This window comes from Hyperoodon ampullatus (genome assembly GCF_949752795.1).
Source record: "Hyperoodon ampullatus genome assembly, chromosome: 18".
NCBI lineage: Eukaryota > Metazoa > Chordata > Mammalia > Artiodactyla > Ziphiidae > Hyperoodon > Hyperoodon ampullatus.
In genome coordinates, this window is record NC_136931.1 from 46,191,795 (window position 1) to 46,334,092 (window position 142,298).

A 142,298-nucleotide genomic window follows, 5' to 3' on the forward strand; every position below is an offset into this window, starting at 1 on the left:
TGGAAAACTCTATAGTTTTTAAAAATTTTTATTTATTTACTTATTTATTTTTGGCTGCATTGGATCTTCGTTGCTGCAGGCGGGCCTTCTCTAGTTGTGGTGAGCGGGGGCTACTCTTTGTTGCAGTGCACGGGCTTCTCATTGCAGTGGCTTCTTTTGTTGCGGAGCACAGGCTCTAGGCGTGCGAGCTTCAGTAGTTGTGGCACGTGGGCTCAGTAGTTGTGGCTTGCGGGCTCTAGAGTGCAGGCTCAGTAGAGTGCAGGCTCAGTAGTTGTGGTGCACGGGTTTAGTTGCTCCGTGGCATGTGGGATCTTCCCGGACCAGGGATCGAACCTGTGTCCCCTGCATTGGCAGGCAGATTCTTAACCACTGCACCACCAGGGAAGCCCAAGTCCCTGGAATTTCAAAGTATAATGTTAAACTTAAAATATTATGGGGAAATCTGAGAATATCTGGGAAATCTGGAATAGTTGAAGCTACTGGGAATCAGAGAGGCCAAACTGCTGGAGGTGTACATTACAGAATGTTAAAAAGAAGATGAAACCTTCAAAAAGGTAATCATCGGAGGCCTCGCCTCCTGCCTGTTCAGTACCCAAGCTGCTCCTATGGGTTTTGGGTGGATGAGAGAGGACATTGGGGAGGACAGTGTGGCAGTGGGCAGGTGAACACCCATAACATTTTTGGAAACACTTGGAGTTGTAAATGACAGCTCAGCTCAGAACAACATCAACACTAAGGGAAATAACTGATTCGATTTGTGTTCCAGCTGCAGACAGAGGTGACCTGGCCCCAGGAACTTGGGCCCTATGAGGTTCACCCTGACATCTCTCTGGAGGGCACACTCTCCATTGTTTTCCTTGAGACCAGGGACTGAACCTCGGGTCTGTCCTTTCTGAAAGGCAGCTTAACACTACAGAAAACTGAGTCTCTCCTGCTGGCTTTGGGTCCCAGGAAAGAACCCTGTTTGGCGGGCTTAGGTCATGTGTTCATCTCTGATGCAATCGGAGGCAGAGGAAGAAACCTAAGGGTGAGAGGTAGTGGTTTCAGACAAAGACAACAGATGAACAGATGTCTACTGTGATCACCAAAAAAAGCCTACTAGAAAAAGGGAGTCAGTGGCTACTGCTGGGCTAGAGTCATCTGAGGAATCACAGGGCAAGTGGATGATGGGGTAATGGCTACTGAGACTGGCCTTCCTATTGGATGAAGTTCTGTTCTGAAACACAGGATCGAGGGGTGGGAGTGCTGTTCTGTGCAGGCAGCTGCTTGGGTGGGAAACTCTGGAGTGTTTCTCAGAAACTCTAGTAGACCAGATGCTGTTCAGCAACTGTCAGGGTTGTGCTGGGTACGGGAAACCGAGTTAAATCTCAGAGTTGACAGTTGACCCAAAACTCTGGCTAAATAAGGGCCTTGTGGACAGGGCTGTTCCCTGCAAAGTCCTGTGACCATTCATTTCTTCAGTCTTTGGCCGCTCTCTTTTTTCCTTCTTTATCTCAAATAATTCTGGGCTGAGAGAGAAAAGCCATTTGCAGAGGCCAGAGGTGGCAGCGACTGCATGGAACTGGGAGGTGGGCCAGAGGAAGACCTAGGCCTGGGTCTGCAGCAGGACAGGGCACACTCCTAGATGGATGGCACTTCTGGGGGAGCTGGGCGATGGAGAAGCTCAATTTGAGTGCCCAGTTCTTGGACTTCTCTCTGACTATATTTACTCCGTCTCACCCAAACTCTCATCTATGCTCATGACTTCAAGTGCCACCTATTCACTCATGACTCCCAAGTTTTTCCTCTTGCTTGAACTGTCTCTCTTCATACTCCAGACGTGAACACCGAACTTAACACTTCCACTTAGATGTCTAATAGGTTTGGAAAACTTAACATGTCAAAAAACAAGATCACGATCTTCCCCCTAAAACTTGTATTTCTCCAAGATGCAATGGCAATTCCATTTTTCCAGGAACTCGGGTAAAAAACTGGATGTCATCATTGACTGTTATTTTTTTTTCCGGTACGCGGGCCTCTCACTGTTGTGGCCTCTCCCGTTGCGGAGCACAGGCTCAGATGCGCAGGCTCAGCGGCTATGGCTCACGGGCCTAGCCGCTCCGCGGCATGTGGGATCTTCCCGGACCGAGGCACGAACCCGTGTCCCCTGCATCGGCAGGCGGACTCTCAACCACTGCGCCACCAGGGAAGCCCTGACTGTTATTTTTCTTTCTCTTAATTCTTCACTCAATATATCTAGATCACCACAGCCAACTCCTCCTACCTTGACACCTCCATTCCTGGCCTGCATTATTGCTGTAGCGTCCTGTCTGTTGTCCTTACTTTCATGCCTACTGAACTGTTGGTCTGATCCTTTGTAAAACACGTCCGATGATGTCCCTCCTTTGCTTAAACCTTTCAATGGCTTCCCATCTCTCTCGGAATAAAACCCAAAGTCCTCACGATGACTTACTGCCTTCCTTCCCTCTGTGACCTCATCTTCTATCACTCTCCTCTCATTCACTCCCCTCCGGCCACACTTGCCTCTTGCTGTTGCTGAAACATCTAAGCATGCTGTCCTCGGGAATTTTGCAGTTGCTCTTCCCTTTGCCTGAACACTTCTCCCCCAGATAGTCAACTGGCTTGCTTCCTCACCTTCTTCAGGCTTTTGCTCAAATGTCACCTCATGAGTGAGTGCCTTGACCATTCTATTCAGAATTGCAACCCCTATTCCCAGCACCCTTTCTAGCTTTCCTTATCTCACTAGCACTTACCAGCATCTGATATGCTATATATTTTACTTGTCACCTACATAGCCGCAGCACCTGTAACACTGAAGTGTTGGAAGGAGTTGGGTTAAGTGGGTGAATGAACGAACTAATGAAGCAGGCCGGGGCTCCGCCTCTGTTCCTCAGTCACTTCCAGGCAGAGGTCGGCAGAGCAGCAGCCCAAGAGGCCGCCGGTGGCAAGGTGAGACGAGCTGAGGCTGCGCACCAGGTTGCCCCTCGGGCGCGGACCGCAGAGAGGAGGGCGGGGGCGGGGACGGGGCGGAGCGGAGCCAGGGGCCTGCGCCATAAAGCTCGCTGCGCTCGCCTCTCCTCCGCCTGCCGCGCGCCACCCGCCCAGCTTTCTTCCTCCGTGCTTGTCCCAGTCCGTGTTCTCTGCTGCTCTCGCCATGGCCGCGCTCACCCAGAACCCGCAGTTCAAGAAGCTGCAGGCATGGTACCACGAGCACGGCTCTGACCTCAACTTGCGCCGCCTTTTCGAAGGAGACAAGGACCGCTTTAACCACTTCAGGTGCACGCGCGGGGCCAGGGGCGGGGCGCGGACGTGCCGGACCCGGGTGAGGCGCGCGGGGTCCGGCAGTGCAGGGCCTGGGCCGGGAGGGCTGGGCGGCGGTCTCCGGGGGCCCCCGGCTACGGATCTGGGCGCAGGCCCAGGCCGCGCTTCGTCCTTGACGCCTCCTTGAAGCAGGTTTCCGGGTGCTCGCCGGAGGTCTCGGGGCCCCAGCAGCTTAGTCATGAGGATTGGGCCTCTCTGCCGCTTCCCCTCCACGGGGACATTTCTCTCCCCTCCCCCTCCACCGGTCCCTGCCATTTGAAGCAGGCCATCCCCCCGCGGTTGTGAGCAAGGGCCCTCGCCGACGCAGCAGGCTCAGAAGGGCTGCCCCCTTCCACTCGGTCCTGGCCGAGAGTGTGCTCGGGACCTTCTGCAGGGTGCGGTCAGGGTGGGACCGGCCCGGGGGATTTGCGGGGCGCCGCGATGGAAGGGGGGAGAGGTGGGGCCGTGATTCCTGCCCAGGAGGCTAGGCCCGGAGACCCGTGAACGACCAAGAAAGGAGAAAATCTTGGGGGTCGGGAATGGTCACTGGCGCAGGGTTTCGGGAGGGGAGGTCTGTGGCTCCAGACTGGAAGCCCCTGATGGCCAGCCCTGTCATCTGGGTCCTTCCCTGAGTAAGTTGAGTCGCAGAGTGGAAGCTCTGGGAGGGAATTGTCACTCCCTGGCCTAGGCAGGGGCAGCGCACCCAGCTCTGTCTTCCCATCCCCCAGCTCAGTTTTAGCAGAGGAAAGCCTCCTCACCAGGGGTCTGCATCTTGCCCTGTGCTGCTGCTGCAGGTCAGCTTGGGGGGCGGACAGGTGACAGACGACACCACTGTGCTGGCCAGCTGAGGCTTGTTTGGATTTGGCACAGGGAGGGGTTTTTTTTGGAAGCATCTCTGGTCAGGGATCAGGCTGGGGTGTGGTCAGCCGCTTCTGCCATCTTTCTGCAGCTTGAACCTCAACACCAACCATGGGCATATTCTGTTGGATTACTCCAAGAACCTTGTGACGGAGGCTGTGATGCAGATGCTGGTGGACCTGGTAACGTTCTGCTTGGGGAGGCTTGACCTGTGACCCATGGTGTTGTGGACGAGCTGGGCTGCTGGCGTCCTCAGGTCCTTGAGCATCTTTACTTCTCCCTCTTAGTGGATCTCAGTAGTTGCCCCTGTGCCCCTGCCCCTGGCTCAGGTTCTGACCGGCCTCCCAGGGGACTCAGTGCCTGATGTCTGAGCAGACCCTTCCCAGGCAGTGGGGGAGGGCACGAGTCTGCAGCCATTTGTCAACCCCACCGGGTGCTGCACCAAGCCTTGTGCTTGGGGCCTTGGACTCCTGGTCGCCAGTGTGGGTGGGACCAGGCCTCAGTGTATTCTCTTCTCAGGCCAAGTCCAGGGGTGTGGAGGCTGCCCGGGAACGCATGTTCAATGGTGAGAAGATCAACTTCACCGAGGTGAGCAGGAAGTCTCCATATACCCTCCACAGCCTCTTCCTTCCCTTTGGGGTTCGTCTGACTGTTAGCAGCATCACCCTGTGTCTGTACCCCTCCTCTTAGGCAATGCTTTTGCTTAACCAGGGGCCTGAAGGCCTATTTCCTCAAGCAAGTTGCACAGCCTTGGGGTGTGTCGTCCCCAAGACTGCAGTCTAGGTCTGGTGAGCGTGGAATGGCTCCCGGTGTCTGCCTGGGGACAGCACCTCTCAAGGCTGCAGGGAGAGGGCTTCTCAAGGCGTGCTCAGAGAAGTTAACTCTGATCCTTGCTACAAGTTGTGTTAGTGGAAAGAAGACTCATGTCAAAATCAACCTCCTCAGTGGGAGGAGTCAACAGGAAGCTGCGGCAAGGCCAGGCCGTGGCCACCCTGTGCCTGAATCTCTGTGGAACCCTGTAGGCATAAGAGTCACTGAGCACTCAGGGTGTCATCCTCATGATGTTATTATCCTCGTTTTACACACGAGGAACCTGTAACTCAGAGGTCAAGTCACTTATCCAGTGTCATTCTGTAAGTGGCAGAGCCACTATTCAAACACCCCTGTCTTTCACTGCTGGACTAGGCTGAGAGACTGCAATCAAGGAGGGCTTCCTGGAGTGGTGCATTTGTCTACAGAATGTGGCACAGGAGTGAGGTTGGGCGGGGTGAAGGCAGTGTGGCATGAAGCCCTCCACCTTAGCCTCACCCTGCGTTGGAGTCCTGAGATATCCCTTCCTGTCCCCCTGGAGTCTCAGACCTGTTTCTTTCAAGGACTCCTCTGCTGCCTCCAGCTTGATGGGACTGTTGCTCTCTCTTGATAAGGCTAGCTGCCTGGAGCTTGTCACAGACTTAGGGTCTGGTTTGGTTTCCTGTAGTGGGTGTGATGGGATGCTTGGTGAGGGAAGCTTGAGTTGCCTGTTTTGCTCCACTTCCAAAGGGCCAGGGACACTTTTCAAAAGGTGCCAACAAACACCGTGTACTTTCACCAGAAAGATGAGACTGGGCTTCATGAGCCTTGGCCCTCTGTAGCCATTCATTGCTTGTCTCTGACCTGTATTTTCACCAGTCTGCCTTTGCTCACTCTGTTCAGCTTTCTTTGACTTTTCACGCCCTGAACATCTGTGGGTCGTTGGGGCCTGTTGCAGGCCTGTTCCGGTCTCCCTCCCCTTGGGCTGTCTGCAGCACGTAAGGGAGCGACACACACCTTGCCTTCCCTCTACGACCCGGAGTGGCCCCTATTCGCATGAGCACACAGTGGGTTTTGAGAATGAGGCCATGGTACTAGCAGACCTTAGGGCCTGCGTGTCCAGTGGATAAAGGGCTGAGCTGACTCTTGGGGTCACACTGCATCATGCCCAGCTGGGAGCGTGGCTGCCCTGGGGTGGAGGCCTTCACGCGCTGACTCTCGCCCCCAGGATCGGGCAGTGCTGCATGTGGCCCTTCGGAACCGGTCCAACACACCCATCTTGGTGGATGGCAAGGATGTGATGCCAGAGGTCAACAGGGTCCTGGAGAAGATAAAGTCTTTCTGCCAGGTATGCAGCTGCTGGGCTGGACTTCCCCCTGGCCGTGTGTGTGCTTGTATTTGAGAATCGTGATCCTGATGGGCCGCCCCTCCACACTCCTTGGAGAGGACCCCAGCCCTCAATGCAGCCTGAGGTGGTGGTGGTCTCTGTGACAGCGAGCCGTGGAGGCTCTGCTAAGGCAGGAGTTTCCCTGACCCTGTTCTCAGGGAACCCACCACTGGCAGCAGTAGAGCAGCCTCCTTCCTGAGCTCTGACACCTGTGGGCTCACCGTGACAATCTGGCCAGGACAGAGTTCTGAAAAGAAAAGTGAGGCCCCTGAGAGATGGGTTAGTCGGGGAGAGACTTGCTTTTTCTAACCTCTTTAGTCATGTGCCCTTATTGCCTAGTCTAGAGCTAGATGAGATTTAAAACGGAAAATTTTCTTGACGACACCCCAGCCAACTCTCCAGAGGCAGCTTTTATAATGTTTACTGTTAAATCTTCCAAAAGTTTCCTGTGCATGTACTAGCATGTCTGTCGTCTCTTCTTTGAAACACATACAGGCACACCTGTACACACACATGCAGCTGGTCCCTGTGTCAGCGTTAATGCACACAACTGTGCTTCCTTTTCCTGTGTGGGGGTGTAGGGGTTGCCTCAGAGACCAGCTAGAGATTTCCCCACATCACCTGCCATTGCCTCAGTGTCTACCCCACGGTGATTCTGCAAGAGGTGGTGGATGTCCTCAAGCCTGGGGTACAAGGATGATGTCTGTGGGCTGGACGGTTTGTGTGGGCGTGTGCATGTCTGTATGTGTGGGTTACGCATGTCTGTACGCGTGCTCTGGGAGTGATAATCTAGGCTCTAGTCAGCTGGTCCCTGAGAGCAGTGTCCCCCACGTGTGGCTGGTCATCTTCAGACCTGAAATGGCAGGAGGTGATCTGGGCATCCATCCTAGAGGCTAGGCAGGCAAGTGAGTGGGACTTTGCAGGGTAAGGAAGGCTTGGGATCCTGATGAGAATCTGGATTCCAGAATGTCCCTTAAGAGTGGTTGGTGTTTGTGATGGGCTTTGGATGGGATGTAGGGTTGGGCATTTCCAGACATCTGCTGTGAGTGGCAGAACTGATGTGTCTCGGAAGCATGGTGCTCTGTTTGGTCAGCCCTTGTGTGCTCGGGCATGCCACGTGGAGAGTGTGTGGCACTGGTCGTCTGGGAAGCTGTTTCCAGGAAAGCCCTCCCTTAGAGCTGGCTGCTGGATACCTGACTCAGACTGATGGGCTATTTATAGTTCAAAACAGCTGCTGAATAGCAGCAATTCCATGGTAAGGAACACTCCCCATGGCTGTGCTCTCAGAAGTTCACCAAGATTGGGTGAGGATGTTCACCATGACCTTGACTGTCATGGCAAAAACCGAAAACAGCCTGACCTCATCTATCAGAGGACTGACCAGTAAAGTCAGTGTATGTTCATAAACCGTAGTCCTGGGCGCCATTAGGAATTAGGGAGCTGCAGTTGCATTGACCTGCTATGCTGTTCAGGATATACTGTGAAGTTGAAAAAGGAAGTTGCAGAACTGGTGTGTTTTTGTAAGACCCCCTATCTGATTAAATAAAGGGTATATGTAGTAATAGTAAAGATACACAAAGTTTCCCCTCTAGGATGCTTTATTATAACAAAACTCATGGTGAGATTGATTGTTGAAAAGCTGAGCAACTTATTTTCTTTCTGTATTGATGGAAAATTGCTCATGGCAGGTGATTACCTTATTATCTAAAAGAAATAAAGTTACTGGGTCTTACTGGTTTTGGGAAAGCCATGTATACAAGTTTCCTATCGGTGTGTAACAAATAACTCCAGAATTGAGCAGCTGAAAACAGCAGTCAGCATTTCTGTTGACTGGTTCTGGCTCAGGTCTCATAAGGTTGGAGTCAAGATGTTGGCCCAGGGTTACATTCATCTGAAGGCTTGATGGGGGATGGAGGATCTGCACTCAAGATGGCTCACTAGCAATTAGTACTGACATTTGGGAGGCTTTAGTTCCTTACCTTGTGGACATTTCTACAGGTTGAATGTCCTCATGACAAGGTAGCTGATTTTTCCCAGAGTGACTGATCCAAGAGAGAGCAAGGCAGAGTGCCTCAACGTCTTTTTTTTTTTTTTGCGGTACGCGGGCCTCTCACTGTTGTGGCCTCTCCCGTCGCGGAACACAGGCTCCGGACGCACAGGCTCAGCAGCCATGGCTCATGGGCCCAGCTGCTCTGCGTCATGTGGGATCTTCCTGGACCGGGGCACGAACCCGTGTCCCCTGCATCGGCAGGCGGACTCTCAACCACTGCGCCACCAGGGAAGCCCAACATCTTTTAATACCTTGAGGTAGCATCAGAAGTTACTCTTTCATTTCTGTAATACCCTGTTGGTTGTACAGGTCAACTCTGATCAAGGTGGGAAGGGACTACACAAGGACATGAATGCAGTGCCAGGAGGTGAGGATAGCTGGGAACCATCTTAGAATTTGGTTATCATAGTCTGCCTTCTGGCTCCCAGTGATTCATCATGTTCCTTCCACATGCAAAATACCCTGTTCTCTTCCTCTTAAGGCCATATGCCTTTACCATATCAGCTAGAAGTGAAGAACCTCATAATCTAAATTAGGTACAGATATATCTGTATTTTCTTTAATACAACTTAAATACAGTTCCTTTTGATCTGAAGATAAGTGAATTAAGTAGAAAAGTTATTTATCCCCTACACACCCAACATACAATGGTGAGATAGGCATAGGATAACTGTTATAGGATAATTCCTTTTCAAAAAGGAAGGAAAGGGCTTCCCTGGTGGCGCAGTGGTTGGGAGTCCGCCTGCCGATGCAGGGGACACGGGTTCGTGCCCCGGTCTGGGAGGGTCCCACATGCCGCGGAGCGGCTGGGCCCATGAGCCATGGCCGTTGGGCCTGCGCATCCGGAGCCTGTGCTCCGCAACGGGAGAGGCCACAGCAGTGAGAGGCCCACATAACGCAAAAAAAAAAAAAAAAAAAAAAAAAGGAAGGAAAGTGGAAGGCACACAGGAAACATTGGTCCAAAGCAGTTCTGAAATTGAGCAGGACTCGTGTTGGCAATTGCTTGGTTAGGACTCAAGGCCTAGGAATTTTTCCTCAAGGCTTTTGGCTTTGCCCTTAGTCATCCTTTTTACATGAAAGGTAGTCTGTGTTTGTAATTGCCTAATTTTGTCAGCTTGCTTACTGCCTATAGAAATGTAGGTTTTTAAAGATCTCTTTTCTGGGACTTCCCTGGTGGTTCAGTGGTTAAGACTCTGCACTTCCAATGCAGGAGCTCACAGGTTCGATCACTGGTTGGGGAACTAAGATCACACATATACATGCCACGGCCTAAAACATAAAAATTATTAAAGATCTCTTTTCCTTTTTTATTTTTATTATTATTATTTTTTGGCCATGCTGCGTGGCATGTGGGATCTTAGTTCCCAGACCAGGGATCAAACCTGTGCCCTCCTGCGTTGGAAGTGTGAGTCTTAACCACTGGACCACCAGGGAAGTCCCAAAGATCTCTTTTCCTTTTGTAAAATCTCTGTCACTTTCAGTCCAAGCTGGTAGTGTTCTGACAATTCAGTTATCTTAAAAACTTTGTGGGTCTCCTGTGAAGCTTACTGGGGGTGGGGGGGTTCACTCCATTAAACGAAAGCTATACCCACAAATTTTTTCAAGATAAGTCCTTTCCTACAATTGCTTCTAAGACCACAGAGACAGTACTTCTAAGCTTTTTGGAAGCCTTACCTTCAGCCAAAATGTTCTCTGTGTTACCACCTTAGTTCTTTCTGAGGTCTTAACAAAGGATTTTACAGCTACATTCTCTGCTTTACCTTTTTTTTTGTTTTTTTGTTTCGTTTCATTTTGCGGTACGCGGGCCTCTCACTGTTGTTGTGGCCTCTCCTGTTGCAGAGCACAGGCTCTGGACTCGCAGGCTCAGCGACCATGGCTCATGGGCCCAGCCACTCCGCAGCATGTGGGATCTTCCCGGACCGGGGCATGAACCTGTGTCCCCTGCACCGGCAGGCGGACTCTCAACCACTGCGCCACCAGGGAAACCCTCCTGCTTTACCTTTTGAAGCTTTTCTTACAGTGCCCTGGATTTGAACTTTGCCCAAGATCCATCTCCTAATTTTAGCATCAGTTATTTTCTGGAGAGGCTGGGAATTTTCAAATCCAATGATTCCTGGCTTCTTTTTGTTTAAAAATTCTTCATTAAGCTTATTTCTCTCCTCTTGTATTTTATTGTAAGCAGTAAGAAGCCAGGTAGTTCCTATAACACAGCCTGAAAATCTCTGTAGCTAGATCATCCAGATCATAATAGATACATATTTTACTTTCCCCATTAATGCAGGCAACAGAGTTATTAAATTTTCTTTCACTACATAACAAGGATTCTTTTTCCTACAATTTTCAATAGTGTTTTCTTCCCATTTCTTTAAATCTATACCAGCAGCCCCCTTGAGGACTATTAAACCTCTGCTAACAGTCTCTTCCAATGTTTTTTAGGCTTTCACTAACTCTCCTCAAGGTTCTTTTAGCTTTTACCCATATTTTTATTTTTTTATTTTTTAAAAATATTTATTTATTTATTTTGGCTCTGCCAGATCTTAGTTGCGGCACGTGGGATCTTTTTAGTTGCAGCATGCAGGATCTTAGTTGTGGCATGTGGACTTCTTAGTTGTGGCGTGCAGACTCTTAGTTGCAGCATGCATGTGGGATCTAGTTCACCAACCAGGGATTGAACCCGGGCCCCCTGCATTGGGAACACGGAGTCTTACCCATTGGACCAGGGAAGTCCCTACCCATATTTTTAGATTTTTGTTATGGTAATACTCTACTTGTGGTACCAAAGTCTGCATTAGTTATTTATCATTATATAACAAATTCCACCAAAACTTGGCTTAAAATAGCAGTAAACATTTACTATCTCACACAGTTTCTATGGATCAGAAATTCAGGCTTAACTGGTTGGTCTTGGTTTGGGGGTCTCTCTTGAGGTTGTACTCAAGGTGTCGGCCAGGGCTGTAGTTATCTGAAGGTTTGCTGGGTTCTTGAGGATTCTCTTCCAAGGCAGTTCCTACTCATGGATGGTGAGTTGGCATTGGCTGTTGGACGAAGGCCTCTGTTCCTCACCACACTGGCTTCTTCATACAACTGAGTCTTCTCATAACATAGTAGATGGCTTCCCCAAGCGTGAGGTATCCAAGAGAGCAAGGCAGAAGCTGCATGGTCTTTCACAACCCAGCTTCTGAAGTCACACTCCATCATTTTTGCAGTACCCTAATGGGTGCATAGTGAGACCTGTACAGCATGGGGGACCCTATAGGGATGTGAATACTGGGAGGCAAGAATCCCTGGGGTCCATGTGGAGCTTGGCTGCATGTCTGTCATTTCTGTCCCTGGCACAGACCAGTCACAGTAGTTGACATTTCACATCTCTTGGCCTCTGTCATGTTAGGTTCTGCCGAAAGTTCACTCTTGTTTTGCAGATTCTGACAATGTTGCTGTGAGGTGGGGATGTCACCCCGCTTACTAATGATGAGAAAAAGGGTCTGGTTGGGGCTGAGTGTGGCAAGGATGTGACACTGTGTCTCAGTATGCCTCTGATAGGGCCTGGAAGTTGGGACTGAGGTGTAAGGAGACAGAAGTACTGATGCATTTGAGTAGCAGTTTATACTCAGGGGTCTGGGCTGATTACATCTCCCCGCTCTGTGCCAGCGTGTCCGGAGTGGTGAATGGAAGGGGTACTCAGGCAAGTCCATCACGGATGTCATCAACATCGGCATCGGCGGCTCTGACCTGGTAAGGAGGGGGCTGCCTTGGGATGGGGGAGGAGGGGTCCCATCCAGGGCCTTGGTTTCTCCAGAGATGGCACCTGGCTGTTCTCACCTCTCGTGGGCCCTGGAATCTTGTTTTCTGATGCTGCGTCTCCCCACAGGGACCCCTCATGGTGACTGAAGCCCTCAAGCCATACTCTTCAGAAGGTCCCCGGGTCTGGTTTGTCTCCAACATCGATGGGACGCACATTGCCAAAACACTGGCCGCCCTGAACCCTGAGTCCTCCCTGTTCATCATCGCCTCCAAGGTACGGCCCTCAGACCCGGCCTGACTCCCAGCCCTGTGTGTGTTCGGGTGCAGGGCGGTAGATGCTTTGCCACTGCCCTGGACGCTGGACCCTCCCACCTACTCTGAATGAGCCATGCTTTGTGGATCGGGTGGGCACAGCTGCCCTCAGACTTCCTTATCTGGTGGCAAAAACAGTTTACCTGATGAAAGCCTGAACTGGTCCGTATGAGCCTTCATCTTAGGCCCACCCACACACTTCACTGAATGTGCGCTCAGCCTGGGACTGTTCCCATCTTTCCCAGAGATCTGTCTCTAATGCCTGCTCCTTTCTGATCCCAGAGCCATGCCCAGATAATGTAAGTGTTTTGTTTTTTGTCATCTATGCCCTGTTTACTCGTATCCATGCACATTAAATATTAAGAATTCCATCTGAGTTCTGAGATACAGCCTAGTCTGGGCTGAAGGGAGCCCCAGGTGTGTCCACAGCTGCTCTCCTGGAGGATGCTCTGGCCTTTGACCTGTGGTGGGGTGGCGGGGGTGGAGGGTGGGCTCTGGGCAAGTGGAGGTGTAGCTCTTACTAGCGTTTCCCCTTTCTCTGTCTGTGAAGTCCTGGAATCACAGGATGACGTTGCTACTTCCAGGCCCCTGCCCCAGACACAGCCACTGATTGTGGCTTTGTGGACACGTGGGTGGAGGTGATGGGGAGTAACTCACACCTGCATGCACTGCTCCGTGTGGTAACTGGGCACCCACATGGCCTCCGCTGCTGAGCTCTGGCTCTGGGCCGTACTGACCTTGGCTGGGGACCAACTCCTGTACTCTCTGCATGCAGACCTTCACCACCCAGGAGACCATCACCAACGCAGAGACAGCAAAGGAGTGGTTTCTCATGTCGGCCAAGGATGTGAGTACTGGGTGGGCAGTGGGCAGTGTGCGGGCTGGGTAGGACAGGGTGGGCCTGCCCGTCAGCCTGTGTGGCCACTCTTAGCCCTGTAGCCCTATTTCCCCTGAAGTTGGCAGCAGGAGGCAGCCTTTCTGGTTAAGATATTTGGCTTTGGGACTTCCCTGATGGTCCAGTGGGTAAGGCTCCGTGCTCCCAATGCGTGGGGCCCAGGTTCGATCCCTGGTCAGGGAACTAGATCCCGCTTGCATGCTGCAACGAAGATCCTGCGTGTTGCAACTAAGACCCCGTGCAGCCAAAATAAATAAATATTAAAAAAAAAAAAAAAGATACTTGGCTTTGCCAGCCCAGACAAGCCAAATGTGGCAGACCCTGCCCTAACTGCCGAGGGCCCTTTCCTTAAGGCCACTGGCCCTATGGAATCCTCTCTGCCCCTGGCCCCTCCAGCTTTACAGGGGAGACACCCTGGGCCTTGTGTGCCTGTGAGGTAGGCTGAGCTGCCTGGCCTCTGACCCCTCTGTCCTCTCCATCTTGACGTGGGGCTCCTCCGACAGCCTCAGAACCGAGGACTGGGAGCAGTGGGTCCCCCCCCCGGGGCCTTGGTTTCTCCAGAGACGGGAGGGTCACCGCCCCTGGGGGGCCCCCTGGGTGGGTGTGGTGTAACTTGGCTCATCTCTTGCAGCCTTCCACAGTCTCGAAGCACTTTGTTGCCCTGTCTACCAACACTGTAAGTGCCCATGAGGGTTCCCATACTACCTCCCTGGGAGGGCCCAGGCCAGGTCAGGGTCATGGCCTTTCCGAACACATCAGCTGAGGTGTGTTTCACAGGTTCAGGGATCTTGGCTCAGCTGGTGGGGTAATAGGGTTGGTTGCCTATGAGGGATGTGAGTTGCAAACCATCCTTACCTTTTCTGCAAGGCAGACAAACCTCTGTTGCTCCAGCAAGGGGCTTGCAGTCAGTGCGATCACATTAATCCCACCCATCTCCCGGGCCTGGCTGATGCCCACCACATTCCACACATGTGACCTCCCCTGGCCTCTGCCACTGGCCTCTCCCCAGATGAGATATGCTGGGTACGGGTGGGGGAAGCATCCCATTTCTCACATAAGGACGTTAACTCCCAATGAAGGGATGTGACTTGTCACCCAGTGATTGCATGAGTCAGTGATGCCGGGATTAGAACACGGGACTAGAACATGGTTACCCACCTGCCAGTTCCTCCTGGGCCCGGGTTGTGCAAGGTAGGGTCGGGGGCGTGTCAGCGGGCAGGGCGGGGCTGTGCTGCAGGCGTCTCGAGGAAAGCACACCTGGCTGAGCACTTGCTGTGTGGTGGGCTTTGTGCTGGGCAGTCTGAGCCGGAACCACACCCGCGTCCTCCTGACTCCACTCCTTCCGTGTCACCCCCACCCCCACCCATGCCTGCAGTGCTGACTTGCCTGTGGGGGGAGACAGGAGGACATCTTAAGGCTGGCCAACCACAGTACCACTGTCCACCTCCTGCGGGTAGAGCTCAGACTGGTCAGTGGGGCATCTCCTGTGGGGTCTAGGCATGGGTTGCTGACCCTGTCTGCCCAGGGGATAGAATAGGATCGCTCATTCCCTGCAGGCTTCCTGGGGTGCGGTCACCATCCCAGTATTGGAAGGGCTGGGCAGGTGTCCGGGCTGCCTGGGAGGTTGCCCCTGCCCGTGCTCAGTTGTTTCCCAGAGGTCCCAGGGGGTCTGGTCCAGGAGGTGGTCTTGCAGAACAGCGTGTGGGCCAGGTCCTCAGGGTGGGTGTGCAGCCCCTCTCAGCAGGAGGGCTTTGTTAAGCACTGGGCCACTGGTGTGCTGGACGTGAGCTGGCCTGGCATCTGGCTCTGGGGGTGGGTGGCTCCTGGTCCCGCCTGGACTCGCAGGTGGCTCCAGCGCAGCGCCAGTGGTGGCAAGACTCTTCATGCCCTGGAGCTCCTATTCCTGCGCCGCTAACCCAGGCTTCCTCCCTTCTCTTTCCCTTTGCTCTTTTTAGGCCAAAGTGAAGGAGTTTGGAATTGACCCTCAAAACATGTTCGAGTTCTGGGATGTAAGTAAAGGCACTTCCCCGTGGTGGGTGAATCATGTGTCCTTTGCCAAGTCAAGCCACAGATGAGGGGCCCATAAGGTCAGGTCAATATTTATTGAGCACCTGCTGCATGCCTGCAGAAGGCAGGAGGCCCTCAGAGAGGCTTGTGGGGCAGGAGCAGCTTTGCTCAGTCAGGATGAGGACTCCACTCCCACCAAGGGCGGGCTTGCAAGGCTAGGGTACCATTCCCCTGGGTGCCTGCCGGCAGCACCCACTGTGGGGTAACCGGAGCCACCCCTGTCCCCCTCGCTAAGCTGAGGTTGTGAGTTATTCTCAGTGGTGACCTTTCTCTGAACTACAGCTGCAATCTGTAAAGGCCAAAGGGCAGGGTGAGGCAGGAGGTGTGACTGGGCAGGCCTGGAAAGGAGCTACAGGGGCAGCTGGAGGGTGGCAGAGAGGAGGTGCCAGGCTGGGGCCTGGGTGGGGCCCTGCTGAGCAGCTCGCAAAGCCAACGTTGCTGAGTGGCAGAGCTGCGGGCCACTCTAGTGACAGGCGGTCACACAGACTCATCTCTGCTAGAGCCACAGCTTGTGTCAAGCAGGGAGCAGGAGCTTTCCTTGCAGCTTGCTTGAGTGCAGCCGTGGTGTGAGAAGGGCTCGGGTCGCAGAAGGCAGGGAAGGCTTGGGGGGCAGAGATGCGGTGCAGGGTGTGGCGTGGGTGCCTTGAATGCAGTGGGTGTGGCTCTAACACGTGACTTCGGCAGGTGCACCTAGGAGGGCATCGTCCAGTTGGGGATTTTCCCAGTGGGGCTGTTTCCAGGCCGTTATACTGGAAGCTCTCTGTTTGGTGGCAGCATCTGAAGATGTAACTTCCTTTGAAAGCTCTAAAGGCCTAGAGTCTGGGAGAGAATTACGCCCTCACGCCCTAAGGCATCTTTTGTGTGTAATGAGTTAACTTCTTTCTAGAATGGGACTAGTTACGTACCATCCTTGGAAGAATTGAGGAGAGTCACTCAGATGCTCTTCTGCGTCCTGTGGCTCAGATGAGGAACCCCGGTCGAGCGGGACTGTGCAGCTTCTAACAAATGTTGCATGCCTGATAAACGAGGGGAAGAGACTGTGCAGCTTCTAACAAATGTTGCATGCCTGATAAACAAGGGGAAGAGACTGTGCAGCTTCTAACAAATGTTGCATGCCTGATAAACGAGGGGAGGCACCATCCTCCTCCTCCCCGGGATCTGGAGCCTGAGCAGGTGGTGGTCAGGGACACGTGGGGGCTCCTGCTAGCCAAGGAGCCCAGCGCAGCGGGGCTGTGTCGCAGCCTGGCTCGTCATTGCCTGTAACCACCCAGCCTGCAGAGATGAGTTGGGGTGTGGCTTAGAGACAGACCTGGCTCTCCCAGGTAAGGCCTAGGCACAAGAACATGGGGCTGGGGCTGGCTAGTGAGGCCCAAGTGGCCAGGTGGGCACAGTGGAGGCCTCTGCGGCCAGTCCAGACATACCTGGAAGGACCTGCCTGGGTCGCCAAGGATGTTTATTGGTGAATTGAGAAGGTGACATCTGAGGAGCCAGGGACAGGAACAGGTGAAATTTCTGGAGCCAGGGTCTCTCAGGTAAGAGAGAGGAGTCACAGTAGATACAGGGATGTTGCTCAGGCTCTGAGGTAAGATCTGAAGAGTCCAATCTGGCGTCGGTATGTGTAAGCGGTGAGACCTGATCACCTGTGGCCAGCCATGGGGCAGCCTTGTGTGTCAGGTTCAGGCAGTCAGCACGCATTACTGGAGAGCTAATTATGGCCGGTGATGTCTGAAGAGGAGCCAGGACAGGTACAGGTGGTATCTGAAGAGGAGGCACCAGGACAGGTAAAGGTACAGGTGAGGTCTGTGAATTCTGGAAGAATTCAGATATTTATTCAATCAAGTGGAGTCTGAGGAGCCAAAATTAGGTACATGTTCTTTTTTGTTTGTTTGTTTATTTTTGGCTGAGTTGGGTCTTCGGTGCTGCACACGGGCTTTCTCTAGTTGTGGCGAGCAGGGGCTACTCTTTGTTGCGGTGCACGGGCTTCTCATTGTGGTGGCTTCTCTTGTTGCAGAGCACGGGCTCTAGGCGCGTGGGCTCAGTAGTTGTGTCTCGCGGGCTTTAGAGCGCAGGCTCAGTAGTTGTGGCGCACGGGCTTAGTTGCTGTGCAGCATGTGGAATCTTCCCGGACCAGGGCTCGAACCCGTGTCCCCTGCATTGGTAGGCAGATTCTTAACCACTGCGCCACCAGGGAAGCCCAGGTACATGTTCTTAAACCTGGATCTGTGAGTTCAGGATAGGTGTATACATTGGGATCTCTGACTGGCTCTGAATAGTGAGCATCAGGTAGTGGGTGGCTGATCACTCAAGTGAGGCGTTTAGAACTCAGGATTAGGCAAACATAGGTAAGTCCCCTATGTAGGTCTCAGCATCCTGACCAGGTGTGACGGCCAGAGCTCAAGGTGTTGTCGAGGCCCCTGAGGTTCCATAACCAGCCCAAGACGTGGTCAGTGGCATTGGGGTCTGGCTGGGTTGGGGTATGAGGTGCCCAGATGAGGAAGAGTTAGGAATGTACCTGGTTATAAAAGGTAAGGACTGGGGAGTTGGGACAGGTGAAGAACAGACAGGTGAACCAACCTAGGAGCCACGTCGCTAAGGTGCCTTGTGAGAGGCTTATGGTAGACAAAGGTCTCTAGAAGTGTCAGAGGCCCAAGTCACTCAGACACTGTTTGGCACCAGTGGGCTCTCGCCAGGCTTCCCTCTGGCTGAGATGAGCAGCCAGGGATCTGTCAGGTCTCTGGGAAGAGTCTGTTCAGGTTAGGTTTGTACAGTGGGGTCTGCCGGCATGGTCTGTAAAGCCACGTCTGCTTGAGGTCTCAGAAGCTGGAATCAGACAAGGTGTGTATAACTAGGTGTCTTAGGGGAGGCCTGAGGAGCCAAGATCAGGCACATCTGGACAGAAGTGTGTTGGTCAGGTAAGGACACTAAAACCAAAGGTAGGCAGAGACAGAGCTGAGTCTGACAGGTGGGACTAGAAATCCACGATCGGGTCCAGGTCAGAACTGTGTCCTCAGGTGTTGTCCATGTAGTTCTGGTGATGCTCAGGGCGATGGTCCTGAAGATGGTCCTGGGTCCCCTGGGAAAGGACTGAAAAGCTGGAGTTGGGCAAAGAGATGGAGCGCTGCATCCATCCATCTGGAAGGTTCATGAATTCTGGGTCTGTCTCAGGTACACAGAGCAGGTTTGTCAGGTAAGGTTTGAGGAGTTGAGGTGAGATACAGGTTTGTACTTTTGGTTCTTGAACAGGTAAGGTCTGAGCTGCTGAGGTCAGTCCCTGGTTTGTATTCCAGATTTGAGGAGCTGAGGTTCAGCACTGGGAGATAGGACTGAGTTTTTCAGGTAAAATCGGTAAAGCCAAAGGTAAGCTGGAAGTAGGTTGAACAGCCATGTTTAGGTTCATTAAACTCCGTCCCACAGTTGAGGTCAGGCACAGGTAGGTAGAACAGATCTGTCAGGTGAGACCTGAGGCGCCAGGGTTGGGTTCATCTAGAAAGACCTGGATCTCTTAGATGATCTCTGAGAATATGAAGTGAAGACAGGTGGATAGAGGTAGGTGTCTCAGGTGAGATCTTGGGAGCTGGGACTGGGCACAGGTGAGTAGATCTGCATCTCCCAGGTAAGGTCAGGATAGGTAGGTAGAACTGCATCCCTGCCTGTCTTGTAGAGATGTCTTACGAAGTTGAAGAGTTGTGGCCAGGCACAGGTATGTGGAATTGAGTTTCTCAGGTAAGGTCTGTGGAGTCTGCATCTGGTACAGGTTTTATCCTTGGGTCTGTCAGGGTGAGTTAAGCACAGGTGGGTAGAGCAGGGTCTGTCAGATAAAGTCTGTGGAGCAAGTTCAGGAAACTGGGTCTGTCCAGTGAAATCTCAAAAGTCACAGCCAAGTCCAGGTAAGAAGAACCAAATGTCTTAGATGAGGTTTGACAAGCTGAGATGAGGTACATGTAAGCAGAGCTAGCCCGCCGGGGCAGTCTCAGGAGCCAGGAACAAGCATAGGTAGGCAGAGGTGGCTCACCATGTGCAGTTTGAGGACCCAAGGTCATGCACAGGTAGGCAGAGCTTGCCGCCCAGCTGCAATCTCAGAAGCCAGGCTCAGTCACAAGTAGGTAGAACTGACTTGCCACATGTGGTCTTAGGTAAGCAGAGCTGGTCCACTAGGTACAGTGTAAGGTGCCAGGTTGGTAGAATTGGTCTTCTGGGTATCATCTGAGGAGCCAGGGTCAAGCACAGGTAAGCAGAGCTGGTCTGCTAGATATGGTCTGAGGAGCCAGGGTCATGTACAGGTAGGCAGAATTGGTCCGTTGGGAATGGTCTGAAGATCCAGAGTCAAACACAGGTGGGCAGAGCTCGTCCGCTAGGTATGGTCTGAGGACCCAGGGTCAAGTACAGGTAGGTAGAGCTGGCCCACTAGGTGCAGTCTCAGGACCCAGGGTCATGTACAGGTAGGCAGAGCTGGTCTGCTAGGTGTGGTCTGAGGAGCCAGGGTCATGTACAGGTGGGTAGAGCTGGTCCGCTAGGTATGGTCTGAGGATCCAGTGTCAAGCACAGGTAGGCAGAGCTGGTCTGTCAGGTATGGTCTGAGGGTCCAGAGTTGTGTACAGGTAGGCAGAGCTGTCTGGTTAGGTATGGTCCGAGGATCCAGGGGCAAGCACAGGTAGGTAGAGTTGGTCCACTAGGTATAATCCGAGGATCCAGGGTCAAGCACAGGTAGGCAGAGCTGGTCTGTTAGGTACAGCATAAGAAGCCAGGGTCATGTACAGCTAGGCAGAACTGTTCTGTTGGGTATGGTCTGAGGACCCAGAGTCAAGCACAGGGAGGCAGAGCTCATCCACTAGTTATGGTCAGAGGAGACAGAGTCACGCGCAGTTAAGCAGATCTGGTCCACTAGGCACAGTCTAAGGACCCAGGGTCATGCCAGGTGGGCAGAGCTGGTCCACCAGGTGCAATCTCAGGATCCAGGGTCAAGTACAGGTAGGCTGAACTGGTCAGCTAGGTACAGCATAAGAAGCAGGGTCATGTACGTGTATAGAGAGCTGGTTCACTAGCTATGGTCTGAGGATCCAAGGTCAAGCACAGGTAGGCAGAGCTAGTCTGCCAGGTATGGACCAAGGGTCCAGGGTCATGTACAGGTAGGCAGAACTGTTCCTTTGGGTGTGGTCTGAGGATCCAGGTTCAAGCACAGGTAGGCAGAGCTGGTCCACTAGGTACAGCACAAGGAGCCAGGTCATGTACAGGTACAGTGCAGTCTAAGGACCCAAGGTCAAGTACAGGTGGGCAGAACTGGTTTGTTAGGTATGGTCTCAAGACCCAGGGTCAAGTACAGGTAGGCAGAGCCGGTCCACTAGGTATGGTCTGAGGATCCAGGGTTAAGCACAGGTAGGCAGAGCTGGTCCACTAGGTATAGTCCGAGGATCCAGAGTCATGTACAGGTAGGCAGAACTGGTCTTTCAGGTATGGTCTGAGGGTCCAGAGTTGTGTACGGGTAGGAAGAGCTGGTCCACTAGCTATGGTCCGAGGATCCAGGGTCAAGCACAGGTAGGCAGAGTGGTTCCACTAAGTATGTTTTAAGGATCCAGGGTCACGTACAGGTAGGCAGAGCTGTTTGGCTGGGTATGGTCCGAGGATCCAGGGTCAAGCACAGGTAGGCAGAGCTGGTCCACTAGGTATGATCCGAGGATCCAGGGTCATGTACAGGTAGGCAGAGCTGGTCCACTGGGTATGGACTGAGGACCCAGGGTCAAGCACAGGTAGGCAGAGCTATTCTGCTAGTTAGGTTCTAAGGATCCAGGGTCATGTACAGGTAAGCAGAGCTGGCTGGGTAGGTATGGTCTGAGGACACAGGGTCGCATACGGGTAGATAGAGCTGGTCTGTTAGGTACAGCATAAGAAGCCAGGGTCATGTACAGGTAGGCAGAGCTGGTCCGCTAGGTATGGTCTGAGGAGCCAGGATCATGTACAGGTAGGCAGAGCTGGTCTTCTAGGTATGGTCTGAGGACCCAGGGTCATGTACAGCTAGGCAGAACTGTTCCATTGGATATGGTCTGAGGACCCAGAGCCAAGCACAGGGAGGCAGAGCTCGTCCACTAGTTACGGTCAGAGGACACAGAGTCACGCACAGGTAAGCAGAGCTGGTCCACCAGGTACAGTCTCAGGACCCAGGGTCAAGTACAGGTAGGCAGAGCTGGTCCATAAGGTATGGTCTGGGATCTAGAGTCAAATACAGGTAGGCAGAGCTGTCTGACTAGGTGTGGTCCAAGGATCCAGGTTCAAGCACAGGTAGGCAGAGCTGGTCCACCAGGTATGGTCTGAGGATCCAAGGTCAAGCACAGCTAGGCAGAGCTGGTCTGCTAGGTATGGTCTGAGGATCCAGGGTCAAGTACAGGTAGGCAGAGCTGTTTGGCTAGGTATAGTCCAAGGAGCCAGGCTGAAGCACTGGTAGGCAGAGTTGGTCCACTAGGTATGGTCCGAGGATCCAGAGTCATGTACAGGTAGGCAGAGTGGGTCCACTAAGAATGGTCTGAGGATCCAGGGTCATGTACAGGTAGGCAGAGCTAGTCTTCCAGGTATGGACTGAGGGCCCAGGGTCATGTACAGGTAGGCAGAGCTGGTCCACTAAGTATGGTCTGAGGATCCAGGGTCATGTACAGGTAGGCAGAGCTGGTCTGCCAGGTATGGACTGAGGGCCCTGGGTCATGTACGGGTAGGCAGAGCTGTCCACTAGGTATGGTCGGAGGAACCAGGGTCATGTACAAGTAGGCAGAGCTGGCTCAGCAAATGTGGTCTGAGCAGCCTGGGTCAGAGGCAGGTGGGCAAAGCCTGTCTGCCAAGTATAGTCTTGAGGAGACGTAAGGAGTTACGGTTGAACACAGGTAGGTAGGCTTAGCTCTTTCAGGTGTTGGATTCAGGCAAAGGTATGTACCCTTGGTCTTTTGGTGATGCCTGAAAGACCAGGGTTAAGCCTGGATTGGTAGAGCGGCCTCAATTCAGGCCCACGGCACTGGGGTCTTCTGCAGGTAGGCGGGACTCTGTGGGGCTCATAGCAGATATGCAGCCTCTAAGTTAGACGTGAGTAGGTGGATGTGGCTCCTCTCAAGCAAGGACTTTGGGGCCAGCTGTATGTATGCTTGGGTCTTGCAGGTGAAATCCTTGGAGCATGATTCTGGCTCGGGTACACTGACCCAGGTCCTAGAAGTTAGGCCTGGGGCTAATCACAAGTAGGTAGAACCACATCTCTTGGTGGGGCCTGCTGAGCACAGATACGCAGAGATGTTTGCATGTGATGAGGTCTGAGGCTCCTCACTGAGGGGCTGGTGCCCAGGCTAAGCAGGGGTTGCTAGTGTTGGATCTGTCTGTGAGATGAGAAAAGCCGAGTCAGACACAGACGGTGGACCTGGCTCTCTCATGTTAGGCCTGGGAGCCGAGATCAGGCCCGTGGAGAGAGAGCTGGATCCCTTGGGAAGGTGTAAGGAGTCTGAGTGTTGGGCTCAGGGAGGTGGGCCTGGGTCTGTCAGTTGAGATGTGAGGGGTCAAGGTTAGGCACAGACAGGTATGTGAAGCCCGGGTCATTAGCTGAGCTGTCTGGAGCCTGCTTCTGACAGGTGTATAACCCTGTGGTCTGAGGTACTGGAGTTGAACACAAGTAGGTAGAGTTAACCTCCCAGGTGAAGCCATTGCATCCATACCCAGGGCTGCTATGTGGACCTGGCTTTGTCAGTGAGTCCGTGGATCAGGGTCACAGGGGCAGAGGTATAAACACGATCTTAGGTGGGTTTTTGTCCCCCGGTTCAGGTACAAATTGGCATCCCCGGGCTTGTTAGATGATATGAATGGGGCAGGATCTAGCCTAGAAATACGTAATTGGTATGATTGGTAAGGCCTGAGAAGGTGGGTCAGACACAGGTGGGACCCTCACCTGTGGGGGGGACCCCTCCCCCACAGGTAGGATCAGGCACGGTCAGGTGGGTAGAGTGGACTCTCATCGAGGGAAAGGCAGTCATCATAGGTATGTGTACCTGGGTCTACCTGGGGAGGTGTGCGGAGCCCTTGGGTTCAGGTAGGAGAGGTAGAATGAGCTGAGCCATGTCAGCCACCTGTTCTTAGCACCCTGGTCAGGTGTGATGGGCAGAGCTCAGGGTGTTGCAGAGGCTTGAGGATCTGTAACCAGTCCATGGTGTGGTCTGTCACATTGGGATCTGGCTGGCAGGGTCTGAATTAATCAAGTGGGGAAAGAGCTTGGATTATACCTGGTTGGAGAAGGTGAGGTCTGAGGCTCTGGGGCAGGTGAGGCACAGAACGTGGAACTGGCTGCAGAGCTACACCTCTGAGGTGTGGTGTGAGAGACCCACTGCAGGTGAAGGTGAGGTCTAAGGACCTGTGTCCGCAGCTTGAGGTCTCAGAGGCTCAAATCAGACACTAGCTTTGCTGGGCTCTCCCAAAACAAAAGTGAAGTCTGAGAACCTGACCTCAGTCAAGGTCAGCAGGCTGGAACCTGTTGGTCTGAATGCTGGCTGTCTGCTCAGGCCAGTTTCTGGATTTGAGCCTATTGGGTGAGATCTGAGAGCCAGTGTCAGGCATGGTGTGGTCTGTGGGACTGTGACAGTCAGGTAAGGTTCCCCCAAACCCAGACCCTTTCTAGGTAAAGATCCCCATCATTCATCTTATTATCCAAGCCAGAAACATCTGGGCCACATTTGATTCTGTCATTCTTCCAATTCATCCTTTTTAATTGAACCTCCTGAATCAGTGGTCTGCATCCCTGCCGCCCCCATTCAGGGTAGCATCATTCTTTGGATGACCACTGGGGCTCCTAGGTGGTCTCCTGCTTCCATTCACTCCTCACCCACAGACTTCTTGGTTCTCCAGCCTTGCCTCTCAGCTTCTACCCTCCAGTTCTCACTCCTTCCTTCATCTTCTAGATTGTGCTACACTTCTTCCTGCCCAGCCTGTCTCGTCAGGCTTTCAGGATAGAATTAAGCCTTAATGCCCCAAGGCATCCATTGGATGTAATGAATTAGCATCTCTCTTTTGCCTCTAGAAGGGTGCTAGCCTTGGACCAACCTTGGTAGTACTGAGAAATTGAGTCACTCAAAGCATTTTCTGTGGGGCTTAATTCTCTCACTGTTGAGAAAGGCTGCTCTTGCTGCAGGACCTTTGCATATGCTGTTCTGGCTGCTGGAATCCTTCTCCTCCCTCTGTGCTTCCCTGGGTAACACTTACTCATCCTTCACATCCAGGCTCAAGCACCCTCAGAGTCCTTTTATTCTTGGTTTCCTTTCTCCCAAACACTTTATCTCATTTTCACATTTATTGGCATGATTGTTTCATTTATATCTTTCTCCCCCATGGATTGTTTGTATTGCCTATGCTAGGAACATGGTAGGTGTTCCATAAATAGTTGTTAGGAAGACGTGACTGGAGATCTGAGGATTCTGAAGGTAAAGTGGAGTCTGCAGTGTGGCATGAGAAGGCACAGTGTGAATGGTAGACCTCAGTGTGTCTTGGGCTGAGGCTGAAGATCAGTCAAGCCTAGGTATGAGCCACTGGGCCTGTCAGTGTCCCAGGAGGCAGGGCTAGGCACAGATAGGAGGTGCTGGGTCTGTCAGTACAGCCTGAGGAGTCGGGAGTGGGCACAGGTATGAGGCACTGGATCTCTCATTGTCAGAAGTGGCAAGGCCAGGCCCAGGTATGAGACATTGGGTTTATCAGTATCTGAGGAGCAGGGGCCAAGGCCAGGTAGGAGGTGCTGGGTCTTTCATTGTTCAAGGAAGTATGCATGGGCACAGGTATGAGGCGCTGGGTCTCTTAGTGTTTAAAGAGGCTGGACACAGGTACGAGTCATTGGGTCTGTCAGTGTCCTTGGAGGTACAATCAGACACAGGTATGGGATTCTGACTTGTCAGTGTCCAAGGAGGTGGGCTGGGTGCTGGGTCTGTTGGTGCCTCGGGAGGCCGGACCTGGCACAGGTATGAGGCGCCGGGTCTGTCGGTGTCTCAGGAGGTGGGGTCAGCCACGGTAAGGTCTCTGGTTGAGTCTCGTGGCTCTGGTCAGTCCCTCGTATAGTCCCTGCCCTGTTGGTCGGCCCAGTAGTTGCCGGCGCCTGGCCTGCTGTCTTGCTTCCCAGAGGTGGGTTGGCCCCAGGGCCGCGGAGCTTCACCTGTAGCAGAGCATGGTTCTCAGGGGGCAAGTTCTGTGGCAGGAGGGAGGGGGGTGGGGTGTGCCAGCCCTTCCTCAGCGCCTTTTCCTGTCTCTCCTAGTGGGTGGGAGGCCGCTACTCGCTGTGGTCAGCCATCGGACTCTCCATTGCCCTGCACGTGGGTGAGTGTGCGTGTTTGTGTTTCTGTCTCGGGAGACCGTGTTGCAGTCTGAAGTCGGGCTGGGGACTCGTGTCCCTGAATACCTTCCCGTTCCCACAGGCCGCTGGCCTCTCTGCCCTTGGCTGGAACATTTCTTTCAGGTCAGGTGGCAAGGGCCGAGTTTCCTTGCGGGTTTGCAGGTTGGCCTTTCTCCCCGCCCCTCACAACTGCGGTCCTGCTCGCTCCTCCACGCCAGGTGGCCTTCGAGCTGCCTCTGTGCTCAGGGCTGACTCTGATTAGAGGGGCTTTCTACAGGCCCAAGTCCTCCCAGATCCTGTTTCTTCTGGCTCCCCCTCCAGCCTTTCCCCGGTTCCAGAAGAAGGTCTGCCCACGTCCAGGAGGCGTAGGGCATGACCATTTCTGTTGATGCTGCTTTTGTGTCGCAGGATTTGACAACTTCGAGCAGCTGCTCTCAGGGGCTCACTGGATGGTAAGTGCTGAGGCTTGTGTTCTCTGCCAGGCGCTGGCCGTAAGCTTGTGGTTGGTCCAGCTCCCGCCCCCTCGCCCTCACTCCTTCCCTCCTGGGAAGCTGCTCAGCCCCCACCTGCCGTGTTCTCATTTCAGGACCAGCACTTCCGCACGACGCCCCTGGAGAAGAATGCCCCCGTCTTGCTGGCTCTGCTGGGCGTCTGGTACATCAACTGCTTTGGGTGTGAGACGCATGCCATGCTGCCCTATGACCAGTACCTGCACCGCTTTGCTGCCTACTTCCAGCAGGTACCAGCTGCCAGGCCAGGCCTTGGGTTGGGGAGCCCATGAGCCTGGGTGCCCAGGTTCCTGCTCCTCCAGGGGCCTTTTCCTCCATTACCCGTGGGCATGTCCAAGGCCCACCTGTGCTCCCCATCTCATGGAGAATCTTTGTAACCAGGATCTGTGTCAGTTGAGTTTGGCTACCGTGGAGGGGGGCATGACTGGCTATCATGGTGCCCTGGCCAGTCAGGCTCTGGCTTGGCTCAGGGCATGTGCCTCAGCCAGGTCACTTCTTTCTTGGACATCGCCCGACAGGGTGGGCTACAGCCTGGGACCCCCACGGTTTGCACTGCCTTTATCCCTCTGGAAAAGCAAGTTTACACACAGTCTGTGGTGCCTCTTTGGGCTACTCACAGCCCTCTGCCCCTGGAATCTCCACAGCCCCCCTAGAGCAGCCCCTCTCCCAGTGGATCCTGTGACTGGAGGAGGGGCTGAGGCTCCCCAACACCCAGAGTCTAGTTGGGGTGACGGCCCTCAAAGGCTATACAGTCTGGATTCCAGCCTGCCTCTCCATTAAGAAATCAGTTGAAGATTTTGTGACCCGTTTCTGCTCTTAGGGAGGTCCTCCCTGGACCTCCGTGTACAGCTTCTGCTGGTCATGAGTCCTTCAGAGCGGTCGAAGCCAAAAAGCTTGTGAGCTGTGCCCTCCCAGGTGAGGGGACATAAAAGAATCATGCCTGCCCATATCTCCCAGGGCCAGGGCAGGGCAGGCGTGCCTGGTGCAGCCCAGGCTGGTTTTGGGCATGTGCATGAAGGAGCAAGACTTGCAGATCGATGACTGGGTTTCTGGCCCCATTCCAGGGTGACATGGAGTCCAATGGGAAGTACATCACCAAGTCTGGCACCCGTGTGGACCACCAGACGGGCCCCATTGTGTGGGGGGAGCCAGGGACCAATGGCCAGCATGCCTTCTACCAGCTCATCCACCAAGGTAGGCCCCACCTGGCCTGGGCAGGAGTGCTGCTGGGGACGGGGAGGGCACGCCAGCAAAGACTCCTCCGTGAGGTCAGCGTTCTCCTGTAGGCCACATGGGTGGTTCCCATGGGTGGGGCTAGGCGCCTGGGTGACCACAGTGCCCTTCGCAGGTACCAAGATGATACCCTGTGACTTCCTCATCCCTGTTCAGACGCAGCACCCAATAAGGAAGGGTTTGCATCACAAGGTAAAAGCCCTCATCCCGACCCTCTTCATGCTGTCTTAGGCTCACATTACACCCAGACCTCTTAAGACTGATGCATTAGTCAGCAGTACTAGTTTTCTGTTCCTGCCACCACAAACTTAGTGGCTTAAAGACAACACCCATTTATTATCGTGGTTTCTGTGGGTCCCAAGCCCATCACGCCCTCCTGGGTCTCTGCTCAGGTTCTCACAGGCTGAAGTCAAGGTGTCGGCAGGACCGTGTTCCCTTCTGGAGACTCTGGGGGGAAATCCTCTTCCTCATTCATTCAGATTGTTGGCAGAATCCATTTCTATATGGTTGTAGGACCAAGACCTGGTTTCTTTGCTGGCAGCTGGGGGTCGTTCTCAGCTTCTAGAAACCCCCTTGACTTGGTCTCAGAACCAGCAAGGCTGGGTTGAGTCCATCTGAAGCTTCGATTCTCTCCTGTATCTTCTTCTGTGGCTGACTCACTTGCCGTCCTCTTCTGTTATTTTTAAGGGCTATGTGATTACATTGGGCCCACCTGGATAATCTCCCTGTCTTAAGGTCTGTAACCTTAGCTCTGTCTGCAAAATCCCTTTTTGCCATGCGATATAATATACACAGGCGTTAACAGCAGGGGGCAAAGGTCAGGGAGCCAAGATCTTGCCTACTACGGCACCAAAGGGGAAAACCACCCAACTCCTGACCTGACAAAGTCCTTGAAGAGGACCGATCCTGCCTTATCTTGGCTGTGCAGAGTAGCCTGGGTTACTGTGGGCACAAGCTTTGGACTCAGGAGTCCTGGGTTTGAATTCTAATTCTTCTCCTCTGTCCTTCTGGGATTCAGTGCTGTTGACTTGAGGAAACTGAGGCTCAACTAGAAAAGAGATGATGCCTCTCCCCCCTCAGGATCTTAAAAAATAGATGTTGGTAAAGTTCTTAACAGGGCCCTCGGCAAGTAGTACATAGTCCTTGAAGGGTAGTTATCATCGTTACCTACTTTCCGGTGTCAGCAGATGTGCTCTGTTGTCCCCCCTTGCTCCAAATAAGCTCCAGAGTTGGGGCAAGCAGCCTGACCCCGACTGCTGAGACTAACCCTGACTGGGCAGTGCCAGCCAGTCTTGTCCATCTGCCTGAAGCTCAGACAGTGCTTCAAAATGGTACTCGATGTCTCTCTCATCAGATCCTCCTGGCCAACTTCTTGGCCCAGACTGAGGCCCTGATGCGGGGTAAGTCGACAGAGGAGGCCCAGAAGGAGCTACAGGCTGCAGGGAAGAGTCCAAAGGACTTGGAGAAGCTGTTGCCCCACAAGGTCAGCACTTCTCCTGAAGTGGGCTTTGGGTGGCATCCTGGAATTGGAAGGATAAAGTTGTGTGGCCAGGGCAGGGGCTCGTGGAGTGCCTTGCCTGTCTTGCACAGTAGGAGGGGCTGTCCTCACAGAGCTGCCCATCCCAGCCTCTGGGGCAGCATGTGCTTCCCTTATGAGGAGTTAGGAATCACGACTAACTGGGGGACATTTTTCTGGGTGTTTTCTGAAGGTCTTTGAAGGAAATCGCCCAACCAACTCTATTGTGTTCACTAAACTCACGCCATTCATTCTTGGAGCCTTGACTGGTAAGTGAGTGGGGAAGTCCCGGCTTCAGGTAGGTCGGACTGGGCTGGTAGAGCCCTAACGTGCTCCCTCCACAGCCATGTACGAGCACAAGATCTTCGTTCAGGGCATCATCTGGGACATCAACAGCTTTGACCAGTGGGGGTGAGTTGCTGGCCAAAGGGGAGGGTGGGGAATGCCTGTGAGTTGGCTGGTGGATTTCACTAGCAATGTCGGAAGCTTCCTCATACCATTCTGTCTCCTTGCCCTGGCAGAGTGGAGCTGGGAAAGCAGCTGGCTAAGAAAATTGAACCTGAGCTTGATGGCAGCAGCCCAGTGACTTCTCACGATTCTTCCACCAATGGGCTGATCAACTTCATCAAGCAGGAGCGTGAGGCCAAGAGCCAATAAACTCGTGCCCGGCAGCAGTCCCTGTTGTGACTGGTCCTTCTTGTCCCTCCTGCCCAGAGTCTGCACTGCATGGTCCTGCCCAGAGCACCCTCTGGTTTCGGGCTTGGAGCACAAGCCCTTTGGGGGAAGCTGGTCTGGAACTGCCAGCCTCACCCTCTCCATGTCCAGGCCCCCTCTGTCTTACAGTTGGCTGAAGTGTTTCAGTGCAGCTCATTTTTCTGACCTATGTTCATTGTTCATATACCAGGTAGAAAATAAAGATGCCACAAAGGAGATTGTAGGCTTAGCCTCTTCTTTGTCCTGAGATGGGGCTCTCTGCAGGAGTTAGGGTACCCAGTAGGAGGAGTATTTGCCTTGACTGAGGCTTTGCTGTAATTGGTGAGCAGATTCAGAATGGAGGATGGTCCCTTGAGAAGAGAGTAGGTGGAGTGGGGCATAATCCAAGTCACGAGGGCAACTTGGCCTCTGTAATCGAATCTTTTCTACATCTTCTTACACTCCTCACCCCTGTGGCTTTGGAGGGATTGTATACTTCGGTTCACTGGATAGTTTTTAAAACCACATTGAGATTTTGTCTGTTTTGGGTGAATTCCTGGCTCAGATCAAGGGTGACCACTAACTCCTGGCCAGATGCTCGGGTAATTCTTTGCCTTTATAAGATAGACAGTTGAAAAAAAGGATTTTTGAAGAAACTATCTTTTTATGTTCTATTTAAGGTACTTCTATTCAAGATACTAAATAATATTTCTGGCCAATTTAGCAGAAAAGGAATTTTATTTAAAGAGTTGATAGGCAGAGTTGATGGGCAGAATTGATGGGCAGACTAGAGGCTGAGCTTTCCAGACCTGCACCCTAGACCATGACACAGAATGATCTGGACTGGGAAACTGCTGCCCCTTTCACAAAGCCCTGCTGCCCTCAACCCTGTCATCAGGCAGCCTTCACCCCATCTTCTCCTGGGCTGCCTGCATTTGAGTTGTCCTCTAGCTTGGTCACATGCCTTCCTCAAAATAGGGAAAAGTCAGGACTTGTATTTTTTATTCCTATAAAGAGAAGACAAACCACCCATGAATGCTCAAAGAAAGGAATACTCTGATGGTAGAAAGTGACCATACAGGTGCAAATGTCCACTTAAAATAAATAACAGAAATTGTCAGCACTCCTCATCTTCCTGTTGGTGAAGTGGAAATTGTTTTTTTTTAATTCCAAAAGTGAATGCCCACTTCTCTCCCACTTTTGCAGAGGTGATAGAAAGATGCTCTTCAACAGTCAAGCTCTGTTGAAGCCCCTGCTGACCCACCTCCTTTCTTATTTTTTTTTTGGGGGGGGCGCCTCACGACATGTGGGATCTCAGTTCCCCAACCAGGAATCAAACCTGTGCCCACTGTAGTGGAAGCGTGGAGTCCTAACCACTGAACTGTCAGGGAATTCCCCCACCTCCTTTCTTTTTTTTTTTTTTTTTTGCAGTACGCGGGCCTCTCACTGTTGTGGCCACTCCCGCTGCAGAGCACAGGCTCCGGACGCGCAGGCCCAGCGGCCATGGCTCACGGGCCCAGCCGCTCCGCGGCATGTGGGATCTTCCCAGACCGGGGCACGAACCCGTATCCCCTGCATCGGCAGGCGGACTCTCAACCACTGCGCCACCAGGGAAGCCCGTCCCACCTCCTTTCTTAATATAGCTGATGAAAAGTGAGCTATATTCCCATCAGAGGCACTGCCTCTATTACAAAAGAGCAAGCACACAAGTCTGTAGAGAGGAAAATTCTAGGTGGCAGACCCTCTTAGGCTAGCTTGTCTTCACATGAATGATCTTTTAGCAGTGGGCCCACTGAGTTCCTCTTGGCCAGCTGCCAAGTCTCATGTCTTCCCTTAGGTGGGAGCACCTGGCATATGTCAGTTGGCCATGTGTCCCTTGGCCCTGCCTTGTTCTGCTCATCACTGCCACTGTCATCACTTACAGCTTCCACTTATCCTGTGGCTGCCAGTTGTTGCAAGTCTTGAGCAGTATATTAGAGTTCTGCAGAGGAACCAATAGGATATGTCTGTGTATCTCTATACAGATATTCGAGGAGATTTATTATGGGAGCTGGCACACATCATTATGGAGGCTGAGAAATCCCACGATATGCTGTCTGCAAGCTGGAGACTCAGGAAAGCCAGGGCTATAACTCAGTTTGAGTCTGAAGGCCTGAAAACTAAGAGGCCACTGGTGGGAGGCCCAGAGTCTAAACACTTGAGAGCCAGGAGCTCTGATGTCCAAGGGCAGGAGAAGATGGATGTCCCAGCTCAAGAAGAGAGAGAATTCACCCTTTCTCCACCTTTTTGTTCTCTTCAAGCTCTCATCAGATTGGATGATGCCCACCCACATTGTTGAGGGCAGATCTTTACTCAGTTTACTGATTCAAATGCTATTCTCTTCTGAAGCACCCTCACAGATAATCCTAGAAAAAATGTTTTACCAGCTATCTGGGCATCCCTTAGCCCGGTTAAGTTGACACGTAAAATTAACCATCACAAGCAGCCCTTCAGGTGAGACTGAAGCAGCTTTCAACATCTTCATTCTGTACTTCCTCAAATACAAACTGTATCACAATTTGATGATTTGTGTGAGTTTGTCAGGAGGTCCAAACCCTACAAAACCATGAATTAAGTCAGACACTTCAAGTCTCACACATGCAAGCACTCCTTACGTTGTTCCAAGGACTCCACAATAATGTCAGTGTCAAATTTGTTGTTAAATTGCTTCTGAAATTCCAGAATGGGGCAGCAGTTAACATCTTGACCATTCCTCTTAAGTAATAAGGCTTCATGCTGCAATCACACTTTGATCAAGAGGCTGTAATAGGTTATATTAGGATGTAAACAGATGACACGTTGGAGAGAGCTCAGTAACTGTTGGAGGAAATCTTGCTGTGTTAGCAAGAATAAGATTGGTTTTTTTTAATTTTTGGCTGCACCACGGGGCATACGGGATTTTATTAGTTCCCTAACAAGGGATCACACCGGTGCCCCCTACAGTGGAAACGTGGCATCTTAACCACTGTACTGCCAGGGAAGTCCCCAAGAAGAATTTTGAAGTTTGTTTCTTCTTGCAAGGATTTAGAAATGTATCCTGGGAAACATTAGCTAAAATAACAAGTATCTACCAAGTCATCCAGCCTCTTTGGCTAGACCTGAAGTGAACAGCAAGATTGGACTTCACAGCACCTTTAAAGCCATCAGATTGGCAGTGATAAACCAGAAGTAAACTGGTTTCACCTCCAGGTCCTCGCTGGGGCTGGAGCCAAACATCAGGAGGCACCTGTGTCCTATTTTTTTTTTTAACGAATTTATTTATTTTGGCTGTGCCAGGTCTTAGTTGCTGCCTGTGGGATCTTCGTTGTGGCATGTGGGCTTCTTAGTTGTGGCATGTGAACTCTTTAGTTGCAGCATGCATGTGGGATCTAGTTCCCCCACCAGGGATTGAACCCGGGCCTCCTGCACTGGAAGCACAGAGTCTTACCCACTGAACCACAGGGGAAGTCACTTTCTTTTTCTTTTTTTTCCTTTTTTTACACACCATGGTATGAAGCCTGAAACAGTGCTTCTGCAACATGCTTTTTTAAGTCCGGTTTATTGAGGTATAATTTACATATAGTAAAATTCATCTTCCTTTGGTGTACAGTTCTGAGTTTTGACAAATGTATACAGTCATGTAACAAGCACAAGTGAGATATACAGCATTTTCATCACCCCAACAAGTTCCTGGCACCTTTTGTGGTCAGCCTCTGCCCCCTAAACCCCTAAACCCAAACCCTGGCAACCATCCATTTGATTACAAAAAGTTCACCTTTTCCAGAATGTGGCCTTTTGTGTCTGGCTTCTTTCACTTAGCACGATGTTTTTGACATTCACCTATGTGTGCCACAGGCATTTAAAAAACACTATTACCGAAAATTTCGAACATATAAAAGTCAAATAGCATAAGAGACCACCCTGTGCCTGACACCAAATTTGAACAATTATCAACCCAGGGCCCATTTTATTTCATCTACAGTCCCGCCCCTCATGTAGCAAATCCCAGATATATCATTTCATCTATAGGCATTTCGATGTGTCTTCTCTAAAAATTTAGGGCTTTCTTGGGGGGGGGGGTGAAGGGATAAATTGGGAGACTGGGATTGACATATACACACTGCTATATATAAAATAGATAACTAATAAGAACCTACTGTACAGCACAGGGAACTCTACTCAATAATGGCCTATATGGGAAAAGCATCTTAAAAAAAAAAGAGTGGATCTATGTATAACTGACTCACTTTGCTGTACACCTGAAACTAACAACATTGTAAGTCAACGATACTCCAATAAAAATTTTAAAAATAATTTTTAAAAAATAAATAAAAATTTAGGACTTTGTTTTTTTCTTTTTGGGGGGAGGGGCTTGTTAACGACAGTGCTATTATCCAACTTATTTTATTTTATTTATTTATTTTTCACGCACCGAATGGCATGCGGGAGCTTAGTTCCCTCATCCGGGATCCAATCCGCGCCCCCTGCAGTGGACGCGCGTAGCCCTAACCGTTGGACCGCCAGAGAAGTCCCATATCCCACTTATTTTAGATAAAACGTTTTGGCAAGACTAGTTCACAGTATAGGGTGCCAACTTCCTTTAGCAGCGCGCACTACGAGCCAAAAAGCCTTGCCGCTCCGCGATTTTCACCTCAGGGCTCCAAACTGTAACCCCGGAAGCGGTCTGAAGGGGGCGAGGCCGTCTCTCAGGCGTAGGCGGTGCGCGTGCACAGAGAGGCGCACCTTCTCGGCTGCCGTAGTTCGCTTCTTCAGGTGGGCGTCTCGTCGTTATGGCGGCCCTTCGGAAGCCGGTGCTGCTCGGGCTTCGAGATACTGCAGTGCACGGCTGCCCCAGGGGGCTGGGCGCCTGGACCGCGAGCAAGCTGGGCGGCGTTCCGGTGAGGTGGGGCGCCGGAGCCGGGGTCGGCGGGTGCTGGTGAGGGCTACGGGGTGAGGGAGTGGGCGAGGTCTCGGTAAGAGTCAGGGTCTGAGTGCCTCCCTTGCCCTCAGGACGCCCTGCCCGCCGTGGCAGCGCCGAGGCCAGTGTGTGAACTTTGCAGGCAGCCGCTTGCCCTGGTCGTGCAGGTGTACTGCCCGCTGGAAGGCTCCCCGTTTCATCGGCTCCTGCACGTGTTCGCTTGCCCCCGCCCGGGGTGCGCTAGCGGCAGGGCGCGCAGGTAGGCGGGCAAGTCCGGGATGTGCCCACTGGACTTTATACCGAGTGGGCGGGAGCGGGGGTGGGGGGCCAGCACCCGGCGCACCCGGAGGGGACTGGTCAGTCGGCTGGTAGTCGGCGATGGACCCTTCACCGCAGTTTTTCTTTTCTATGAAGTTGGAAGGTGTTCCGCTCCCAGTGCCTGCAAATGCGAGAGAAAGAGACGCAGGACGCTCAGGTAAAGCGCTTGTGACTATCATATGATCTGCTGTAATTTGAGGGTATTTCGTTTAAGACAAACTTTAAGCCATGTTCTTTGAAGTACTTTGGAATGGTTTTTGCTTTTTTATGTTTATTTTTTATTACTTTTTCTTATTAGTCATCCATTTTATACACATCAGTGTATACATGTCAATCCCCATCTCCCAATTCATCACACCACAATTTGCTTTTTTTTTTGAACCATAAAATGGTACTTCCTTAACGTCTTGTTAGTTGTTTTAATTATGCACTGAAGGCATGGAAGCACATAGCTTACTGATTTTTCTGTTTGGGAAAAAGTATGGGTGTGTATATACACATCATTATATATGTGTGTGTTTACAGTAAGTATACTTACTGTGATAAGTATATGTGTATATAACAAACATATTTAATACGACAAAACTCGAATTTATTAAATTAAAAAAATCAGGCAAGTTGGTAGCTGCAGAACAAAATTCAGCTTCCCTTTGCCTGTGAATGCTGCTTTATATATACACTGAATTCTTAATGTGTGCCAAGCGCAGTACTAGCAATACTGGGAATAAAAAGGTGGTGTCTGCCTATATTTGTCAGGGTTCAATTGCAGATAATAGAAAAGCACTTTGACTTTTTAAAGCTGAGACAGACTTAAAATTAGGTTTTTACTAACTTATTTGGATAGCCTGGAGGAGATGACTCCAGGAGTGACCTCCAGAACCACACCTCAGAACTGGCCTGTCGAGGAGCTGCTAACCTCTCTTGCAGTCAGGAAACTGAGATGCGTTCCGGTGAATGGAAGCTGCCCTGGTCAGAACTGTTGACTCCAGAGCCTTGCTGTCTCCATCTACAGATCAGCTACCTTTTGCTTCATGGCCCCTTCTTCCACTTCACTTTGTCTCAAGTTTGTGTCTCTCTCTAGACACAGACAGACCCCCTGATCACACCTAGGACCCCAGGTGCTTAGGAGTCTGGGAAATGTAGTTCTTTCTTACCATGTGCAATACATGAAGCACAACTGAAAGAGATGTTGAAGAAACCACCGTACTGCATTTGCCATGGTGCCCCTGAAAAGGAAACACAATATTTGTCACCTCCAACATGCTTTTGAGTAAACGGGGTCCAGGAAGTTGAATCAGAGTGTGCCAGAGTGGAGGGCGGGGGGTGCTGGTGTTAAGGTTCCCTCAGGAAGGTGAAGGGATGGGTGGCTCAGGAAGCCAAGGGAGTAGGTGACATCACCCAAGTGTGCTTGAACCATATTCACTGGATATTTTTCCAGAAACAGGAAGATGGCCTCACAGCTGAGGATTGGTGTGAAGGTGCAGATGACTGGGGAAGCGACAGGGAGGAGGCGCCTCCACCACAGGTTATCTCAGATTTTGGAAATGATTCCAGCCGTGCCAAAGACAGAGACTGGACTGCCCAGCTCCAAGACCTCCGCCTGCAGGATACTGTCCCGGGTGCTGCTCCTCCTGTGCCTCCTGGGGAAGGGATGGCCTTGCCTTCCGTGCTGCCGCAGTTCCTGCCCTACTACATCTGTGTTGTTGATGAAGATGACTACAGGGACTTTGTCAGTCTAGATCATGCTCAGAGCCTTCTGAGGGAGTATCAACAGAGAGAGGGAATTGATATGGAGCAGTTGCTTTCCCAAAGGTGAGAGTGTGTACTGCTGAGCGTGAGAGGTGATTTGATCAGGAAGCTTTCACAGTAGGTACCCTTTGGTTTTACCCTCGTATCTGGGGAAACTTTTTCAGCCAGCACTTGTGTGTGTAGGACCTTTCTGCTTCACGCCTCTCAGATGAGAAAGGGAGACAGACAAGGGGATCTTACCAGCCACACTGGAGTTAGCTTGAAAACACTTTGTTCTGTTTATAGGGACCCTCAGGAAAGTGAACAAACAGAAGTTAGGAATACCAAGTATTTACACAAGATGTGTTTACTGTCTCTTTAACTTTTCTGTTTTTAAATGTATAACAGAGACAGGTAAGTTAGAAAAATGCCATTTGTTTATTGACTCTTGGCTGTGGCTCAAGAACTGGCCTAGGACCTCAGAGACCCTCCCAGAGCCTCAATTCTCCCCTGTAAAATGGGAGTGATACTGATATCTGGGTGGTGTATCTCTTCACATGGTTTTTGGAGTTAAGTGAGAGAATAGGTCTTGAAAGGCTTTATAAACCAAAACCCTCTAAAGAAGTAAGAATAATCACTTTGCTATTATAATAGAATTACAATAGGATATTTGGAGAGTTGATCTGGTTCTTTACCAGAGCTGTATCATTTGTAAGCTTTTTCAGAATACTGTTGGAGTGTGTGAAGAAGTGTTGGTGTTTGAAAATAATCCATAATGGAGAAAGAAATGGAGAGAGTCAGTGGACATAATGACTTTTTAAATTGCAAATAATTATCCAGAGTTGAAAATGGCTGGGAAGCAGGGCTTGAGAGAAGGGTGGCGGGGGGTTAGTGATATTCGTTATAAAGTAGTAAATATATGATATTTACATTATGTGCATATATTACTTTGGTAAAGTTTTTAAAAATTGTGTACTTTTCTAAATACTGTAATTCTCTGGATATATACAGGCAAAAGTGTTTTTTGCTTCTCTTTTTAGTCTTTCTAGTGATGGTGATGAAAAATATGAGAAGACCATAATTAAAAGTGGAGATAAGATGTTTTACAAATTCATGAAGAGAATTGCTGCTTGTCAGGAGCAGATTTTGAGGTAAAGGCACTTTTTTTTTTTTTTTTTTTTTTTTTTGCGGTACGCGGGCCTCTCACTGTTGTGGCCTCTCCCGTTGCGGAGCACAGGCTCCGGACGCGCAGGCTCAGCGGCCATGGCTCACGGGCCCAGCCGCTCCGCAGCATGTGGGATCTTCCCGGACCGGGGCACGAACTCGCGTTCCCTGCATCGGCAGGCGGACTCTCAACCACTGCGCCACCAGGGAGGCCCAAGGCACATTTTTTAAAATTGTTTTTCTTGATTGTAAAAGCAATGTGTATTAGTTTGGGAAACACAGGAAGGTATAACAAGAAAACCAAAACCTACAGTATTCCTCAAACCATGAAGCTAAGATTTTAGTTTATTAAGTTCACTTATTTTTTATGCATTTGGATGCACACATGTAAGTAGGTTTTGTGTATTTTTTAAAAAAAATAATTGGGGTCATAGAATATTTATAATTTTTCTCTTTTCTTTCTTTAAAAAATATTTATTTATTTATTTATTTAGGCTGTGCTGGGTCTTAGTTGCGGCCCGCGGGATCTTTGTTGCAGCATGTTAAGTTGCAGCATGTGGGCTCTTAGATGCAGCATGCGGGCTTCTTAGTTGCAGCATGTGGACTCTTAGTTGCAGCTTGCAGGCTTCTTAGTTGTGGCATGCAGACCCTTAGTTGTAGCATGCATGTGGGATCTTAGTTCCCTGACTAGGGGTGGAACCTGGGCCCCCTGCATTGGGAGTGCAGAGTCTTACCCAGTGGACCACCAGGGAAGTTCCTGTGGGATATTTTTATAATGGCAGTTCTTGGTGACCCTTGGATATGAGAGTAAAAGAAGGCAACAGAAGTGGTTTTGAGCTTCTGGCTTGTGAAATTGGGTGAGTGTTGATGCTATTCTTGAGATGGGGGTTTAGGAGGCTGTTATCTGGGGTGTGGGGTCTTGATTTTTCTTGAACTACAGATTATGTCCTTATCAGTTTGACTTCCATCTTTGTAACTAAATCTTTGTTAGTTATAATAGTTTTGATTTTATTTCCCCTGTGCATTCTACTTTATCAGTTTCATATATTGAAGACATAATACTTTGTAGTAAGTAACAAGTGCTCATAGGATATTGAATCATAGGTCTTGGAAGTTCATTTCCCAGGTCTTCCATTTCTACCTGTGGGTCCGTGGGCAAGTCACTTAGCCTTTCTTATCCTCAGTGTCTCTAATGTGAGGATGATGATGCAACTACCTATTTCGTAGGATTCCTATGAGAATTAAATGAGGTGTTGAGGCAAATACTCTGTAAAATATACATAAATACTGGCTGTTGTTTGAAATCCACTATGCTATGTTTTGGGGAAGCAGAGATCTGTTAGGATCTTTTTTTTTTTTTTTTTTTAATTGGCCGTGCTGTGTGGCTTGTGGGATCTTAATTCCCCAACCAGGGATTGAACCCGGGCCCTCGGCAGTGAAAGTGCAGAGTCCTAACCACTGGACTGCCAGGGAATTCCCTAGGATCTCTTAATAGCACTGGCATATTTATGAATTCTTCATCATCTTAGGACAAGGGTCTACTGAATCACCTAATTTCTGTAAATTCTTTGGCGGTAAGGAGAGTATATAACTCTCATGCAAAACATAGTGCCCATGTATAGTAGGTATTTGGTGGAGCCAGCACCTTTTCAGATGTCGTACGGTTGGAAAGAACCTTGGTTTAGGTCTTAGAAGACTTGGCCTTGGGCAGATGACTTTACCTTTATTTTCTCTTCTGTAAAATGGGCCTAATACCTACTTTACAGCATGTTTGGAAGGATTCAGTGAACATATTCATTCATCCAGCAAATATTTATTGAGTCTATTTTAGATGCTGCAGGTACAGCAGGAAATGACACAGAGTCCGTGTTTTTATAGCTTTAGCTTTCTAGTGAGGGAGGTTAAAAATAAATAGACGTGTTGTATGATTTCCACAAGTGATAAATGAGGAAAATAAAACATAGCTATTATAAGTAGAATGTCAGAGAGGCCTCAGAGGAAATGACATACCCAGCAGGTTATAGTATATAAAAATAATGACATAGGGAAAACTTTGAAAAATGGTTCCAGTTAAAGTGGACAGAGTAAAATCAAATGGTCTTTCTCCCCTAATGCCTGATACGATGAATATAAAAGGTAAAAGTCAGCCCAAAATAAAATAGAAAAAAAACAAGTATTAAAAAGAAAATTCCTTTCATCAGCATTGAAATAAGGAAAGGAATTTAATACCATAAAATTCAGAGTGGCAGCTCAGGATATAATATCACTAAATGTCTAATACAGTTCTGGGTACCTCACATGCATTTAAATATTTATTTTTGTAATTAATTTACTTTTCACAGAGGAAGGTAGAGAAATTTCTGGAATGGTTTAGTGTGAGTTCTAACCATGCAACCTTCTTCTTTCACCTCTTCAAAATACCCTGATTAGCCCAAAATCCTGAGAATTGCAGTAATAATCTTGAATCTGGAAAGAAGCAAATAGGAAAAGAATCTGTATCTTCTGCTGTAGCGCTGTTGGCCAGAGAACTAGGTGTGGTAGGGTGATGATGCAGGGAATTAGGAATTGCCTCTCAGAAGCAAAAGTTGTTGACTAGTTACAGTAATGATAAAGAGGTCAAGGACAATTTCTTCCCCATTAAAATGGGATCTCCCAACATGTAAGACATTTTACACTATCTGAGAAGTAAAAGTGAAACCCAGGTGTTCTAGTAGATTGCATCTAGTCTTACAGAACCATATCCCCACCCCACTTCACCTACAGAAAAGTAGAAGAAATGAAAAATATGCTTGGAGAAGGGGAAAGGAGCAGACCTCTGATATGAGATAGACAGAAAATCAGTAAGAAAGCCCACACACCGTTTTGGAGAAAACAGGTGGTCTAAACAGAGTTGCCCCCTTCAGGCATGAGCTAGATGAAAAGTGGCATGCTGCTCCTGTAATCATATTATCGACAGTAAAATTAAAGAAATGAATAGTACAAACAAAAATGAGCCAAGAACCATATCTGGAAGAAAACATGATCTGAGAACACATAATTCCCAGCAGAGTTTTCAAGATATAGAAGAACTTTGTAAGAAAATACATTCAGTAAAACCCAAGAGCTCAAAATTGAGAAAATGAAGTAACTATGAGATGCCAAGGGAAATTGAGTTGCTAAAGAAACCAAGCCACACATTACATATTGAATAAATTTAGAAATAATAGACTTGGCTGAAAATCAAAGTATTGACGTGGTGAAAAGAGTTGTGAAAATCTAGTGAATGCAGAAGAAAAATACAAAGCAATTAGAGAGAAGGTGATATCTATGGAAGGTTGATAAATATAACTACTATAAGGATAATTGGTGTCCAAAATAGAGAACTCAACAAATGGATGAAAAACAATACTCAAAGATGAAATAGGAAATTTTCCCCAAAATGAAATAAGAACTGAATCTGCAAATATTAAAGTACAAGAGTGATTGAAGTGAGAGACCTAACCTGGTGGTGGTTTTAAAAGTATTTTCGATTAAGGTCTTACCGTATAGCACAGGGAACTATATTCCGTATCCTGTGATAAACCGTAATGGAAAAGAATATGAAAAAGAATATATATATATATATATATATATATATATATATATATATATATATGTATAACTGTGTCACTATGCTGTACAGCAGCAGTTAAACACAACTTTGTAAATCAACTATACTTCAATAAAAAAAATAAAGCCTGTCTGATAATTCCATCATTTTGGCTGTTGATCTCCTGGTATTCACTTTCTTTATGGGTCAATTTTTTCTGCTTCTTTGAATATCTAGTAACTTAAAAAAATTGTTTACTGGAAATTGTGTGTTAAAGAACAGTAGATACTGAAGTTAATATTTATTCCTTAGGGGTATATGTCCCTTCTTCTGTAAGGCCACTACTGTGGGGGACTGAGTCTTCTTAATCTGCAGTTGAGCTGAGTCTGGGCTTTGTTGCAGTTTTAGTTAGATTCAGTTCAACATTAGCTTTAGTGCCTTCATCTAGACTTGGTAACCATTGATAAGAATTCAGATATCTTGCTATGATATACAACCTTGCAGCTAGTTTTCTGGGCCTTTGGATTTTCTTTGCTCTCTGGTTTTGCTCCGGATACTCTCCAAGAAAGAAACAAAATTTGCAAAGCGTGGTCTTAGATGTTGGAATGTGACTTGTACGTGGCTCTGATTCACGGTTCTTTATTTCCTTGCTCTAGGTATTCCTGGAGTGGAGAACCACTTTTCTTGACCTGTCCTACATCAGAAGTCACTGAGCTCCCAGCCTGCAGTCACTGTGGAATCCGAAGGATATTTGAGTTTCAGCTTATGCCAGCGCTGGTCAGCATGCTCAGAAGTGCTAATTTAGGTAATAAGCCGTTTATTTATTTGAGTTTGTGGGTTTCTAGCACTAATTTGGAATTATTTTTAAAATGAAAGACTATTGTTTCATTTTTGTTTCCTTATAAAATGTAAGCATATTACAAAAAATTTGGGAAATTAGAATTATTATTATTTTTTAAATATTTATCTTATTTTTAAATTTTCTTTATTTTTTTTTTGGCTGCATCGGGTCTTAGTTGCGGCACGTGGGATCTTCGTTGAGGCGTGTGGGCTTCTCTCTAGTTTGGCATGCGGGTTTTCTCTCTCTAGTTGTGGAACGCGGGGTCCAGAGCATGTGGGCTCTGTAGTTTGTGGCATGTGGGGTCTCTTGTTGAGCTGCGCGAGCTCAGTAGTTGTGGCGTGCGGGCTTAGTTGCCCCACAGCTAAATTAGAATTATTTTAAGGAAACGTGTTGCTTCCACTTGGGGCTATTATAAATAAAGTTACTATCAACATTTGTGTACAAGTCTTTATATGGACAGGCTTTTCGGTAAGTATCTAGGAGAAAAATGGTTGAATTATATGGTAGGTGTGTGTTTAACTTTTTAAGACATTGCCAAACTGTTTTCCAAAGAGGTTGTGCCACTTATATCCCAACCAGCAATACATGAGAGTTGCACATCCTTGGCAACACTTGATATGGTCTGTCTTTTTCATTTTAGCCAGTCTCACAGGTGTGTAGTGATGTCACATCGTTTTAATTTGCATTTCTCTAACAACTAATGATTTTGAGCATCTTTTCATGTGTTTATTTACCACTATATGTTTTCTTTGGTGAAATATCTGTTCTAATCATTTTCTCTTTTTAAAAATTGGATAGTTTGTCTTCTTATTATTGAATTTTGAGAGTTTTGTATCTATTCTGGATACAAGTCCTTTAGTATATAATTTATAAATATTTTCTCCAAGTCTGTGGCTTGCCTTTTTTTATTTCTGTTTCTTTTGGTATGGACTTTATTCTATAGAAGCTTTCAATTTACAGAAAAATTAAGAAATAGTACATAGAGTTCCCATATTCCTCACACCCAATTTCTCCTTTATTAACATTTTACATTAATATGGTACTTTTGTTACAATTAATGAAGCAGTATTAATACATTATTAACTAAAATCCGTAGTTTATTTAGATTTCCTTAATTTTTACCTGATATCCAAGAGCCTGTCCTGGATACCACAGTGCATTTAGTTGTTGTGTCTCTTGCCTGTGATGGATTTTTAGACTTCCTCATTTTTGAAGACCTTGACAATTTTGGGGAGTACTGGTCACTTACTTTGTAAGATGCCCCTATATTGGAATTTGTCTGATTTTTTTTCTTATAATCAGAATGAGATTATGGGTTATTGAGAGGAAAATCACAGGGGTAAAGTGCCATTTTCTTCATGTCACACATGATATCAAGGGTGCATCTTTTTACATTGACTGTTGATGTTAGCCTTGATCGCCTGGTGTTTCAGGTTTCTCCACTTGAAAACAATTCCTTTTTCTCCCCCCAGTCAGAATAAAATGACTTGTCTTTTTATTCTCTAAACAGTGTCCTTTCAAAAAACAGTTTTTAATTTTGAAGGACAGTTGATTAATTTTTTCTTGTATGGATCATGTTTTTAATGTCTTGTCTAAGAAATAATTGCCTAGCCCAAGGACACTAGTTTTTTCCTAGTTTTATGTTTTACATTTAGATTTATGTCCATTTTGAGTTAACTTTTACATATGGTGTGAGGTATGGATCAACTTCATTCTTTTCCATGTGAATATCCAGTTGTTTCAGCACCGTTTATTGATAAGGACATTCTTTCTCTGCTGAGTTATCTTTTACCTTTGTTGAAGATTGGTTGTCCATATATGTGTTAATTTATTTGTGTACTCTCTATTCTGCATTCTGTTCCATTAATCTGTTTTTCTGTTTTGACACTGCTGCCACACTGTCTTGGCTACTGTAGCTTTGTAGGATTTGTAATCTGGTAGTGTCAATCTTGCAGCTTTATTCTTCCTTTTCAAGGATATTTTGACTCTTCCAAGTCCTTTGCATTTCTGTGTTTTTAAGAATCAGCTTGTCAATTTCTTTAAAAAGTAAAAGGCATTCTGGGGTTTTGATTGGGATTGCATTGATTCTCTGGATCATTGTGGGGAGAATTGATATCTTAATGTTGAGTCTTCCAACTCACGTACATAGTATGTCTTTCCATTTATTTAGGTTCTCTTTAATTTCTTGCAGCAGGGTCTTATACTTTTCAATGTATAGTCTTGCACATCTTTTTTCAGTTTTGACTCTAAGTATTAAATGCTTTTTTATGCTATTGTAAATGGCATTTAAAAAATTTCAATTTCTGATGTCTGCTGCTAGTATATTTAAATATAATTGATTTTTTAAAAGATGTGTTGTAAAATATACATACTTAAAATTTACCATTTTATGGTCATGAAGAACCTAGGGGCAAGGTGGCAATAAAGACACAGACCTACTGGAGAATGGACTTGAGGACATGGGGAGGGGGAAGGGAAAGCTGGGACAAAGTGAGAGAGTGGCATGGACATATATACACTACCAAATGTAAAATCGATAGCTAGTGGGAAGCAGCCGCATAGCACAGGGAGATCAGCTCGGTGCTTTGTGACCACCTAGAGGGGTGGGATAGGGAAAGTGGGAGGGAGGGAGACGCAAGAGGGAAGAGATATGGGGATATATGTATATGTATAGCTGATTCAGTTTGTTATAAAGCAGAAACAAACACACCATTGTAAAGTGATTATACTCCAATAAAGATGTTAAAAATAAAAATTTACCATTTTAGCCATTTCTTTAAGTGTATAGTTTAGTGGCATTAAGTATATTCACAATGTTATGTAAACATCACCACTATCTGTTTCCAAAACTTCTTTGTTATCCCAAACAGAAAATCTGTACCCATTAAGAATTAACTACTCCCCCACTCCCAGAAAGGAATTAATGCCCCCATTTTCTCTTCCCCTAGTTGCTGGTAACCTCTATTCTATCTCTTTCTGTCTCTGTGAATTTACCTATTCCAGATACCTCACATAAGTGGAATCATACAACATTTGTCCTTTTGTGTCTGGCTTATTTCACTTAGCATAATGTTTTCAGGGTTTGTCCATGTTGTAGCATGTATCAAAATTACCTTCCTTTTTATAGTTCATTGTATGTATATACAATTTTTTTTCATTCTTTAACTTGATGGGTTTCCATCCTTTAGCTATTATGAGTAATGCTGCTGTGAACATTGGTATACAAATATCTGTTTGACTCCCTGTTTTTAGTTCTTTTGGGTATATCCTAGGAATGGCATTGCTGGGTCATTTTTAGAGCTGTAAACACATACATTCAAAACAAAGAAAAATCTCAAATCAATGACCTAACTGTTTACCGTTTAAGGAACTAGAAAAAGAAGACCAACCAACCAAAGCTCACAGGAGAAAGGAAGGAATAAAGGCTAGAGCAGAGATCTTAAAGGATAATATAAAAACAACAGAGACAAGTGTTCAAAACCGAATTTTTTGGTGTGGATTCTTTAGGATTTTCTACATATAAGATCAAATCATCTTTATTTACTAATATATATTTTATATATATACACACACATATTAGTATTTGCTAAATGTAATGATTTTACATGGGACGGTGGCTGATTACATTTGATCTTTATGACCATTGAGTATTCTTAGGTGTATCTAAAGTACTTTTAGAACAGACATGAAAATATTCCATCTACTCATCGAATTCACCAAACATGTTTATTCATTGTACAATACTTTAAAAGGTTAGCGTGGTTTAATTTTAGAAGCAGAAATTCTGTCCCTTAAGATGATGAGTTGACCAAGGCACATGTTTGGCATAATCATATACAGTTGAGGAATAACGGCTTCTATCTCTTTGCACAACTGCCATAGTCACTCATGTATAATATCTGCAATGAGGGCATTTTTGTGTCAGCATTATCTTTTTCCAGTTTACCAGTAATTACCTAAGGTACATCATATCCATTTTCTCTTTTATTTCAACAATCGGTAAACCTGTCTTCTGTGGTTATGGAAGTGTTCTTAACATGAACATACCTTGTCATGTGACATATTTGTTTACCATGGCCTACTTCTCTTTTACAATCAGAAACAAGGAAAATTGTTTGCTTTTTGTATTCCCTACTGTATTTCAGATCTAACCTGATTTCTTAGGACCTTTATATATTTCTTTTGAATCGCTTTAAACACATAAGAAGAGATCACTTTTTATCTTTACCTACATCATTAGGTGTATGGACATTATAATAACATGTAGTTTTTACTACACTGAAAATCATTTCAGGCTTTGATCTTGGAGTAGTTTTTCTAAGAGGGGACTTGTTCCTGGGACAAAATATAGCAACAACTAAAATCACTTGCAGGATTGTCTACTATTTTTGTTTCTTTAAATTTGTCAGTTTCGGGGGCTTCCCTGGTGGTCCAGTGGCTAAGACTCCCTGCTTAAGGGCAAGGGTTTGATCCCTCATTGGGGAAGTTCTGCATGCTGTGGGGTGCAGCCAAAAAAAAAAAAATTTGTCACTTTCTGGTAATTATCCTAGGAACTGGTGAGTTCTAGGTATTTTTTAAACAATTCTGATTAGAAAAATCAAGATGAAACACTGAATCTTTGTGGTCAGAAATTCTGTTATCATTATTCTAATATGAATATTTGAGTTGCAGATAATTTGATTTTGATCTGTTAGTGTGGAAATGTAAGCATGGAGACAAAGACAAAATAAAAACAAGCATTCTTGGGATTTCCCTGGTGGCGCAGTGGTTAAGAATCCACCTGCCAATGCAGGGGACACGGGTTCGAGCCCTGGTCCTGGAAGATCCCACACGCTGTGGAGTAACTAAGCCTGTGTGCCACAACTACTGAGCCTGCACGCTAGAGCCTGTGTGACACAACTACTGAAGCCCACATGCCCTAGAGCCCATGTGCCACAACTGCTGAAGCCCGCGCACTGTAGGGCCCACATGCTGCAACTACTGAAGCCTGCGTGCCCAGAGCCCGTGCTCCGCAACAAGAAAAGCCACCTCAATGAGAAGCCCATGCACTGCAATGAAGAGTAGCCCCCTATCAGATTTCCCTGGTGGTGCAGTGGTTAAGAATCCGCCTGTCAACACAGAGGACTCGGGTTCAATCCGTGGTCTGGGAAGATCCCACATGCTGCGGAGTAACTAAGCCCATGCACCACAGCTACTGAGCCTGCGCTCTGGAGCCCGTGAGCCACAACTACTGAGCCCGCGTGCCACAACTACTGAGCCGGCACTCTAGAGTCCGTGTGCCACAACTACTGAAGCCTGCGTGCTTCAGCTACTGAAGCCCATGTGCCTAGAGCCCGTGCTCTGCAACAAGAGAAGCCACTGCAATGAGAAGCCCGCGCACTGCAATGAAGAGTAGCCCCTGCTTGCCGCAACTAGAGAAAGCCCACGTGCAGTGATGAAGACCCAATGCAGCCAAAAAAATAAAAAATTAAATTAAAAAAAAAGAAAGAAAAAAAAAGTAGCCCCTGCTCGCTGCAACTAGAGAAAGCCCACACACAGCAACAAAGACCCAGTGCAGCCAAAAATAAAAAATAAATAAATTAAATAAATTAAAAAGAAATAAATTTAAAAAAAACAAGCATTCTTGGAAAAAAGAGATCAGATCATCTGCAAGAGAAATAATTTTATTTTTTTATTTTTAAAATATTTATTTATTTTGGCTGTGCTGGGTCTTAGTTGCAGCACACAGGATCTTTGTTGCGACATGCGGGATTTTTAGTTGCAGCATGCGGGCTTCTTAGTTGCAGCATGCGGGCTTCTTAGTTGTGGCATGTGAACTCTTAGTTGTGGCATGCATGTGGGATCTAGTTCCCCGACCAGGGATCGAACCCAGGCCTCCTGCATTAGGAACACGGAGTCTTACCCACTGGACCACCTGGGAAGTCCCCAGTAGAGATAATTTTACTTCCTTCTTTCTGATTTGTATGCCTTTTATTTTTCTTGTCCAGTCGCTCTATATAGAACTTCTGTATCGAATAGAAGTTACAAAAGTAGGCATCTTTTACTTGTTCCTGGTCTTAGGGGAATAGCTTTTAGTTTTTCACCATTGAGTATTAAGTTAGCTGTGAGTTTTTCATATGTATGGCCTTTTTCAGATTGAGGAATTTACTTTCTATTCCTAGTTTATTGAGTGATTTTTATCACTACAGAGTACTGAATTTTGTCAAATGCTTTTTTTCTGCATCAATTGAGATGATCATGGTAATTCTGTGGATTCTGTTCATGTGGTATATTATATTGATTTTGGTATGTTTAAACATCTTTCCATTCTTGGGATAAATCCCATCGTATCATAGCATATAAACCTTTTTATAAGCTCCTGGATTTGGTTTGCTAGTATTTTGTTGAGGATTTTTGCATCCGTATAAGGGATATTGGTTTGTAGTTTTCTTTTAATATCTCTGTCTGGCTTTGGTATTAGGATAATACTAGCCTCAGAGAATGAGTAAGTAGTCCCTTCTATTCAATTTTTTGGGAGACTTAAAGAAGGATTGGTGTTTGTTCTTCTTTAAATGTTTTGTAACATTTATTAGTTATATCCTCTAGTCCTTGGCTTTTCTTTATAAATTTATTTATTTTATTTATCTTTGGCTGTGTTGGGTCTTCATTGCTGTGCATGGGCTTTCTCTAGTTGCGGTGAGTGGGGGCTGCTCTTCATTGTGGTTCGTGGGCGTGGGATCTTCCCGGACCAGGGCTTGAACCTGTGTCCCCTGCATTGGCAGGCGGATTCTTATCTTATCTTAGCATTTCTTACAGGGCAAATCTACTGTTATGAACTCCCTCAGCTTAAAAAAAAAAAAAAGAAAATCTGGTAATATCTTAATTCTCCTTCAATTTTGGAAGATAGTTTTGACAGATACATAATTCTTTATTTACAGTCTTTCAGGACGAAATGTGTCATCCTATTGCCTCCTGGCTTTCATGGTTTCTGAGAAATCAACTGTTAAATCTTATTGAGGCTATCTTGTATGCAACTAGTTACTTCTGTCTTGCTGCTTTCAAAGTTACCCTTTTGTCTTTGAGTTTTAACAGTTTGTCAGTTTAACATTTGACTACCCTGTGTCTGGTGTGGATCTCTGAGTTTTTGCTGCTTGAAGTTTGTTGAGCTTCTTGGATGTGGTGTTGGAGCTAGTTGCTAAATGAAAGAAGGAAAATCTCTAAAACTTACTAGTGTCTTAATTGAGCTCTTACTAGATGATGAAGTGTTTCACTAGACTCCAGAGTTCCAAAATAGATAGTTTCAGATAGTTCTTCCAGCTCAGTAGCTGCTTTAGTGGAAGATCAGATTCCTAGAGCTTCCTACTCTGCCATGTTCCTTGACATTATTTCCACAATTGATTTTTTTTTTTTTGTGGTACGCGGGCCTCTCACCGCTGTGGCCTCTCCCGTTGCGGAGCATAGGCTCCGGATCGCAGGCTCAGCGGCCATGGCTCATAGGCCCAGCCGCTCTGCGGCATGTGGGATCCTCCTGGACTGGGGCACGAACCCATGTCCCCTGCATCGGCAGGCGGGCTCTCAACCACTGCGCCACCAGGGAAGCCCCACAATTGATTTTTGTATACTGATCTTGTGCCCTGCAACTGTTCTATTGATTATTTTGTTGATTACATCAGGTTTTGAACATAGACAATCTTGTCGTTTGGGGATGAAGACAGTTACTTCTTCCTTTCCTTAGCTGGCTGTCTTTTTTTTTCTTTTTCTTTTCTTCTTTTTTTTTTTTTTTTTTTTTTGCCTACTGCACTGACTAGAACCTCAGTACAGTGTTGAATGTAAATATGAGAGCAGACATCCTTGTCGTATTTCTGATCATAGGAGTAAAGCAGTCAGTCTTTAATCGTTAGGTAGCTTAGTAACTTGTTAACTGTAGGTTTTTTGTAAATGCTCTCATCAGGTTGAAGAAGTGCCTGTCTAATCCTATTTTTTTGCGTTCTTTTTTTTTTTTTTAACAAATTTATTTAATTATTTATTTTTGGCCGCGTTGGGTCTTCGTTGCTGTGCTTGGACTTTCTCTAGTTGTGGCGAGTGGGGGCTACTCTTCGTTGCGGTGTGCGGGCTTCTCATTGCGGTGGCTTCTTTTGTTGTGGAGCATGGGCTCTAGGCGCACAGGCCTCGGTAGCTGTGGCATGTGTGCTCAGAAGTTATGGCTCATGGGCTGTAGAGTGCAGGCTCAGTAGTTGTGGCGCATGGGCTTAGTTGCTCCGTGGCATGTGGGATCTTCCCAGAGTAGGGCTTGAACCCGTGAACCCTGCATTGGCAGGCAGATTCTTAACCACTGTGCCATCAGGGAAGTCCCTTTGAGTTCTTTTTAATAGCTGTGTATACAAGTATTATTTAAGTCATGTTAGCAAATTGTTGCATGGTAGGTATCTACCAGTTTCTGTTGCCATCAGCCACATAGGAGGTTGTTGATGTCCCAGCATCTTTTGCAGCATCTGGTACAAAATTTTGGAAAAGTTTTGCAAATATTATTGTTAAAAATGTCATAACCTAGCAATTCCACCCAAAAGAATTGAAAACATACGTACACCAAAACCTGTACACAAATGCTCGTATCAGCATTATTCAGAATACCCGAAAAGTGGAAGTAACTGAAATGTTCGTCAACAAATCAGTGTACAAACAAAATGTGGTATCTCCAGTGAGTATTATTCTGCCATGAAAAGAAAGGAAGTACTACATGATAAACGTGCTATAAATAGTTGTGCCTTGAAAACATTATGCTAAGTGAAAGAAGCCAGACACAAAAGGCTACAAATTATATGATTCCATTTATATGAAATGTCCATGATAGGCAAATCCATTGAAACAGAAGATTAGTGGTTGCTTGTACCTGGAGGCAGGAGAGAATGGGGAGTGACTGCTAACGGGTATGGGCCTGGGGTGTCTTTTTGGGGTGATGAAAATGTTCTGGAATCTGATAGTGGGGATGTTTGTATAACTATGTGAATATGCTAAAAACTAATGAACTGTAGCTTTAAAATGGTAAATTTTATGGCATGTGAATCATATTTTAATTAAGAAAAACACTGTGTAAGCAGCTGCACAAACTCATAATGCCTTTGGTGATCCTTATAAGGATGGCAGGGACAACAATTATGACAGCAAAGTGATAATTATAACAATTAGACTTAATGGAGGAAAAACAAATTTTTAAAAATATTTATTTTTAAAATATTTATTTTTTGGCTGCGTCGGGTGTTAGTTGCCGCCCTCGGGATCTTTGTTGCGGTGCATGGGCTTCTCTCTTGTGGCACGTGGGCTCAGAAGTTGTCGTGCATGGGCTTAGTTGCCCTGCGGCATGTGGGATCTTAGTTCCCCGACCAGGGATCGAACTGGCATCCCCTGCATTGGAAGGTGGTTTCTTAACCACTGGACCATGAGGGAAGTCCCAATGAGGTAATTAAGCCAACTTAAATAATGAACATTCATTCTTTAGGACAAAACGTTAGTTTTATTTTGCCCTTTTATGTATTGATAATATGTAGTTGCATATGTTTTTTAACCAGTATTTCTACAAGTTAATGTTATTGACACCAATCCTGTGAGCCCTTAACTTTTTGAGATCTTCATATTTTTCTTGCTGAGGTATTTATTCTACCTCTTCCTTGTTTGTTACACATCCTCCTCTTTTTTTTTTTTAACTACTTTTGTGTTAGGTTTTCACAGTTCAAAAATGTATGGGTTTCTCTCAGTCTTTATTGTTGTTTTTTTCCTTTTCTTTTTAAAATTCTTAGTCAAAAAGTCTATCTCCTAGTTGTTTTTCTAGGAGATGGCTTTGTAAAATATTTAAATCATTACTCCGTGCAATGTTAAGTTTACTTACATTGTTGTGACACGGATCTCCATAACTTTTTCATCTTTCAAATCTGAAGCTCTGTACCCATCAAACAACTCCCCACAACCCCTGGTAACCACCATTCTACTTTCTGTTTCTATGAATTTGACTACTGTAGGTACTTCATATAAGTAGAATTATAGTATTTGCCCTTTTGTTATTGCCTTACTTCACTTAGCATAATGTCCTTAAGGTTCATCCATGGTGGCATGTGTCAGAATTTCCTTCCTTCTTAAGGGTGAATAAATATTCTATCATATGTATATACTGATTTTGTTTATCTGTTCGTTCGTTGATGTACACTTGCTTCTACCTCTTGGCTGTTATGAATAATGCTGCAATAAACATGGGTATGCAAATATCTCTTTGAGATCCTGCTTTCACTTCTTTTGGTTATATACCCAGAAGTGGAATTGCTGGATCATATGGTAATTCTATTTTATTTTATTTTTTCGAAGAACCACCATACTGTTTTTCATAGTGGCTGCACCATTTTATATTCCCAGTCAACCGTGCACAAGAGTTCCAATTCTTCCATATCCTCACCAACACGTATTTTCTGTGTTTTTCATAGTAGCCATCCTAATGGGTGTGAGGTGCTACGTGATGGTTTTGATTTGCATTTCCCTAATGATTAATGATGTTGAGCATCTTTTCGTGTTAATGACTTATTAGTCATTTTCATATCACTTTATGTAAATGCCTGTGCAAGTCCTTTGTGCATTTTTTAATTGGCTTATTTATTTTTTTTGTTGAGTTGTAGGAGCTGCTTATATATTCTAGATGCTAACTCCTTATCAGATATGATTTGCAAATATTTTCTCCCATTCCACTGATTGTGTCCTGTGATGCACATAAGTTTTTAATTTTGATATAGTCCAATTTGTCTGTTTTTACTTTTATTGCCGTGTTTTGCTGTCATATCCAGGAAATCCTTACCATGTACTTCGTTTTAATTAATTAATTAATTAATTATTTATTTAATGGCTGCGTTGGGTCTTCGTTGCTGCGTGCAGGCTTTCTCTAGTTGTGGCGAGCGGGGGCCACTCTTCGTTGTGGTGCCTGGGCTTCTTGTTGCGGTGGCTTCTCTTGTTGCGGAGCACGGGCTCTAGGCACGTGGGCTTCAGTAGTTGTGGCTCGCGGGCTCCCGAGCGTAGGCTTAGTAGTTGTGGTGCACGGACTTACTTGCTCCGTGGCCTGTGGGATCTTCCCAGAGCAGGGCTTGAACCCGTGTCTCCTGCATTGGCAGGAAGATTCTTAACCACTGCGCCACCAGGGAAGTTCCTAGGTAATGGGTTCTTTATTCAAGAGGCCCTAGTTTCTAAAAAGATCCTCTGAAATTAAGAGAATTATATTCATTCCGTATTTCAATTTTGAATAGTACGCATTTGGCTCCTTTACTATAATAGATAAGGAAATGTATACCCTACTCCATCTCCAAATATTTTAGTATCATTTTTGCTTTATCAAGGTTTATAAGTCTGTATTCTATAGCCATAATTTTCACAGCTGTTTAGCCTATGAATTCTTTATTTTGACTGTTCTCTCCTAGCTGGAATCTATCAAGTAATAACCTCAAAGAGGGCTCGTAGGTATTGTTCTTACTTTAGAATGTGTGTGCTGGCCTGCCTTTATATTTGAAGGACAGCTTATGTATAAAGTTCTTAAGCCCCACTTTCTTTCTTCAGAACTTTGTAATTGCCCATGCTGTCAACAGTGAGACCCCCCGCCAGTCCTTTTATCTGGTACCTCCTGTCATCTCCCATGGCTGCGTCTCACCGGGAAGTATGTTTTGGCATTGAATGTTGCTTTGTAGAAGTCTGAGGGTGGACTGATTTCCACCCCTCCCACCGCTGCCACCTGTAACTAACTTTATGCTAGGATGCCTGTAGAATTTTCTTCATTTATGAAGTCCGGGCACTGAACCAACATATGTCTTGCCGTCCCATTGTTCTGTAATCCTTTTATTGTGGGACAGGATAGGTCTTCTGACCCATATATTTAGTTTTTCTTCCTTTTTATTTCTGAGTATCTTTTCTATTGAATTTGTAGCTTTTCTATGGAAGCAACACCAGTTGCTTTGGTCAGCTTTCTCCTCTCAAATGCATGCTTTTCCCTTTCCTTCTACATTCATTGAGATTCTCTCAAGCCTCTTTTTCTACCTGTAATTAAGTTTCACCTGTCTTTTCTGTTTCTTGTGGTTTCTGATGTTTTTCATTGGATGTGTAATGGGACTGTTTTGATCTCCATATACTGTGTCTTTCTCCTCCCCCTCCCTCATCCCCCAAATGTGGCAGGTCTCTGGGCTCATGTATAATACTCAGCTACTTGGTATTTTATTCTATCTAATTCCTTACACCTCCTTCTTTCCTCTCCTGGTGGTTACTAGTACTGAGTTTCAGCCTTCAATGCCCTCTGAAAACTGCCTGTTGCTCATTCTAGTTGGGAATTATCTCAAATTCACATTAATTTTTCAAAATCAGCTCTATTTTGACCTTTCTTTGTACTGTCTTTGATTTTCTTTCCATTATTGCTGTCTACATTTTTAAAAGGTATTTTTCTTTTGCTGCTGCAAACCAGTTGCCCAACTCCTCCTTTTGACTCCTGTTTTCCTATTCTGATTTCAACAGGAGTTCTTGTTGCTCATGTTCTCTTGATGACATTCTTCATGGCTCCATCCATCAATAAACTTCTATAAATTCTTAGGATTTATTTTCTACTTTTTGCCTGTATCCTTTCTTGGAGGTAGTGTTCTGTCAGTGTGACATATTTTTTTGTTTGTTTGTTTGTTTTTGTGGTACGCGGGCCTCTCACTGTTGTGGCCTCTCCCATTGCGGAGCACAGGCTCAGCGGCCATGGCTTATGGGCCCAGCCGCTCCGCGGCATGTGGGATCTTCCCAGACCGGGGCACGAACCCGTGTCCCCTGCGTTGGCAGGCAGACTCTCAACCACTGCGCCACCAGGGAAGCCCCAGTGTAACATATTTTAAAATGATCTTCAATGTCAGATAGTCTAGACATTTGTAATGAAGACTAATTGAGACTTTTTGTTTATTTTCAAAGTATATTTTACTGAGACTTCCCTGGTGGTCCAGTGGCTGGGACTCTGTGCTCCCAATGCAGGGGGCCTGGGTTCGGTCCCTGGTCAGGGAAGTAGATCCCACATGCCACATCTAAGAGTTCGCATGCCACAACTAAAGATCTCACATGCCGCAACTAAGACCTGATGCAGCCAAATAAATAAATAAACATTTTTTAAAAAAATAGTATATTTTACTGATAAATCTGTGGGTTTTTTGCAATCAGCAGTCACTTTTTGTAAGAACACTGCAACTGTATTGTGACTGAAAACTAGTGAGCACTGTTTTTGCTTTAAGTAATTATTTTTTCAGTGTGTAAGGTAGAATCACTCCCTGTGGCAACGCCAATTATCCTGATATTGAGCCATCTTTTTCCTTCCTTTGTATTATCTTCTAATTGCTGAACCTTTTTGTTTAACAGTTAAGACTTAAGATGTGCCCGGCTCTGTTCTAAGTATCTTACATGTATTGGCTTATTTACTCCTCCTTACAGCAATCTTATCATCATGATAAATATAGTCATTATAACATAGAGGTGCTCAGGGTGGTAGAGCTGGGGTTTAAACTCAAGCAATCTTGTTCCAGAGTCTGGGCTCTATCCACTAAGCAAACTTTGAATTTTTTTTTTGATGGGTATACTATTTTATTAACATTTAAATTTCACCAAGAGTTCAAGTATATGCTAGCCATTTGTTCAGATTTTTGAAATAAAGACAGAATGGGCAAACAGCTTTGAGGGTGCGATGTATTTAACACTGCACAATATATTCACCAACTAGACAGTCGAAGGGGTGGTATGACTATACACTTAGGAGCACCAAGTACAGGAACAAGCCCTGGAATTGGAAGAAAAACCTGCCATTCAGGACTGAACAGAGGTCTTTGGTTGCCGACAGAATCTCCCCTTGACTTCAGATGTGAGACAAACCAAGGGAGTCTGTCAGTATACAAAAACCACTGCCTTTAATAACAGGATGGACTTGCCAGAACCAATTCAGATTGTGGGGACCAGTCTGAAGTGAGCAGGGTTGGCTGGAGGCTGGAAATGTTGCAGCTGAAGGCCAGCATCGTCAGATGACAGCAGCCATGTTCTAAAAATCGCTGATTTCTACACAAGCTCCTAAGATGCTTTCCCCAAACAGGGCAAACTGTTAATACTGAGTGTATCTCATAAGTTTTCTCTTTGCTGGAATCCTGAATATGTTGTACTTTTCAGGTCTTTCTGTGGAATTCGGAACCATTCTAATATACACATGTGAGAAGAGTTGCTGGCCTCAAAATCATCAGACTCCCGTGGAAGAATTTTGTATTATCCAAGAGGACCCAGATGAATTATTATTTAAGTAGTGCATTTCCTTTTGTGTTTTTTTTGTTTGTTTTTTTTCATTTTTGGCTGCGTTAGGTCTTTGTTGCTGCACGTGGGCTTTCTCTAGTTGCGGAGAGCGGGGGCTACTCTTCATTGCAGTGCGTGGGCTTCTCATTGCGGTGGCTCCTCTTGCTGCGGAGCATGGGCTCTAGAGCACAGGCTCAGTAGTTGTGGCCCATGGGCTTAGTTGCTCTGCAGCATCTGGGATCTTCCTGGACCAGGGTGGATTCTTAACCACTGTGCCACCTGGGAAGCCATTTCCTTTTGTTTATATAAATTAAAGCAAATTGTAATGTTTAAATTGTGTTTTTACCTCATTTTGACTCACAATTTATTAGCTCTTGTTTCTTGTTTCTTTTTGCTTTTTGGCACCCCTGATGGGTCTGGAGCCAGGACTAGAACCTCCCAGCTGTGGGCTGGTTAACCCTTCCAGGGTCAGTGGCCTGTGTCCACAGTGGCAGCTCAGAATGTGGCTCCTCTGTAGCCCAGAGGGCAGGTGATCCTATGTAAGCAGACCGGTGGGTTCTAGGAGGGAGAGCAGCTGGAGAGCCATGAGTGCAGCCAGCCACGTACCACCCCTGCAGCCTTGGCACTTTTGCTGTCCCTGGGTGCTGACAGAGCAAACTACTGGAACTGCTCCAGCTGCTTGAGGCTCCTGCCCTGTGACGTGAGCTTTTTAGACCTGCCTGGTATTCCCCCACCTCAGGCTCTCCGCCCTCACCTCCTGCCCCTAAAGCATCACAGGAAGGGGGCCCTTTCTCTCTTCTGGACATTGTCCTTCCATCCAGCTGTCTACCTCTCCAATCTCCCCTTTCTCCATTTAGTTTTTATGTGATCAGCTGCTTCCATTCTGCTACCCCTTGACAGCAGCATGAAAACACCTCCACCAGCTGTGTACAGACCTGCTGTTTGCCTGCATAGATGAGGAAACTGGGTGTTAACATAAACAATTTGATTGATTTATATTAATAAACATAAACTTTGGTAAATAACACATTAGGCCCACATTATCATGAGATGTGGTTCTCCTGGGCAGTGTGTGACTGGTGAGAACCCTATCTAATGCGGCCTGCCCTCTCCCCCTTTCCTGGGAGGGTGGGAGGCACCTGGGGGAAAGTGGCTGGCTGTGTAGAAGAAAGCAAAGGTGTTGGTCAGTGATACTTCAGGATCACTGGGTCTGCAGGGCCGAGGCTGAGTGTGGACCTGCAGAGAGAGGTCTTGATTCCTCCTCCCTGTCATGCTGGAGAAGTGACCACCGGTTCCCCTGTGGCACTTCTGTTGTGGGTGGAGAATCCCTCAGACTGTCAGACCACTCACTCCAACTGGAGCAGAAAACATACTGCTTATAGTTGCAGGTATATCACTTTGGATTTATTTAAATGGCCAGAGAGTACCCTCCTTTGATGAGAGGATGGGGTAGAATTGTTGCTTTAAACTGTTGATACAGACATTTGCAGATATCTGAGCTAGGTGTAATGTGGCTGACTTTTAGGTGGAGACAACTTGTGCTTCCAACCAAACATGTTCTTGAATCTAGTTATACATGTTTGTATGAGGTCTTACCAAAATAGAGTACAGATTAGCAGGGGCGTTTCCCATGATCCCATAGAAATAATGTTTGTGACATATTGTTAAGGAAGCAAGATATGAGAAAACAAGTCTAGTGTGAACCCACTTAAATGTAAAACTCTTCATAGTGCTCTGTAAAAGATCTAGATCTGGAAATATAAACACCAGCAAGGCCCTGAGGAGTAGGATTAGGTGTGCAATTTTGTGAGTGGTGCTTTTCAGTTTTTACTTCCTGCACTTGCATCCTATTTGAATTTGTTAAGGTGGGCAAGCATTTTATACTTTATACACACTGTTAAAAGATAAACTGAGGCATAAGAATTTATTTGAGCAAAAATCAATTGGAACCAGGCAGCACCCAATCTAGCAGAAAGGAAGGAGCTTCAAGGAGCTAATAAACAAAATGACTTTTACAGGCAGAAAGGGACAGGAACAAGAAAGTTATATCAGCAAAAAAGGGGGTTGGTTATTGCCAAGTTACTTTCCTTTAGGGGACGGCAGGGGTCTCTCAGGTAGATTACCTAACCAGTGCTGATCCGGTGATTCCTGATTGATGGTTTAAGATTCTATTTCTGGGAGAGCCGAAACTGTAATTAAGTCTCAGTTTGGTGACATGGGGCTTAGCATAAGCAACTCCATTCTGAGCTTGTATCTTGTTTTTAACAACACACCAACCCACGAAGAAAAGCAAAGCCTCAGGGTTAGGTTTCCAGCCCAGGCAAAGGGAATAGGAGGGAGGCAGGAAAGAAGCAAAGGAAGGTGGCTCTATCCACTGTGTGTCTAGTGGGAGAAGGAAGGTCAGCATTTTGTTGAAGACCTCTGTTAGCTTTAGCTGCCACAGCTTTAGCTGTCCTTTATGAGAGCCAATAGTAGGGAAGGAACATCAGCAGCTTACTATGCAAGGGTGCCTCCCACCCCAACCATAGTTGGGTGCCCTGGCCCTTCCTTCGTCTCATGGATCAGGGCAACAGACTGAGTACTCCTCACAGATCAGGCTTGGTGTGTGGTTGGTGAACCAAGCAACTGATGAGAAAGACCACAGAAGTCAAAAGCATTTTCCTCTGTTTTCCACTGTCAACCAACAAAACGAAGAAAGAAGATAAGAGTATATTTGGCGTCATAAGAATTGCAATTCGGAAGACACAGATTTGATTAAAAGGGAAGGAGTGTTCCGGGGAAGAGAAAAAGTCATGGGCTTATAAAGGCAAAAGCCACGAGACTGTACTCTGACACAAGAAAAGAAATACTCATCCTTAGGGGTGGCGGTCACGAGTTGTTTTAGGTTAAGGATCTGATAAATAGATAGGCCGTCATGAGTTATATTAGGGTAAGGGTAATAAGTATCAAGTTTCTGGCAGGTGTTCTGGATGACTTCATTAGGACAGTAAGTGGTCAAAACGTCAGATTTCACCCAGGCTGAGCCATGCATAAATTACTTGTCAGTGGCCTTCCAGCTCCATTTTAGAGAGCTCTCTTAGCAATACTCTATTTTGATTTTCCTTTCACACCATCTTTTCCTTTTTTCTTATAATTTTTTCTGATTTTAAAATTCACATTTTCTTTGAGGAGCATGAGCATCTGGGAAATACAGTATAGTTTAGAGGAGTAATAAAAATTGTCCACAATTTCATCACACACATACACAAAAATATTAACAATGGTTATTTTCCTGTTTAAAAAAAGTTTTTTTTAACAAAATTTAATCATATGTGTGGTTTTGTATCTTTTTCTTTTTTTTACCTGCCCGGCTCTTCATTGTGGCTCGTGGGCTCCAGAGTGCATGTGCTCAGTAGTTGCAGGTGCTGGCTTAGTTTCCCCGTTGCATGTAGGATCTTAGTTCCCTGATCAGGGATCGAACCCGCGTCCCCTGCATTGGAAGGCGGATTCTTAACCACTGGACCACCAGGGAAGTCTTGTATCTTTTTCATTCAATATTATGAGTGTTTCCACCATCAATATTTTCCCAGGACGTACTTTGTAACTGAAACTGAGTCCCCTGGAAATCGAGTTCCTTTACTGAGTTTACGATAAATCTCTCTCTCCAAAACTTTATTCCCTTTCTTATCCCCTTTCTTATCCCCTCTGATCTCAATCCTGTGCTAACTGAACACTAATCACCCAGAGTCACATGGCTAAAATTGCTGTTGTTGATAACATCGTTAATGTACTAACCTTGCTATTATAGATGTCATCATTAAGGTATAAACTCATGTTGTTTCTCCAGAGGAAGATGAGCTAACAGACTCCTGAACCATGGACCACGTGGCCAGAAAATTGTAAACCAGAGACATCCTAACTCCCAAAACTACAATTAAGAAATGTCACAGAAATGTCACAAGATGATGATTAATCCCAGCCTCTTTGTTCTTCCCCTTGTGGACCTAAGAAATTATTCACAACCTAAAAGTTGAGAGTTGTATTTTATTTGGCGGGAATTTTTAGGACTTCAAGCCCGGGAGGCAGCATCTCAAGTAACCTTGAGAAAACTGCTCTGAGGAGGTGGGGGGCGGGGAGCCAGGTTATATACAAGTTTTGCAACAAAGGGCAGGTAGTTGGAACATCAAAGGATTATTCTAAATTAAAGAAAACCAGATACCCCAAATTAAGGAATTTAGTGCTTTTCTATGTATGGGAAGAATGCAAGAGTCTGGGTTCACTGAAATCATTCCTTTGATATGCACCTCAGCTATCTGGGGCCAGTATCCTGTGCTTTCACATCCTCAGTTCCCTCAGGGCTCACGGTAGGGAGTGGCTGCAGTCTGATGGCTGCTAGATGGCAGGTATTCTTTCCTTCCTGAGTTTCCTTGGGGCTCACCAGCTCACGGATGGAGGGCTGCAATTGCTGATGACTATGACATCCTTTGTTTACTGATGTGGCAGGAAATATTCCATTCCTCACCCTTAAAAAAAAAACCCTAACTCAGAGACCAAGTTGAAGTGGATCTGAGGCTTGCTTCCCACTCCCTTGCTTGGGACCCTGCAGTAAGCCCTTACTTTGCTGCAAACTCCCCTTGTCAAAGTTTGGCTTTCTTCACTTGGGGCATAAGAGGCCTTTGCTCGGTTACATATATGCTGCAAAGTATTTTTTAAAAATACACATCAAAAATCTAATAAATCTTAAGCCGGAGAGAAGAGCTACGCGCCTCGGTGCGAAGCACTACCAGTCTGGAGTATAGCCGGAGGTGTGAAGAGTCTTCCGCTCACAGTCCAGCCCAGTCCGGGCCGCTCGCGGACTGGCCAGATCCCCAGGCCCCGCCCATTCAGCGCCGACCGGCCGCAGTGCGCAGGAACGGAAGCTAGGCCGCCCCTCCCCCATTCACTTCCGGCCGCGGCTCAGTTCTCCCGCCTCCGCCTGCGCCGAGGCTCGTGGTTGTCCCGCCATGGCACTGTCGCGGGGGCTGCCGCGGGAGCTGGCCGAGGCCGTGGCCGGGGGCCGGGTCCTGGTGGTGGGCGCGGGCGGCATCGGCTGCGAGCTCCTCAAAAACCTCGTGCTCACCGGCTTCTCCCACATCGACCTGGTGAGGACCAGGCGGGCGCGCGGGCTGAATGGCGGGCCGTGGAGCCGGGGCCGGGGGATCGGGGCCCGGAGGTCCGGACCTGAGCTGTGGGTGCGGGGGCGGACCAAGAGGCCCTGGGGTCGTCGCTGCCCGCCTAGAGGGAGCTCTTCGGCGGCTACGGGGTGGGCGCCGCTGCACGCCGGGCCCGCTCCACACGCTGAGGAGGCCAAGGGCCCGGGTCTTCCGGGCGTCCCGCGAAGAGCCGTCCCCCGCCTCTCAGGCAGCGGCAATTTGTGGCGGCTCTGGGGTGTGGAAGAGTCCTCGTGTCTTCGCTTCAGAGCAGTTCCCCAGCTTTAACCGGAGGCAGGAGAGGATTGTCTCGAGTCCCTTGGGGATGTTGTGAGTGTTCAATTCGAAGTCCCCCTTAACTCAAATAATATGCAGAGCGGAGGATGGCGGTGGTAACAACCAGGACCTACTGAGCGCTTGTCCCGAGCCCGGCGCTGTCCTGCGCGGTTTACTCGCCTTAACGCACTTAATCTTCACTACCATCATAGGCTTGTAAACGCTGTCTTCACCTCATTTTATTTTTAACATAAGAGGAAAAGTGAGGTACGGTGGGGTTTAGTAACTTACCTAGGACTCCTTTGTGGCTCGCGCTCCTCTCTTCTGGGTGCAATCTGCGTGACAGTCGTTGTTATCACCGTAGATTATTTCGTTAAAGGTATTGGTTAGGATTTTAACTTTTGCATTGTTGAACAGTGACGGGAAGCTACTGTAATTCTGAGTCAAGTCATTTCTGTTAATGTAAACTTTTTAGAGATTGGAGTTGTAACCTGAAATTTGGATGTGAGTTTATAGCATCTTACGGTGTAGTGGAAACATGGAATTAAAAAGAAGTAGAGGTGGCCGACTGAACTAATACATGAGTGACTGGGGGGAAAAGCATTTACGCATTTTCCATTGGTTTTTATAGGGTTAGTCTTTCCATTCAGTTCTATATCCCAAATATGAATGTGGCATAGCCAATACCTACTAATACTTCTTCAAAACCATCATTTTGTAATAGACAAGACAGTGAATTGGGGCACCTGAAAAATAAATGCTGATCCTTTTTTATTTGGTTTAATTTTTGTAGTAAATTTAGAAAGCACAGATAAAAAATGTTAGGTGATTATATGTTTTGGTGATTTTCACCAAAACCATTAGGGTGTTTCACAGTTAGAACATTTGATTACTCTTCATGTAAATTTATTGAAATGGAGTGAACATGGTTTTAGTTATAATTATTTCTTCTCTTATATTTACTTTGAAGCAGCAGTTAGATAAGACTTAAAACGTGAGACTTCTAACCTTGTGTAGAAGTTTCCCTCCGCAGCCCTCAAGTAATGATTGTAAATGAAATTGTGTGTGGGTAAAGACTTGAATTAAAGAAAGCAAAAATTCAGTAAATCTATTTGCCAAGTATCATTTAAGAAAAAGAACAGAGCACCGTTAAATCTATTATGTTGGATTTGAAAGAGTAATGAGGTTGATAGAGAAATGATAGAAATATAATGCATTTTCAGCATCATTTTGTCGTCTAAGGAATTTACTAACATATTTGCCAGTATGATGAAACAAATGAACAAAAAAAGCATCCTTTCTAAAATATTTTTGAGAAAGTTGTCTCTGAAATTAAATCTTGTTTTGTTTTAGTACGCATTAAATTATTTTTATCAATTTAACAACTTTAGTATATTGGTCAAAAAGCATTTTCTCCCCTAACGTAGCAGATATCAAAAGTTCTGGGTTATGGATGCTGAGGATAGTGAGTGATACGTATTGCTCAGACATACCAGGAAATTTGTGATTTATCTGGGGTTTATGCATTTGTAGATTGATCTGGATACTATTGATGTCAGCAACCTCAACAGGCAGTTTTTGTTTCAAAAGAAACATGTTGGAAGATCAAAGGCCCAGGTAACTTTGTATTTCTCATATCATTTCTGTTTATTCATTTATATTTCTGCCCTTTGGTGGATCTTCTATTTATGGTATTAGGTTAATTTGGACTCTCTCGTAGGAGGGAGAATATGGGGGAAGCCATCTCTTTTTAGCTGAGGGATTATGAAGAATAAGATGTCTAGAAAAGGACAGAAGACTGTGCCATCCTTTCCTACCTACAGAGGAAATAAAAGTGCTCCACCCAGTCCTGTAAATGGTGTCCCCTTCTTAAATTTCTGGTTGTTTACTTAGAATGAGCCTTGTGTTCCTACATTGCCTAGAGCTTGGCTGCTCCTGTGTTTGTGGGCAAGAGAAGCTACAGCTTATGTCATTGTTCCCTTTAGAAGAAGACAGCCTCCCCTGAGGTTTTAGCCATCCTGATCTTTCTTTACTTCCTTGAATGTTCCATCTTGATTCAAGGTTTTAAAACATCTTTCTCTTTGATTTTCTCCCAGCTTTTTGGGCAAACTTTCACTCTTTTCTCCTTTTCATTTTTCAGATTTTCTCTAGGCGTGCTTTCCTAAATCTCTTAGACTAAATCATATCTTCCACTCATTACAGCCTCTACTTTTTCTATGTATCATTTATCATAGTTTGTAGTTAAATTTATCTGGGTGGTTATTTGATTAATGTCACTTTTGCTCACCAAGTGCCTTATACAGTTTCTGATATATGAAAGATGCTTAGTAAATATTTGTTGAATGGATGAATGACACTTGGTTACTCATTTGATATTTTTGCTGAAGCTTGCCATTCATGTACAAGTGTTTATAAGTAGGTGAAATAACTATTGTCTGCCGTAGATAGATTTCATATTCAGATAGAAATGTTGTAGTAATTTAGTAAATTAGTAATTTAGTGTTGTTTGTTTTTCCAGGTTGCCAAAGAAAGTGTACTGCAGTTTTACCCGAAAGCTAATATCATAGCCTACCATGACAGCATCATGAAGTATGCTCTAATTATTATGTTGCAAAATTGTGTTTGCTGTGAATTTTTAATTAAACCTTTAAAGTATAAGATACTTTTATTAGCTAAATACATGAACTCAGTCATTCTGCTTATTTAAAAATTTTCGTAGAATAATTAAAATGTAGTAGGTTATGTCCACGTAAGTGACATTCTTTTAACAGTTCATATATATGTGTGTGTGTATATATATGTATATAATATAATTTGAATGATTTAGATAAGAGGTCATTTCCTTTAATACTTTCAATAAATAAGTTACTTGGAAACCTAAAAGGACCTTATATTCTTGTTTTAAATAAAGAGATATTCTAAACTATAAGAAATCAATATACATGATGATTCAGACTTTTCTAAATATATTGCTCTCGTTCTGATCGATTTCAGCTGTGACCTTTTTCAGTTTAAAAGGTTCCCTCTCAAAATAATTTGTTTATTAGGACTGTGACTTCTGTAATATAACACTGGGAATTGTGATGGGACAGTAGTTTTGATGGTACATAAATATACTCTGATCTCAGTAAAGATAGAGTAAAAATATAACTTTGGAGGCGTTGGGGCAAAGGAACCCTGCGTCTAAAATGTCCTTTATCTATAGTTGTTGTCCACAAGTAAGTGGTTTTAAAAATAATGAGTTCTTGTTTGAGGCCTGGATTAGAGAATGTCTTATGCTTTCTCAGGGAATTTGTGTTTCCAGCTTCCTTTTCATTCTCTGGATGTTTGCTCTACAAGCTTGACTATAGCCCTACAACCTCCTTACCCTGTGTTGCTTTCCCAGTGCTGCTAAAAGCAGGGACCCTAGGGGCCTGAACCCTGCCTGATCCTGACCATGTGAGGTGAAGCTACAGGCCAGGCAGATCCTGGGAATGTATTCTTTGTATGTTCCCAGGCACTTGCTGCCCCAAGAAGGCCTGGTGGGACTCTCGAAGTCATGCCAGTTTGAGATTCTGCTCTGTGCCCGAGGTAGCTGGCCAAAACGGATGTGTGGTTTAAATTTGTTTCTGGTGTTTGGGGAGAAATCAAACCTATCTATATTGTAGAGACCCCTAATATCAGTTATTTTTGTACTTTTATTACTTTAATGTGCTTTTTAGGACCCTGTATTATACTGTGAAGCTCATGTGTAAGGCCGGTTGTTTTGGTGACCTTTTTTTTTTGTTGTTGTTTTACTTTGTAGCCCTGACTATAATGTGGAATTTTTTCGACAATTTATATTGGTTATGAATGCTTTAGATAACAGAGGTGAGATTATTTTAATACTTTTAATTCTAAGTATTTCCCTTCCTCCATAACAAGGTTGTTTACAAAATTAGTGTTAATTAAAATATTTCCTTATGAGTTAGAACTTAAAAGACCTAAAGGGAAGTAAGATCAGGTTTAAAGCTTGCCAACTGATTGTAATTTTAACTAGAACTAGTGTGAATATAGGGGAAGTTAAAATCATTAAAGAGGATGATGCGTAGGTTGCGTGCATGTATATTTGTTTCAGATTATCCCAGCGCTTAAGCACAGTGTGACTTCCTTCGTGTATGTGGAGACCTAAGAAATATCAGTGCCCAGATTTCACCCAAAACCAATTGAGTCAAACTCTGTAAATGGGACCTAAAGATCATATTTTTTCACAGTTCCCCAGCTGATCTAAAGGGCAATTAGGGCTGAAAACCACTGTTTTGAGAGTAAGGCAATAGGATGTCAAAGTTAGCATAGAAGTCATGGCTCTTGGATTATTTTGGGTATATCTGGTGCTGTAATATATCACACTGGATCCTATTACGTACGTGTACACGTTTTGGACCATTTAAACTTTACACAAGTTGGTGATATATAATCAAGTATCATATAGCCAGTTATTGTTAGCAAATCTTTGTGTCTGGAATGTGGGGTGAAAATAACTTAAAATACTTTCTGTAACTACTTCCACATGTAAAAGTACATCTGTCAAATGAGTTTGTAACAATTTGGGGCCAGAAATATCAAAAGAAAAAACATACAAAGTAGCATGAGAAAGAGTATAACTCTTTTAACCAGACTCATCTTTTTTCCCCTCACCTTAAACTGCCTTAATAGTTCCAAGTTGGGACTTCCCTAGTGGCCCAGTGGTTGAGACTCTGAGCTTCTACTGCAGGTGGCATGGGTTTGATCCTTGGTCGGGGAACGAATACCCTGCATGCCGTGCGGCAAAAAAAAAAAAAAAAAAGATAAATAGTTCCAAAGTTGATATTCCACATTCTCCATTTACTTCCATGTATTACCTGATAATTTTATTGGAATAAGAGCAAGTTAAGGGGTTGGAAAACGTTGAAACAATGTTTTAGCCATATTTAATAGAAGTAGGTACAGCAATAGAAGAGGAAGATGGCACTTTGGTATTAAAAAGTAATATATAGGGGTGCTTCTCCTACAGTAAATTTGTGATATAAATTTCTTATCTTTGAAATTTTGCTGTTGAATGTCTCTTAAATGTCTATAACAGTTGTATTACTCTGGTCATAGCTATAAGAAAGTTGTACATGAAATAAAAACAATAAAAAATGGTTTGGGTAAATTTCATCCTAATTAAAGGTAACTACATAATTTCTTTTTTCTTTTTTTCTTTTTTTTTGTAAACTCCTGTTAACTAGTATTTTTCTTCCAGCTGCCCGAAACCATGTTAATAGAATGTGTCTAGCAGCTGATGTCCCTCTTATTGAGAGTGGAACTGCTGGTTATCTTGGGCAAGTAACCACTATCAAAAAGGTAAAGTACTTTTTTTTTGGTTTGGTTTGGTTTTTGCTTCCCAAATATTTATTTGGGACCTTAAGGAGGGAAGAAGTAAACTTTGGATATATATGACATGGGCTTGTCAACATCCAGGATGTAAGGATTATTTTGTGCTCCTATAAAACTTAGATGCTATAAAGGTACCAAAAAGAGTACAGGCAAAGATTTTTTAGCTCTGTGCTACTTTGTTTCATGTAGCTTATATATTAAAATCCTTAGGCTGGCAAGCATAATAAACTTGCCTTTTAAAATTCTTAGTAGCCGTGAGACTACATGTCATGTTGTAGTTGATATATGGTAAACCAGCCTTCTAAAAAGTTACTTGTTGTCTAAAGTCTGGATTTATAGATCTGAAGAGTACTTTGAAAAAAATTTTTGGAGTATTTGTGAGTACTGATATTTCAAATATTTAGATAAAACTAGAGAATAAGAACAAATACATGTGTGTTCATAACCCAGTTTTATACAATCTCAGCATTGTTATTCATTTGCTGCCTCAAATCTTTTTTCTTTGAATTCTTTTAAGAAATTAAACATAGATACATTTGAAGAATCATTTTGCAGGTTTTGAAACTAAAAGGAATTACACTCTACTTGAAATGTGGTATTTTTGTCTGCTCTTTGGCAGTTTTTCCATATTGAAAATTGTGGCTGTGCTTCACTTGTTTTTACTGTTTAATATTACTCTTTGAAAGCTTAGTTTATATCATTCTATGAAGTCTTATAAATATCAGTTTATGAGGGGTGACTGTTTGCCATATCGCTGCCCCCAAGAAAGCATATTGGAAAGACATGAGAAATGGCATTATGGAGAAAACACTGCATCTGCTGCAATTTATATTAAAATATTATTTGCAGGTTTGGGTTCTTTAACCATTATTAGAAAGACATTGCTCATTACCATGATCCTGAGACACTAGTATGTGTTAAGACTGAGATTGAGAATTGCCAAGATAAAGAATATTCATTCTAAGTTTTAGAAAATTATCTCAGGTGCCGTGGACTTCTTTCAAGGATTCCTTACACTATAACTTTAAACATAACCCTTTAGCAACGAAATGAAGAGTATTTGGTTTGGCAATACTTAGGATTTTTCCATGTACCTGGATAGATCTGGAAATTAATGCTTTAAATTCACTTAATCTTCAGGAGCTTATAAGGTAAATCTATAAATAATATTTACATAACTGAGTTTCACAACTTTGAGAGATAATTGGTTGGAAAGTTGTTATCTGTCTTTCTAGTAGTTTTCCCTGTCTGTTTAGTGTGATCAAGGTAAACTTGTATTTTCTCCTACCGGGCCAGGAATCAGAGAAGTCCTGGCTTAGTCTTAGCTGTGACTATGGTAGATTCAATTAACTTTTATGTTGTAGTTCCTTATCTGTAAAGTAAGGGTTCTGGAGTCACTAATATTTTAAAATTTTCTTGACAGTTGGAATATAGATGAAGGAATGAAATGTTTATGATTACATTACAATATTGAGAAACCACCATGATGGGATAAATGTTTTTCTCATGTCCTGACTTTGCAGGGTGTGACTGAGTGTTACGAATGTCATCCCAAACCAACCCAGAGAACTTTTCCTGGCTGTACAATTCGTAACACACCTTCAGAACCTATTCATTGCATCGTTTGGGCAAAATATTTGTTCAAGTAAGAGTATATATATTTCTGGGCATATTTTTAGTACTGATGATGGACAGTGGGGTCATTTTTATTTAAATACCTTGGAGAAATTGTACTTATGATGGTGAAGCTTAGTCTGGAGACAGGCATGTAACTAAATGAATACAAATCTATGTATTTGGAAATACTAAAACATACTTAGAAGTAACTCATTGGTTAAGAAAGAAATAATGGAAGTTGAAAATACTTTGTAATCATACTTAAAATACTACATGTGGAACTTGTAGGATACATTGAATGTGGTAGTTGGAAGAAAAGATACAGGCTTACACACATGAAGAGAGGTGAACATTAATGAGCAAAGGATCCAACTTATGTTAGAAAAAGAACAACATAAAGTCAAAAAAATTAGAAGGAACGATATAATTGAGATAAGAGCAAAAAATAAGTTGGCAAGTTTGATCATAAAAAGGAGAGGGGGATAGATAACTAAGTGGGGAATGTAATCTCCACACAGATTAGAATAATGGGAAAAAAGGGATGATAATAAAAGATTATGTCAGTACATATTCCCCCCACCCCCACCCGCAGCCGCGTTGGGCCTTTGTTGCGGCATGCAGGATCCTCTGCTGTGGCATGCAGGCTCTCTAGTTGTGGCCCTCATACTCAGGCTGTGTGTGGGCTTAGTTCCCTGACCAAGGGTGGAACCTGCATCCCCTGCATTGGAAGGTGGATTCTTAAGCACTAGACCACCAGGGAAGTCTCTATGTCAGTACATTTAAAAAACTTAATGATAGGATAAATTCATTTTAAAAACTTAGAAAACTGACTCAAAAAGAAATAAAAGGCTCCCTAGGGAAATTTAATTAGTGGTTTAAATTCCTCTGACTGATGCACCAAATCTATGTGAATGTATAGGTGATTTCCACTAAATTTGCAAGGAATATATCATTCTAATCTTATATAAAGTCTCAGAGAAACTTTTTATTATTATTATTATTATCTTTTTTAATTATTTTTTTTTGCGATACGCAGGCCTTTCACTGTTGTGGCCTCTCCCATTGCGGAGCACAGGCTCCAGACGTGCAGGCTCAGCGGCCATGGCTCACGGGCCCAGCCGCTCTGCGGCATGTGGGATCTTCTCAGATCGGGGCACAAACCCATGTCCCCTGCATTGGCAGGCAGACTCTCAACCACTGCGCCACCAGGGAAGCCCCAAACTTTTTTAAAAAATGGAATACTTCATGTTTGGGGGCTTTTTTTTTTTTTTTTTTTGCGGTATGCGGGCCTCTCACTGTTGTGGCGTCTCCCGTTGCGGAGCATGGGCTCCGGATGTGCAGGCTCAGCGGCCATGGCTCACGGGCCTAGCCGCTCTGCGGCATGTGGGATCTTCCCGGACCGGGGCACGAAGCCGTGTCCCCTGCATCGGCAGGCGGACTCTCAACCACTGCACCACCAGGGAAGCCCCCAGGGCCTATCATATCTTTTATAGCAAAACCAGTTAAGGCTGGGGACTTCTCTGGTGGTCCAGTGGGTAAGTATACGCACTCCTAATGCAGGGGGCCCAGGTTCGATCCTGGGTCAGGGAACTAGATCCCGCATGCATGCTGCAACTAAGAGTCTGCATGCCGCAACTAAGACCAAGCACTGCATGCATGCGTGCATGAATAAATAAATAAATAAATAACTTTTTTTTTTTTTTAAGGAGGGCATTTTGTTATTTACTTATTTATTTATTTACTTTTGGCTGCATTGGGTCTTTGTTGCTGTGCACAGGCTTTCTCTAGGTGCAGCGAGCGGGGGCTGCTCTTTGTTGTGGTGTGCGGTCTTCTCATTGCAGTGGCTTCTCTTGTTGCAGAGCACAGGCTCTAGGCACGCGGGCTTTAGTAGTCGTGCCTCACAGGTTCAGTAGTTGTGGCTCCTGGGCTCTAGGTCACAGGCTCAGTAGTTGTGGTGCACAGGCTTCCTGGATCTGCGACATGTAGGATCTTCCCAGACCAGGACTCGAACCCGTGTCCCCTGCATTGGCAGGCAGGTTCTTAACCACTTCGCCACCAGGGATGTCCTACATACATTGTTTAAAAAACAAAACAGTTAAGGCCGTTATAAGAGGGAAATTGCGAGACATTCTCGTTCATAAATGTAGATGAAAAAATCCTATATAAAACATTAGCATAGGGCTTCCCTGGTGGCGCAGTGGTTGAGAGTCTGCCTGCCGATGCAGGGGACACGGGTTCGTGCCCTGGTCCAGGAGGGTCCCGCATGCCGTGGAGCGGCTGGACCCGTGAGCCATGGCTGCTGAGCCTGCACGTCCAGAAGCCTGTGCTCCGCAACGGGAAAGGCCACAACAGTGAGAGTCCCGCGTACCGCAAAAAAAAAAACCAAAAAAAAAACCCATTAGCATACAAATCTAGAAAAGTATACTGTAACCAAGCTGTATTTATTTCAGGAACGCAAGCATGGTTTAACACTAGAAAAATCTATAAATGGCATTTACTTCATTAAGAATTTAAAGAGAAACTATAATCTTTATAGATGTCGAAAAAGCGTTTGGTTAAATTTAGCAAACACCTTTTCGTGACAAAAATTCTTAGTAAACTAGGAAGAGAACTTTATCAACCTGATAAAAAATATTTTCTAGAAATCTACAGCAAACATTAGTTTTCTTTATTTTTTGATTAAGGTATAATCACTCAGAAAAGTATACGTATAATGGTGTAACAACAAATTTCACAAGAAATACAGTTGCAAGCTTTATTTACTTGGCAAACTTTTTTTTCTTTTTAAATAGACTTTTTAGAACAGTTTCAGATTTACAGAACGATTGAGAAGATAGCACAGAGTTCCCACACCCAGTTTCCTGTTATTAACATCTTAGTATGATACATACATAACAGTGAGTCAATATTGATACATTATTTATTAACTAAAGTCCATAGTTTATTTAAATCTCCTTAGTTTTTGCCCAATGTCTTTTTTCTGTTCCAGGATACCCCATTATAGTTAGTTATGTCTTTAGGCACACCTTAAGGGGGCTGTGACAGTTTCTCAAGACTTCCTTGTTTTTGATGACCTTGTTAGTTTTGAAGAGTACTGGTCAGGTGTTTTTTTTTGGCTGCATTGGGCCTTCGTTGCTACGTGTGGGCTTTCTCTTGCTGCCGCGAGTGTGTGCTACTCTTTGTTGTGGTGCACAGGCTTCTCATTGCAGTGGCTTCTCTTGTTAGGGAGCATGGGCTCTAGGCACTCAGGCTCAGTAGTTGCGGTGCGCGGGCTCTAGGGTGCAGGCTCAGTAGTTGTGGCGCACGGGCTTAGTTGCTCCACAGCACGTGGGATCTTCCCGGACCAGGGATTGAACCCGTGTCCCCCTGCATTGGCAGGCGGATTCTTAACCACTGCACCGCCAGGGAAGTCCCTGGTCAGGTATTTTTTAGGATGCCCCACTGTCGGAATTTGTCTGATGTTTTTCTCTTGATAATACTGTGGTTATGGATTTTTGGGAGAAAGACCACAGAGATAAAGTGCCATTTTCATCATATCATATGAAGGGTACATGTTATCAACATGATTTATGACTATTAGTGTAGGCCTTGATTACTTTAATGTAGTGTTTGTCTGTTTTCTCCACTGTAAAGTTACTCCCTCCCCTTTCTATATTGTCCTGTCTCTTCTCACCCATTTATTGGTATCAGTGTGGACTCATTGATACTGAATATGGTTTCGGTTATAATCTAACACTGTTTTATTTTGTTGCTCAAATTGTTCCAGCTTTGGCCACTGGGAGCTCTTCAGTTGGCTTTGTGTTCTTCGATATACTGCCATCAATGTGTGGGGATTTTTTGGAGCAATCCCTTACTTTCTGGTACTACAAGATGCTCCACGCTCATCTTGTATGTTTCCTGCTTCAGTCCTAGAAATAGACATTTCTTCAAGGAGCCCTGGTTCCTTTAATTGAAGAATGATACTGGGAACCAAGATGCAAGTGCTTAGGCATAGTTCTGGGTGCCATTTCTTTTAGACCCTCTTAGCTGACAGAGCAAAAGATATATTTATACTAATTTGTGTATATAAAATATTAATATGATTCAATGCAATTCTAATTAAAATCTCATTGGGGACTTGTTCAGCTGATTCTAAAATTTATATGGAAGAATAAAGCTTAAGCGGAACCAAAATACTTTTGGAGAAGAGTAAGTTGAGGTGACTTGCTCTAACAGATTTCAAGATTTAATATAAGGTAAAAATAGGGCTTCCCTGGTGGCGCAGTGGTTGAGAGTCCGCCTGCCAATGCAGGGGACATGGGTTTGTGCCCCGGTCCGGGAAGATCCCACATGCCGCAGAGCGGCTAGGCCCGTGAGCCATGGCCGCTGAGCCTGCGTGTCCGGAGCCTGTGCTCCGCAACGGGAGAGGCCACAACAGTGAGAGGCCCGCGTACCGCAAAAAAAAAAAAAAAAAAAAAAGGTAAAAATAATTTAGTGAGTTGCTGGTGCAGGGATAGAAAAACAGACTGTAATTGAGGTTGCACAGTAGATCCCAGATGAAAGAAGGGACTAAATAGAAGGGAAGGCAGTTCACTACCAATGTGGAAAAAAATTGTATTCTCTACTTCAAATGATATGTGTAAATTAACAATATATAGAAATTAAGTCCAAGTGGATTAATTATTCAGATGTGAAAGACAAAACTTTTAATTTTTCTGATATAGGAGAGAATCTTTTATCTTTGGGGTTAAGGAACAATTTCTCAAGATACAAAAGTGCTAATTATAAAATAAAGGATTGATACATTCAAATTCATTTAGTGTTTCGTCATCAAGAGACATTAAATGATGTATAAATAATAAGCTGTTATATGGGGTGAAATAGCTGTAACATATAAGCAACCAAAACTGTGATCTGGAATATATTCCTGTAATCAGTAGGAAAAAGACAACCTGACAAAATAATACTAACAGACATTTTTTTCACTTAAAGGGAAACCCAAATAGGCAATAAGCAAATGAAGATAGTGTTTAACTTTATGATTGACTTGCAAAATCACGAATAAAGCCACAGTAACATACAATTTTATACTTGCTAGTTTGGCAGAACATTAGGTCCGGAGAGGAAGTAAGTCGATAGGAACTCTTGTGTGCTGTTGTGGGGCTGTATTTTGGGGCACAACCAGTGTGGGAAACAAATGGCCATTTTCTTGTAAAGTGTATCAGGATCTTTGAGATTTTTACTGTACAAAGGATTTCTTTAAGATAGCTTTATTATCAGATTTCCCTGGTTGGTGGTCCAGTGGTGAAGACTCCGTACTTCCAATTCAGGAGGCACAGGTTTGATCCCTGGTCGGGGAAGTTCTGCGTGTCGCAGCCGAAAAAAAAAAAAGATAGCTTTTTAAGATAGCTTTATTATAAGTTATGTGCTTGAGGAATGGTTGGAAAGTTACTAAACAATTCTTAGGATAACTTGCTTAACAAAAGAGAATTTCAGCTTAATACTTTTCTGTTATTTCTTATAAAAGAAAACCGTCTTATTCACTGCTGAGTTTCTTGCACCTAGTCCAGTGCCTCGCACATAATAGGTGTGCCAGTATTTGTTTAACAGCTAGCTGCAGGTATACTTCACAATTATTATTCTGACAGTGGAATATTATCCATGTTGGAATGTAAAAGCCGCTCACCTGTCTCTTGATCAAAGATTATAACATAGGAGTTTGCAGAGCCTAGCTAGCAGAAATGAATCTAGGTCTACTAAAATTTAGCCTTCCCTGTGTTGTGGTTGGAATGAGGATGCAAGCAGTTTTTTTTTTTTTTCAGTTAAAGTTTTGGCTGCATTGGGTCTTCGTTGCTGCATGCAGGCTTTCTCTAGTTGTGGCGAGTGGGGCTACTCTTTGTTGTGGTGTGTGGGCTTCTCATTGCGGTAGCTCCTCTTCTGGCAGAGCATGGGCTCTAGGCATGCGGGCTTCAGTAGTTGTGGCACACGGGCTCAGTAGTGGCTCGTGGGCTCTAGAGCACAGGCTCAGTAATGTTGGCGCACGAGCTTAGTTGCTCTGCAGCATGTGGGATCTTCCTGGACCAAGGCTCAAACCCGTGTCTCCTGCATTGGCAGGCGGATTCTTAACCACTGTGCCACGAGGGAAGTCCCTGCAAGCTGTTTTAATACTTTTAAGTTTATGGAACATAATTTGTCAGTTGTTTATTTTTCATCCCTACTAAAGATTTGAGATAACTAAATTAGTTGTTTTTGAGAAAAGTAGGAAAAGTTAACCTTTGTTCAGAGTATTTTGTTGTACATAAATATTTACTATTCTTAAATTATAGCCAGTTGTTTGGGGAAGAAGATGCTGATCAAGAAGTGTCTCCTGACAGAGCTGACCCTGAAGCTTCCTGTGAGTAAACTAGTTGGGGTATATTTTCTTATTGGTGAGCACTATCTTTATTTTGCTAATTTAGTATTGATAGCTTAAGGCGGGGGGAAATAATTGCTGTTATGTGCTAGATAATATATTATGTATTTAAGGTTTTTTTTTTTTAAAGTGGATGCTGCCATTTTACTTGTGAGGAAACACTGTTCAGGGAAATTTCACAAATCTAGTAAATAGAGCCAGGAGTTGTTCCCAGATCTGATTATAGGTCTGTACTTGGAACTGCTCTACATATGGCCTTCAGAAACAGGTAGAAAAAGATGGTGGTGAGCATGTTATAATTCTGTCTCCTTGAACTCAGAATGTGTCAGATGCTGGTGACCTCCATGAGTGACTCTTTTTTCCCCTAAAGGTAGATGAGAACTTAGTTCTACACTAACTACAGTTGAAAATAAAATGGCGTTTGTTTTGTAGGGGAACCAATGGAAGCCGAAGCCAGAGCCAGAGCATCTAATGAAGATGGTGACATTAAACGTATTTCCACCAAGGAATGGGCTAAATCAACTGGATATGATCCAGTTAAACTTTTTACCAAGGTTAGGTTTACCTTTTTTTTTATAATTGTGGATAGATTTGTGTTATTCTGTTTTAAACTAGTACATGATTGAATTACACTTCTTTTTATGCCTACTGCTGTCTTAGTGAATTCATTGATGCAGGTGGGATAAACAGGTTTGAAATTTTAACAATACTAAATCAGTATAGCATCTTTATAGAAGGTAAAATACAGAGGCTTGCTTATTCACTCTTGGTTGTCTTTCCTTCCCTCACTTTCACTGAACTTCTTGATTTTGTTTATATAACTGACTTTTGGTTCCTGCTGTTTCTTGTCTTATGTCCTTTTGCTGCTCAAATCTTCTATTGAGAGTTTGGTTGACATGTTCTAAATTGCTCTTGAATCCCTAAGCCTGTGTTCTTGGGTGAATTCCTCTTCATTTTATATATTGTTTGCTCAATATTTTTAGAGAAATCTGTAAGATTGCTTTAATTAGGTCTACCTAATTATGGCTCAGCTAGGCCCTCGGATCTGTGTTTTAAAAAGTCTTTTCTCTTTCCCCTGCTTCTTTTTTTTTAATTAAAAAATTTTCTTTAATTGGAACATAGTTGATTTACAATGTTGTGTTAGTTTCAGGTGTGCAGCAAAGTGAGTCAGGTATACATATACATATATTCACTTTTTTAAAGATTCTTTTCCCATACGGGTCATTACAGAATACTGAGTTCCCTGTGCTATACAGTAGGTTCTTATTAGCTCTTTTCTGTTTGAGAGAAATCCCTTTGAGTAAAGGCTAGCGCTTCCACCTGCTATTTTTCCGTCTTGTACCTTTTTCTTCAAATAGTATTTTCTCTCTGCCCTGCATCTTGAGTCTCCTGGCTCCTTCTGTCTGCTTTCTGACATGCACACGTCCTGTTGTCCTAAGCAAATGGCCTACTGCTCCCTCCAGCTTCTATTTCATCTTTCCTCAGTGACAATACATGTCACAGGTTGACTTTCTTAAACCTACTGCATTTATTTCCTCACTACAGCCTTTACCTAGAAAATGGTTTTTATTTTGATTATACTTAAAATCAGATGCACTTAACTCTGATATGGATATCGACAATGTTTTCCAAACTAGTATCCATATACCTATTTCCATTCCAACCTGAGCAACAGTTGAATGCCAGAATAATCTGAAATACATCTCCAATCCGTTGTTCAACAGGTAACTTTAATCATCTGCTGTGTGCCAGGGGCCACTTTAAGTACAGAGGATTTAGTGGTGAAAGACAGAAAATAGGGTCCCAGCTCTTTTTAGGGAGGGAACTCAGCATTTAGAAGGGAAGTCAAACATTGAACAAGTAATTTCAAGTTCAGGGTGTTATGACGTTAAGTTCTGATGCATTGGAACCCTCTAATAATAAGTAAATTTAACCCCACTTATTATTAAACATTATTAGACCTAGTATGAAGGTTCAGAAGAGGCTGTCCAGAGGCTGTCAAGACTTCTTTAAAGTCTTGACATTTCAACTCAAGACTTTAAAGAATAAAGGTGGGGATGAGTGTGCAGCATATAGAAAGAAAGTTTCAGGTTGAAGAACTGAAATAATTCCCATTAAACGGGAGAGTGGAAAGAGGACTGGAAAGGTAAGCTGAGGTTAGATCTGGCAGGACTTCCTAGGTCATGATAAGGATGTTATACCAAGACAGTGGGAATCCATTAAAGGGTAGTCTATAAGGTATAGAAAGTATGCAGTGCACTATTGTAGGACCTGGTGTTCCTCTTGTAACCAATATGGGGCAGTGCCTTCTGGAGTTGTGCAATGCCAGAGTAACCTGAAGTACAACCCATCTGCATTCCCAGTAGAGTGTGGAGGAAAAGTTAGACTCAACAGGACTTTGTATGTATAAGGTGAGGGGCGAAGAATAATGCTACCTGGTTTCCTGCTGGGCAGCAGGTGAACAGAGGTGCCGTTCTCTGAGATAGGTAGGGTGGGAAACAGATGTGTGCGTGGGGGCTGGGGAAGAGGGGAAGGTGATAGAATTAATTTTGAGATTCCTCTGGGATATTAGAGAGATGACAGATGGTCCTATAGGTAAGTAGAGCAATTTAGACTAAGGATTTGGTTGAGATTCATAGGTTTATAGAAAGAGACAGGAGTGTGAAGATAGGGACTTCCCGGGTGGTTCAGTGGTTAGAATCCACCTGCCAATGCAGAGGACACGGGATCGAGCCCTGGTCCGGGAAGATCCCACATGCTGCGGAGCAACTAAGCCCATGCGCCACAACTACTGAGCCTGCGCTCTAGAGCCCGTGAGCCACAACTACTGAGCTCACGTGCTACAACTACTGAAACCCGCGTGCCTAGAGCCTGTGCTCCGCAACAAGAGAAGCCACCGCAGTGAGAACCCTGCACACCACAACGAAGAGTAGCTCCCACTCACCACAACTAGAGAAAGCCCGCGCGCAGCAACGAAGACCCAACACAGCCAAAAATAAATAAATCAATATTTTAAAAAACTTATAGTACTCAGAGCTGTGTGGTCTTCACACTGAATTGTATTCTAATTAGTTGTATATTTGGCTGGTTTTCAAAGATTAAGGATGCTTAATGAATATTTATTGAATTGAGTATATTTTGATAGAAATAGTTCTTTTAACTTAGCCACATCTAAATTCATACCCGGTACATACAGCAAACCTGTGGAATAAATCAGTCAACAATAGAAAATATAGCTAAGGAAAAGATAAAACTATTAAGATCATCTGAGATTCTGCCACATAGGAAGTGTGATTCATGTGATGGTCTCTCAGTCTACATGTGGTAATGTTTATGTTTTTATTTTCGAAATAGGAATTGTTTTGTGTGTTTGAGGTTATTTGGGGGGGCGGGAGCACATTTCAAAGATGTTGCAGATGGTTAAGAAATTCTGTTTTTGAGCCCTTTTTAAATGTGTGTGCTTTATTGGTATGTACCCACAAACTTGGAGATATTGCTAACTGGTACCTTTAGGCTCAATTCTTGTGGAGTTGGTGTGTATTCACTTAGTCTGCTTGAACGGTATGATTGTGCTTCCGACTGATCTGAGGAGCTAATTTAGGGGAGGTGACTTGGGAGGACAGGGTCAGTCAGCACAGTTCAGTTTCCTTACTCTGCTTTCATCAGCATCTCTGATTTTAACTGTTTTCACGTACAGGGGTTTTGTGTAAAATTTCCTTTTACACAAAGGTTTAAGCTCCCCCTGCCCCTTTGAGAATTGTTAATCTACTGGTATATAACATGTGTTCTTTAAATCAGATTTTATAGTGTAATGTTTAAAATAAATCAGATGGGAAATTTTGTTATATTTTATCAGCATAGGGACTGTGGGGTTCATGGAATTTACCTTTCTTCCTTTCCTTCTTCCCTTCTTTCTATCTTAGCTTTTTAAAGATGATATCAGGTATCTGTTGACAATGGACAAACTGTGGCGGAAAAGGAAACCTCCAGTTCCATTGGATTGGGCTGAAGTGCAAAGTCAAGGTAAAGGATACATTTTTGTCTTTGGGATACCTAAATTGGAAATTCTCTAACCTAAAGTCTTTAAATAGCCCTGTCATTTCTTGGTATTCAGTGGTATACACCCATAGTAAGAAATTCAGACAGTTCAGCAAAGTATGAAGAAGGAAAATCACTGGAAATCTCATCACCTAGGGAAATAGTTGCTATTAATGTTGTAGGGAATGTCTTGGTGATAACTCTGTGCACGTAGACGCAGGCAGTTGTATATGCACTTTCCGTAAATGGAATCATACTATTTATATACTCTGACTTGTTCTTTTCAGTCGGTATTATTTAACTAGTCCCTTATCAGTTAACATTTAGTTGTTTCATATTTTCCCTGACATAAAGTGTTGTTCCTTTAACTTAGGAACATATTTATAACTTTAAGTGCAAGAAAAACTATTGTAGTAGTTTTACCGACTTACCCACTCTCCTTCCACACATTGTGTCTCAGCTTGTTTTGCACAGCAGTGTTCAGTATAGTAGAACTTAAAAGGTACCAGGAGACTTAGGATGTCAGTTTGGAGCCGTTTTCTACAGTTACCTACAGTAACGGATACTTCACTTCATGGCCCAATTCGACTATTGCTCTAATAGCTTCCACTTACTGAATGCTAACTATGTTCTGGGCATAGTGCTAATTATTTTATCTACATTATATTCTTGAATCCTCTCGTAATCTCCTATGAAGTTCTGAGACACTTGCACCTTTCCCATATCAGTACTGGCGATTTTCTTGTACACATAAGTGTATCATAGTGATAATTACTTTAATGGAATTTGTTTCATATTATTGGATTTTCTTATCATTGGGTATTGAATTGTTAAACAGAGTAGAGGAATGATGTTAATAGTGAAATTTCTAATATTTTTTTCTTTAGGAGAAGAAACCAATGCATCAGATCAACAAAGTGAACCCCAGTTAGGTCTGAGAGACCAGCAAGTTCTAGATGTAAAGAGCTATGCACGTCTTTTTTCAAAGAGCATTGAGACTTTGAGAGTTCATTTAGCAGAAAAGGGAGATGGAGCTGAGCTTATATGGGACAAGGTTTGTTTTGAAAATGTGTGGCAATTACTTGTATATCAAATGTATATTTTAGTTCTTGAGCTGTACCAGAGCCTAGTAATTTGGGGATATTGTTTATTCTACCAGATTTTGAGGACATGTTGATTTTTGTTTGGATGTTTTCCTCTCTGATTACTACATTGAACTATGAATTTTCTATATGTGAATTTAAGCAATATCATAAAACCTCATTTTAGATTCTCATGAGTTCATGGTTTATAAATGTGACTTTACTGGAGTAAAATGTTTATCTGACTTAAGCAAATAGGCTTAAGAGAACTTCTTACGTAATAGAGATTTGTTAATAGAAGTCATAATATCCTTTTGGAGACAGCAACTCATAGGCCTAATTTGGCCTTGAAAGTAATAAAATTGCCTTTTAACTCTTAAAGGTCTGAGAGACTTCTCAATTGAAAAATGAAATGTAGTTTTTCTTACAAGTTAAAACAATATTTAATAGTATTTTGCAGTTAAATGTTACATTTTGAGATTTGGTAAGTTTACTTATTTTTAATTGTAGTCAATATTTTCTGTGGCTGTAAATGATTTATCTGATAAAGTTTATGTGTTCATATATTGGTAGAGATTTGCTGTGAGTTTTAAAGTAAGGAGAAAAGTTTGATTGGTTTAAGAAAACTAAGGTAACTTTATGTGCAAATTTTGAGACGGGTTGAATCAGTCATCTGAAATCTGGTAAATTTAGATTTGGGGGAGTCTCGTAAACATTAGTCTTTAGGGTTTGTGTGCTATAAGGAGTAACTTAAAAATTTTTCTTCATTGTTACTGTTACACTAGTGGCTTGGGAGGTTTTCATCTATACACAGGGGCTACATAACAAAACTTGGAACTGTGAATTGTTAGCCTCTGTGAGTAAACTCTAACTAATGGGTGTGATAAGCCAATTGCCTGGGGAAGTACCTGATGGACACTGTGTTGGGTACTCTTAAATAATCATATTTAATCCTTACCACAACCTTACAGGATGTTTATATAATTTTCCCTGTTTAACAGATTAATGAATATTGGGTCAGGGAGGTTTATTTGCCTGTGGTTACATAGCCAGCCAAATAAGTATGTAAAGAACCCACATCCTATCAGTGCTTTTTCTTTTATACTTTGGTGTTTCTGAATTATGGGCTACGATAGTTTCTTCTCAGTTCAAAGCAGGAAACCTTGCTGAAATCTAATTAGAGAGACTAGGATATCGGCTCAGGAAGAACGGAAATTGTAAAGGGAAAAGTATTGTCCTGCCACATCTGAAAAGAAACAATATAGGACTGTGGAGTACGTGAAGGGAGTTTGGAGAAAGAAAGCCAAAAGGAGTAGTTCAGCTGTTTCTGAGGCTTCAATGAAATAGCTTTCTCAAAACAGCCTGTGTTCCCTGGGTTCTGTACTTGTCAAACAACCTTATTGTTGACTGGTGGACCCAGGGAAGGATTGCCACAATCAATAAATGGAATTGGTATTCTGGTCTATACTCTTAGTCTCCAGTGCATTTGTTTAAGCAGGAGTGAATTCCTAGAACCGGCTGGCTCTTGGTAGGACCGCATTCCTGGATCACAGGAGCTGATGATGAGCCCCTGCCCCCTCCTCATCCAGAGAGGCCATCTCTTGTTCTAGTTGACTTGTTATAAATGTGTGAAACTGCTGTTCTGAAAGAAACACTAGCCAAATGAGTAAATTTGTGGGGAGACTTCTTAAATTGTTTAAATTATTGGCAGGATGACCCGTCTGCAATGGATTTCGTCACCTCTGCTGCAAACCTCAGGATGCATATTTTCAGTATGAATATGAAGAGCAGATTTGATATCAAATGTAAGTTTTTTTGTACTTCAGTTGTATCATCTAAAATTCTAAGGTTTTTTTTTTAACAGCTAAACTTTTTTTTTTTTTTTTTTTTTTTTCCAGCAATGGCAGGGAACATTATTCCTGCTATCGCTACTACTAATGCAGTGATTGCTGGGTTGATAGTATTGGAAGGATTGAAGATTTTATCAGGAAAAATAGACCAGTGTAGAACAGTGAGTGTTTCTATTTGCAATTTTTAAATTAAAACAATAAAATTGGTGTAAAGCAATGGAAAAGTAATTATTCAAGTTACCTTGTGAGTTGCATGTTTAAGTAAGCTTCCTGGAAATTATAACAAAAAGGAAAACACATTTGCTTCTCTTTTGTCACATTTGCAGAAGCTAGTTTGCTTCTAACATTTCTAGTTTTACTGAGTTCTTGGAAGAACTCATTGTGTGGGGTCCTTATATTAACTTTTCTCAATTGTTTTTCAGCTCTAGGAGTTCTCTGGTTTAAAATTCCATTTGGTTATTTTATAGTCCCCTGTTCTTCAGTCATTTTTTGTCAGTCTTTTTTATTTTAAACTTATATTTGATCATGTTTATGTCTGAAATCTTTATGGATGAGTTTACAGTCATCTGCTAGATCTCTCTCATAGTGTTTTGTTTGCTTATGTGATACATGATTTTTTTAAAAAACAATTAGTATTTGTTAACACCATCTGTAATAATTCTTTAAGGACCTATTGAAGGTGTGTTTCTTCAGAGAGGATTTTGTGTTTATTTTAATTTTATTTATTTAGTTTTGAAAATTTTATTCATTCATTTATTTATGGCTACATTGGGTCTTCGTTGCTGTATGCACGGGCTTTCTCTAGTTGCGGCGAGCGGGGGTCACTCCTCATTGCAGTGCGCGGGCCTCTCATCGCGGTGGTTTCTTTCTTGTTGCGGAGCACGCATGGACTCTAGGATCAGGGCTTGAACCCATGTCCCCTGCATTGGCAGGCAGATTCTTAACCACTGCGCCACCAGGGAAGCCACCCAGTGCCATTATTAATGCACTCTTTTTTTTTTTTTTTTGGTAATTAATTAATTAATTAATTTATTTATGGCTGTGTTGGCTCTTCGTTTCTGTGCGAGGGCTTTCTCTAGTTGCGGCAAGTGGGGGCCGCTCCTCATCGCGGTGCGCGGGCCTCTCACTATCGCGGCCTCTCTGTTGCGGAGCACAGGCTCCAGACGCGCAGGCTCAGTATTTGTGGCTCACGGGGCTAGTTACTCCGGGGCATGTGGGATCTTCCCAGACCAGGGCTCGAACCCGTGTCCCGTGCATTGGCAGGCAGATTCTCAACCACTGTGCCACCAGGGAAGCCCTAATGCACTCTTAAAATACCTTTTATCGTTTCCATGAAATTTCAGGGTGAGGGAATGTAGACTCATACGGTCAGTGAACCTGCCATCTAGGTTCAGTTTTCTATTTAACTTTTTATTTTGGTTGTCATGTTTTTAATTTATAAGAACTATATATATTTTAGAACTATATATTTTTTGATTTCTACCTTTTTATAGCAGCCTGAACAAGTATCTACTTTGTTCTGTAACATCCTTTCCATTTCTTTGCTTTCTTATCTCTCTTCTTCTCTTGGGCTAATGATACCCATATGTCTGGGCTTCATTTGTTCACATTTATAAATGAATGCCAGGATACATTAATAATAGTGTTAGCCTGAGTATTAGTAGTGTTAGCAGTTGTTTTTATTACTGTTGATTTCTACCTTCCCAGTGAAGATCAAGATCAAATAAGTCTGTTCTCTCATTGTACCTTGCTTCCAGCCCTGAGTACAAATGTATATGCCTAGTATTTATTGTGGGGAGAGGCTACAGTAGGGCTCTTCCTAGCACTTAATGCCTGTCAAGGGATTTACTTCTTTAAGCTTTGGGGAATTGATGGGGTTCTTCTTTAGAGTTAATTCATCTTAGCAGATACCATACTACATGGTAATTCACGATGAGAATTTGTGTATCAGCTTCCAGTGTTCTGACATTCGTAACTTAAGGGCAGTTTTTTTTTTATTTTATTTCCCTTGGTTCTTACTATTATTTTGTTTGGGTATTAGGGAAATGGTAATAGTGCCAGACATACATTGTTTTTCCTTTAATTATGTAAATGTTAATATAGTCATCTGAAAATTTGAAAAAAAAGGTAGCTCATTTGTTCCATATGTCTGCGAAAGCATTATCATTAATTAGAGAAATTAGTGTATTGGTCCTGTTAGAAGTTGGCTTAAAGTTGATAAGAATAACCATTAGGAAGGAACCCCAAAACTGATGATACCAGATTTAATGATGATACCAGAGACAAGTATGGTTAGGCCTTTGTTCATGCTAAATTAATGTGCAGAATAGTCTATAGAGTCTTCAGTACACGGAGGTTTCTTTTCAGTAAGCTCAGCCTTATTTACAAGGTAGCTAATTTAAAAAGAAGGTTGGAAAAACCAGTCTCTTAAGAAGGTTTTGGGACTTCCCTGGTGGTGCATGGGTTAAGAATCTGCCTGCCGATGCAGGGAACGCGGGTTCGAGCCCTGGTCTGGGAAGATCCCACATGCCACGGAGCAGCTAAGCCCGTGTGCTACAACTGCTGAGCCTACGCTCTAGAACTCGCGAGCCACAACTACTGAGCCCATGTTCCACAACTACTAAAGCCCGCATGCCTAGAGCCCGCGCTCCGCAACAAGAGAAGCCACCACAATGAGAAGCCCGTGCACCACAATGAAGAGTAGCCCCCGCTCACCACAACTAGAGGAAGCCCGCATGCAGCAATGAAGACCTAACACAACCATAAATAAATAAATGAGTAAACAAACAAATAAATAAGTACATGCTCAAACTTTTTTTTTTTAAAGGTCTTGGTTTTTCTTCTGGAAGGGCGTATTTAAGTGAACACTGTATGGTATATAAATTATGACTCAAATTTCTGATTTTGCTTGTGTTTTTTTTTTCCAAAGATTTTTTTGAATAAACAACCAAACCCAAGAAAGAAGCTCCTTGTGCCTTGTGCACTGGATCCTCCCAACCCTAATTGTTACGTATGTGCCAGCAAGCCAGAGGTGACTGTGCGGCTGAATGTCCATAAAGTGACTGTTCTCACCTTACAAGATAAGGTAAGTGCAGGACCTAGTTCTCTTCCTGGTTGTTCATTTTTCTTTTTATAAGAAAAAACAAGTCCCCTTTTGCCTTTTACAGTGTTACTGTGATAACAAACTAAAAGCCAGATAATTACCCTAACTACTGAGGTGTGTTGCTCTGATATCCTGGGTTGCTTTACCATCTGGGTCCTGTTGTCTTTCCTGTCTGTGGTTCCAGAATATGTGCTTCACATCCCAGAAGGGAATAGGCGTTTTTGGCTAGAATATGGAGCACAGGTGGTACATTGGTGGCACAGTATCTTAGTAAGCAAGTTCTTTGTTTCTCAAGCAGTGTGTAAATTCTGTATTTTTTTTGGCAGATAGGAGGTATCCTTATCTAGTGATGGTCCTGATTCTGGTATGTTAAGTTAGTCCCTGAGGAGATGCATCGTTTGCACACTTGGATTCACCTGTAGAGCTCTGGAGTGAGAAATGGAGGGTTAGGATATGGTCTGGTTCTATAGCTTGGTCCTTCAGTTCCTCCTAGTTTTTTTTGAATTAGGAAAGATTTAAAAAATGGCCTGAATGGGTTCCACTTCCCACTTTGGGGATCATTTCAGATAGTTCCTCTGATTATGTCCATCATAGTGTTACATATTTATATATCTCCTGACATGGGGGAGTAGACCATCGTGGCCCTAATGGCTGCTTGAGAATGAATGGCCTTTCTCCCAGAAATGGTTACACAGGGCTGGTTGATTTGAGCTTATGTTTTGGATGGGGAAGCAGCAGGACTTGATACACTGGCCAGCAGAGAGGGTGGTTGCCCCATCTGAAAGAAACGATTATAGTTGGCATCTACTCATTCTTGAGCTAAAGGTAATTCCACTATTGGTAGGGTAGTTGGACCTTTAGAGAGTTCCTCCGTTGTTTGGTTTTTTTGTTTATTTGTTTGTTTCATAGGATCAGGTAGGATTTAACAATATTATCACTCCTGATCCGTCTTGGAATTTAGAGATGGAACTTGGGAAGGGGAAGACTGTTTATCTGAGAATCAGATTGATGAGAAATTTTTCGTCTATAAAACATCTGTCGGGCTTCCCTGGTGGCGCAGTGGTTGAGAGTCCGCCTGCCGATGCAGGGGACGCGGGTTCGTGCCCCGGTCGGGGAAGATCCCGCATGCCTCAGAGCGGCTGGGCCCGTGAGCCATGGCCGCTGAGCCTGCGCGTCCGCAGCCTGTGCTCCGCAACGGGAGAGGCCACAACAGTGAGAGGCCCGCGTACCGCAAAAACAAAAAAACAAAAAAAAAAAAAACCATCTGTCAATACGGGTTTGGAATAGAGACTAAGATAAAATATGTCAAGTATCTAGCTTAGTACCTAATCTGCTGGGAAGGACAAAATACCAAGAGCCAGCCAAGGAGTTCTCAGTCCCCATCTGGAGGAAGTTTTACCTGATCTTTATCAGTGGTCAAACATGGGCATGGGATAATTGGGTAAATTCCCATTGCTTTCCTCGTTGCCCTAAGGTACCTTAAAGAGCAGCTTGGCTCATTTCCAGTGGAAGGGGAAAGTTAAGAGCCTTTATGAAAAAAAAGTCTAGGCTTTTTGTGGTCTTTAATTCTGTATGTTAATATTTTGAATCTTTTTTTTCTTATAGATAGTGAAAGAAAAATTTGCTATGGTAGCACCAGATGTCCAAATTGAAGATGGAAAAGGAACAATCCTAATATCTTCAGAAGAGGGAGAGACAGAAGGTACTTATTATACATTGCCTGTGTTCACTCCCCCTCATTTGGATGCAGACTGCCTGCGTAAAGGAGTGCACGTTAGTTTATCCATTCACTATATATGGTACTCAGTACCTCAGCTGACAGGGGTGATGTTTGTCCAAGAGTGGGGAAGCCTTGATAGCCTGCTCGTGATATAGAGCAGAGAGTATTGCTGAAATCAGTGCCCAGTTTTGGTTTTCTTGGCTTTCCTTTTCGGAAGTTTAAGCAGTTCATCCCTTTTGTTAATGTATTTGTTATATAAGGTGTAATGCATTAGATTCTGTTTAAGCTTTCTAAGTGAGAATTGTATTGTGGTTATGCCTCCTTCAGACCACACTGGTCAACCTGATTGGACTTAGAAGTTCCCACACCTCATTTGTCCTGACGGGGAGTGTCAGGATTCTTTTTGGCTATAGCTCCTTGTTAAGAAATTTGGGGATATTAGGTCATGAGTAATTGGAGGTTGCGTTTTGGCCGGGTCATAGTCTGTTTTAAGAGTCTAGTTGAATATTTAAGCCCCATTCTAGCCATCTGTCTCTTTTAAAGGCTAGGACCTTAAAAATGGAAACTGGTCAAGAATCTCAGTGGCTCAAATGTGTTCCTTTTCCACAAAATACATGTGCTACTGAGGGTGAGAGAGCATTTATTCAAATATGTTTGGAGTCCTGTATTGCAGGCATAGTTATAGATATTTGTAATTCAAAGATGAATAAGATAATAATTGTCCCTGGCTTGAAGTACTTACAGCCTAGAAGGAGAGGAGGGATTATCAACAAGTAGATTTAGTGCCGTCTAAGAAATACTATAGAGAGAAAGTGTACAAAGTTTGAATTGAAGCTTTGTAAAAGGAGGGTCGGGGGGGTGGGGTGTCACAGGAGAAAGAGGACTCATGGGCCAATTCTTGAAGAAGAGCTGAGAGGGGAGAGTCTGCATTTGGGCAGAACGAACAGCATCTACAAAGGCATAAACTTATGAAGCAATATAAAAGCTTTAGGAATGGCCAGTTATTTTGTTTCACTGGAAGGTGGAGTGCTGTGGGGTTGGCAGTGACTGTGCAGCTGGAAGATTCGCTGTGTCATATGTGTAATGGCTGTTTGTCTTCCTCCTCCCCCAATATCCTGCTCCCACCAGGGTTTAAGCAGGGAAGTAATGCAGTTACCTTGTAGTATAATCTGCAGGGGGGTGAGATAAGGATGTAAGAGTAGAGGCAGGGAATCAGAAAAAAATGGAGGGAAGTGAGGGATTTTCACTAAGGCAGAAGCAAATGGCAGATTTGAGATTTGCAGAGGCAGAATTTAGAGCACAGATGAAGAAGAGAAGCATCGTTAGGCTTGGACAGAGCTGTTGCCAAGACCCTGGCTTCAGAGGTGATGCTAATTCACCAGGATAGAATGCTCAGTGACTGGTTCCCTTTTGAACATGTTGGGCTAGGGAGTTTTAGGGAGTGTGAAAGGGCTTGGGGATGGAAGTCTGGATAGAAACTGTTGTTTTCCAGAGACATTCCAGGGAGACTAAAAAGGTAAACTAAGAACGTAAAAGATTGTTAGATTATGTAAATTTAAACGTAAGTAGAATTTAAAATACAGTTTACTTAGTATGTGCCAGGCATGGTGGCTGTAGGTCAACAGGTTATACACAGTCTGTAGACACAGAGCAGATACTCAGTAAAGCTGACTGAGTGTTGTGAGGGGAGAGTGTAAATTGGCAGCTAAATGAAGAAGCAGTTTTGTAAATGAAACTTGAGTGCTTTTACAGGTCAGGAGAGAGGAGCATTTGAACATACAGGAGAGAAAGGATAGTTAAGGCAGGATGGCCCTAGAATAGGTAGGAGGAGGTGGTGACACCAAAAGTTTGGTTGGAGAGATTGTTCTTCATTGGAGTATTTATAATCCATGTAGCAAAGGCTTATTGAGTGCTAGTAGATGCTAAGCATGGTGTGCTACATGCTGGGGATATTCAGATGAAGCAGAATGACATGTGGAAGAGAGAACTAAGTTGGAATGATTAGTTTTTGGAGACCTTGCTGTCTGTCCATTGAGAAATGTTGAAAATTTATGTTGAAAAATTCATTGAAATAAAGTTTCCTCATGCTTCTGAATTGTAAAATTTGCTAGAAGTAGTTTGTTGGCATTTCTGTGGATAACCTCTTTAGAAATAGAGTATATTTTGAACAATTCTGTAAGTTGTCACTGACTCCTGTAGGATTCCAGATTAATTTGGTTTCAAGGGGAGAAGGTTCTCAGAACTTCTCACAGTTTGGTTCCCTTGAAGTAATTTTGGTAGTTAAGTTTTCAGGGCTGAGTACCTAAGTGAGTAATACTTTAGTGGACTAGTTTACTAGGGCTGCCATATCAAAATACACAGACAAGTGACTTAAATAACATATTTATTTTCTTCTATTTCTGTAGGCTAGAATTCTTAAGATCAAAGTGTTGGGAGGGTGGGGGGAGTCGATGGGTTTGGTTTCTCCTGAGGCCTCCCTCCTTGGCTTCTTCTAAGGATACCAATTAGATTGGATTAGGGTCCACTCCAACAGCCTCATTTTAACTTAATCACCTCTTTAAAAAGCACTGTCTCGAAGTATAGCCACATTCTGAGGCACTGGTGTTAGAGCTTCAGTGTACGAATTTTCAGGAGATAGAGTTCAGCTTATAGCAAGGGGTTTACCTTTTAAAAATTAAGGTGACTGCTCCACGGACATGTAACTAAAGCATCTAAATTTCTTTCAAATTTTCTAGCTAATAATCACAAGAAGTTATCAGAATTTGGAATTAGAAATGGGAGCCGACTTCAAGCAGACGACTTCCTTCAGGACTACACTTTATTGATCAACATCCTTCATAGGTAGGAACTATTAACATTTTAAGTGTAAGAAGTTATTTGAATATACAAACTAAAGATAAAGTGGAGAGAAAATGTTTTCTTACCTTTAAACCTTACTGTTCATTTGAAGCTGCACCATGTATATGCTCAAGTTGGCCGCTAAGTTCCCTGAGGTTTGACCTACAGAAAAATCTGATAATCCAGAAAGAAAAGGGATAAGCAAGAAATGTTTAAGGGTTAACTAACTCATCAGTGGTGGCTGATCAGAAAGACCTAGAGAGGGTAGAAATCCAGGCATTTGAATAGTTATAATCAGGGTTGCGTTCATTTTGATAATTGAACTAGAATAAAAAATTTTAATTAGTTTTAAAGATTGATTTGGAAGAAAGAAATATTTCTCCCATAAAACAAGTATTTCATTGTGATCTGGAACAGTAACAAGAGAGCATTAAAATTTATCCTATATAGATTCCTGAGTCATGTATTTTTTTCTTTTTATTTGATTTTATATCCTGCCCACTTTATAAAAAAGCATCCAGAGTGCTTGCATTACAGGATATTTGCACATATGTAACACAATTTAAATACAGATGGTCCTCCACTTTGGTGTGTTTATCTGCTGAATGAGGTAACATGCTCATTGATACCCTTAAACTGCACCCTGACTCATTACTTTAGGTAGCATCTAACAAAATGCAAAGGCTGCCACCTGCAGCCACATGTTTTTTGCCAGTGTTGCTATCTATATATCCAAACATTTAGAACTTGTGTAGTTGTTTGGAGAGTATTACATTATCTATATACTTAGTTTGTAAAAAGCATAAAATGACAGGAAAAACTGAATGTGGCTTATTAGTATAAAATGAGACAATTGAGTGAAAGGTAGATATCGCTAGGGAGTGATATCTGGCCTCGATTAGACACCAGTTGGATGTTAGTGGTGTGCTTGTGTTTAGTTGTGAAAGGACATGTACAATAAAATGGAAATATATCACATGGTGTCTAAAAAAGGAGGCATAATTAGGGTTTTTTTTATCATATTTTTTAGCTCTCTGGGAACAGAACCCCCCTTATAACATGTAAGTCTTTTGTTTGACTTTCATGCATTAAACTTTTATACATGTTTTTGGGAACTCATTACAAAAGCAGGGTGCTGCCTGTAAAGATGGGGAGAAAACCGAGAATCCATGTAACTCTACCCGCAAACACTAAATTACTCTGGTCAAGATCAGAGTAGAGTGTATAGAATCTTTTCACCTAGTAGCTGAAGAAATAATGCCTAAGAATTACATCAGGCCTCACAGTTTTCAACTCGTTTTCTGCTTTAGCAATAAAAGTTACTTAACATTTTTTTAAAAAGCCCTTTCCCTGAATTGAAAGTGCGATGCTATTGACCATTTGAATTAGAGTTTTGAATTATCATAAAAATCTGTTATAGTCTTTTTTAAAACTCTTTGAAAATCAGAATCCAAATATTTGGCGTGTATGTAGTATACACTTTTTGAGCTTTGAGGACAGTTTCTGTCTGGTGTGCCTTTGCTTTTGTAAGTAGTATAGCAGTGGTCCAGTGTTATAGTACATGGTTCTCTTACAGTGAAGACCTAGGAAAGGATGTTGAATTTGAAGTTGTTGGTGATGCCCCAGAAAAAGTGGGGCCCAAGCAAGCTGAAGATGCTGCCAAAAGCATAACCAATGGCAGTGACGATGGAGCTCAGCCTTCCACATCCACAGGTGAGTCATGGTCCTGGCCGGCAGGTTGTTAATTTACGCACCAAGCACGACTATTTAGAACAAACTGATTATTTTATGAATGTTGACCATAAAGTAGAACTCCATAGGACTACTAGAGGTGTGTGTTGGTTTGGCATTGTTTTAATGAAGCTTTGAATGTATGAACCATGAAGATATTTAAGACTGGGTAAAATTTTTATGGAAAATAGACACTTTATTTTTTTGTTCATTTGTTTTTACGACTGGAAATGTCAGTTTACTGGTGTATAAAGATGGTTCATTCTTAGTAGTCGTAGTTTTGGATTTTGTATGCCTGTTCGTAGGGGCAGTAAATCAGTGCATCTAACTGTTTTGAGTGAACAGATGCTTGGTACGTATAGCATTTTAGCATTTCACAGTTTTCTCAGAACCAGTGTGACTTCGGTAAAGTGCACCAGAAGCTCTCTTTTCCTGGGTGTTCAGTGTTGGTACTTTACTGTGCTCTAATGTAAACGTTTACTACCTGCTTCACCCCACCCCAACTCACTCACTCTCTCTCTCTCTCTCTCTCTCTCTCTCTCTCTCTCTCTCTCTCTCTCACACACACACACACACACACACACACACACACACACACACACACGCTACCTACCTACCTCTTCATTTAGTGTCAGGAAACTAAAAGTTACTACTTTTTCATTTGTTTGTTTTCATTTCTTTGACCCTGTGTCTTTGGTTCTTTGGAATATTGGTGGTTCCTTGGTTCTCATGTTCTCTGAGAGTTGTAAAGATGGACTTTGAGGTAGTCCAGAGTGTGTGGGCCATGGGTTCATGAACTTTTCCCCCCTCTGAAAAAAGAAAGGTTCATCATCCTCCTTTAAGGAAAGGACTAGTAGTTTTTCAAAAATCATAATTCGAAATGTGCATTTATTGATGCACTGCTGTGGGTAGGTTTTGGAGGTTCTAGCAATGAGTAAGGTAGGTTTTCTGCCTTTGATTTAGTGGAGTGGTGGGGGATGGGTGACACAAAACCAACCGTAGTGTAGGGTTAAGAGCATACACTGTAGAGCCCCACTCTGCGGGTTTGAATCCTGACCTCATCCTCTGCTATTGTGTGACCGTGGGCAAGTCTCTGTGCCTCAGTTTCCTTTTCTGGAAAATGGATAATAATGTTATCTTCTTTATACGGTGGTTGTGATGATTAAATGAGTTGTATATGTGAAGTGCTTAGAACAGTTCCTGGCACATTGTAAGTGCTATGTATATGTTGTTGTTTATTACTACCACTGCTGCGAATATTAGGATATTCACCCTCCTCTTTTCTGTTGGAGAAGTAGAAACAAGGAACTGTAATAATTCCTTTGAATTATATAATGCTTGTTAAAATTTTTGTTTTGATTAAAAAAGAAAGAGGTGCTTGTAACAGAAAACATTATGGAAATATGTAATGTATAAAGCCAAGGTCCTGAGGGTAGCCATTCTAAAGTTTGGTGTATATTAAAGAGTTAGTTTTTCACATACATAAAATTTTAGTGAGCTGCTAGTAACCCCCCACTTTTAACCATTTTTTCCCTTTTTTTCTGAAATAAGCACAAGAGCAAGATGATGTGCTCATAGTTGATTCTGATGAAGAAGGTCCCTCAAATAATGCTGACATCAGTGAAGAAGAAAGAAGTCGCAAGAGGAAATTAGATGAGAAAGAGAATGTCAGTGCGAAAAAGTCACGCACAGAGCAGACAGAGGAGCTTGATGATGTTATAGCATTAGATTGAACGGAAATGCCTCTGAACAGAACCCCTTACTGCAGTAGGCCTTCCGGGCAGAACCAGGTTATTTGTTATGTCCTTTGTTCCAAAGGGAAAACATTGGCACCAGTGACTTGAAGATGATTCTGCTCCCTTTGAAAGCATTCATTTTGCTAGAACTATTAGAAACATTGCAGTATGCTGTATTGAAAGTAGGAATATAGTTTTAAAACCCTTTGAACAAAGTGTGTGCATAACCAGTCATGAGGTGGAACAACACAATGCATGTTGCCTTTTTAATGTAAATACCCTTAGGTATCATTTAACAGTTTTACAATATTGTGGTTTAGTAAAGTTGATACCTGGTTATAAATATTATGCCTTTATTTTTGGTTAGAAGAAGAATTATTTTTAGCCTAGATCTAACCATTTTCATACTCTTAATTGACTAAAACAGATTCAAAGAAGTATCAAGTGCTATGCATTGAAACTTGTTTTTAAATGTTAACTGGCACTATGTATATTAATGTAAAACAGTTGTTAATTTACTCAAGTTTTCAGCTTGTACTGCCTGGTATGTCTGTGTAAGAAGCCAATTTTGTGTATTGTTCCAGTTTCAGGTTATTTATATTTGATGTTTTGTAAAACTCAAATACGACTATACTGTACTTATGGACCAAATAAATGGCATCTGCATACTTGTTATACATGCCTGCACAGTTCACGTTTCTGCTGGGTTTATACGTTGTATTTGCTGCAGGCATGCTATATTCTTTGCTTTTAGAAAATTAACTCAGAAACGGACGTGGAGGTTACAAGACCTCTGCTGTTTACCATAGGTGAGTACGTTCTGAAAGAAAGCTTTTAATGGCATTCGGATTGTAAACAGTTGGCCTTCTGTTGAGAACATTTAAGTGATCTTTGCTCAGCCCCAGTAACTTGGAGCCTTCGATTTGAGACTCCACGGGGAAAGCCTTTCCTCCACTCTGGTTTGTCCCCAGGCCATCCAAATCCCTTCTTGCATTGTACCATTCAGGACCCAACTCTGGCCAGCAGATGTGGCCACACCAGTGCTGAAGGGGCAGCACTCACATCTGTCTCGGACCTCGGAAGGCCTTGGCCTTCAGGCCGCTGTCACACAGATGTGCCTGGAGTTTTTGGGTAACAGAAACCCGTGAAGCTGTTTGTCCAGTTCTGTACCTCTGCCTTTGGTGTTTTCGGTCACAGTCAGCCAAATTTCAAGTTGATAATTCTCTGTATTGTTACACTTTGTGTAAGTCTTACTCTGCCATCCAGCTTACTCCTCGTCTGTGTCATTTTTAAATTCATCATGTAATCAGAGCCTTCAGAAAAATCGTGGCGAACAAGACTCAGCCCGCAGGAGCATGCTGCTTGACGCCTCCAGGATGAACCGACTTCCAGTCTTCAGATACGACAACTACAAGCAGGCTAGATTCCCACCCACAACTCTATGACCCTGTGAGGTTCAGTTGGCCTCTAGATTTTTTTGGAGGTTTCATTTTCCTCCAGAAAAATAAATTTCAAAATTACAGAGCTGTGTAACAGATTAAAATGAGATATTCTGGAATACCACCTCTCAGAAGCAAGTTTTGGTTAACTGGTTGGTCCCTGATGATCATCTCCCATTTTGAAATTTTGCATTCCGAAGAGCTCTCCAGAAAATTTGTACTTTCTGGAGAAAATCTGAAAGTCTCTCCATTCCTTAAAACCTCACCCTTCACCCTGCCTTTTTAGACACAATTGTCAACAATGTATTTCTGGCATTTTGTGTATGTTCTTCCATTTTTTCTTTCCCATTTATCTGTAGAGGTGTGTTTCTGTCTTGGCAGAGCAGTGGTGTTCATCTTTGCAACAACTCTGTGACCACTTTTCCAGCAGTTTCTGTCCGTTTTCTACTTGTTTTTATAAAATCTGGGTTTACCAGCAAAGCAGGTCTGACTACAGTGTCTTGTTCAACTAGACTAAGATTCAAGCTGCTCCCATGTCCCTGGAGAGTGGAGATACTTTGGAAACTGGCCTTGTATTCATGGTTTTCCCACATGGGTCTTCTTAGTGGGCTGGCTGGAAGCAAGGCTCGACAGGGTGTATCTCTGGCAGCTCCAGCCTGAAGTACAGTCTGACAAACCATCTTCCAGCTTCATTGGGAGCAGTCTGGCGACTCAAGTTTACCTAGAGAGTCCTTTGTCCCAAAGATCATTCCACGTACTTGGCATGTGCCATGAAAGGATTCAGTGTTTTAATATAGAGCCTGAACCATTAACGAAATAACTGATGAGGCAAAGATCATCAGTGGATATCAAAACCTTTAGTAAAAGGCTCCTGAGGAACAGAACCTTTGCAGAGTGCTCAAATGTTGCTGTATAAAAAACTCACGAAAGGGAAAAGCTCAGTCTTGACAATGGACTGATCTGTCATCACTGTAATCAAGTGATCAAACCTAGCATCACTAATGGGAGAACCTGGTATGTGCTTACTGATGAGATGTTGATTCAAAGAACACAACACCACCTAGGGCCCCCCCAGAAAAGTAACTTGTATATAGCATCTAGACTTCCAACTGACAGGAAGTAGAAGGGGTACAGGAACAAATTAAACATTAAGAGGAAATAATTGGGCAAGTATAGAATGTGTGATATTCTAGAACTCAAGTGCAAAATACATGACTAAATTCTTGTGAGAAATGGGAAATTTGAAAGTGGAATAAATTAGGTGATAACGGAATTATTTTCTTAGCTATGGTAATGTTCTTATATAGGCCATTGTCCTTATTCTTGTGGCATTAGAGATGAAGCTCGAAATACCTACAACTTTTAAATGGCTCAGCAAATAATACCGGAAGAAAAAAAAGCAAAATTAACATTGAATATAGATGGAGCCTATATACGTTGTTCACTGTGCCATCTAACTTTTCTCTGAAAACTTTCATAGTAAAGGTGGAGATACATATTCTGTATTTTTCTTTAGTGCCTGTGTCTCTTTCAAGTTTTGTATTGAGTATATCCTATGATTGAAATCAGAAAGGTAATAAAGATTATTAAAAATATCAGTTGGAATGCGAAAGTGTTACAGCGATTCCTGGGTTGGCATTGATGAAATCAGCTTTGCTTGTCCGTATTGCTAGGCTGAGACTTAGGAGGAAGTCTTTCATTTGAGCTTCCAAAGAACTAAGAAGAGGACCAAATTGTTCCCAGGATTAAAGGTCCACTTAGAAGTGGCCAGAAAACGTTTGGTTCATAGTCCATGTTCCTGTTCCTGAAAATTGCCCATTGATGGCCCATTGATGGCACATATGTCTGAAGGGGACTTGCCCTATGGCCAAGGACCATGGGCAAATTTAAGCCTCTTGTAATACAGAAAGCAAAAACTATTACAAACCCAAAGAAATTAGGGTAGAAAAATGTTGGCACATGTTTCTAGTCATTGTGGCTTGTAGGTGTGGTGAAGATCTCTCATGTCCTTGCATCTTAAAGTAGTGTTCCTGAGGACCAGGAGCCATTTGATTGTTTTGCAAGATATATTTAGCGAAGTATTTTTATAGACACTTTCATACTGGGAATACATTATTTGCATTCTGCACACAGGGAACTTTTTTTGAACTGCTCTCAAAATACTGCGTTGGAACTATAGGGCTCTGATGCTGCTTTGCGCTTGCATATATATATATATATATATCTTATATATTCATTTTATTTATTTTTAAAAATTTTTTTTGGTAAGCAGCATGAGAGATCTTTGTTACCCGGATGGGGATGGAACCTGGCCCTGGCAGTGAAAGCACAGAGTCCTAACCACTGGACCGCCAGGGAATTCCCTATAACAGTTTTAAGAAGTTTATTTTATTTATTTATTTATTTATTTTAATGGGCATTTTTTTAATTAGTTATTTTATTTTTTAATAAATTTATTTATTATTTTTGGCTGCGTTGGGTCTTTGTTGCTGTGTGCGGGCTTTCTCTAGTTGTGGCGAGTGGGGGCTACTCTTCGTTGCGGTGTGCGGGCTTCTCATTGCGGTGGCTTCTCTTGTGGAGCATGGGCTCTAGGCGTGCAGGCTTCAGTAGTTGTGGCATGTGGGCTCAGTAGTTGTGGCTCGAAGTCTCTAGAGCACAGGCTCAGTAGTTGGGGAGCACGGGCTTAGTTGCTTCGTGGCATGTGGGATCTTCCCAGAGCAGGGATCGAACCCGTGTCCCTTGCATTGGCAGGTGGATTCTTTACCACTGCGCCACCAGGGAAGTCCCCAAGAATTTTAAATCTTGCAGCATATGATGACTACACAGGGAAAGGCTGAGCAAAAATTTTACTAGAATGTACAGTGCTCCAAGAAGGTCCTCAAGATCTACTTTATAAGTCTTCTGAAACTTACTTTCTCAGAAGATCAATCTTACAATGTAGGCATTGTACACACCATCATTCACTCATTCTATAAACATATTGCATCCCTACTCCGCACTATGCTGCTCTTGGAAAACCTTGCCAAATTTGCCAGCCTGGTAGAAATCTTTGGAAGCAGTAAGAAACTAAGGGCTGGTGTGCACAAAACTTCTCATCTTAAGACAGCAAATAGGTAGCAATGAGAATCTGAGGACCTGCAGCCTGTGTGTTGCCAAGCTTCCCAGTTGGTCCCAGTGGCAGCTTCCAGCAGCACTGAAAGTCATGAACACCAACCTCATGCTCAAAAATGTGATTCCGAAGGCTGTAGGAATCTGGGTATCCCCAAATAGCTCCTCCCCATGGAGATGCAGACTAGTTGGGGTCTTTGCCATGTAAAGTTTGTGCATAAATTCCCATTCCTGAGTGCAGGATAAGGTTTCAGGGCAGGAAAGTGAAGGTCCTCCCAAGATGGCCACTTGCTCCCTGATGGAGGAAGCAAGCTGTAATGGTCAGATCCTAACCCTAATTCTTATATTGGGGAACCAACCATCCGTAGCTTTTTTTTTTTTTTTTTTGCGGTACGCGGGCCTCACTGTTGCGGCCTCTCCCGTTGCGGAGCACAGGTTCAGGACGCACAGGCTCAGCAGCCATGGCTCACAGTCCCAGCCGCTCCGCGGCACGTGGGATCTTCCCGGACCGGGGCACGAACTCGTGTCCCCTGCATCGGCAGGCAGACTCTCAACCACTGCACCACCAGGGAAGCCCCATCCATGGCTTTAGTGGTCAATGCTCTGAAACTTCTGTGCCCCCAGAGAGGCCTAAGGGATGAACTAGGACCAGAGGAAGCTGGTGGACTCAATCTGGTAGAAAGAGCTGGGCCTCAGAAAAGGGGATGAAAAAAATCTCTTTGGGCACAACTCCCAGTGGATTAGGCAGAACATGCACCTTGGGTCTGGTGCTGTGTGTTAATGGGAGGACTGGCCCCTAGGTTCTGAGCTGGAAGAGGTACGAGTGCTTTAGGTGAAAGATTACTTCTGCTCTCCCCAGGAAAAATTATAAAGGTAAAGACTGCTGCAAGCTGAGGGGAGGGAAAGAAATGCGGATCCCAGCGATTCTTCCACATGGTGTTTGACTGAGTGCCATCCCCCTTCCCTCATAACCCAAGTTACTCAGTCCATACTTGACTGACATCTGAGTGTGTCTGTCCCAAGACTGTGAGAAAACCACTGAATTTTGTCCATAATTGGGATCCAGAAAATATGGACACTACAAACAGATAAGGGGGTCTCATGACAAGGTGAGACAATGGGCTCTCAAAAAAAAAAAAAATCACCATTAGTGTAGACAGAGTCTGGGTAGGGTCAGCATCTGGGGCCTTAGAAGGAAAAGATGGTGGTTCAGGGTTTGGTGTGAGACAGATTGAACATGCCCTGTTCTAGCCTCCTGAGTGTTGGTCCGTTTGTCTAGACAAAGAAGATTCTGGTTGAAAGAATGATAGAACTAGAGGCCCAGCAGTTCTGTTGTGAAACTTCTTTCTCCGACAGCGGGGCCCAGGCAGTGGTCATTGGAGCCAGCTCATACTAGCTTTCGAGAGCTAATTTTACCCATTTCTTCCCAACTCTGTTCAGTGACACCATGTTGGTAGTTTAGAATTGACCATTTGTACAAATCAGGGCTCCTGATTTGTACAAATCTCCCCCAGAGTGCTGGTTGTTCATCTTTTACACACACCCCTGGACTCAGGAAGAAAAAGGCCAGAGAGCACCCCATTGTGCTTCTCAGGCAGAAAGCCAGTGAACTGAGATCAAAACCCACCCTTTATTGAGGATACAGAAGGAGATGGGGTCTGGGACACATTCAGGTAATGTATAGATAAGAGCATGTGATTTTGAATCCTACTTTGTATCCACTTAATGGCATGATGGTAGGATTCCCCACATCATTAAATATTTTAAAGGTATTTATAAATAATTGCTTAATGAATTGCCCACTTCGTGGAAGTACTTTATTCTAATGTTGAACAGCGAATATTTATTTTATTTTATTTATTTATTTGTTTTTGGCTGCGTTGGATCTTTGCTGCGTGGGCTTTCTCTAGTTGTGGCGAGCGGGGGCTACTCTTTGTGGTGGTGCATGGGCTTCTCATTGCAGTGGCTTCTCTTGTGGAGCACAGGCTCTAGGCACGCGGACTTCAGTAGTTGTGGCTCGCAGGCTTTAGAGCACAGGCTCAGTAGTTGTGGTGCACCGGCTTAGTTGCTCCGCGGCATGTGGGATCTTCCCAGACCAGGGCTCGAACCTGTGTCCCCTGCATTGGCAGGAGGATTCTTTTTTTTTTTTTTTTTTTTTTTTTTTTCTTTGGTACGCAGGCCTCTCACTGTTGTGGCCTCTCCCGTTGCGGAGCACAGGCTCTGGACGCGCAGGCTCAGCGGCCATGGCTCACGGGCCCGGGCGCTTCGCGGCATGTGGGATCTTCCCGGACCGCGGCACGAACCCATATCCCCTGCATCGGCAGGCGGACTCTCAACCACTGCGCCACCAGGGAAGCCCGGCAGGAGGATTCTTAACCACTGCACCACCAGGGAAGTCCCGAACAGTGAATATTTTATTTATTTATTTAAACGAGTTCTGGCCAATTTTATTAAAGAATAATTTTGCATGCTTTTCACCAGTCTGTTTTGGCATGCTTCTAACTACATCAGAATCACCTAGATCAATGATAGTCAGTGTGCAAACTCTCTAGTATTTTCTATCCGTTTTGCCCAATTCAATCTTATTGCCACTGTAGTGATGGACACCGGTTTTCCATTTCAGTGGAGGATGACTGGCTTTGCTCTGCCTTGTCTGATCATTTTCGGAGTTGGCTTGTACCTCAGCCCTACTTGCCACTTTTCATAGTGATTAGGAGCCTAGAGTTGATGGACTCTGGCAACTTTTTCATCTTTGCTGCCACCATCTTCCTGTCTTAGGTGTGGGACGACCCCCAGCCAAGAACAGCTGCCAAGTTTGCCAGAGAGAGAGAGAAAGCAAACATATTTTAGGCTGTTTCTCTTCCTGTTTGTGGGTGGTTGTTATTCTGTCTATCTATCTACCTATCTATCTACTATTAGAGTAAGTAATGTCCTTTAGCTGACCCTGGACTCCAGTATATTATTTAAATCTTGAAAGCTCAAGTGGTCAGGAAAGGATGGAACGGTTATTCAAGAAGTACCTTTGAGGGCAGAGAGCTCCTTTTCAGAAGGCTGGAGATCCTAGGTAGGACTGTTTAGATTACATAAGTAATGTGATAAACACTTTTGTGGGTACACTGTTGTCTGCATTGGGATTACTTGCCTAGAATAGATACTTGGAACATTACTGCTTTCAAGAGTGTTTTTGTTTGTGAGGATGTTAATAACACCAAACTGCTCTTTCTGACAGGATGTACCAACTGACACTCATTACCAGTAAAATATACACAAATATACACCACAGTCTTGCCAATATTTCCATTTACAAATGGTAGATAGATAATGTGATCAGTGAAATATAATACCTTACTGTTGATTTAATTTATTTTCCTTTCTCAGAGTGGAAGATCATTTTTCACCAGATGGCTCCTCTGGATATTTGCTCCCTCCAAACCACTTGCCCCTACCTGTGCCTCCCCACCCCCCAGCCTGGGTTGTAGGGTTGGAATTCTTCCAGCTCTGAGAGGTGGAAGGAGGGAGGAGTAGTTGGGTCGGACACTGCTCCCCTGACAGCTGAGAATGTGCCACAGTGAGCTCCTCAGCAATGTTGAGGTCAGAGCCCTGCTCAGTCTGCACCGGGACCATTCCCCATCCAGGCTTCCTGCTCCCTGAGACACTGTGGGTGCCTTCCTGGAATTCTCTGAGGAGGGAGGTGCCTGGAAATAAGAGAACTCTTCCACTCAAGGTTGTTTTCCTGGATCCACAGGCCCTGACAGATAATGGTTTGCTTTTCTTTCCTACAAGCTGTTTGAAATGTATGACAAGGGCTTTGTAGCTTGTATTTTGGGGGACAAAGCCCTAGTCACCTCTCGTTCCCCTCCCCCACCATGTGGCCCCAAGGCCCTATCCTGTCCCAGGACTGGCGCCTCACCCAAGCCCCTGTGGGCAGGTGCTGGAAAAAGGAGGAGTCCTCACATCTCTTGGTGACTGCCCGTGGGTCACAACTGAGGCTTCCCCGCCCCCTGGCTTAGCCCGAGGCCTATTTCCGGCCTCGCCTGGCCTTGGGCGCTTGTGAACGGCGACCAGCCTTGGGGACCAGTCTCCATCCAGCCCCAGCTCCTAGTACAAGGCGCCTTCCCCACCAGGCAGGTGGGGGCACCCGAAACCAGTGCGCAGCCACATGGCCCTGGGACACGCTAGGAATTCGGGGTCACGCTAGATGCTGGGGTCGCATCTGCTGGAGACGCGCAGTGGTCTCCAGTGCCCTGGGGCGGATGGGTGCAGCGCTTCTGCCCAAGGCCGAACTTGTCCGGCCCAGCGCCTGAAACCGTGGCGACGCTGGGAAGTAAGATGGGGGAGGATGTGGGAAACGTTTGTCAACTGCTCATATTTCTCTGGCCGGGACTGGGGGAGCCGCCTCCAGCTCAGCCCGCGGGGATACGGGATCTTTCCAGAGGCCCGACGGTCGGGGCGCACAACGGAGCCCGGGCCCCCGGCGCCCCCAACCCCGCCCCGCCACAGCTGGCCGCTCCGCCACTCGAGCGCCAGCTCCAAGCCGCACGCCCCGGCGGCCCAGCGTAGGCTCCGCGCCCCTCCGAGCTCGCGGCGAAGCGCGGACACCGCGGCTCCGCCGCCGCCACTCCCCCCACATTCCAGAGGCCGCAGCGCCGTCTCCTTCCTCGCATTCCTGCCCCCACAAAGGAGTCCCTCCGCCCCCCGCACAGCCGCAGGGAGGAGGGGACGCGGCCCGGCGCCTCCGAGCGCACATTCCTCCGCCGCGCGCGCCACCGAGCGGAGCGCCGCGGCCCCCGGACCGCGCGTGGCCCGCAGAGCGACCCCGGCCCGGCGCCGGCCCCGCCCCGCGCCCAGGGGTCCCGGGGCGGGCTCCGGGCTTCGGGCGGACGATGCGGCGGCGCGGCCGGAGCGGCGGCGGGAAGCGGAGGCGGAGGTGACGCGCCGGGGCCGGCGGGCCGGGCCATGCAGCGCTCCCGGGCGGCCGCGGACGAGGCGGCTCTGCTCCTGGCCGGGCTGGCCCTGCGGGAGCTGGAGCCGGGCGGCGACTCTCCAGGCCGGGGTCGGCGGGGGCCGCGGCCCGGGCCGGGAGACGAGGCGGCGCAGGCGTTGGGCCGCAGAGGGCAGGGCAGCGGCGGCGGCGGCGGCCCCGAGGCCGGGGTGGACGGACTGAGCCGCGGGGAGCGAGGCCCGCGGCGCGCGGCGGCCCCCGAGCTCAGCGCTCAGCCGGCGGGCAGCCCGCGGGCTAGCCTGGCGGGCTCCGACGGAGTCGTCGGCGGCGGCGGCAGCGGCAGCGCCCGCTCCAGCGGAATCAGCCTGGGCTACGACCAGCGCCACGGCAGCCCGCGCTCGGGCCGCTCGGACCCGCGCCCGGGCCCCGGGCCGCCGTCGGTGGGCAGCGCGCGCTCCAGCGTGTCCAGCCTCGGCTCCCGCGGCTCGGCCGGCGCCTACCCCGACCTGCTCCTGCCCGGCGCCTGCTCCGCGCCGGCTCGCTCCCCGGAGCCCGCCGGGTCGGCCCCTTTCGCTCTGCCTTCGCTCCAGCTGCCCCCGGGCCGGGAGGGCGCCCCGAGCTCGGCGGAGCGGCGGCTGGAGGCGCTGACCCGAGAGCTGGAGCGGGCGCTGGAGGCGCGCACTGCGCGGGACTACTTCGGTGAGCTAGCGCGGCCGCGCGGCCCGCGCGCCCCGGCCCCAGGCCTCCGCTATCCTCGTCGGGGGTCGGGGACGACCTCCGGGTAGGCGGCCGACTCGGCCGAGGAGAGCGCTGGGTGGGCCCAGGGCTGGGCTTCGGACAAGGGACCGGGCTGCAAAAAGCGTGTCTCCCTCCCGTGGGGCTGGGGAGCTGGCGACGTTTGTTCCCGCAGACGGAGTGTGTGTGTGAACCTCCAGGTCTGGGGCTTGTTTAGGACAGTGGCTTAGCCTCTGGGTCTCCGGGCCGGGAGTTCTGGCAAAGTCAGTGGATGCGTTGCCCCTAATTTAGAGAAAAAGTCACGTTAATAGGCAGAAAAAGCTATTTTTGAATAATTTCTTCTTAACCCTTGGCACTTGCTCCAGCTCATCGGACTCGATGCTTTGTGATCAGCCGGTCAGCCGAAGCTGTGTGTTTCCCTTCCCCCAGCAGTAAGGGCTGTGAACAGGGGCAGGGAGGTGGCGTGGCCTGGATACCACCGGAGCCCGCCTGACCTGAGGCTTTGATAATGGTAGTGGCTGGAAGTAGAGTCTTTGAGGGAGGAGAAGCCCACGCTGGCGGGGAGGGGGGGAGACTAAGCTGGTCATACTGCGCTGCCCTCGCTCTCGGCTGTGCTGTGTATATGGGATGTTTCCGAAGGGAATCCTGCTTCACATCATTTGCAAAGACCACCAGTCCCTGACAGCCTCCCTTTCTCAGTCTGACCTTGGCCCTTTGATCCCAAGTCCTTTGGACAACTTGAGGCTTGAGGTTCTGAGGGGAGGCCTGGGGAGGGGCTTCCCTCCCTCCTTCACTGATAAGCAGGCACCTGGCTTTGGAGGGGGTGGTGGTTATCATGTCTGGGACTGAGGCTGTCCTGGAGTTTGTATTTCATGGTTCATTCCAGCTAGCAGCTCAGGACTGCCCTGAACTGGATCTTGAGAGGGAAGGAGGTTGTATGGGACAGGCAGTGGGGGCACTGCAGGCCCAGGGAAGAATGTGGGCAAAAGGAGACAAGTAAGGATGTGTACGGTTCCGTTATACTCCCTGGGGTTGCAGCCCAGGGAGGGGTCAGGTGGTCAAGGGCGTGTGTAGGCCAAAGGGTTGTCCTGCCTTTGGGAGGGGACCTGCTCATCTAGGAGCATCACGGTGAGAATTTGTGGTCTGGTAGGTCCTGTGGCTGCTGTCAGAACGCCTGGGAGCAGGGAGGGGGTAGGAAGCCGTTGCCTCTCATGCCAGGCGGGTACCAGGAGCAGAAGCGGGGCTGCCTTCTGAAGAGAATGAGATTCCAGCGCTCTCTCCCGGGGAGACCGCCCCTTTTCCTGTCCCCACTCGCTGCAGGGCCTGGGCAGGGGTGTGTTCTCTGGGCCTCCGTAGCTACTCCTGAATCTGTGTGTGAAGACCGGGGCAGGTAGTGGGAGAAGCGAGGGGGCTGATGGGTCATCCTTTCTCATGGGACCTGCTGCTCCCATTGAAGCCACGTGGGAGTGGGAGGTCAGTGATGGTAGATCTTTGGGGTTTTTTTTAAAGAGAAGCCAGATCTAGGTAACATTTTCCTGATTTTTAAAAAATATGAGCAGCTATTTGCTTGAACTGCTGTTATCTTACTGCCGATATTCCACATCTTGGGGCTATGAAAGTGGCAGTTTCATACAGATCAACCTGAATAATACAACATTTTACAAAAGGAAGTCTGCAGGTAGCATGAGCTCAAGAGATCTCTGATAAACCTCACCCTTGGAGTATTTTTTCCTCTCTGTCCATCCCTTCTTATTGGCTGTGGCGCCCGCTCACCTCCTGGCTGCTCTCTTTCTTTCATGGACATCTCTCCTGACCAAGTTCTGCTGGCCATGAGCCAGCCAACAGCCTCAGGCCTCCAGAACCTCATTAACTTTGGTGATCTCTCTGCCTTCTGTTCAGCCGCCCACCCCCAAGGCCACACCCTGGATTTGCCTCGCTTCAGCTGTCTCCAGTTCTGGTTGCAGCTTGCGTCTCACCACTACCTCTGATTCCTCTGATTGCTGTTTGCCCTGCAGAACCCTGGCTCCAAGTCAGTGCTGCAGCCCCCTTTTCTGCCTCTCTGTTAGGCCGCAGAGTGATGGCCTTTAACCTTGGTGCTCTTCTGGGCACCACCCGTCACTCTGAGCCTTGGTCAGTTCCCTCTTTCAGTCCCTCAACAGCCTGCCTCTCTCTTTGGCCCTGCCCGTGCTTTCTACTTTGCTGAGAATAATGGGGTCAGCAGTTGCAGTCTTGGCTTCCTGTCCCTTCCCTGAAGGCTCTCAAGTCCATGTCCAGGTCTGAGGATGAAGGTCCTTCCATCTCCAACCTCTACCTCCTCCATCTTCAGCTTTCCTCTTTCCGCTGGCCCTTTTCTTTTGTTTATAAATATGTATAACATATTAAGCAACAACAACAAAAATAAGAAAAAACAACAAACCCAAACCTGTATGGCCCCAAGGTCTTATCCGCCCTTTCATCCCGTCTTCTCATCCTAGTGTCTGGTTGACATGTCTTTGCTTATCCTCTTTCGATCTCCCCTCAGCCGTCTCTGTCTCCTCCCACTGGACTGACCCAGCTCTTGCTCAGCACCCTGGCGATGCCCCAGCCTCAGCCCCAAACACCAGAGGGCATTTGCCAGGCCTTGTTGGTCTGGGTCTTACTGCATCCCAAAGGTGGAGTCAGCTCTCCTCCGAAACAGTCTACTCCCTGGATCTTGGAAGTACCTCGTGGTCCTGGTTGTCCTCCTTCAGCATATTTTCATTAAAGTGGTGCAAGCTCATATTTAGCAAAAAATCAAACAGAACCGAGAAACAAATAATACAAGGTCATAACTTCCCCTCTGGCCCATCCTTCTCTTCTGCTTCCAATAGGCAGCCGACTTTTGCTCCTTGCATTGTGTTTTCTGGTAACTTAGTCACATGACAAGGCCAGGTTTTCAAAGTTGATGGACAAGAGTGAAGGTGTGAGGGTGGGTCATTTTCACTTTAGAAGGATAAGTCTGGCTGCAGTTTTGGGGATGGATTATCGGGGCCCAGGGTAGGATGCTGTGAGGAAGCTGTTGAAACAGCAAGTGGGATGAGAATTGATGACGTTGAATCGGGCCAGTGGGAGTGAGGGGAGGGAATGAAGTCCAGAGTAGGGAACAGAGTTGGAGGTGAGAAAGATGGGGTAGACCTGGATGCTTCCTGAAAGTGCCGTTTTCTGAGCAGGAACCCAGAGCTCTCTTCTGGACCTGAGGTGGTCTGGGGCCATCTGGGAGGTGGATTAGTGGCTCAGGAGAGGGATCCAGGCTGGGTAGAGTGCCAGGAGCCTCGGCAGGGGTGAGCATTTGGGAGCAGATGGCACTGGGGTAAAGCCACCTGCGGAGACCTGTAGACGTGGCGTGTTTGGCTTTCAAATTCTCAGAACATTTAAGTTAACAATTAATTTCAGTATGGAAAGATTTCATGCACAAATCTAGATTTCTAGCTTTTCTTGAAAAATCAGAATCTTTAGAAGAGCTGGCCCTGCATTCCTCCCCGGTAGCCATCAGTGGAGCTGAGGCGTGTCTGTGACCTCCGGCGGCCGTGGCTCTCTTCTCCATTCACCTGGGTGCCCACCAGCCACTTTTACTTTCCTGCCTGGTTCGAGGGCATCTGAACTGTCTCTCCCTCCCCTGGGGAGACTGAGGCATGGGAGACCCAGGACTGAGCAAGGGAATACCCAGTAGAACTGGGAAGAGAGAAGAACTAGAAAGCCAGGTGCGGGTCATATTCTGGAGACCCGAGAGGAGAGGGCCCCCTTTAGCAAGATCAGAAGAGAAAGTCCATAAATCTGCACCGTTAGGAGATGACAGGATGTGGACTAAGCTTTCTTTCTTGACTGAGGGGAGGGGGAAATGGGGTGGCTGATGGGGAGGGAGGTTTTTTTTAAGGTGGGAGATGCTCAGCCGTGGTAAATGTTAAGGAGAGAGATCTGGTGGAAAGCAGGAAGGAGAGGGTGAGGGCAGCATGTCCTGAAGCAGCCAGAAGACTTAGGGTCCAGGGGGCAGGGGGGGGCCTGTCTCCATTCCCTTTGTGGCATGGGAGACCTTTGGTGAGTCTGTGAGAGGACCTCTGGAGTCTGGGCTGGACACCTGCCGTCTCCACGGTCTCCAGGAGGGCTGGCTAGAGAGTTCCCTAAGGCTAGTGCTGGCCTTTGCCCTGGCATTGCTGGTCACCCCTCTCCTTACCACCCCTCCCCTGCCTGCCAAGCACCCCACCTTGGGGTGGTCCCCAAGTCCACTCAGTTATTCCCTGCAGAGCAACTTCCCTCTCTTATTTCCTTTAGACCTTTGCTCAGATATCACCTTGTCACTGGGGCCTGCTCTGACCATCCTCTTTAAAAATCGCACACTCAGACATATTCTTAATCAGCCTTCTTTTCCTCCATAGCACTTGTTTCTACCTGAGATGTGATTTACCTGTTGTCCATCTCTCTCCACTGGAATACAGGCTCCTTGAGGGGGTGGGATTTGTTTGGTGCGTTGCAGAATCTCTGGCACCTAAACTATGCGGGGTGTCAGTGTCCATGTGTTGACTGAACAAGAGAATAACTTGACCTCATTGTACAGATGAAGGAGGTGTGGCTGGGAGGGTCAGGGACTCTGCCCTGGTTGTGTCTATGTGGTCTTCATTCTTTTGGGTTCATAGACAGCAGAAAGGATTTTCCCTCTGTCCACGAGCAGATCAAGGTGAAGGGGCTTAGACCAACTTTCCAGGTATAAACATGTCATTGTAATTTTGATGGTGTGGACAGTGTCAGTTAGCTCTGACTTGCCACGTGCTTTGCTAAACTCTTTGAGTCCTCAAACAACAGCAGCAAACCCTAAGTAGTGGTACCCTTCCTGTCCCCATGTTAGCCATTAGTAATGGAGCGATGGAGGCCTATGGAATTTCCTTGCCCAAGATCACGTGGCTGGGCAGCATTAGGACTGGGAGTCAGATGCATGTCCATTCAAGTCCACAGTCCTGGTGCTAATCACTGCTCTTTCCTGCCTCTTCTTCCATAGGGATTTGCATCAAGTGTGGGCTTGGCATCTATGGAGCGAGACAGGCGTGCCAGGCAATGGGGAGCCTGTATCACACCGATTGCTTCACCTGCAACTCCTGTGGTAGGTAACCTCTCCCCTGTCCCTCTTGCACTGTGGATCCCCTTGCACCTAAGTCCCAGACAGATGGACCACCCAGCTCTGGCCCAGGCTGGAGTGTGGAGGAGGCTGAGTTATGGCCCCTTTTCTTCTGGCCTAGTCTGCTTGAGAGGCCCAGGCTCCTAGGGAGATCTGCTGGGCCCTGGGGAGGGGGGCGTGAGGCCAGGGAGGAGCCTTTTGCTGGCCACAGGGAAAGGCTGCCCTTCTAGCCCTTGGCTTTGGAACCTCTGTCCTGGGCAGGGTACTGATGTCTTTTGGTTGCCTGGGTGGGGCTTGTGGAGCCAGAGATGTGCCTTCTGCCTGCCTGGATATGAGGCTAATATTTTTTTCCCTGCAATATATTTTTTGTCCTAATTTTACACACTGTATAAAATATAAATGTTTTAATTTAACCTAGACAAAGTTATAAAAAGAAAAAAGTAACTATAATCCAACCAACCTAATAAGTCTGCACTCTTGATCTTCTTACTGTTCTTTCATGCTTTGCCCTGAGAAGACATCTTTTATTTATATACACAAAACATTTTAATACAAAACATTTTATTTTATAAAAGTGTAATACGACTTTGTTATAAAGCAGAAACTAACACACCAGTGTAAAGTAATTATACTCCAATTAAGATGTTAAAAGAAAAAAAAGTGTAATATGTACACAGTGTTAAGTCAGATAGTCCTGAGGAGCTATTTTTGCAATAGCAAAAACCCACTTATCTTTCTACCCGGGTCTTGTTCCCCAGGGGCAGCCACTTAGTATTTTTTAGCAACTTCATCTAGTAGGCACCTCCGTGTTCTAACAGCATACACTGCTGTTTCTTGAGTATCCGTTTTGGAAATGATTTACTTATGTTTGCTGTGGTAGGTGAGGAATAGTTTCTCATGCTGACTGTTCTCCCCTCTCTCCTTCCGTCTTCTCAGTGTAGTCATCATAAGTTGTGATTAAGTCAATAAACCAGGTTTATATTACTATAATATATGACTATGTAAATATTATTCACTGCAGAACCAAGGATTATACTGGGGTTATATCTCCTTTTTTCTATAGTCATTTACTTTTCCTGGAGTTTTCTTTTTTAACCTTTTCTTCTCCTTGCATTTTCTTGACTTATCATATCCTTCAGTTTCCTCTCCCCACTCCAGTTGCCCCATTTTAGTAGGCATTCTTTTGAGTTCCCCCTTGGAGCCCCTGGCCTCTCCTTAGTCTGAGCCAGTTGCTCTCTGGTCCCCTGTGGGGTGTTCATTCTGTGCCTTCTCATGTATATTGGTTGGATTGAATCCACTGTCTCCTAGAAACTTTCAGCTGCAGATTACAGAAAAGCTGCTGAGGAGGCTTAAACTCTAAGAATATTTCTTGACTCATTGAACTGGGAGCCCAGAGATAGGGCTGGCTTCAGGCTGGGATTGATCTAGTGGCTTAGGCCCTATGAATAGCTTGGCTGTGTTTCCCTTGGGTTTGGCTTTATCCTTAGGGTGACTTCTCTTATGGTAGTGAAATGTCTGAGGCAGCTTGAGACTTCCATTGGGACACCACTGGTCTGGAGGAAGAGGGGCCATTTCTTCTGGTCATGTTTTTGGGGTGGGGAAACTTCTTTTCCAGAAAACATCTAGCAAACATCTTCCTGTATATCATTGGCCAGATCATCTCAGACATCCATTCCTGAACCAAGCCCCCTGTGGCTAGGGGGAGTGCTATGATTTGATTGACTTACTTGCCTGAGTCTCTGAACTATTACAAGGGAAGAAGAATTAGCTTGATACTAATCAAGCCCATCCATTGATAGGGGAGTGGATTCAGGTTTCCCTTAAACACACCAGGCTGTCTGAGGTAAGGTTGGTTACTGAACACAACTTGGAGAAGTAGGGAGGAATCGAAGCTGTGAAACAACCAAAACTGTCCAGCGTTGTGCTGTAGTTGTCTAAGCAGGGCAATGTGGGAGGTAAATTTTCTGAATTCTGTTGTGTCTAAAATGCCTTTATTCAACCCTCACAATTTGTAGTTTGACTGGGAATAGATTTTCAAATTGGAAATAATTTTCACTAAACATTTTGAAGTCATAGATTTATCTTCCAGAAGCCATGGTTACTGCTCAATTCTGATGCCATTCTGATTCTCATTTTTGTGTGTGTGATCTGTTTTTTCCTTTTGCGAGATCTCAGGAAGAGGGCTATCATTGAGCAAATCCTGTAATAGCCTCTGGAAAGGGCTGTGAACTGCACAGTTGCAGGGGTTGCCACTTACATAGATGCCACAGGAATGGTGCTCCTGAGATTGTGCATTGTAGCTACTTGGCTTAGGATACTTTCTTTATGTTTGGTGTAGGCTTTGTGCCATTGGTGATGCTGCGTACACACAGAGCCCCATTGGACTGGAGACTTGCCCTTTGGTTCTGGGAATTTTTCTTGTGTTCTTATTTATTCCCTTCTTCTTTCCACTGGTACTGAGTTCAACAGTGTATGAATCAGGATAATATATTATGACCAAGTTGAGCTTACCTGAAGAGTACTAGTGGAGTCACAATAGAAAATTCATTAATGTAACTCACCTCATTAACAAACTAAAGAAGAAAAACTATATAATCATCTCAATAGGAATAGAACAACCAGTCAATAAAATCTGACATTCAGATTTTAGCAAACTGGAAATAAAAAGGAACTTTCTCAACCTGATAAAAGTTGGTTACTAAAAATCTATGCAAACATCGTACTCAGTGGTGAAATATAAGAAAAATGGACCTTTAAAAGAGGAAAGGACAATGACGCCTGCAATCATGTCTTCTATTCAGCATTGTACTGGAGGTCCTAGTCATTGCAGTAAGACAAGAAAAATAAATGTAGCATAATCATGTAAATATTCATATACTGTTGAACCTGGGTATATAAAATAGTGTTGAGATGTCAGTTTTTTCCAAATTGATCTATAATGCATTGTAATTCCAGTTAAGCAGGTTTTTGTGAATTTGACAAGCTAATTCTAAAATTTAAATGGAAGAGCAAAAGGCTAAGAATAATCAAGATGATCTTGAAGAAGAGTAGGTTGGGCAAACTTCCACTACCAGGTGTCAGTATATATTGTATAGTTACATTAATTAATTTCATGTGGTACTGGGGCAAGGATAGACAAATAGACCAATGGAACAGAGTGGAGAGTTTAGAAACAGACCCATGTCTGTGTGAAAACTTGATGGGTGATAGAGACAATGTTGCAGATGGTTCTGGGAGAAGTGGTTATCCATATAAATAATGAAATTAAATCCAGGTGTATCAAAGACCTAAATGGGTAAAGAAAACCTTGACAATTTTAGAAATAAATATAGAAACATATCTTTACCAATCTTCTGGTTAAGAAAAAAATTTTTTTCACGCAAAAGCTGCCAAACTTTAAAGAGGGGATTGACAAATTTGGCTACATTTGAATTAAAAACCTCTATTCGTTAAAAGACGCTGTGAAGCATATGGGAAAACAAACCTTATACTGCCACAAACATAACTGCCAAGGACCATTTTTGTTTGTTTGTTTACAGCATTGCTTTTTTTTAATTTTATTTTTTTAATTTTTATTTTTATTGGGCTATAGGGGATTGGTTGGGAAATATCTCTGCAAGTTATGCCCTACTAGGGAAACGTCCATTCTAATTTTCCTGGGATAGCTTTCGGAGCTTTTTCTTTTTCTTGGAGCTGCTGCTCTTGCTGGCAGCAGCCTCTTCAGGTCCACTGCTGAGTGGCTCCTCCTTGGAAGAGAATTTCCTCTTTTTCTTGGGGACCCTCTTGTTTCCTGACTCTTCAGGGTCACTAACTGGTTCCTCTTTAGGGAAGGATTTCTTCCTCTTGGTAAGACTTCCACTGCCAGCTGTCTCTTCAGGATCACTACTAACCAGCTCCTCCTTGGAAAAAGATTTCTTTTTTGGGGGTTTGGAGAAGACACATGGGTCTTCCATTCCATTCTCCTGAGAAGCCTCCCAGGACTTTTTTTTTTTTTTGCGGTACGCGGGCCTCTCACTGTTGTGGCCTCTCCCGTTGCGGAGCACAGGCTCCGGATGCAAAGGCTCAGCGGCCATGGCTCACGGACCCAGCTGCTCCGCGGCATGTGGGATCCTCCCAGACTGGGGCACGAACCCTTGTCCCCTGCATCGGCAGGCGGACTCTCAACCACTGTGCCACCAGGGAAGCCCCCGGGGCTTTTGCTTTTGCTTCTTTTTGGGTCTTTCACTTGTCTCCTCACATTCCTCTGGGGTACAGCATTGCTTTTAATGTGTCCAAGAAATCTTTGTAGTTTCATGTTTTGGACACCTGTTTTTATTTTTTAAGCATATTAAACCTACCTGTTCTGTATTCTGTATCTAATTATCCCAATAGCTGATGACTTTTGAAGTCCTACTTCTATTGTTTATTGTTTCTCCTCACTCTTGGTGATGATACCTTGTTTCCTCATGTGTTTTGTAATTTCTGATTGTGGAAGTCTGTGGGAATTCATTGAGGTGTATGTTGAAGGTGCATTTCCCTAGGGGATGTTTGAAAACTTTATTTTGTTTATTTATTTGGCCGCTCTGTGTGGCATGTGGGATCTTAGTTCCCCAGCCAGGGATCGAACCCGTGCCCCCTGCAGTGGAAGTGTGGAGTCTTAACCACTGGATCACCAGGGAAGTCCCTGAAAACTTTATATTAAGGAAAAAACTCAAACGGGGCAAATATAGTTTTTCTTTTATGAGTATTCTTATTACGTATGGACTTGTATTCATGTAATGTGTTGCAGTACCATCATTATTCTTTTTGATGCTCAGATTGCCAGAGGAAGTCCCTTCCAGTTGACTCCTGTGCCCTTTTGACATGTCCCCATTGTTCTTTGAGCACTTCTTTACTCTGGCACAAGATATATTCGGTTTACCTTTGTTTTTGTTTTTAATTTAGTACAATTTACATGTAGTGCAGCAAACAGATCTTAAGTATATAGTTCAAAGATTTTGGATAAATGTGTACATTTATATTACTCACACCCCTAACAAGGTTATAGGAAATTTTAAACACCCGAGAAACTTTCATCTTCCCTTTTTTTCAGTTAATCCCCATATGTTCTCCCATCACATCCACTCAACCAGTGTTCTGATTTCTACCATCATAGATTAGTTTTGTCTGTTCTAGAACTTCATATAAATGCAACCATAATAGTATGTACTATTTTCTTTCTCTTTTTAAAAAATAATTAATTAATTTATTTATTTAGGTTGTGTTGGGTCTTCATTGTTGCGAGCAGGGGCTTCTCTTCGTTGTGGTGCCGGGGCTTCTCATTGTGGTGGCTTCTCTTGTTGGAGAGCACGGGCTCTAGGCACGCAGACTTCAGTAGTTGTGGCTCACAGGCTCTAGAGCGCAGGCTTAGTAGTTGTGGCACATGGGCTTAGTTGCTCTGCGGCATGTGGGATCTTCCCAGACCAGGGCTCGAACCCATGTCCTGTGCATTTGCAGGCGGATTCTCAACCACTGCACCACAGGGGAAGCCCCGCATTTTTTTTTGTTTTTAGCTATGTTGTTACATGAATCAGTAGCTCACTCCTTTTTATTGCTGAATAGCATTTTTATTGTATGAATATACCACAATTTGTTTATCCATTTATCTGTTGATAGATACTAGGTTGTGCTATGAACATTCTTGTACAGGTCATTTGTGGACAAATGTTTTCATTTCTCTTGGGTAAATTCCAAGGAATGGAATTTCTGGGTCATAGGCTAAGTGTACGTTTAACTTCATAAGAGACTGCCAAACTATTTTCCAAAGGGGCTGTATCATTTCATACTCCCACTAGAAATGTAAGAGAGTTGGGTTATTTTACATATTTGCCAACAACTGGTATTTTAGTCTTTTTAATTGTAGCCATTCTAATGGATTTGAAGTGGTATCTCACTGTGGTTTTAATTTGCATTTCCCTGACAACTACTGAGGTTTGAGCATCTTTTCTTCTGTTTCTTGGCCATTTATATCTTCTTTTGTGAAGTCTGTTAAGTCTTCTGCCCAGTTTTTATAAAAAAATAATTTTTAATTTAATTCTTACTCCCTTTTTATTTTATTTTTATTTAAAAAATTTTTTGGCCTTGCCATGCAGCACGTGGGATCTTAGTTCCCTGACCAGGGATTGAACCTGCAGGCCCTGCACTGGAAGCGTGGAGTCTCAACCACTGGACTGCCTGGGAAGTCCCTCTTTTGCCCAGTTTTTAAATTGGGAGTTGTCTTTTATTATTTAGTTATAGGAATATATATGGTAAAAGTTCTTTTCAGATGTTTTGTGAATATTTTCTTCCTTTTTTTTTTTGTTTTACGGTTATTATTTTGGTGACTTAAAATTTTTTGTCCCCTGTTAGGTCGTGAAGATAGTCTCCTTTGTTATTTTCTAGAAGCTTTAGGTGTCTCATGTTTAGGTTGATAACCATTTCATGTTAATTTTTCTGTATGGTATGAGGTAAGGAATTGAGTCTTATTCGTTTTTCCATATGAATATATAGTTGTTCCAGCACCATGTGCTGAAAAGACTTTGCTTTCCCATTTGTATGTTTGTTGAAATATCTATGGGTCTATTTTTGCCCTCCATTCTGTTCCGCTGATCTTTTTGTCTCTCCTTAACACAATATTACATTGTCTTGATTTCTGTAAGTCTTAAAATAGGTAGTGTAACTTTTCTAGTTTTGTTGATCTTTTGCAAGATTATTTTGGCTATTCTAGGTTCTTTGTATTTCTATATAAATTTAAAAATTGGCGCATCAGTTTCCACAGAAAAAAATAGAGTGCTGAGAACTTGATTGGGTGGCATTGAATATGTAGATCAATTTGGGGAGAATTGATATGAGAACGTTTGAAGCCATGAGGATGGTTGTCGGAACTGTGCAGGGTCCAAGATTTTTTCCTGCATGCAAGCTGACTAGTTAGCCTGCCAGTGTTTCACGGGTGCTGGCTGAAGACACGACCTTCCTGGGACAGATACAGCACTGCAGGCAGCGTGAGCTTCATGTTCACATCGGTTCTGTGTGCCCTCCTTGGTCCCACAGTGGTGACATGGATGCCAGCTGTGTGCTGCACACGCGGTGGGTCTCTATGTCATGGCTGAGGAAACCTGAGCTTAGGGAACCCCAGGATTTTATAATGGGCTGCCAGCAAAGCTGTGTGACTCTTATCCCAGAGAAGCACATTATCTTTATTTATACTGAACAGCAAACCAACCTGCCTTCTGCTTCAGAGGGAGATGCTATCTCTGTCTTCTAAGCAGTTTGCTCCACAGACGTCCTTGAAAAGATAATTCAGGATGAAAGCTGCAAGCCGTTTGAAAGATGTGCAGAAATGGAAGGGATCCAATGGAGAACTGTCTTCCAGCAGTGGTATAACTCTATTTATGTAGCTCTTTTAAAATTTCTCTCAGCAAAGTTTGGTTTTGCTGAGTAAAGTCAGACACATCTTTCATTAAATTTTTCCCTTAGTATTTTATGGTTTTTTGGGGATGCTGTTATAAATGCATTTTAAAAATTGTAAGTTTAGGAGACTTCCCTGGTGGCGCGGTGGTTAAGACTCCGCGCTCCCACTTCAGGGGGCCCGGTTTGATCCCTGCCCAGGGAACTAGATCCCACGTGCATGCTGCAACTACGAGTTCACATGCCACAACTAAGGAGCCCGCATGCTGCAACTAAGACCTGGCACAACCAAATAAATAAATAGATATTTTTTAAAAAAAGGAATACTGAAGGTGCTAGTAAAATGCATTCAAAATAATAAAAATAAAAGTTGTAAGTTTATTTTCCAATCACTTGTTGCTAGAATATAAAAATGTTTTTGATTTTCATATATTGACCACCTATTCTACAGCTTTGCTAAACCTACTTATTAGTTCTAGCAGTTTTTTCATAGATTCCTTATGATTTTCTATATAACACAATCATGTCATTTGTGTTTATAGTTTTTCCTTTCTCACCTGTCTTATTGCACTGCCTAGCACATCTAGTATACTGTTGAATCCTAAGGAGAAAAGCATTTACTATTTCACTATTATGTCTGATGTGAGCTCTGGGGCTTTCATAGGTGCCCTTCATCAGGTGGGGGAGGTTCCCTCTTGCTCCTGGTTAGGTGTTGTCATCTCCTGACTCTAATGGGAATGCCTCTCATAGGTCTGCTGGGGCTGTGGTTTTGACAAGGATGCCTTTTTCTTTTAAAGTTTTTGTTCAATTTGTTTAAACTAAAAAAACCCCACATCACTCATTTCTCCCATCTCCAACCCCCTGTGTCTTGCAACCATCAAACTCTTCTCTGGGTCTATGAGCTTTTTTTTTTTTAAAGATTCCACATATAAGAGAGATCATACGGCATTTGTGTTTCTTTGTCTGACTTATTTCACTTAGCATAATGCCTTCAAGGTCCATCAATGTTGTTGCAAATGCCAAGATTTAATTTTCATTCTTCTTATGGCTGAATAATATTCTGTGGGGTGTGTGTGTGTGTGTGTGTGTGTGTGTGTGTGTGTGTGTGTATGTAATTTTTTTATCCATTCATCCATCAATGGACGCTTAGATTGTTTCCATCTCTTCATTATTGTAAATAATGATGCAGTGAATGTAGAGGTGCAGATATCTTTGTGAATTAGTGTTTTTGTTTTCTTTAGATAAATACCCAGAAAGGGAATTGCTGGGTCATATGTTAGTTCTATTTTTAATTTTTTGAGGAACCTCCATACTGTTTTCCACAGAGGTTGCACCAATCTACATTCCCAGCAACAGTGAACGAGGGTTCCCTTTTCTCTAAATCCTAACCAACACTTGTTATGTCTTGTCTTATTGATAATAGCCATTCTAATAGATGTGAGGTCCTTTGTTGTTAATTAATTGACCATATATGTGTGGTTTTATTTCTAGGCTTGCTATTCTGATCCATTGATGAACGTGTCTGTTTTTATGGCAACAGCATACTTTTTTTTTTTTTTCTTAAAATTTTATTTCTTTTTTTTTTTTTTTTTTTTAGTTTCTGCTTTATAACAAAGTGAATCAGTCATACATATACATCTGTTCCCACATCCCTTCCCTCATGCATCTCCCTCCCTCCCACCCTCCCCATCCCACCCCTCCAGGCGGTCACAAAGCACCGAGCTGATCTCCCTGTGCTCTGCGGCTGCTTCCCACTATCTATCTACCTTACGTTTGGTAGTGTATATATGTCCATGCCTCTCTTTCGCTTTGTCACAGCTTACCCTTCCCCCTCCCCATATCCTCAAGTCCATTCTCAAGTAGGTCTGTGTCTTTATTCCCGTTTTACCCCTAGGTTCTTCATGACATTTTTTTTTTTTAATTCCATATATATGTGTTAGCATACGGTATTTGTCTTTCTCTTTCTGACTTACTTCACTCTGTATGACAGACTCTAGGTCTATCCACCTCATTACAAATAGCTCAGTTTCGTTTCTTTTTATGGCTGAGTAATATTCCATTGTATATATGTGCCACATCTTCTTTATCCATTCATCCGATGATGGACACTTAGGTTGTTTCCAGCTCCGGGCTATTGTGAATAGTGCTGCAATGAACCTTGTCGTACATGACTTATTTTGAGTTATGGTTTTCTCAGGGTATATGCCCAGTAGTGGGATTGATGGGTCATATGGTAGCTCTGTTTTTAGTTTAGTTTTCTTTAATAAATTATTTATTTATTTATTTTTGGCCACGTCGGGTCTTGTTGCTGCCCGCGGGCTCTCTCTAGTTGCAGTGAGTGGGGGCTACTCTTCGTTGTGGTGTGAGGGCTTCTCATTGCCGTGGCTTCTCTTGTTGCGGAGCACGGGCTCTAGGTGCACGGGCTTCAGTAGTTGTGGCTCGCAAGCTCTAGGTGCACGGGCTTCAGTAGTTGTGGCACACGGGCTTAGGTGCTCTGTGGCATGTGGGATCTTCCCAGACCAGGGCTCAAACCCATGTCCCCTGCATCGGCAGGTGGATTCTTAACCACTGTGCCACCAGGGAAGTCCCCTGTTTTTAGTTTTTTGAGGAACCTCCATACTGTTCTCCATAGTGGTTGTATCAATTTACATTCCCACCAACAGTAAAACCATTGGAATTTTGATAGGGATTGTGTTGAATCTATAGATTGCTTTGGGTAGTGTGGACATTCTAACAATACTGATTCTTGCAGTCCATAAGCGTAGAATATCTTTGCATTTATTTGTGTCTTCTTCAGTTTCTTTCGTTAATGTCTTGTAGTTTTCAATATACAGGTCTTTCACCTCCTTGGTTAAATTTATTCCTAGGTATTTTATTCTTTTTGATGCAATTGTAAATAGACTATTTTCTTATTTTCTGTTTCTGATAGTTCATTTTTAGTAAAAGAAACACAGCAGATTTTTGTGTATTGATTTTGTATTCTGCAACTTTACTGAATTCATTTGTTAGTTCTAACAGTTTTTGATAGTCTTTAGGGTTTTCTCTATATATTATGTCATCTGCAAATAGCGACAGTTTTACTTCTTCCTTTCTAATTTGGATGCCTTTTATTTCCTTTTCTTGCCTAATTGCTCTGGCTAGGACTTCCAATGCTATGTTGAATAAAAGTGGTGAGAGTGGACATCCTTGTCTTGTTCCTGATCCTAGAGGAAAAGCTTTTAGCTTTTCACCATTGTTTATGATATCAGCTGTGGGCTTGTCATATATGGCCTTTATTATGTTGAAGTACATTCCCTCTATACCCGCTTTGTTGAGAGTTTTTATTATGAAAGTATGTTGAATTTCATTAAATGCTTTTTCTTTCTGTGTCTATTGAGATGATCATAGGATTTTTATCCTTCATTTTGTTAATGTGATGTATCACACTGACTGATTTGCCGATGTTGAACTATCCTGGCATCCTTGGAATAAAGGATACCTTTTTTTATATTGGGCTCCTTCACCTGGTGAGAGTTGTACTTCTAACGTTTCTAGATTAAGAAATTCATTCTTGGGCTTCCCTGGTGACGCAGTGGTTAAGAACCTGCCTGCTAATGCAGGGGACATGGGTTCGAGCCCTGGTCCAGGAAGATCCCACATGCCGCGGAGCAGCTAAGCCCGTGAGCCACAACTACTGAGGCCCATGCTCCTAGAGCCTGTGGTCCGCAACAAGAGAAGCCACTGCAATGAGAGAGGCCCGTGCACCACAATGAAGAGTAGCGCCTGCTCGCCACCACTAGAGAAAGCCCGCGCGGAGCAACGAAGACCCAACACAGCCAAAAATAAAATAAAGAAAAAGTAAAAAAAAAAAAAAAAAAGAAAGAAATTCATTCTGCGGAGTCTGCTCTGAATTCCACTGAACTTAAAGCAAATTTTTTTTTAAATTATCAGAACTTCAGTTTACATTTGAGAAACAGGTCTTCATATGTTTGCTTTGACAACCTCTTACCACAGTTTTGTCAACAACATATTCTATTTAATTTTTAAAAAATATTAATTAGCGTAATGATAATAACATAACATTAGAGGGAAATTTAAAAATTTGTCTGCAATCCGCTTCTCGTCTGTGGGAGGAGGGTGCTGAGAAACGGCAGCAGGAGCATTGTCCCTGGTCCCGGCAGGCCAGGGACCCCCTTCTCAACCCTCGTCCTTGCAGGGAGACGGCTTCGCGGGAAGGCGTTCTACAATGTGGGTGAGAAAGTATACTGCCAGGAGGACTTCCTGGTGAGTCAAAGCTGTGCCCTGGCTGGTGCCATGGGTGGGAGCAGGGGCGGGGACCCTCCTTCTGATTCATGTGGTGACCTGAGGCCAGGAAGCAGATGCTGGCTGGGCAGCGAGTGCCCCTTTGTCACATAACATCCTGGATCCTGTGTCCCCTCCCAGTACTCCGGCTTCCAGCAAACGGCTGACAAGTGTAGCGTGTGTGGACACCTCATCATGGAGATGGTGAGAACCTCCCCCAGGCTCCTGGAGCCCCTCTGACATGCGCAGAGTCAAGGACCCCACCCTTTCACCTGTTGGAGACCTGCCAGGGGCTCAGAGCCAGAGTGTCTTCTGGGGGCTGTGCTGAGCCTTCCACCTACACTGACCCTTCAGTGCCTCCTGCCCCCAGATCCTGCAGGCCCTTGGGAAGTCCTACCACCCGGGCTGCTTCCGGTGCTCGGTGTGCAACGAGTGCCTGGACGGCGTGCCCTTCACTGTGGACGTGGAGAACAACATCTACTGTGTCCGAGATTATCACACGTGAGTAGCCGGCGCTGTGCAGCAGTGTGACTCCCATGGTTCCCCTGCCTCTCCCCAGGAGTATTTTTCTGGCCTGCCTGTCTGTGCCCTCCATTCTTGGCCCGCTCACTTCTGGCCTCCGCTGTGTGCTCAGTGGTGGGGCGAGGCGCACATCTCTTCTGGAGCCTTCTGTCTCAGTCCTCTCCTCCCCCGCCTTTGCCTGCACCCCCTCATCCTAGCGGTGGGGACTCGGGGCTGCCCCATCTAGCTTCTGTCCCGCTGCTCTAGTGGCCAGGCCAGGACTCTTCTGCCTGGAATGGGGGCTTGGGGTCTCTGCAGAGTCTCTTTCTGCCTGTCCGGTACCCATGTGACCAGGTGATCTGTTCTCCCTTGCTGTGGCTCCAGGCTCAGCCCTCGGACCTCTGGTCCTGTGCTGCTGCCTTGCATGGGGTTGGTGCTGGGCATCGGTTCCTGGTACTCCATGTGGAGCCAGGCTTTGCAGGGGTCTCAGCTAGAGGAGGCCCAAGCCTGGACATGAGGGGGCAATGACTGGCAGGAAGCATGAGGGAGAGGCCAGGGCAGAACCTGAAGAAGCCATCCTGGAGGAGGTGATGGGGTGGAGGTGAATTGGGGCACCACATAAAAGGCCAGTGCCAAGAAGGCATGGCATAGGATGCTCCTACCCCAACATATCCGCACAAGGAGAGGGGGCCTGATGCTCGGGCCACGTCATGGGGCTACTATGGGTGGACCTGTCCTCATGCCCTTGGCCTCTGGTCACTCAGCTGGTCACTTCTGGTTTCCTTTATTCCTCCAGGGTTTTTGCACCAAAATGTGCCTCCTGTGCCCGTCCTATCCTCCCTGCACAGGTAGGAACCACTCACCTGGAGATGGTCAGGCGCCTGGCCCCGCCCGGGCCTGCCGGTCCTTCCTGGGTTGGCCCCAGGTCTTGGGCCCCAGTGGGAGGGATGAGCAGGCGCTCCTGCCCCCTGTCCCTCTGGGCTGAGGGACATGTGTTGTGCCCAGTGCACGTACGGTGCAGGTGTCCCCGCATGAGTTAGAGGGAAATGGTGGCCCCTGCTGCTTGGCTGCCCCACTGGCCCCTCAGCTCCGTTGCCCGTCGATGTCAGGACTGGCCCCGGGCTCTGCGAGCTCGCAGCTGAGACGGTGGGGGAGCAGACAAGAGAAGGATGCGGTTTGTGCAGGAGACATCCTCGGGTGATGCACCTCTCTCCGGCACTGGGTCTTCCACACATGCTGGCCCTGGGGAAGCAGGCCTGGCAGTGGTCTTTCCTGACTCCAAAGAACTGAAAAGAACACGTACGCACACACTGACACCCACGTGATGGCTCTCGTCAGCAAGTGTGCGTGCTCTCGGCTGCAGCCGTGGAAGGAGGCCTACGGCACACGCACATCCATTTGTGTGCACCCACTGATGCCTGTTCTGCCCTATGGGAGCACCCACATCAGAGCTCACATGGGTGTGAATGCACAACCCCCATGACAGGAGCGCGTTGTGTAGTTATGTGTCCACCACACAGTTCGCCTCAAGCCCTGTTTCTTCCTCCAGGGCTGTGAGACAACCATCCGTGTGGTGTCTATGGACAGAGACTACCACGTGGAATGCTATCACTGTGAGGTGAGCCTGGGTCCCCCCAGAAGGCTGGTGGCCAGGGTAGTCCCCCTCTCACACAGGCCTCCTTCTCCCTAGGTACTCTGTGGGCTCACCTCCTCTTTTATGGTTCTACCCCATTCTGCCTGTCCTCCCCCAGTGAGGTCTCTCCCTCCCCTCCAGGATATGGTTTCTCTCAGCCTGTTTCTCATTCAGTCAAATATTTCCCGAGGATGTTCAGTGTTGGGGTGGTGTTGATGTACAGAGAATAAAACAGTCTCTATCCTCCAGAGAGACAAGTACTCAGGCAGTATTTATACAGGGTCATCACTGCTATCAAGGGGAGTTTTCAGAGCACATAGCAGGCCTTGGAAAATCAAGGAAGGCTTTCTGGGGGAGGTGACACCCAAGCTAAGATTTGAAAGATGAATAAGAGTGAGCCAAGGAGCAGGGAGAAGGGCATTTTCAAGCAATGGAAGCAGAATGTGCTAAGGTGTGAAGGTGAGTGTGTTGTTTTGTTTCACTGGAGAAGTTGGCAGGAGCTGTGGACGGAAGGCCACTTGAGCTGAGGAGCATGGACTTATCCTGAGGGCAGTGGAGAAGGATCGAAAAAGGATGATGCCATGTCACTGAGATTTTAGAAAGGGCACTCATGCACTCATGCAGAGAATGAATGGAGGAAGAGGGAGTAGGAGCTGGGGTTCCCTGAGGAGGCGGGTAGAGTCAAGGTTGTGGCCCTGGGTTCCAGCAAGTAGACTGAGTTTAGTGTTGGTTAGATGGTACAAGGGACTGGATTTGGTCAGTGATTGGACGTGGGAGTTGAGGGGTTGGAAGGTGTCCATTACGACCCCAGGAGAGAGTGAGGGTGAGAGGAGGAAGGCATTAGATGATCTCACTTTTGGTAGCTGGAGACACCTGAACGGAACTATCCAGGCGGCAGCCGGATGTGCTGGAGTATAAAGACTGGTACAGGTGCAGGAGTTTAGGAGTCATTGGCATACATAGCTCTTTCCTCTCTGATACTCTGCCCTGTGGTTTCTAGTTGCCTTTGCCTCCCCAAATTCTCAGTTCAGAGAGACCAATGGGCAGCCTGGAAAAATGTCTCCAGGTAGTAACCTGGGCAATTGTAGGGCTCTCCTTATTAGTTTCCCTTCCCTCAGAGATCACTGGCCTGCCTTGCCTGTTGTTCAGAGTCTGAGAATCATCGTTTCATATATTTTGCCCAGTTTGCCATTGTTAAAGGTAGGGTGGGAAATCCAGTCCTTGTTACTGTCATGGCCGGAAGCAGGAGTCCCATCATGGGCATGTACATGGCCACTGAAGCCAGGGGAGTAAATGAGGTCTTCCAGGAAGAGCTGTAGAGGAAGGAGCCGGGGCTCAGGATAGCCCAGGGAGCTCCAACATTCCGGGGGTGCATTCAGGCAGAGCAGCCACACAGGAGGCCTAGAATGAGTGACCGACCTACCGAGAGGTAGGAGGAAAACCAAGTGTTGGGTTTCAGAGCCCCCAGGGAAGAGCAGGCGTGTCAGTGAGAAACCTTCAGTAGGAGTCTAGGGTCCATCTGGAGCCAGGTTGCCTTAATGGGGGCAAGTGGCCCAAAGGGAATAGGAGTCCTGCTGGAGGACCAGGGAAGGGGGATCAGGAGCAGGCGTGGCCACAGTTCCTCCAGCAACCGTAGGAGGGCATCCTGCCCTCCTGGGGACTGCAGTGTCCCCTTGGGGTCGCTAAGCTCAGTCCTTAAGGAAAGGCTGATGCTGAGAGTCCAGGAGCAGGTCAAGCTGCAGGCAGATTACAACCAGCGCCTCGGGGCTGTGAGACATGGTGCTGCTGTCCCCAGGGGAGACCCTTGGATGGGAACAGGGGGCTGTGGCCAGACAGAACATGGAGGACACCTGGGACCTGAGTTGCTTGGGACATGAAGCTCCATCACAACAGCCCAGCTCCATCACCTGTGTGGGGTGGGGTGGATGTTGGTCTCAGGGCCTTTGGGTAACAAGTGTCAGAGCTTCCAGGTTGGAGTTCAGCCCTGGGTGCAGTGAGAGGCTGACGAAAGGGGCCTCCTTGGGGTCGGGGGTGGCGAAAGGAAGGAAAAAGTCCAGTAGGTCTTGCCTGGTGCCCCACTGTCGCTTGCAGCACACCATCCTCCATGGCTGCCCTTTACATTTCCTGCCTGTTAGAGGTCAAACACGAATCACATAACTTGTTAAACAGAGAAAATTAGCCTATAAAATATCCTGCAGTGGTAAACATGGTAAGATAAGGGACATAAAGCAAAACTCCTTGTTGAACTGATGTCTTCAGGTCTTCTGTTCCACTATCTCTTAAGGCCACTGAGGTCAGCCATTTGACCTTCCCCCCTTCCCAAGGTCACCAGTGACCCCCATGTGGGGATCCAGGAGATGAGTCTCAGTTGTCCCTGTCCTAAGCTCGCAGCAACTTTCCTAGACTCTCCCTCCCCCTTCCCTGGGCCCGTAGGTCAGGCTGCTTTGGGTTTTCCTCTTTCATCCTCCCCTAAAATCTTGGCTCCGCTCCTCTTTCCTCTCTTAAAGTTGGAGCTTCCACAGCTCAGCTGTTTTTTCTCTTCTCGTTTCTAGTTATCTGCACTCCCTGGGAGAAACTCCTGTTGTTTTGTTGTTAAAAACTCTCACATTTTTATGCTGATGCCCCCATTTACTGCCCAGCCCTCTCTCCCAGACTCCAGCCTAGTGTCCGACTACCTCCCTCCTGGCTGGCTCCTTTGGATGTGTAAGACTCTCTCCAACTCGGGGTGTCCAGCACTGGGCTCCTGACCCCCTTCCCCCAAAGAGTAAAGGCCAAAGTCCTCCGGAAGGTGGGCAGGGTCCTACAGATCTCTGATGCACCCCTCCCTTGCTTACCCTGGCGCCGGGGCTGTGTTCTTCCCTAGGACTGCGGGCTGCAGCTGAGCGGGGAGGATGGACGCCGCTGCTACCCCCTGGAGGGCCACCTGCTGTGCCGCCGCTGCCACCTGCGGCGCCTCCGGCCAGGCCCACTTCCCTCACCTGCTGTGCACGTCACCGAGCTCTGAGCTGGGGGCGGGTAGCCCGACCCTGGGGGCGCCTCACCTGCCGTGCCACGTCACTGAGCTCTGAGCTGGAGGCGGGTAGCCCGACCCTGGGGGCGTGTGTTTGTGTCTGCGTGCACACGCGCGCGTTTTTTCGCTCAGGAGCGCGTTTTCCTGCGCACGCACGTGTTTTCCTGCGTACGCACGTGTTTTCCTGCGCGCGCACGTGTTTTTGCGCGAGTATATTTTTGCGCGTGCGCCGGCGATGGATGACCCAGGTCAGTGTCGGAGCTCTGTGTCAGGGTGGGCGCGGCCGCCGGCTCCCACCCAACCCCTACTCCCACCGGCCACCGAGCTGCTGTCCGAGGGGCCGGCCCCGCGGCGAAGCTACTAATATTTATTCACCGTCTGTGCCTCCTCAAACGGCTTCCTTTCTTTCGGGCCCTGGCCGCCTCCCGCCCCCACCCCATCACCCGCCTTCTGTTTCGGGACCGCCTGTGCCCCGTGGCCTCGGGGGCAGGCTCCCAGACCGGCTCTGGGTCACGGGGCTGAAGGTGGCCGTTACCACGTGCAGGGGCGCGGGGTACACGGCCGCCGTCCTCCGACTGGCCTCGGGGCGGGAGCCAGTTTCCCTGTGTAGAAGGGGTCTGGGACCCCCTTCAAGAAAGCTCCGGGGAGGCGGGGGTTGGCGGAGGGCATGCGTGTTTGTCTCATAAGCTCCTGGCCCGCTGGTGGGTGGGAAGGGTTCGTTGTTTGGGAGGGGTCGTAGAAGGGGGTGAGGAATGACACCCTTAGGGAGTGGAGCCTGCGAAGGAGCCCTCCCTTCGGCCATTGTGGTTACGGCGGGTTTTGGCCACCGGGATTCCGATGGGCGTTTTCAGCCTTCATCCCGCCCCGGTCTTCCCATCCCTGGCTCCTCGTTCCCAACCCCTCCCGTCCTCGGCCTCGGGAAAAGAACACCTCGTGCAGAATTCCAGCCACAGGTCTTGGTCGAGAGAGACCGCGAGGGGGCGCCCTGCCCACCTGTTACAGGAAAGCACTGTGTATCAGGCTCCACAACAAAAGCATATGATTTGACTTAAATTAAGTTTTTCCTTTGAGAATATTTTCATTTTCTTTAAAAGAATATAGTTTTCTTCTAAAAACTTGGCCCACGGTTGTTATTTCTTAGGAAAGTTACAAGAAACTCCCAAATGTGCAATTTGTATATCATATATAGCTAGTGTTCAAGTGGTAAAACATTGTAGTTTAACTACTTTTGTATAAATTCCTATAAAATCCCAAAATATGTTTGCCTTAAAGACTTTAGGCTAGCGTGGGGTTTTGTTTACGTCAGTGTCTTGAGAGCGGTTACCTAATGAAATGTATGTGGAAATGTAGATTTTTTTTCTTTTCCTCTGAAAGACACATCAGCATCGCGAAGCTTCTCACTGATGGCTTATGTTGGATTTGCACTTGTGCGTGGCCCCTGCGGCGAGAGACCTCCTAATCACAATAACCATCACGGTGATTTTTACAGAATATTTTAAGTCCGTTTGTTCCTATGAGAACTGAACCACCTCGACTACTGCTCTTGCTCTCCGTTCCCCCCACTGTTAAACGTAAGATCCTTCATCTGGGGGAGCCAGGCCGTAGGAACCAGAACGTTGTCAGGACTGCTCATTGGGATGCGTAGGAGGGAAAGTGGCAGCCGGCGGGTTCCAGCTGGGCTAAGGCCTGGAGCCGGGGGGCCCTCTAGTGGGCTGAGGGAGGAAGTACATGGTGAGTTTGGCGATCGTTGACCAAATATTTTAACGCAGAGGTTGCCCTGAGTTAGGGGAAGCGTGTGTCTCCTGAGGAAGGGACTTAACAGGATCAAGGTGGCTTCTTGGAGGAGGTGATCCCAGTGGGGCAGGAGACAGTATACTCCAGGAATGGGAGGTTCTTTCTGGCTTTCTCTTCCTCTTGAGCTGGGCCGCTTTGCTTTCTAGCCAATCATTGCAAAGCTTTCTTCTGATTGCTTCCAATGTCGAACCCTGCTTTGGCCTCCGTTTCTCCTTGTTGCAAGTTCAGCTCTACTTTTTTCTCTTTCTTTGTGTCTGCTGTGGAGGTGGTCCCTGGTCTTCCTGCCATGGGCACCACCATCACTGTCCACACCTGCTCCATCCTGGTTTCCATGCTCCCCCATCCAGCTGGACCGAGTCATCACAGCATGGCGTCTCCTTTGAATTCATGTGCCAAACTTTATCAAAAGTCAGAGCTAAGGGAATGCATGACCCTGGGGGGCAGTGGCTTTATCTCTGGCCACACTTTGCCCTTTCTCTTTGGGCTCCATGACCCTCTTTTGCCTTCTCCCAGGGCTGGTGACCGCCACCATCCCTCTCACCCCAGAGCCTTTGCACATGCAGCTCGCTCTGCCTGGACCCACCCCCTGCCCGATGCTTTAATTCCTGGTCAGATCCTTCCGATCTCAGCTACACGAATAAGCCAGGCTCCTAGTTATTACACTTCACCGAGCACCCAGAATTTGGGGCCCCGATCTCTAAGCTCTTTTCCAAAAGCAGCATCTTCCAGTCCACTGTCAGGAATTATGCTGACATGATGGTTGTTGAGACTGAGGAAGCACTGTGAGAGCCAGACCTCAAGCCAGGTAGATTACCCATGAGCCTCCACTGCTGGGTGCCAAATCCACCTGCCCCTAGGATGTCTCCCTTGATGTTGACACCTGGTGACACCTCTAACTGTGCTTTTGTTAACTGTTGTACTTACATGTACTGAGAGAAGAGTTCTCTTCATGTCCATCTTCTCTCTAGAGGGTGGGCACTCCAGGCCAGGGTCTGTCTGGGTTGTTCACTCTTGTCTCCACAGTGCCTGGCCTATGGTTGGTACTGTAACCTGAGGCAGACCTTGCCCTGGCCTTTAGAGTCTCAGCTTAGGACCCCTCTCCTTCACTGGTTTGCAAGTCCAAGTACAGCCTCGGTTGCCCAATGAAGGAGCCACAGGTGGGACAAAGGCCCAAGAATGGGTTTACAGAAATGCTATACATGCTGCACATCAAGTGTGTGCCCCAGGTAGTACACACACAGGTGTGCCTTTGTGGATACCCTTGAGTATTGGGTTTCCTGCCCCGCGTGCTCGTGTGTGTGTATGAGGGAGAGAGAGGGAGAGATAGGGAGGTTGTTGGAGATGGGTGAGAAAGAGGGAGAAAGGGAGGGAGAGGAGAGATGGAGATTGGGAGGGAGATGAGAAGGGGCATGAGATTGCGAGAGACATTGAGAGTTAGATATTGTGAGGGGTAATGGGAGATTTTGAGAAAGACATTGTGAAAGAGAATGAATGTTTGACAGAGATGGTGGGGGATTGATCAGGGGAGACTGGGAGAGGGAGAGATGGTGAGAGAGACATTGTAAGAGAGATTGAGAGGGAGGCTGACTGAGAGAATGGTGGAGAGAAAGATTGAGAAAGAAATTGAGAGGTGGAATGAACAAGAGGGAGAGAGAGAAAGATTAACTGAGTGAGGCCAACAGAACCTAGGGTCCTTTTCCCACAAGGCAGGGGGCCCCCAGGGCCAGGTGATTTGGAAGTATTTGGATGGCCTGGCCCACAAACAGGAAAGGTCCACCTCTTGTAAGTGACAAAGGCTGTGGTGTGTGTGCACGTGTATGATGTTAGGCTGGGATGGTGGGCTCTTGGAGGTGGGTCTTGAACATGGGGTGCCTGCATAGTCATAGGGTAGGAGGAGATGGTACTGACCCCTCCTGGTCTGTGCTTCCTACCCCTCTTTGGCCAGGACACACAGATGGGAGCTTGCTGAACCGAAGATACCCTTGAGTGTCTCTGTGAGCTTGCTGTGGAGGGGCTAGGAGGGGATGGGCAGTTGGGGCCGTGATTTATGGGAGGTGCTGGGCATAGGAATCCACACCACAGATGCCTGGAGAGCAAGGTGGGCCAATCCTGGGAGCCGTCAGCGGTTGAGTGCGGTGATGTGTGGGGCTGTGCTCACCACCATCTCCTCCCAGCTTCACTCCCATCCCTGAGGCTGGTCTTCTAGTTAGCAGATGCCCCCTGGGAGGAGGGTGAAGGGCTAAGAGTAGGCTCAGCCTGCGGGGGCTCCAGGAGGGCCTCGGGTTGGCATCTGAGGACAGGTCTGGGGATGGGGGCAGCGCCCAGGCTGCTGGTGACCTTCCACCCAGCAGTTCTGGAGGACCTGCCCCTGCATGGTGTGTGGGCATGGGATCTGCATGCACCCAGAGTGGGTGTGGTGGGTACCTGGCTGGGAGAGGGGTGTGTGTGCACATGCTCTGGGGACTCAGTGACTGCTGGGAGCAGGCCTGGATTGGGGGGTCTGAGATGGGAGGGGCCCCGTGACCTGGGGTGGAGGCAGGGAGGCTCTTCTTTAGCCATCCCGGGAGGAATTCTGTGTGGCACTGTCTCCTGGGGTAGCAGACTAGTCTGAGGCTACAAGCACTCACCAGACCCCTGGTTCCTGGAGAGAGAGCCCAGGAAGTGTCTAGGAGCCTGGAGAACTGGGGCAACACAGCTGGAGTGGAGGGTGCCTCTCTGCTCCCATCTTCCTGCTCTGGGCCTGAGGACACTGCTGGGCTGCCCTCCCTAAGTCCGGGCGTTTGTGTCACAGGTGGGCCCTTTCCTGTCCTTCAGGGAGGCTCACCCTGGAGGGCAGAGGGGGCCTGGGAGGCTCTCCAAGGACATCAGGGCCCTCAGGTCTCCCTGGGCTGGGGGGACTATGGCCCTGAAACATCTGGCACTTGGGTGGGAAGCGCTCAGCAGTGGTGTTGGTGTGCCTGTCACATACTCACCTGTCTGTCCCTAACTGCTCACCTGTCACTCCCATCATCCCATACCAGTGCGCACTCTCCTCCACCTGTGCTGTGCAGGTGTGCCTGCCTGTGTCACATACACCTGCCACTGGTTACATGACTGTCCCACAGAATCCACCTTACCTCCCTGAAGTTACCTGCCACACACCAGTCACAGGCACCTGTGTGACCCAGCTGGCTTACTCCCTTCTCTGTGACGGTGCCTTGACCATCAGTGCCCTGTCCACGGTTGGTCTTGCAGACACTGAGGGTGGAGCTCAAGCTCAGGGAGAGGCATTTCACCAGCCCGACGTTTACTCAGCCTCCTTCAACCGCAGATCGCTTTGGGAACTCCCTCTTCCACCTGAGCAGCAGTGCTAGTGAGGATTTCCAGGTCTCTTGAGCTGGGCCCTCTGCCTGGTCCGTGGCCTGGTGTGGCCACATTCCTGAGCTGTGTGGGTCTCAGCCAGGAGCTGCTGTCCTCCCAGCCAGATGGGGCCTTTTGAGTCTCAGCCTGTCCCGAACCAGCCCTTCCCGTTGCCCTGCTCAGCTTGGTTCAGCTCCTTTCACACAGCCCGCTCCGGTCTCCCTCGACACCTGGGTCAACTGTGACCCTGGGGATGGGGGGGATCACTGACTCTGGGGAGAGGGGCTCCCGCCAGCGTGGGAACAAGTTCTCACGGGGGTGGAGGGAGTCCCACTGCCAGAGAGGTGTGTCTTCAGAGAGGCAGAGGGCTGTGTCCAGGATGGAGGAGGTCAAACAGCAGCCCTGCACCCTGCAGCCCGGGAGCCATGTGTTGTGTGGGAGCCGTGCGTGTCGCTGAGGGGCCCGCAGAGTCTAGGTGGAGGTCACAGGAGCCCAGCCTGGGGGTGTCTCACGGCGAGGGGTCAGTGGGGAAGACTGCATTTAGCTCTGATACGGACTGACTCCCTCCCACCCTCTCTTCTTTAAAAAATATATATCTGTATTTAAAGACTTTGTTATACTTGGTCTGATTGGAAAAAAAGAATACCTCATTGGCTTTGGGCCTGAGCACCTGGGTGGATGTTCTCCATTTTCCTGGAGGGTAGGGCAGGTTCATGTGGGTGCATAAATAGAAAATTCTGTTTTGCCCTTTGGAGATGCCTGCCGTGTGGAGCATATGAGTTTGGAGCTCAGGGGAGAAGTCAGGGCAGGAGATACACATTTTGGAGCCATGTGTTTATAGAGGTATTTGAAGTCATGGATGAGATCATGTGGAAGGAGGATGAGATCGGGAAAGAGAAGAGGCCCAGGCCTGAGCCCTGGGGTGTCCCGCACGTGTCCCTCAGCAAGGGGGGTGGAGCAGGGGCACCGGTGAGGCGGGCGGGCAGGGGGAGGGAGTGGATTAAGGTGGCATCAGAGAAGCTGTGGGGGAAAAGGGCTGAGAGAGGAGGACAGGGACTGCCGCGCGGGTTTCGGACCTTGAACAAAGCTGTTTCAGAGCAGCAGTGGGGGAGAAATAGATCGGAGCTCCTAGAGAGGAGGGGAGGGAAGGAAGAAGAGGCGTCAAGAGCAGCGAGCTCTTTCAAGTGTATCGGGCAGAGGTGCAGCGGCTGCAGGGGCTGGGGTCCGGGTGAGTTCTTTTAGGAGGCTGAGGCCTGTGCGGCTCCCTACCCATGTCTGTAAGAGCGTGTACACTCCACGTGGGCATTCCCAGGGTTGTCTTCCCCACCGGACCCCGGTCCACATGGGGACGGGGGTGTCTGTGACTGCAGTGGTCACAGCTGTGTCCACTTGAAGCCCGGCGTCCGGCTCCTCCGGTGCTGGGGAATGTTGGTTAAGTGGTTGAGTGAAGGGGTCGGTATTGTAAAGCGCTTAGAACACTAACAGGTGCATAATAAATGCTCAGTAAAAATGAGTTACTGTGAGCTGCGGACCAGGAAGTAGCTGAAGACGGGGTGACGGCAGTTCAGGAGGCCTTGCTCCGGGGCCGACGGGAAGCCACAGTGCCCGGCTGTAGACTGGACCAGGGTGGCAGCTCCAGGTGCCGAGGGATGGAGGGGTTGGAGATGCCCAGCGTTCCCATGCAGGTCAGCTTCGTGTGCCGACACTGCAGCTAGCCCCCGAAACTGGACCGCATCACCATCCAGGAGCCCACAGCTCCATTACTACCCCGAGCCCAGGTGAAACCAGGAGAGATGCAGGAGGAAGGGTCTAACTCAGGAAAGGAGCCTTCTCCAGCCCCATCAGGACGGTGTCTCCCACACATTCATCCCCCCAGCCTGGATGGTGTCTGCAGAAAGTGCCAACAGCTTCACTCTGATCGGGAGGCATCTGACACAGCACCGGGAGAACATTAGCTGAAGCGTGAAAGTCACTGGAGGCCTTTCTGACATCCTGTCGGGCCAGATAGGCGTGGCTCACCGCTGGGTGAGGGAGGCACAGACTCTTTTAGGCCAGCTGGACACTCAGCTCAGCGTCACTGAAGATGAGTGTCAGAGCTGCAAACGATGTTTGGAGATCTCAGAGCGAATGAAGGAGGGTGACAGTGAACAGCTACAGAGGGACTAAAGGAGCTGGCACTGGGGGAGGAGAGGCTGACCAGGAGCTGGAAGAAAAGAACCGTGAGACAGTGACAGAAAATCTTAAGGATGTCCAGGTTGAGGCTGAGACTGGATCCAGAGGCAGCTCAGCATTAGAGGAAATACAGTGAATTTAAACAACAACAGCTGGAAGGATGTAGAAAACCAGGTGCGTTCTATTCCTGGGGAGTGGAACAAGGTGAATGCTGCTGGGGGCTGGACGGCGTTGCTACCGGTTCCCTGGCCGGTAGGACGGGTTTGAAGCTTTAGAGGTTTCAGCGTATTCCCGGTGGAGTCTGGAGTCTCAGACATATCTAAGGAGCTGCTGTTGTACTGGTCTGGGGGCTCCGTTTTTTCTGCAACAGCAGGTTTGACTCTGCAGTGGGGCTTTCCTGGGCTGTGTGCAGCCGTTCAAAGAAGGGGCTGAAAAAGATGAGACATCGATTTGTGTCTTCCTTACAGGGTGGATGTGGAGAAAGGCAAGAAGGAAGACACAGGAGGCAGCGGTGGCTCCTATTCTACTGAAACCCGGTTCAGCTCTGAGGAACAGCGGACAAAAGCTCTCAAGTTCATGCTGTTGAATCTTAAGTGGGGCTGTGCTTGGGTATCCTCACAGTTTTATAATAAATGAACTCCTTTTTTTCCTTAGGAAGATACTTGCCCAAAAGACTTACATTTTTTGTTTTGTTTGCAAAAAAAAAATGTTTTAAATTAGATTCAGGTGATATCAAACAGCACATGTTTACAATACCAAAAAAGACAAAATGCAGAGAAGCCACTTTATTTTAAAATATCCTTTGATAGATCGTTTCCAGAGCTACAGCAGGCCCTGCGTAGGGACCAGCCCTTGTCATAGTTTTGACTCTCAACCCCATGACTTCCTTTTCCTCTTTCCCTTCAAAATGACTAACTTAAGTTTGCTTTTTTTTTTTAAACCTCAGTTGAATTGAAACCAATGTGTTTTCACTGGATTTTATCTCTCTCAACTTCTTGCACTCAAAATATGAAATGGAAATTTTTGTCTCCATCGAGATGATGAAATGTATGAGCCACATGTTGGATAACGTGAGAAAATGACATATAAGCTTTGCCTGGCCACCATATGATGTGGTCAGAAGCTTGAAATTTAACACGCCTCTCTCGGTTCTAGTGCTGAATGCCCACTCTGCCCTGTGTTAGAGATATGAAATGGTGTTGGGTACTGTTTGGATACATACTATTATATGTAATAAAAGATTTGCTGTAGTCTGAAAAACAAAAGTGAGTTACTGTTATCGCTAAGATGAGTCAGTATAGAGTAAGGCATTTCTACAGTTTGTACATGAGTCCCTGTGTGGGACAGTGTCTGTGTCACTTCAGCAATGGTGTGTATGACTCTGCATGTCCATCCTATGTCCGTGAGACCTGCCACTGTAAGGCTAGGGGGACATGTGACTCAGAGACCAGGCATGGTGTGTGAGGACCGCCAGGCTTCTGCTTTTGTGGCCCCAGCTAGTCTGGTTTTGAGGTCACAGCAGCATCCCTGACTCAGGTCAGCTTCCTCCTGAGAAGGGGCCACTGAGCCAACTGTAGACCCTCTGCACATTGCCCCAGGGCCATGTCCACGTTGGAGGTGGACGTTCAGGACCAGGGCCCTCTGACCAGCCCTCTCTGCAAGTCCCACCCTGGGTCACATGGCCGTTCTGCATCTCTTCCCCTCCTTTGTCTGCTTCGGGAGCCTCATCTCACCCCTTGGTGCTGCTCTGAACCTTCTTTGCCTGGTCCCGGTTGTCTCCCTTCCAGCTCTGCTCAGGGCTGGGCCACGACCCTCCCTCATCCTTTGTCAAGAGGAAGTGTGGGCTCAGTTCCTCTTTCTCCTTCTCCAACAGAAACTCATTGGCCTGCAGCAACCCTGGCCTCCTCCTTGCGATGCTCACAGGGAGAGTGACTCGAAAGCATTTTCAAGCTGTTCCCACCCTAAAGATGCTCCCTAGACCCAGAGCCCTTTCCTCTTCCTCTCTTGCCCTCCTTTTTAAAATTTTATATTGAGAAATATATTATGGCCAGTGAGGCTAGAAAACACAGGTTCAGTTTGAAGGAAAGAACACATGCCAGTGGATCTATTGATAACTTCCTAGCTGGAGAAGTAGAACCTAACCGGCACCCTCAGTGTGCCCTGCTCTGAACACATCTCCCTTGGTTACCCTCTCAGGTGGAGCTCTCATGCTGGATCATGTGTCAATCACTCCTTTACTTCTCTATATTGTTTTACCACCTATTCATGTATGCTTAAACAATTTGTTGTTTACTATTGAGTGCTTTGGGGTTTTATATTGATTGAATCATCCTAAATGTTTTCTTCTGTGTTTACTTCCTCTGCTCACCCTTACATTTTAGCGATTCATCCATGTTTATGTGTTGGTATAGTCATTTATTTTGATTACTGGGTAATAGTCCATTGATGAAGACACCATAAATGATTTAGCCATCGTACCGTTGATAGCTGTTTGGAGTTGTTGCTATTTTATAGCTTTTAGAGAACATATCTATGCATGTTCTTATACATTCTTATCTTGGTTCATATATTCAAGAGTTTCTCTAGGATATATACCAATGAATCATAGGGTATATATGATACTTCACTTTTCTAGATATTGTAAAATCACTTTTCAAAGTGGTTGTAATAATTTACATCCAATTCAAATTCAAGATTACAGAATTTTTACTTATTTTCTTCTACTTTACCCCTACTATATTACATCTAATCCATATTATATATGCATTTACCTATATCACATATTTTTCTTTTTTCTTTTCTCCCCTATATCACGTATTTTTAAGGAGTGTATACTGATCCTTCAAATTCAGGACTACAGCATTTTTACTTAACCTCTTCGCTCTTCTTTGCTACAAGTGAAGTGTTCTGTAATATTTATGTTTTCTTCTAGAAGTTTTACGATTTCAGGTCTTACATTTAAGTCTTTAACCCATTTTGAGTTAATTTTTGTGAGCAGTGTAAGATAGGCGTCTAGTTTCATGCTTTTGCACATAAATATGCAGTTTTTCCAAGACCATCTATTATTGAAGTAACTATCCTTTCCCCACTGAGTATTCTTGACTTCTTTGCCAAATATTAGTTGCTCTTATGTGCATACGTTTATTTCTGGGCTCTTGATTCTGTCCCATTGGTCTGTGTCTGCTTCTATGCCAGTACCATAGTTTTTTTTTTGTTTTTGTTTTTTTTTTGATGTGGACCATTTTTAAATTCAATAAGAATTTGTTACAATATTGCTTCTGCTTTATGTTTTGGTTTTTTGGCCCCAAGGTATGTGGGATCTTAGCTCCCTGACCAGGGATTGAACCTGCACCCTCTGCATTGGAAGGCAAAGTCTTAACCACTGGACCACCAGGAAAGTCCCAATGCCAGTACCATAGTTTTTTGATGGCCACAGCTTTGTAGTATAGTTTGAAATCAGGAACTGTGATGCCTCCAACTTTGTTCTTCTTTCTCAAGATTGCTTTGGCTCTTCAGGGTCTTTTGTGGCTCCATATGAATTTTAGGATTGCTTTTTCTATTTTTGTGAAAAATGCCATTGGAATATTGATAGGGATTGGGATTGAATTTATAGGTAGCTTTGGGTATTATGGACATTTTCACAATATTAATTCTTCTGATCCATGAACACAGAATATTTGTATCCATTTATTTGTATCTTCTTCAATTTATTTCATCGATGTCATAGTCTTCAGTGTGCAGGTATTTCACCTCACTGGTTAGATTTTATTCCTAATTATTTTGTTTTTGTTGCTATTATAAATGGGATTGTGTGCTATCCTTTTCAGGTAGTTCATTGTTAGTATTTAGAAATGCAACTGATTTTTGTATGTTGATTTTGTACCCTGCAACTTTACTGAATTGATTAATTTTTTGGTGGAGTCTTTAGAATTTTCTATATATAAGATCATATCATCAATTTTACTTCTTTCTTTTTAACTTCCAGTACTGTGTTGAATAGAAGTGGTAAGAGTGAGCACTCTGTCTTGTTCCTGATCTTAGTGGAAAAGCTTTCATTTTTTTCACAATTGAGTTGATGTTAGCTGTGGGCTTGTCACATATGGCTTTCATTTTGGTGAGGTACCTTTTCTCTGTACTTAATTTGTTGAGGGTTTTTATCATGAAAGGATGTTGAATTTCATCAAATTCTTTTTCTGCATCTGTTGAGATGATCATATGATTTTTAATCTTTCATTTAATTAATATGGGGAATCACATTTATTTATTTGTGTATATTGAACCATCCTTGCATCCCAGGGATAAATACCACTTGATCATGGCATATGATTCACTTAATGTGCTGTTGAATTTCATTTGTATATATTTTATTGAGAATTTTGCATCTATATTTATCAGGAATATTGGCCTGTAGTTTTCTTGTAGTGTCCTGATCTGGCTTAGGTAATGCTGGCCTTGTAAAATGATTTTGGAAGTGTTCCCTCCTCTACAGTTCTTGGGAAGAATTTGAGAAGGGTTAGTGTTAACTCTTTTTTAAAAAATTTTTATAATTTTATTTTTAATTTTTATAAATTTATTTATTTATTTATTTTTGGCTGCACTGAGTCTTGGTTGCTGCACGCAGCTTTCTCTAGTTCCTTCCTTTGGTGGTAAAGTCAATGTGTCCCACTCACCTCTAATATCTCTACAACCCAGGTGACAACTTTGATCCATCCAATTAATGTGGTTGATGCTGAGGCATGACAGGGTTTATTGTGTTATAATATTTTAAAATTTCATATTTTCCTGATGCCTCAACGTCGTCACAAACAGACTCAAGTATGATAAGGCTGGTCCACTCCACAAGTCCCCTTCTTGCCGTTCCATGACTGTAACCTAGTGACATTCAAATGCACCAGTGAAATCTGCTCAAACCTTTTGCTTGTGTACTCTTCCCTGACCCCCTGTTATGGCGCTTGCCCATGGGTCCTCGGCTGTGTTTGGTGGAGCCTGTTCCCTTGGTGCTCCTCCCACATGGCCCCCTGTGAGGTGTGCTGTGCCTCTTTCTCTGGGACCTAAGAGTATAATGAACCCTTTAATTTCGTATGCCTCTTTGAGCGTCATTTTCTCAGCCATGTTGGAGTGACCCTTAAAGACCCCACAAGGGGTACTTACTTCCCATATACAGCACCCCAGCCCCCTTGGCCATCTGTGGGGGTACACCCAGCCATGGCTGAGATGCTTCTACCCACCTTTGGAGCACTTTATCTTTTCTGAGTCCTGCTAAGCTCTCCCTTCAATATCCTCCTCCCACTGTTCTTCGCCATTTTGTTGAAATCTCAAATCCTGTAACGAACCCCTTCCCACTGTCTTTGGTATTGTGAGGTGATCAGTTTTCACATTTCTTTTTTTAAAAAATTAATTTATTTTTGACTGTGTTGGGTCTTCATTGCTGCACATGGGCTTTCTTTACTTGTGGCAAGGGGGGGCTACTCTTCGTTGGGGTTCATGGGCTTCTCATTGCGGTGGCTTCTCGTTGCAGAGCACGGGCTCTAGGCACGTGGGCTCAGTTGTTGTGGCTCACGGGCTCTAGAGCTCAGGCTCAGTAGTTGTGGCTCACGGGCTCAGTTGCTCTGTGGCATGTGGGAATCTTCCCAGACCAGGGCTCGAACCCGTGTCTCCTGCATTGGCAGGGGATTTTTAACCACTGTGCCATCAGGGAAGTCCCAATTTTCACATTTCTTTATCCGGTTTGGTCACTGGTGGGAGAGAACGCGGTTTGGTCACTGGTGGGAGAGAACATGAGTGAAGGGGTTCAGCCCATCATCTGTAACTGGAAGTCTATATGATTGTACTTTTAGTGGTGTGTTGACATGCTGCCATGGGTTTCCTTGCGTGGACATGTTCCCATTTTGGGCTGCCTTCCTGTTGGCTTGATGTGGCCAGGACCCCGCAGATGCATCCAGGATGGCTGACTCTGGGAAGTTGTTGCCTGGCACAGTGGAGACAAGAAACTCAGCCTGGGAAGCAGTAAGTGATGTCTGCCTCCACCCCATGCCTTCCAGGACTAGCAGTTCCTGGGGGTCCTGAAGGTCTGGATGGAATAGGGGGTATTTACTGCCCCAGGACATACCCTTATACTCCAAGTCTACAGTGGGGTATTATCTAGAGAGATGCTTCTACAAAATCAACACTCTGGCAGTGGTTCCCCAACTTTTTCCAAGTCAGGACTTTGGCATTCTTTTTAAAACAATTAAATAGAAGCCTCACTTTAAAATTGTCTTTCTACAAAGCAATGTGTATATATGCTAGCCCATTAGGACAACTTAAATAGTTTACTTCTTGTAAAACATTGTCTGCTTTCCTACTGGATACTTAAGACATTGTTTTGTAAATCAGTAGTGATGAATAATATAGTAGCCAAGTTTTACCTATGGTCTTAATTGCATACCTAGGATAAAGTCCTAAAGGTGGAAGTGGTAGTATGAATGGTTTTCAGGTTTGTAATGATTCTGATGCACACTGCCACCTCACCCACCAGATCATTTGTGCCTACTGTCCTTCCCTTTAACAATATGAAAACACCTTTTTTTTCTTACGTCCTCACTTATCCCTGGGTACTGCCAGTTTAAAAAAAAGTCTGTTCTATTTTGGTGAAAATGTTTTATTGTGTATGCATTTTTTGATTATTTGTGAGAATGAACATCTTTTCTACGCGATGGTCATATGCCTTTATTTTTTGTGATTTTCCTATTAACGGCCCTTTTCAAGTTTTCTAGTTTCAAGTTTGAATGTTCTTAAACCTTTACTCTTGAAGAACTTTCAGAATCAGTTCATCACATTACAGAAGGGAAAAAGTATGTGTTAGAATATTGATTTGAAATGCTTTCCAATTTTAGATTACTTTGGGCATAGGTGATACCCTTTTAATACTGAGTAATCCCTTCTAGAATGCAGTTCATGTTTTCCATTTATGAAAGCTATTTGATATCAGTAATGCTTTATGGATTAGGATCTTACTGTGCTTCATTTCTTTCTTTCTTTTATTTATTTTTTTTGGCCGTACCGCGTGGCATGCAGGATCTTAGTTCCCTTACCAGGGGTCAAACCCGTGCCCCCTGCAGTGGAAGCGTGGAACCCTAACCACTGGACCGCCAGGGAATTCCCTGTGCTTCACTTCTTTCTCTGGCACTGCTTCATTGGTCAGAACTCCAGACTGACGATAAACAGTTGTGGGGTGATGGTGTGTTTTCTTTTCTCCTGGCTTTCGTGGAAAGGCCCTGGAGACAGGTCAAGTTCCGTCTTCACTGTCAGTCTGGTTTTGGCTGTTGATTTCATGATGAACCCGGCAATTGCACTTTGATAAGGCAAATAAGATAAGAAGAAATCTACTCCAAATTCAAGAATGTTTTACACATTGTGTTTGGCATTTACCTGTATTTGAAAAGAACTGCATAAATGTGTGAAGGTAGAGTCCTGGTATGCATAGAATTTCAGGACAACTTACAAAAATTATGGGAAAACATTACATTTAATTTAAATATGCTTTTTCTGAAATGTTGATTGTTGCAAAAATTGTATAGCGACGTATAGAGAGGCAAGGGCATCCTTGGTCTTGGGTGGCTCAGGGACCTGGGTCATGACCCTTGCTCTTATAGGGAGAGGACTCAAGGGTTAGGGCCTTGCTGGTTCTCCCTAACTTCCTGTAGTTGCACTGCTGTGGCTTTTTTTTTGGCCATGCCATGCGGCATGTGGGCTCTTAGTTCCCCGACCAGGAATCGAACCCTTGCCCCCTGCGGTGGAAGCGTGGAGTCTTAACCGCTGGACCACCAGGGAGGTCCTGCTGTGTGCCCCGTTCCAGATGTCGGGGCAATGTAGAAGATGGGTAGAGAAGGTCGAGGCAGGGAAGGAGGGTGGTGGGGTCAGGGGCAGCAGATTAGGCTGCCACATGCCTGTCTTGACAGTAGGCTGGCTCCTCCCAACTTCTCTTCTGAGGTCAGTACCCACCACTTCCCCCTTTAGCTAAAAACACAAGCCACAGCTTGGTGAGTGGCATGTAATGTCAGACAACCTTGCCCTGCAGAGTTACAGGTCTTGGGGTGGGGGCAGTGAGTCACTGGGTCTGGCTCTGAGTCGGCACAGCCGACAGGATGGAAGGAGCAGCAGAGCAGCTGCTGGAGAAGGACTGGGGCTGCGCAAGGGTCAATGCAGGCGCTTGCCAAGCTGGACAGGCAGCCTGGGCCGCGACCGTGGCTCTAGTCAGAGCTCTGTGTCACAGAGCCCATGTCATTGCTGTGTTCCTGTAGGGAGGAAGCTGAAAGGAGGGGCCTTCCAGGAAGGAAAGCAAGGAATATGGGGGTACCAGAGAGGGAAGGCTAAGCATCAGAGGGCTGAGGCCCAGCACCCCAAGGTCACCATCCTGGGCAGCTGCCATCTGCCCTGAGATTTCTTGATGAGAGATGGGTGGTTGTTTGTGTTAAACAGAGGTTTTCAGGGAAAATGGTTTGTGCTTTTGAAGGAGGTCAAGGGCAATGAACAAGAGAGTGTGTGCATGGCCCCAGACCCTGCTGTCCTCAGCCCTGGCTGCACCGTGGCCTGTGCCTCGTGGGTCTTTGTGGTGCTGGCCACACAGTCCTGGAGTTGTGAGGCTGTGCTGACTTCCAGCTCCGTGGGCTGTGTTCACCAGCAGGCTACATGTAGGTGTCCTTGCCCCTGGTGAGAAACTTGTTCCTGTCATCCAGGAGTTGGTGAGAGTTTTAGATGGACCCTGAGGGGAGGGAGGGGCATGGCAGCTGGGTGCACCACCCCCCCCACAGGGCTGCAGGCGGCGGGGTCCAGCTGAAGACCTGCGGACACCTCTTGCCTGTGGGTGGTGTGTTCCTTAAACTCCCGGTCTCTGGGGCCTGGCTGGGAACACGACTTGAGCTACCTGCCGGGGGCACTGGGCCTGACATGTGGGTTCAGGGGCTCCTGATGGCCGCCCTCAGGGATTCCTGTCCCCACGCCTGCGACCTCTCCTGTGGGGCAGGAATTCAGGCCACTAAGAATGGGAGGAGGGAGTGCATTGCAGACGGATGCCCTGAGCATCTGGGGGAGCACTAGTGAATGAAGGGATGTTAGGATGGAGTGTGTGTCTCTGCACGTGTTAGTGTGTGTGTGTGTGTGTGTGTGTGTGTGTATTCTGTCTGCAGTAGGGCTTCTGGCTAGGAGAGTGCAGGGGCCTCCTTTTGTATGACGGGCATAAAGCTTGGTGTGTGTGGTGTGTGAAAATTTAATTGTGTGTTTGTGAGTTGAATGCTCTGTTGGGAGTGTGTGAGTGTGTGTTTGGGGGGGCACATGAGACTTGCAGTGTGTGTGACCGTGTGATTGCAACAGCCCATCTGTCTCAGAAGATG

The 142,298-nt window shown here is 45.8% G+C and overlaps 4 protein-coding genes and 1 pseudogene across 9 annotated transcripts; 4 read left to right on the plus strand and 1 right to left on the minus strand.

Annotated features, from left to right (window-relative positions):
- Positions 1–3,154: 3,154 nt before the first annotated feature.
- On the plus strand, positions 3,155–29,916 carry GPI (glucose-6-phosphate isomerase; the record flags this gene model as incomplete). The annotated part of the gene is made up of 18 exons (XM_079723667.1): positions 3,155–3,276; positions 4,250–4,340; positions 4,678–4,746; positions 6,176–6,295; positions 12,033–12,116; positions 12,253–12,399; positions 13,213–13,284; positions 13,964–14,008; positions 15,288–15,341; positions 25,650–25,710; positions 26,135–26,178; positions 26,313–26,465; positions 27,300–27,429; positions 27,584–27,660; positions 28,823–28,951; positions 29,178–29,253; positions 29,329–29,395; positions 29,506–29,916. The coding sequence occupies 18 exons, from the start codon at positions 3,155–3,157 to the stop codon at positions 29,639–29,641; spliced, it is 1,677 nt and encodes a 558-aa protein (XP_079579793.1). The 3' UTR covers positions 29,642–29,916.
- Positions 29,917–34,485: 4,569 nt separating this feature from the next.
- On the plus strand, positions 34,486–56,852 carry PDCD2L (programmed cell death 2 like; the record flags this gene model as incomplete). 2 transcript variants are annotated; one of them, XM_079723735.1, is made up of 7 exons in its annotated part: positions 34,486–34,593; positions 34,706–34,872; positions 35,028–35,088; positions 36,370–36,743; positions 37,700–37,810; positions 42,048–42,196; positions 56,402–56,852. In XM_079723735.1, the coding sequence occupies 7 exons, from the start codon at positions 34,486–34,488 to the stop codon at positions 56,530–56,532; spliced, it is 1,101 nt and encodes a 366-aa protein (XP_079579861.1). In that variant the 3' UTR covers positions 56,533–56,852. The 2 variants fall into 2 exon arrangements, with proteins under 2 accessions (XP_079579861.1, XP_079579862.1); XM_079723736.1 differs by having other exon boundaries at positions 36,376–36,743.
- Positions 56,853–61,500: 4,648 nt separating this feature from the next.
- UBA2 (ubiquitin like modifier activating enzyme 2) lies at positions 61,501–94,117 on the plus strand (the record flags this gene model as incomplete). 4 transcript variants are annotated; one of them, XM_079724412.1, is made up of 17 exons in its annotated part: positions 61,501–61,638; positions 63,496–63,579; positions 64,481–64,551; positions 65,747–65,811; positions 67,205–67,305; positions 68,862–68,983; positions 75,261–75,328; positions 75,779–75,900; positions 79,270–79,369; positions 80,272–80,438; positions 82,178–82,271; positions 82,365–82,477; positions 85,246–85,401; positions 87,025–87,121; positions 89,875–89,980; positions 91,554–91,690; positions 93,260–94,117. In XM_079724412.1, the coding sequence occupies 17 exons, from the start codon at positions 61,501–61,503 to the stop codon at positions 93,439–93,441; spliced, it is 1,923 nt and encodes a 640-aa protein (XP_079580538.1). In that variant the 3' UTR covers positions 93,442–94,117. The 4 variants fall into 4 exon arrangements, with proteins under 4 accessions (XP_079580538.1, XP_079580539.1, XP_079580541.1 ...); XM_079724413.1 differs by having other exon boundaries at positions 80,275–80,438; XM_079724415.1 differs by having other exon boundaries at positions 80,275–80,438; positions 93,266–94,117.
- Positions 94,118–100,413: 6,296 nt separating this feature from the next.
- On the minus strand, positions 100,414–100,756 carry LOC307066839 (large ribosomal subunit protein eL30-like; annotated as a pseudogene). The gene has a single exon. The product of its transcript is annotated as a large ribosomal subunit protein eL30-like (transcript).
- A 2,191-nt stretch (positions 100,757–102,947) lies between these two features.
- WTIP (WT1 interacting protein) lies at positions 102,948–125,616 on the plus strand (the record flags this gene model as incomplete). Its single annotated transcript, XM_079723264.1, has 8 exons — positions 102,948–103,632; positions 108,677–108,778; positions 120,393–120,460; positions 120,620–120,682; positions 120,849–120,979; positions 121,776–121,827; positions 122,529–122,597; positions 125,476–125,616. The coding sequence occupies 8 exons, from the start codon at positions 102,948–102,950 to the stop codon at positions 125,614–125,616; spliced, it is 1,311 nt and encodes a 436-aa protein (XP_079579390.1).
- Positions 125,617–142,298: the final 16,682 nt, after the last annotated feature.